The sequence below is a fragment of the Haliotis rufescens genome, unplaced genomic scaffold (genome assembly GCF_023055435.1).
Source record: "Haliotis rufescens isolate VD_foot unplaced genomic scaffold, xgHalRufe1.0.p SCAF_17, whole genome shotgun sequence".
NCBI lineage: Eukaryota > Metazoa > Mollusca > Gastropoda > Lepetellida > Haliotidae > Haliotis > Haliotis rufescens.
In genome coordinates, this window is record NW_025963857.1 from 11,602,544 (window position 1) to 11,746,722 (window position 144,179).

A 144,179-nucleotide genomic window follows, 5' to 3' on the forward strand; every position below is an offset into this window, starting at 1 on the left:
AATTACAACATTACATGATCATATGAATATCACAAACACACCCAAATCTCATGATGTGCCATTATAATATATGAAATTCTGAATTTTTACCAATGGCATCTATATTGCGATGTTACAATAATTCAAGTTCTTGAAACATTCTTATAGGTTACATGAAAAGTGTGGTGAAGATAGCAAAAGTACTATACCAGTTGAAGAGATTTTCCAGACATTTTGTCGGAAGTAATTGTCGGAAAATATATATAAAATGCTTTTCCAAATATCACCACAACCAGGCACCGACAACCTTGTGATTGGACAAAACAAACATCACGGTTTACCGTGGCATCAATATGAGATCTGAACAGACACAAAACATTGAATTTGCTGCAATATCTGATAACATTCCAAAAGACTATTTTGTACTGCAGCAACTAAAGACTCAATAACTGTTGGAAGGCAGACAGGATTATCCTGTAATTGGAACATGATGTATTAATAACTGAGATTTTCTACTGATGGGCATGTACATCTTTCCGTCAGTGGTACAGTAATAAATGACACTTTTGGTATTCAGTCTATACATTACGACTCAAAATACCGTAACTCATTCTTTTCGACACTGAATATGACAAGATAGTGTCAGGGCATATCTCCAAACAGAATATCAGATGAGAAAGAAAATATTGTTCTTCGGCAAAAGTTTGAGGAGGAACCCATTGCATACTCTTCTAACTGTTTGAGGGCATTATCTTTGAATTGTTTAAAGTCAACAGTAACATGTCAGAACTAGATTCCATTTATCCTCAGTCTCTCCGTAATTTCCTTGATAAGAACCGTTTTTCCTGTGCCAGCCTCGCCAGATTAGAGTGTTGTGTCCATCTTTGATCAAATTCCATGCAAACACCTGTTCTTCAGTCCTAGCTATCATTTTGAACCCACATTGGTTGTACATGTGTTGTTGTTTTCACGCTGACTTGACATAAGTAGGTCAGCCGATCAGGTGGCTCGCTCGATTCTGCCCGCGTTTAAAATCTACTTCCGCTCGGGGTTGGTAACATTTTCCCAGCTCGCGAATAAACTGTCGATATTTCGGTAAGTAAGGGACATTAATCGAATGTAGATGACATGTACATGTGTAGAAATGTATTATCGATCAATCTACCGCCAGAAATGCGCTTGTCAATAAGCGTATAATAATAAATCGCCGTGGATATTGAATGTAAACAAACCGGCAAGATGGCGAGTGACGCCCCTTTTCTCTACTTACATATAGGGGGTATATATTTTTATTAACTGACCAATAACGTGTTCCTGTGGGAAAAGATCGCCCTCCTTCGTACGGTTTGATCCTTTAGACTACGACGCCTTCATATCTTCAGCCTTGACTACCAGATACAGCGTCCCACGACAGTTCCATCGACCCCACTTGACTACATGCCTAGTATCGTATATAAGAACAGGTGCGCTTATTCGACGCTCAGGGGATGGAAACGATGTCATTACTTCGTGCAGTACGGTGCGATCTACCCAAACCACAGTTTATTTCGTCTACATGGGGTTTGGTTCGCAGGCGACCACACCTCTCCACGTATCGTCCCGACGGTACACGATCGGAGACTCCTGTTGCTGACTTTTCAACTTTGCAGTCTTGCAGACGACATCATTAGTCTACCATGTCTTCCCGCCCTTCCACTGCCGCTTCCACCTTGTCAGTGGAAAGTGTTCTGGGATTGCCCACACCAGCCCACGTTGTGACCGACTGTGATCCGGACATCAACACCATTGGCACAGCAACAGCCTCGAGATAAAAGCGCTTATCCAGGACGTCACTTGCTGGCAGAGAATTTTCGGCCACGCCCTGTTGATCATGTCCATGGACAACATCACCATAGTGTGGTGTTCAAGGAACCAGGGTACTCTCCACTCTCCATCCTTGCTAAACCAGACCTTTCGCTTCCGCTTCCGCGACTTTATTGGTGATCAGCCTGGACATGTACTTTCTCGTCTTGCACTCACCAGGTTGAGAGCATGTTCTAGCACAGGCTCTGTCCAGGCCGGAATAGGTGGCTGACACCGAATGGAACCTCCACCCAGAGGTCTTCGCCAGACTATGTCAAACGATCGACACCCCAAACATCGATCTGTTCGCAACATCTCTGAACTGCCAGCTGTCGCCTTACATTTCACCTGTGCCGGACCCGGCTGGTGTGGCAGTCGACGCCTTCATTGTTTCCTGGGAAGGATAACACGCGTATGCTTTTCCGCTTCCGGTTCTCCCTCCCACGGTTCTTCAAAGATCCAGGCCACTCGGCACCTGACACTGATTTTGGTCGCGCCTTGGTGGCCGGCCAGAAGTTGGTTTGTCGACCTCCGAAACATCGCCAGAAACAATCCCCTGGATCTCCGGTGTGGTCCGACCTTCTGCTCCACCCATACAGTCGGTTGCCACACCCTAAAACCCGCACGGTTTCGTCTGCACGCCCGGCACATCTGCAGAAAAGCCTCTTGAGCCAAGGGCTATTCGGCTAGAGCGGCCAAGGCTATTGCTTCAGCCCACCTTCCATCTACACGAGGACTGTATGATGAGAAATGGTGCTCGTTCCAGGCATTCTTTTCAGACAAACACCAGGATCCGATGACAGCGTCACCGCAGTTCCTGTCTGAGTTCCTTCTGTACTTGCGCAGCACCCGTCGGTTGAAAGGCTCTACCATCTCCACATACCTGGTAGCCATCAACTCCGTTCTTGCCATCCCGGACGATCGGAGCATGACGAAACTTCCCGAACTACAGGCCTTGCTGCGCTCGTTCCGTCCTGAAGACCAAAAAGACAAGTTCAGACCGCCTGCGTGGGATCTGAATATGGTCTTAAACGCTCTTCGGACGACTCCCTTCGAACCACTCCACTCGTCTTCCTTCCACGATGGGGCGGTCGGGTAGCCTAGTTGCTAAAGCGTTCGCTAGTCACGCCGAAGACCCGGGTTCGATTCCCGACATGGGTACAATATGTGTGAAACCCATTTCTGGTGTCCCCCCGCCGTGATATTGCTGGAATATTGCTAAAAGGGCGTAAAACCATACTCACTCACACTCCTACGACCTAAGGTAGAAGACAGCGTTTCTACTGGTTTGGGCTACTGCCGCTCGGGACAGTGAGCTCCACGCCCTTGACGTCTCCCGAGTCCGGTTCGAACGCGGTATTCAGGACGCCGTTCATCATGGGCCATGCCGGGACTTCATCGTAAAGAATCGACTCCCGGGACAGCCTCATAGATCATTCATTATTCCCTCCCCCCGCGTCCACTGTGGGTGCCGAGGATGAAGAGGAGCGTTATTATGCCCAGTAAGGGCACTGAATGTTTCCTTCGTCGCAGTCGGAGGTCAGCCGGAATATTTATTCCCTGTGGCTCCAGGCGGTCATCCTCCAAGCTTATAAAGCCGCCGGATTAGACCCTCCCCCAAGGCTATCAACCCACACGAGATCAAGGCGATCGCATTTACCATGGCTCTTCACAGTATAACTGTTCCATCCAGTCGCTCATGGAAGGCTGTTCTTGGCGATCGGACATCGCCTTCGCCAGCCACTACCTCCCTGATGTAGCCTTGGAGGATGTCGCCGGCGTTCACAGTTTTGGTCCCTGGTTGTAGCCCAACAGGTCACCAATCGCCGACGCCACTGATTCTCCGATACCCTGAGCGGGGCCCGACGAACTCTCTGGTGTTCATCACCCCAGACGAGAGAGCGCTACTGCGTTCCGCATTCGCTCTTAGGTCAGCTCTAGTTTTTGGCTACCCGCCTCATATTCGGGTTTTACTTTTAGCATCGACACTCGCTTCCTCACGACAGGAATGGTAGAAGATGGTGACGCCGACGCCAACGCCGCTATTCTCCGATATCCCGAGCGGGGTCCGTCGACCTCTCCAGTGTTCCTCACCTCCAGGCCTCCAGGCTAGAGGGCATTCGCTTTTGGGAATGGGCGTAGGTATTGACGCCGACGCCGCTGATTCTTCGATACCCCTAGCGGGGCCCGTCGAACTCTCTGGTGTTTATCACCTCAGATTAGAGGGCTCTACTGCGTTTCGCTTTCGCTCTTAGGTAAGTTCTATTTTTTGGCTACCCGCCTTATTCTATTTCTGTCACCTTTTCGGGTTTTTCCTTTTTGAATCGACTCTTGTTTGAATTCTTGTTTCCTAAAGACAGGAATGGTCGTAGATGTAGAGCAAACGTTAGTTTACGAAAGCACTTTCATTTTTTAGATATTTTTGTTTCGTTTTTCTCGTAATTCCAGTGGCTAACATGGTTATAAATGGGAACTAATATACATATATTATTTTTTCGGTTCATTAATTTTCATTATAATTCACCAAAATGTGCAGTTTATTAGCAATATTATTTTGGCGCTGAACACATCCAAATGTCTCCAGTGTTAGGGTAGTTTGGATCCCCTTTACGATCAATCAACCCTTTACAATCATTACGGTTATATACCCGTTTAGTGGCTATTAGATTACCCGAACTCTATCCTTAGCCCTTGGATCCCCTTTATGATCAATCACCCCTTTACGATCATTAGGGTTAGGTACCCGTTCAGTGGTTGTTAATGATTTCTATAGCGGCTCCTAATATTCTTCACACAAAATAGAGTAAAAAGGATGTAATGGTTTTGTGTCGAATATTTTGGCTGCTGGAAACTCTCCTGGAACATTCACACAAGCCACTTTCACCGACTACATTTTTTCAGTACTGATTCAAAAGCAAACTCACCGTTGCGTCGTCATCAGCCATGCTCATACCTTCCTCGTTCATTACTATTATCCACATCATCCTTACAGTGTTCCCTACAAAACTTTTTTGTCACAAAATCCACCCGACGAATTATTATGTCATTCACACGTACTCGCAAGTTCACCGTCTGATGTCTGACGCTTGAAGCCGTTTTCAGTTCGCGCCATATCGGCTCATTCCTTGCCACTCGGTATCTTGTAGATTACGGAATGGGATGAGTGTGCCAAATGGCATCAGGATCATACGTAAGTATCCATCACCTATTCGACCCTTTTTGTTAAGTTCCGTCGCATGACTAGGTAAATTTGCACTGATTCTTACAAGAACTGGTTGCTTGTCTTTGAGACATGTGACCTCCGGCAGAGATCGTCCTCATAAGAAGGTGTGGTACTGTATTCTAAATGTGATTCAGTAAAATCGAAATATTTTTTACATTTGTATACTTTTCCTGCATTACGAAGTCTAAGTGCCCTCCCTTTAAGATGTTATTTTTAAAGCAGTAATGTGTTTTGATGTGACGTCATGACTTCTGGGTCACATGCCGACTGTGCGAGGGGGGTGCTGCCTCCCATCTTCCCGAGGCAAGAGAGTTAACTGACTTTAAAAGTCCAGTTTCCACCCTTGCTGAACTAGACTGGAAGTACTGGGCTCGACCGTAGCGCCACTGTAATACCTTCGTATTAATGACACAACTCGAGCTCAATACGAGCCAACTTTGCTTCGGCCATGTGACGGTCAGTACAAAAACTTGGTCCGGCAATCTCAAATCAACAATACATATAAAACTCGAATCTGTAAATGAAACAGGATCCATTACATCCCCATTTTTCCATAAGCTAAAAATAAAGATAACACTACTTTAAGTGTCACACTGTTAGATGAAATGTCTGTCTCCCTGAACACAATAAACTTTAACACAAATAAAACCATTATTGCAATTTTAGAGTCACTCAGAGAATCGCTGTGGTCTGAAGATTGGTCGACCACTGGATGAGAATGCAATGGGGTTCCTCGATGGAGCAAGGCTTTGCGACACATTCATGTCTGGCGGAGTGTCTGGAGACTGTACAGGAACATTGTCTGGAGTAGCATTAGCTGTTCCTTGAGTGGTTCCATCAGGACTTTGGATAGTACTGCAGTCGTCAGGAAGATTTTCCTTTGTTGGAATCAGGTCATGCTTGTTCCGTCGGTACTCTGAGCCACCTTGAGTTCTTACTACCAAAGAACGTGGAGTGCTTGCAGATTTCACAACTTTAGCTGGGATCCAGTCCTTCCCTTGCCTCAATCCCACACTGTCATTCACCTGTATTGGTGGTCTTGGATGAGCTCTCTGATCATAGTAGACTTTCTGGGTCTCTCGTGACTGTGAGATTGCTTGTTTCACTACATCACAGTCAACAACTTCAGGTCTGAGCATTTCATATTGCACCGGTAAGTCACTTCTCAACCTGCGTCCCATCAGCAGTTGCGCTGTTGAGGCGAGTCCATTTATAGGCGTATTCCTATAAGCCAACATTGCCAGATATGGATCTGCATGACTCTGCCTAGACTTTCGTAACAGCTGTTTGAGAGTTTGGACTGTCTTTTCAGCAAGACCATTGGCCTGTGGATACAGTGGGGACGACGTTATGTGTTCAAACTTCCACTTGTCACTAAAGGTCTTAAACTCAGCGCAGGCATACTGTGGCCCATTATCAGAGACAACACGCATAGGCACGCCATGTCGTCCAAAGATGGACTTGATATGTGTGATGACTGTAGAAGCCTTTGTGTTGGTTAACAGGGCTACTTCAAAATACCTGCTGTAGTAGTCTGCTACTACTAAATACTCTCTTCCATCCATATGGAATAGATCTGTGGCTACTACTTGCCACGGGAGGGTAGGTACTTCACTGGAGATCATGGGTTCCTTACAAGGACTTTTCCTGTGCTCTTGACATACTGCACACTGCTCTACTGTTCTCTCGATATCTTTGTTCATACACGGCCAAAAGAGAATCTCTCTAGCTCTTTCTTTTGACTTGGTCATGCCTTGATTACCACTATGAATGCATTGAAGCATTTCAACTCTGAGTTTCGAGGGAATGACTACTTTACTCCCCTTGTACACAATTCCATCAACACAGGAGATTTCCTCTTGAAATGTCCAAAAGTCCTTGACTTGAGTGGAACAGTCTACGTGTGTAGCTGCCCAACCATTTTGCACTGCACTAATCACTGCCTACATCTTCAACTGTAGCGGATTTTATCTCAGACATCTTCCTATCTGAAATAGGTAAGCCTGTTGTCACCATATGAACATATGCGCTAACTTCCTCATCAAAAGAGTTCAAATCTGTCAGCTTTTCTTTTATAAAGTGTCTGGACAGCATATCAGCCACAGGAATGTCTTTTCCTGGAATGTACTTGACAACAACATCATACCCTTGCAGTCTGATTCTCATCCTCTGGAGACGTAGTGGTACAGCGTGGAGTGGCTTCATGAAAATGCTCTCCAATGGTTTGTGATCTGACATGACAACAAATCTTCTACCCATCAAATAATGATGAAATTTCTCACAGCCAAATACTATGGCCATCATCTCCTTTTCTATCTGTGCATAATTGCGCTGACTTGACGTCATAGACTTGGATGCAAATGCTACAGGGTGTCCTTCCTGTAACAAAACAGCCCCAACACCATCCACTTGCAGAACGACTTCTTTCTGGGAATCAAAATATCGCAGAACAGGACCTGGTGATCTTGTGATGAGATCCTTGATCTCTTGGAACGTTTTTTCATGGATTGGAGTCAAATTCCACTGACTGTCTTGCTTAATCAGATCACACAGGATGTTAGTTCTCTCAGAAAGACAAGGGGAATACTGTGCAAGATAAGTGAACATTCCCAGATAACCTTCAAGCTCCTTCTTGCTTGTTGGAGTTGTCATTGTGCGTACTGCTTCAACTTTATCCGGGTCTGGTTTCATGCCATCAGAGGTAAGTATTTCACCAAAGAATTTCACTTCCTGCGAACACAGTTGATTCTTGTCTGCATTTAACTTGATACCACTTTCTTTTGCAGTCTCAAGAGTGTCCATGAGGTTCTTGTTATGTTCCTCAATGGTTCTGCCACTGATGAGAATATCTACTATTGGGTGAGTATAGTTCAGTTTTTCGAAGATTTTGTCCATGCGCTTTTGGAACACTTCACTGGCACTTTTAATTCCAAATGGAAGACGTAAGAACCTATATCTACCACATGGAGTGTTGAACGTGGTCAACATGGAGGAGCCGTGGTCAAGTTGTACTTGCCAGTATGACGATTTCGCATCTAGGACTGTGAAGTACTTGTGGTCAGCAATCTTTGAGGTCACATCTTGAATCGTGGGCATTCTGTAGTGCTCATGTTGTATCGCCTTATTTAGGTCAGCTGGGTCAAGGCACAACCTAATTTCACCACTGGCTTTAGGGACGACTACCATAGAATTTACCCACTCAGTGGGCTCTTCCACTTTCATGATCACTCCCAAGTCCTCCATTCGCTGAAGTTCCACTTGAACTTCCTCATGTAGGGCAATTGGAACTTTTCGTGGAGCATGTACTACTGGTTTCACTTCTGGGTCAAGCTGAATACTGTACTTGTCTTCAAGACATCCCAAGCCTTGGAAGATATCTGGAAACATCCTGAGTATTTTCTCAGAACTACTTGCATCAGTAATCAGGCGTTCAATGTTCAACAGGACTTTTATCAGGTTTAAGTCCTCACAGGCTCGAAGTCCTAACACTGAGGGTGCCTCTTCTTGCACTATATAGAACTTTAGGCATACAGACACATTTCTGTAACTACAATCCAGGTAAGTCATACCTGCATTTTTCAACCACTTCTGTCCATAGCCGTAAAGCCTTGTGTCCGGTTTCTTATCATGGGATAACATTTATACTAAGTTATCTTATAATAATTAGATCTACATCAAGTGCTTTTATGAGTTATCATGGTGTAATATTTATACATCATTTCATATAATTATAGTTTAGCAAGTAATAATTATCATTAGGTAAAATGCATATATAAAATATCAGTAGTTTCAGTTAACGCTTTTTAGATGGTTGCTAGCCTAAGGTAATGGGAACGCGTCTTCTAGACATACTATTCAATAAGACAAGAGTTACGTCTACATAGTTTAATTGATTTGAAGCTTTTAGATAAATGCTAGCCTAAGGTATCAAGATCCCATCTCTCAGACAAAGGATATTTATTTAAGTATATCTGTCATCACATACCGGGGTATATTAGAATAACATTACTTCAATTAAGACTCATTAAGGATTAGCCCCCAAACAAGCTCGTCTATAGGGCATTAAGGATTAGCCCCCACACAAGCTCATCTATAGTGACACCCTAATCTCTTTCAAAGCATCCAGTAAATATGTCAACAAGATTAGTGCCAGTCCAACATGATAAACAGGATTTAGTATTCCCCTCTGTCTAGCCATCCATTTAGCTTAGGACACAACCAATCGTGTATCAACCAATCACATTCCATTTTATTGTTTAAATTTTTGTTAAATACATACTGTAGGCAGGTTTTAAGCAGAGAAGGGGTTTGACTCTCTTACCAAGCAGACCTCTCTCCCACAGCCCAGAGTGTGTACCGACTCTCTGTGGCACCTCAGTTATATTCTAAGATATTGTAAATTGTTAATTGTTCTTGTAAATAAAATTGTGATTAGTCTCCTGTGACTCTGGCTCTTTGCTGACTAATTCCCCAAGAAAACCAGCACGTCATTTGGAAGGTATTGTTCACCCAGAACAGTTCCATGATAATTTGGCGGAGAATCATCGTTTTCGGAACCACGGAGTCCAGGAACTTACTACAACCAGCTACAAGAACCCATTGGAGGACATGTCCAACCGTGATCATCTGATGGAATAACAAGCAAGCTGCATCTACCTCTGACCTCAACACTGGATTAAAGACAACCAACTCCTCCAAAGACACCAACAAAGAAAGAAAAAGTCTTCAAATATTGTAAGTAAAACATTGTTGATTACTTGTCTTCCTTTAATTTAGTACGGTACATACTAATAGGTGTCATGGCAAATATGGAGTCTGGAATGGAAAGTAACCTTGAAAGTGAAATTCCAACAGTGTCTTTAGTTACGCCCCTTGCCAACAGTGTAATTCAGGCAAAATTTGGCACAAAAACAACAAATTGTTTAGTAGATACAGGGGCATCCATTTCTTGTATTTCGTCTGCTTTTCTTAGCACAGCTTTTGAAAACCTTACCCTTGGAAACTCACCCTTTCCACAGGTTAAAGGTGTTGGCGGCGAATTGCATAAAGTGTTAGGTTCAGTTGTGTTAGATTTTGTCATTGAGGATCAGGAATTTTCTCAAAGATTCCACATTCTGCCTACACTTCCAGAGGCAGTGATACTAGGTGAGAACTTCCTTGATGACAATGATGCAGTCTTAGATTATAGCTGTCATTCCTTGATACTCAACAACAGCACCTCAGATAGGCAATATATCAATTTCATAGCCAATTCAGTGCATGAGATTAGTGGATTAGCAAAAACAATAGATCAGATTTACATCCCCCCTCAGAGTGAAATTCATTTCAAGGTCAGACTATCAGAGACCAAAGAGGATTCCCTCATTCTCATTGAACCCATTGCTTCCCTCACTGCTTATTCTGAAGTAGCAGGCGGTAGAACTCTTTCTAAATCAAAAAGCAAGACTGCTACATTTAGGTTTATGAATCCCTCCCAAGAAGAAAAGGTTCTTGACAAGGGTACAGTTGTAGGCAAATTTAGTTACATTGACAAAGACTCTGTTTTTGAAATCGGCTCTGACCAACCATTCATCAGTACCGTTAACACTGACAATGAGAAGAGAGACAATGACACCAGGGATTATGTCAAAATTGCACAGGAGTTAGGATTTGATTTGACCAATACACAACTGACTCCAGACCAACGACACAGACTACTTAGATTTTTGGGACAAAATAGAAACATGTTTTCAACGAGTCTTGCAGATTTAGGTAAGACTGACATGCACCAACATATCATTGACACTGGCAACCACCAACCTGTTAAGAGTAGACCATATCGTCAATCTCCTCATCTCCAAAAAGTCACTGAAGAACTTATAGATGATTTTCTGAAGTATGATTTGATCGAGGAATCTACTTCTATGTATTCAGCTCCCATTATCCTAGTCAAGAAACGCGATGGCTCATATAGATTTGTTTGTGACTACAGAAAGTTGAATTCTGTCACTTTACCAATGTCATGGCCTCTTCCTGTTTTCGATGATGTTGTTGATAACATCGCCAATGTACAAGCTAAGATCTTCTCTACTTTAGACCTTGCTAATGGCTTCTTCCAAGTGCCATTACATGAAGATTCAAAGCATAAAACTGCTTTCGTCACCCATCAAGGCCTTTATCAGTTCAAACGTTTACCACAAGGTTTGACAAATTCTCCACTTTGTTTTCAACAGCTCATGAGCAAAGTGCTAAGAAAATTGCTTTTTAAGGTTGCGCTGATCTACATTGATGATTTGATAATTTACAGCAAAAACTTTGAAGAGCATCTCCAACATTTGGAGCAAGTATTTTACTATCTGAAACAGGCAAAATTAACACTAAAGCCATCCAAATGCAATTTTGCAACGGACAAAGTATCTTTTCTGGGTCATGTTTTATCATGTGGAGGTGTTCAAGTTGATGACAAAAAGATTGAAGCAATTAGAACCTTTCCAGTGCCCAAGTCACAAAAGCAGATTCGCTCCTTCTTAGGTCTCACGAACTTCTACAGGAAGTATGTGAAAAATTACTCTCACATAGCCCTTCCACTGAATGCCTTGCTCAAGAAGCATTCGGAGGCAGAACTAGGAAAGAAACCAAAGTTCCAATGGTCACTTGAGTGTGATCAGGCATTCAACACACTCAAACATGCTATGAGTAATACACCTGTTCTGGCGTATCCAAATTTTGACAAAGAATTTCTTCTTGCAACTGATGCCAGTGATATGAGCATAGGTTTTGTTTTGAGTCAAAAAGACGAGAAAAATAATGAACATCCAATAACTTTTGGTGGTAGAGCTCTTCATGGCAGCGAAAAGAACTGGAGCATTACAGAAAAGGAAGGCTTAGCTCTAGTTGAAGCCATTAGATCCTTTCGTCCATACCTTGCAAATTCCAAATTCACAGTCTACACTGATCATATAGCATTGAAGTGGCTGAAATCCATCAAGGATGCCACAGGTAGGTTAGGACGATGGTCTTTGGAACTTTCTACCTACACTTTTGACATTGTTCACCGCAGCGGCAAAGCCAATGGGAATGCCGATGCTCTCTCACGTAGGGAATATGAGGAAAATATTAACTGTAATGATCAGACAGAAGAAGATGCTGAGAAAACAGTCTTCTCAGTAACTTCAACTCAGCAAAGCAAATCAACTAGCAATACAATCTTGCCAAACACCCATTCATCCACACAGGTCACACAGACAACTCAGACTGAGGATATTTGCACACCTATTGTCAATCACTTAGAATCAGACACACAAACAACACATTGGTCAGTCACCTTTGAATATGAAGAGGATTATCAGTCAGTACCAGTTAATGTTGTTGCAGCCTTACATGCTACAAATGCTGATGTTACCCAAGACACATTGGTTGAAGTAAGTATAAAAGAACATCCAAATTTACGTCACCTACAAAGGATTTGTCCAGATTTCATCCAAATCTTTGACTACAAAGAGGATGATGTCCTTCCACAAAATGAAAAGGATCGTCAAAAGATTCTTATCGAAGCCAATACTTTTGAAATTGATGAAGGCATCCTATACAGATTCGTTCCACAAAGACAGAAAGGCCACGCAGACAAGTTCATTAAACAGCTGGCAGTCCCAAGAACCCTCAGAAATCAAGTCCTGCAATCCTATCATGACTCAGAGTTTGGCGGTTGCCACCACGGGAAAGAAAGGATGCACAACACCATGAGACCTAAGTACTACTGGCCCAAAATGTACAGCGATATTGCTACTTATGTCCAGACATGTGAGGTATGCCAACAGACCAAGAGGCACTACCATGGCAAGAAGGCACCACTTCGTCCACTTCCTGTAGAAGAGGTCTTCACCCGATGGCACGTTGACATTCTCGGTCCCCTGCCAACAACACCAGATAAGTACAAATACATTTTGGTCATCACAGATGCATCATCTAGATGGTGTGAAGCCTTTCCACTTCGGACCCAAGAAGCCAAAGAAGTAGCAGATGTTCTCGTCAGAGAAATATTTTGTCGGTATGGCGCTCCAAGGACCTTAATTTCAGACAGAGGTCAGAACTTCATGTCCAAACTTATCAAAGCAATTTGTGAACTTTTGGCAATTAAATTTACCCATACCAGCCCATACCATCCTCAAACTAACAGCTGTGTAGAAAGGCTCAACTCTTACATCAATCAATCACTAAGAGCCTATTGTAACAAGTCTCAAAATGATTGGCCCCGTTTCATTCCTGGCATCATGATGGCCTATCGGATGGCTCCAAATTCATCAACTCAAAAATCCCCATATGTTATGCTTTTCGGCCGAGAAATGAGAGCTCCACAAGATGTAGCATTAATTCCAAAAGAAAATTTAGGCCACAATAACAAAAGTTATCTTTCCAATTTGCTTGAGGAGCTTGAAATCACTAGAACAATCGCAGCTGAAAACACTGCTCGGGCTAAGGAGGTGTATTCAGAACAATATAACAGAAAGGCTAAAGAACCAGAATTCGCCCCAGGTCAAAGAGTTTGGCTTTACTGTCAAAAAGTTGAAAAAGGCCTTTCCAACAAATTAACCAAAAAGTGGTATGGTAGCTATTATATCACCCATACAGGTCCAAATTATACCTACAAACTACGCCGAAGTTCTGACGACAAAATACACAAACCACTGGTCCATGCCAACCGTCTGAAGCCATATTTTGATCCTGCTGATCGTCCACAGTATCCTCCAGAACCATACCTCAATAACCCCAGTGACATAGATTCAGGAGTCATGGATGACAACGAGGAACCAGTCAATGACACTCAGTTTGACAGCAACAATTCCCCATCAACAAGTTCAACTTACCAGGCTACTGATCAATCACCTCCACAACAGAAAGGTAAGAAGGTCAATTCCAAAACAAAGGCAGGTACTTCCAGCAACAAGAGTCCGAAGCAAAAGACCCCAACAAAGAAGAAAAACCCTGCTTCAAGTACAACAGAAAAACCTACCAGTCCCACGGCAACAATGAAGGAAAATCATGCCACACCAGGTCCTAGTGCTCCAACCAAGGTAAATGAAAAGGTAAACAAAGGGAAAAGGGGAGTGAATAGTAAGCATCACCAGCCCAAATCCAGAAAACAACCCGACGACAGCCAGGTACAACCTCCAAGTCCAACATCAGGTAATCAAACAAAGGATACCCCTCAGGTCTTCAATCCAGAGGACATCCACTCAATTGTTAGTTCCAAGAGAGCAAATTGCAAAATCTACTACAGAGTAAAATGGAAGGATCCAGAAAGAGGAAACACATGGGAGTATGGCAGCAGCATTCCAGACTCCATTCGGAGAGAATTTCACCTCAAAAGAAGTATGTCAGGAAAACGACGAAAACGTCCACTGAAGAATCATAAGTTTTTCGACCAAAAGGAATCAGCACAAGACAATAAATCAGTCAATGTTCTGTCAGGGAATACAATGTCCGGAAATATCAAGCAAGACAACACCAAACCATGCATAGAATTAGACGTCAAACCATATCCGTTTATTCCAAAACGCCTACGAAGAGTAGAACATAAAATAGAAAGAGTTATGGGCATTGAAATTATTCAAGGAGACTGCTTTGTCAAGGTCTTATATAAAGATAATCCTGATCAATTCACATGCTATTTTGAAAGTGTTCCTCCCCACCTCATACAGCGCTACCTTGATGATAGCTGGCAGGATCTCCGTAATTGGTCCTGTCTTGAAGATAATCCTCGATATGATCCAGAGGAAACACCATATTATAAATCCAAAAGGGTTATTTTTCCACATAAAGACTTTGGAAACATCAACACCTTTTTCTACAGTATTTCACTCACAGACCGTAGTCACACGGAACCATACCAGGATCAACTCGCCATATATATCGACAGCTGCCAATTGAACATATTCTTAATCAAAATACAAAATCTCCTGAATAAACGGTGCAAATCACGAAACAGCTATTAGCTGTATCTTGTTATGTTTTCTTGTGTCCAGTTTTTTCACTATGGGTCGCCAGTTGAGAACAAATGGCATCAGCCTGATCATCTGAGTTATTTGTATCACAACAAATTTTGAGTATTGACCTGATCAACCAATCTCAAAAGCGAACCCGAACCCAAACCGTACCGAAGTGAAATGACACAAACCAAACCATACTGGGAAGCGAACCCAAACGGTACAAAAGCGAACCCAAACCGTAGCGAAGTGAAATGACACGAACCCAAACCGTACCGAAGCGAACCAAACCATACTGGGAAGCGAACCCAAAACCGTACCGAAGCGAACCAAACCATACTGGGAATCGAACCCAAACCGTACCGAAGCGAACCAAACCATACTGGGAATCGAACCCAAACCGTACCGAAGCGAACCAAACCATACTGGGAATCGAACCCAAACCGTACCGAAGCGAACCAAACCATACTGGGAATCGAACCCAAACCGTACCGAAGCAAAATAAACCAAACCCTATCGCATTGAACCGAAGGAAAATCAAAGCGAAACAAACCAAATTCAAATAAAGGAAACTTAACAACCGAAATGAACCAAAACAAAGAAAAGGCAAACCAAATAGTTACGAAAACTAACAAAGAATTCTAAAAAGGATATACACCTTTTGTATACCGTATTAGTGTAATAAACCAATGCACTTGTTATATGCACATGCACATATATGTATATATAATGCGTCTAATGATTGTATCCAAAAATAGAAGGATATTACTATTTTTCATGATATACTTTTGTAATTTGCCACCAATACATTCTTCCTGGTCATGACACCGTTTAGTAATAATTATGTACCGATCTTTTACATCATAATTATCATATTTGTTTTATTTTCTAGTTATTACAGACAAACTGAGGAAGTATTTATATATGACATATTATTTGAACATGCTAACTCTCTTTTCTTTGTTTCCATGTAAAACCTCCATGGACACAGCCTACTATCTCACAACCCCAATCCAGGATGTGGAACTCAAGGCCTCCTACATCACCCATAAAACCACCAGTACAGAGTGCCAAGACAAGCCAGCTCCACATCCAGAACCCCTGATGACAGCATTTTTATATTATGTTTCCTTATATCAAAGAGACTCTATAATAATTATTATTCACTACTACCAGTTTAACTTTATACATTGTCCATCTAAGCCTTAATTATTTTTATTTTTACATGTTTGGGGTCCAAACTTTTTCAGACGGAGGGGAAGTTATCATGGGATAACATTTATACTAAGTTATCTTATAATAATTAGATCTACATCAAGTGCTTTTATGAGTTATCATGGTGTAATATTTATACATCATTTCATATAATTATAGTTTAGCAAGTAATAATTATCATTAGGTAAAATGCATATATAAAATATCAGTAGTTTCAGTTAACGCTTTTTAGATGGTTGCTAGCCTAAGGTAATGGGAACGCGTCTTCTAGACATACTATTCAATAAGACAAGAGTTACGTCTACATAGTTTAATTGATTTGAAGCTTTTAGATAAATGCTAGCCTAAGGTATCAAGATCCCATCTCTCAGACAAAGGATATTTATTTAAGTATATCTGTCATCACATACCGGGGTATATTAGAATAACATTACTTCAATTAAGACTCATTAAGGATTAGCCCCCAAACAAGCTCGTCTATAGGGCATTAAGGATTAGCCCCCACACAAGCTCATCTATAGTGACACCCTAATCTCTTTCAAAGCATCCAGTAAATATGTCAACAAGATTAGTGCCAGTCCAACATGATAAACAGGATTTAGTATTCCCCTCTGTCTAGCCATCCATTTAGCTTAGGACACAACCAATCGTGTATCAACCAATCACATTCCATTTTATTGTTTAAATTTTTGTTAAATACATACTGTAGGCAGGTTTTAAGCAGAGAAGGGGTTTGACTCTCTTACCAAGCAGACCTCTCTCCCACAGCCCAGAGTGTGTACCGACTCTCTGTGGCACCTCAGTTATATTCTAAGATATTGTAAATTGTTAATTGTTCTTGTAAATAAAATTGTGATTAGTCTCCTGTGACTCTGGCTCTTTGCTGACTAATTCCCCAAGAAAACCAGCACGTCATTTGGAAGGTATTGTTCACCCAGAACAGTTCCATGATATTCTCAAGAGGACCTGCAAACTTGCAGACTTTTAGAAAGTCTCTCTCTGACATAGCATTGACTTGTTGACTTGTGCTCCTGTATCTATCTTCATAGGTACTATGAACTTCTTGTTCACTAGGATATCTGCATATTGTTCTGAATAGTCTTCACCACTTTCACCCTTTCTATGCTCTATTGTCCCAATAAAGAGTTCATCAGTCTCTAAACTGTGGACTTTTGGGTTGCTTTGACCTTGTTTCCATCTTCCGGACTCTCTTGAGTTCTGTGTTCTAGGTGGATTCCTCGCTACTGTTCTGGACCTACAAACTGATGCATAATGTCCAAATTTGTGACACTTCAAACACTCAGCATTTCTTGCAGGACACATGTCATTCTTTGAATGTGATTTTCCACATCTTTCCCACATATCACTACTTGTTTTCACACTAGCCTGTGCACTTGCTGATCGCTTCTGACTACTGTCCCCTAACTTCCTCTGATGAGTATAACCACCACTTCTCTTCTGAATGCTACAAACTGCCTCTGACTGAATTTGTTTCATCTGTTTTTTACTCACTTCAAAACTTCTCGCTATTTCAAGGGCCTTATTTACTGTCAAATCTGCTTCTTGTAACAGTCTTTCTTGTACTTGTTTGTTACTCGTTCCACAAACTATTCTATCACGAACCATGTCATCAGCAATGGCACCAAAGGCACAATCTTTCGAGAGGGTTTTGATTTCTGTCACATATGAATCCACTGTCTCATTTTGGCCCTGAACACGTGTATTAAAGCGAAAGCGCATGATTGTCACATTCGTTTTAGGAATACAATAGTTTTCAAATTTTGAGTACAGAGGTTGCAATTTATCCTTTTCTTCATTTGTCAATGTCCAAGTATTAAATACATCTCGGCCCACCTGACCAATGTACAACAGAAAATAGCTACACTTTTCCTTTTCATCTTTCGCCGCGAATGGTCCACTGAACAGCAATTCTATTGTCTGTTTCCACTTTTTCCAACTTTCTGCCACATTAGCGGCATCGAAATTCATGGGCAGAATGTCAATTCGACCTGCCATGACTTCTGACACCATGTAATACCTTCGTATTAATGACACAACTCGAGCTCAATACGAGCCAACTTTACTTCGGCCATGTGACGGTCAGTACAAAAACTTGGTCCGGCAATCTCAAATCAACAATACATATAAAACTCGAATCTGTAAACGAAACAGGATCTATTACAGCCACCAGTGACTATTACGAGTTATGTCCTTTCTATGCCTCTCCTATTGACCAATCAGATTCAACCTCTCATATCACTTGCATTTGCTTCAAACAAAACGGTGGCGCCCAGTCAAGACGATCTGATTGATAATCAAGATCTATATTGTGATAATACGAGTCTTACATCGCGAAGTGCATGAAATCACGTGAGCACCTTGATTAAAAGCATGAAAAGATTTAGAAAAAATCTGTTGAGAACGAGTTAGTGGTGCACATGCTTTGCAAATCCTGCAGTTGACAGAAATCTGCATGACACTTTACGAACCGGATTTCGATTTCGGTGCGCGATTTTGATTGGACTATGCATAGACTCGTTAGTCCAGCCAAAATGTAACTCCATAATACCAGCCTAGTTCGGCAAGGGTGGAAACTGGACTTTTATAGTCAGTTAACTCACTTGCCTCGGGAAGATGGCTGCCTCCTGGCGGTTGATACAACTTTCTTCAGCAGCTGGCCCTCACACAGTTGGTCTCTCTGTCAAAAGACAGCAGTAAATGCAATACGGAGGAATGCAGGATAAGTATACAAATGTAACAAATATTTTGATTTTTCTAAATTATTAAAGTGGATAGTTGTGAATTCTTACACTATGACGTTCTGGCCTAAAGGATCCAGTGGGTTTCCTTGGTGTTGTGGCCACAGTCCATGCAAATATGGATGGGATTGTCCCTGATTTCAGTATTCTTTTCACTGGGGTGTACTTGTTTACAACACACAAATCTAGGACTGAAATATAAGACATTCTATTCATTTAAGTCCCCCAAATAATTTTCAATTTGTGTATGAACATAAGTCGTAAAAATGAAACCATTAAAGCATAAATTAAAACAGCTCAAGGCAAGGGAGTTAACTGACTGTAAAAGTCCTGTTTCCGCCCTTGTCGGACTATTTTGGAATTTCTGGGCACGAATGTCTTGCCCCCATGTCATGTTCGACAACGACCACACTCTCCAGCCAACCGGCAAGAACTGATCTTGGCCCTCCCAAGAAGAATGGCGTCAAATCCCATGTGACTTCATCAGATGACTGACTTTTTCTGTGCGTCGAAGAGTTTTTGCGTGTTTTGAGGCATTTGGTGATCACACACGCTACTAATGACTTGTTATTGAACGTGAGCGATTGTTTATGTACTCTGCCTATTGTCCATGATTCTGAAAGCTCGAGTTTTGTACCACACCCAACTTGGGGGGGCTCTGACGTCATTCTCGGTCGCTGTATAATTGTCATTTTCAGTGTTGATTATGTTGATATATTGATCTTCTCAATACACTTTACTTCATGCATCTATGTTTTGTTGTTGTTTTGAGCAAGAGTGATTTCAAACTCTTGTAAAGTTTCTTTTGGACGTCAGTTTACTATGTTTTACCTTACCAGACACTACACAGTGCTGTAGCATCAGGTAAGTATAAAAACATTGCATTTAATCAGAAATGCTCATTGTTGTATAAAGCCAATCACGTTGCAGACACAGGGTAGGTGTATTTCCTGGAAAGAAGCATGTCCTGACCTGCTAATGATCCTATTTCCGCGGTGTGGTCACTGGAACAGAAACTTGTCTCATGGAATAAGTCGACACTTGAATTATACTCTGCACTCCTATCATGCTATACACACACAAAGAAACTGGTTGCAGGACATTCTGCAATTATATCCTCAGTTTAAGCTGAAGAAAACTTTGAAGGGTTGCTTAAATTTTGGAACCAAACTATGATGAACTGCATTGATGGACTTGGTTGCATATTATTTAGGGAGTATTCCCATCAGCATGAAGTCTTGCCTGTCTGGAGTACTTGTATTTTCTGTTTGCAGCTGACTATGTACGGGCACTTGCTACTCGGAGCAGTGCTGCTCTCGCCAGCTTTCTTTGGGGCAGGGCAGATGGAGAACAATTGTTTGGTGGGATGCCGACTTGCAAGGCCGCCGTAAGTGTTTACTTATTTAAATTAATTAATTAACTCATCATAGTGAAACTTGTCATGTGTATATTCTAAAAAATGGAATTTTATTAATACTTTTGACAAAGGCATAATCCTGTAACCTTGGTAACCCTGTACCGCTTTTTGTAAATGCCAATGCAATAAATGATAACAAATCAAAGACCCGTGAAGATCCGGGGTAGAATTGGTCTTCAGCAACCCATGCTTGTCCTAAAAGGCGACTATGCTTGTTGTAAGAGGTGACTAACAAGGTTGGGTGGTCAGGCTCATTGACCTGGTTGATGCATGTGATCGTCTCCCAATTATGCTTAATCATGCTAATGTTGGCATGCTTATCATGCTAATGATGGCATCCTTATCATGTTAACAGACCATTGGAGGAGGTATGCTCAAATGAAATGTATGTATATTATGTTTGTCATGTCCTATTATGCCTGAAGGGGTTGTTGTCGGCACAGGTACTACAGAAATGTACCCCAGGTAGGTTTCTGTATACAAAAATGTACCCCGGCCAAAATTAGAATACAGAAACGTACCTGGTACCCCAAACAGCGGATGAGTCCATATTCCCAAACCCGAAACCGAAACCGGTTCATGTTGTAGTTCCAGTTTGCCTGATTACGAGTGCATGCATGCTACTTCTACACAATCTTTTGCCAATGGCCCCGTACACTTGTGTAACATTACGGCCTTAAGCTTGTCAAAGGCATTCAACTTCATAAGATAATCTTAAAGTTCTTCCTGTCGAATGTGTACTGCCATGTTGCCTTTAACCGCGGTTTGGCATACAGGAAGTGATGAATACCTAAAGAACCGGTTACACGCATTGCACCCAGCGGCGTAGGTACGTTTCTGTATTTTGATTTTGGCTAGGGTACATTTTTGTATACAGAAACGTGCCTGGGGTACATATCTGTAGTACCTGTGCTGACAACAACCCCTTCAGCCCTATTATATCCTTATATAAGATAGCTACACGATAAATCGCAAAGAACAATGAAGAACAAAGCGTGTTTTATTTCAGATAAAACATTATTCTATTATGACGTCATTTCTGGAGATCCAAACATGCGCTCGCAACTTGATGACGTCGTTTACTGGACAACGTTATTTTTGAGAGGGAAGTGTGTTGTGAGTTGTACCCCATAGATCTAGCAGGGCAACTCAGATAAACACGATGGCCCAACAATCATATCCAAAGGCGAGAGTGATATGCCAATCGGTATTGGGAGAAAAGGTACATGTTATCAACGTCAGGATTGTGAGAATATGCAGGAAATACCCACCTGTGCATAAAATTGAATTGTCCGACATTGCCAAGTGTTCCATGACGGCATTCGTCTTTGTTTCAGTATTTACATGATCCTGGCACCAAAGAGGGTGAGACCCAATCAGGTGATCCAGATATTTGCAACCATCCTGAAGCTAGAGTATACACACGTCAATATCCGGATATCCATCGTCAAGGAGAACATCGAATATGCCGGAACGGTGATGAAGTTTGACAGACCATCCAGCAGGATAATGCAGCTACAGGTATGTTAATTATCTCCCTTGATGTTGTAATGCACCTGAAGGGGGACAGCTGACCCAGTCTTCAGAGTGCTATAAGTCTTTGTGCAGAGTTGTGTCCCTTAGATGTGTCAGGATATATTGCCCTGCTGAGATACTTGCTTCTCAGTACAATACCTCTTCACCAGTGATCAAGGGTTATGCCAGTGTAAAATATCTAAGACTATGAGCCAGGAGGTACCATTTGGTCTTTGATCACGCCTCAAACAGCATACAATCAGTGGAACTGTTCATACTGGCAAATGTACCTCCACGTTTGCAGATGCCACAGAATGCACAGGCCGGGCAGTACAGACTGAGACTGGAGGGAACTCTCAATGGCGGCACAAGTGGTTACATCTTCCGTAACGAGACTGACATCGAGTTTGACACCAAACAAGCCTCTATCTTCATCCAGATGAGCAAGCCAATATACAGACAGGGACAGACAGGTGAGCATGATCAAGTAGCCAGAGTTGTCTCCCATCAACAGAGTTGTCTCCCATCAGTCACAGTTGTCTACCTTACTTAATTTACATTTGATAAGGAGTTCAGCTACAGTTAGTTTCTAAATGCTCCACCGGAACATAAAAGCAATTGGAATTTGTACCATGGTGTGAAAAATGATCGTGACATTGGTGGGTTTTGTTTCAGTTCAATTCCGAGTGGTTCCTATTCTACCCAACCTGATGCCCAAATATGGAAGTATGACTATATATGTTGAGGTGAGTGTTGACATTTAGTATATTTTTTACTTATCCTGCATTACTCCTTAATGCATATTACTTGCTTGTTCTTGGCAGAGCTCCAACGTAACCAAAGGAAGTGAAGTCACGGATCCTCACCTTACTCTGTCCCTTGCTGAGTGAAGACCTGTTTATTTGCTGTAGCATAAACTTATTCAAACCCTCATGTGTTTGCTATCTGAGTTGATGTTTATTGTCTTTGAGTTGTGCCTACAGTTTGTATCTTGTACATTCAATGTTTGATAAACAAAACGTTATTAGACACTTACTGGCGTTTTCTCAAAAGAAAACATAATGCCAGGTGTCTTGTTGTTCCAAGTAGCCATCTTGAATATTTTACGTGGCCAGCAGTTAATGAACTAGCTTGTGATCTATATCCTTTTTTGCCTGGTACCCCATGATTGGCGTATCCTCGCGAATATGTTTTGTTTTCATTGTATGTTGTTTTACGTTTCTCATAATAATTGTTTCATAAACCCCCGCAGTGGGATAAACAAATTATAGCATACATAATCGGGTGGGGACGCATTGTGATTTTACACTGCTTCATTGCAGATATCATGCCCTCCTGCTCAAAGTGCCGGCTTGATATGTCGGTGTGGGATCCCCACCCCTGTACCTTAATTGTACATCTCAATGCCTCCAGGGTCACCGATGTAGAGACTGTTTACTGCTTTCACCCACAGCCTTCAGTCAGTATATCCGTGTGTCTAAGAAACGAGGAACACAACAGACCAGGAAACACCGGTGCAGGATGTCCGACCTCACCGAGAATTCGCCTACCGATAAGCCATCTCGGATGACTACCCCCTGACCTCAACTGCTACCTTGATGTTGGTCCCCTCGGTGTCAGTCTCGACCGAGAGCACTCTGATGACCACGACAGCGTCTATCTTTACGCCCGGCGTGGTGCTCACTTATCAAATGGTGCCTGTAACCTCAACCGGACAGACGCTCAGTCTCCCACAGGCGCCCCGCCTACGGCACAGATGCCCAGGATAGACGCGGCGCTCCTTCAGTACTTTCAGTATTTTCAGGCCATGCTGACGTTGACTGAGCCCTCTACAAGCGCCTCCTATAGCGCCTCTGCAGACGCCTCCTCAAGCGCCTATACAGATGGCGCCAATCTATCCCACAGCGACTCTACAGACACCTGCGCCTCTACAAGGCATGGTCGGTCGACTATACAGACGCCGTCTACTTCTTGTTACTCCGTGGACTCGGCTTCCCCAAGCACATTGTCACGTCGGAGTGACAGTAGATCTGATCGTCAGGGTCATCAATCTAGGAGATGCTCCCCGGATGCAGATGCTCCAGTGGCTATCGGAGGGCGTCTTCATCCTGTGCTACGATGACACTCCCTTGGACGGCGATATCCAAGACTCACTCCTGGGTCTCAGCCTTCGCCCAAGATGAGATGGCACTCAAGGTCCTGGCCAAGGTGTCAGAGCCAGCCTTTGCTAAGGCGTTACAGCCAGCCTTTGCTAAGGCATCCCAGTCTGGCTCCTACCAGCCACGACGCAACACCCTCCAGACTCAGGGGCGGGGCTCCACCTCAACCTCTCGAGGCTGGGGCGGAGGAAAAGGGAAGTCCTCAGGTGCATACCAGTCCTGCCTCGGCCACCCCCAAAGGGAGGTAATGCCGACCACAGGGACTATAAGTGAATCGCCAGACAGGCATGACTGGGACCTCCCTCACCCAGCCGTCGAAGTTGCCAACATTCCAGTAGGCAGGAGACTGGGTCGATTCTGGCAGAATTGGGAGATCCTGGGGGACCTGGGGGTCACCAACATATTCCGACACTGGTATAAGCTGATGCTTATAGACGACCCGCTTCTCACGTTGCCCCCCATAGCGGACACCTACCTCCCTACTCAACAGCAGCTACTGAGCCGCAACATCATGGCGCTGCTGGACAAGGAGGCCATAGAGGTCATACACGCCCCAGCCATAACACCGGGCTTCTGTTCACCTGTCTTCCTAGTCCCCAAGAAGGACTCAGACAAACACAGGATGATCCACAACCTTGCCGCTTTCAACAAACGCTACCTGGCGCATCCACCTTATTTCTGGATGACCACACTCAGGCTATTGCGATCCCGGATCCAGGCACAGGATGTGCTCATCAGCCTGGATATCGAGGACGCCTGCCTACATGTCCCTATACACCCCGACGACCGGAAATTCCTCCGTCTCATTGCCGGGACATTCAGTTGAGGCGTGCATAGACAACTGCCTACTGAATCATCGGGACACTGTCACTCTACTCCGCCACAGGGACTTCACCCTCCGTCTCTTACAACAACTGGGGTGGAAGATCAACCTCAGGAAGTCAGAGTTGACACCCTCAAATCGACTTCAGTTCATCGGGGGCCTCTTCCAGACGGACCTCGATCTCCTCTCTGTACCCAGAGACCGGTGGGAGCGCATTCAGGCGCACCTGACTCCAGCTCTCCACCTACCACACACTCTGCGCCAATGGCAAGTCCTCCTGGGGCTCCTAACCTAAGCGCAGGACTTGACCTACAGAGGAAGGCTCCAACTGCGCCCAGTTCAGATGTTCCTGGCTCCCTACTTCAGGCGCCAGGACCCCTCAGTATCCATCCTCCTCCTGGATCATCTCAAGCAGCATCTCCGGTGGTGGACGGTGGAATCGAATGTCTATCAGTGCCCATGGCATGTCAACAACCTCGAACTGGAGGCGCTTATCTTGGCCACCACTCATTGGAAGCAGGCCCTCAGACACGCCCGGCTCTCCATCTCGACGGACAGAGCTTTTGCAGGGGCAAGCAACAAGACCCCACATCTGCATGGCCTCAATTCCTGGCCGAGTTCATGCTCCATCTGCGTCACAAGCATAAGCTCAAGGGCAGAACCATCATGAGCTACCTTGTGGCTCCACTCCATCCTGGCAGTTCCGGAAGAATGGCACATGACGTAAATCCCGGAACTAGAGGCTGTGCTCCGCTCATTCAGGCTGGAAGACCAAAAGGCGAAATCTCGTACACCAGCTTGGGTCTTGATTGTCATTCACACCTCATTGAGAGACACACCCTTCGAGACACTCAAAGTGACGTCATTCTACAATCTGACGAAAAAATGGTCTTCCTACGTCACGCGCGTCCACTTTGAGCATGGAGCACATGGAGCCGTGCATCTTGGACTGTGCTGGGACTTCTTCGCCAAGAATCAATTCCCATGACAGCCAGATAGATCATTCCTCATCCCTCCCCTATCTTCGATCGTGGCGCGGAAGATGAACTGGAGCTCCGTCTATATCCGGTTAGAGCGCTCCGTTGCTACATCAGACGATCCAAGGAACGCCGTAGACAACGATGACGCCTCTTCATTCTGGTATGGAGCTGCAACCTCGCAAGTGGAAGGTAGCTGCAACACGGTCGCCCTCTGGCTAAGAGCCTTCATTCGCCAGGACTACGAGGCCCGAAGGATTGGACCCCCAACTCCAACAACCCACATGCCGACTCCACTATGGCGCTACACAGCAACTGAGCTCTACTTGCCATCATGGAAGGGTGTTGTGGCGATCAAACACATTCGTCGCCAGTCACCATATGCGAGATGTCACATTGGATGATGTGCTAAGCAGGTACAACTTGGTCCGTTAGTAGGCCACCAACAAGCCACCACTACTACACGTCACGGACCTCGCCTCCAAGTCCAGAGCCGGCCTTTCAACCTTCCCTGGCGTATGCCCTGGACTAGAAGGTTCATGCCCCACTTGCATACGGCTCGGTGCTCCAGTCTCGACCTAACGGAGAGTTATTGTAGGGCTGCGCAGTACCAGGACACAATCCATACCTGACTCTTCCCTTCTATGTAATGGTCATCCAGGCCGACCATACAGACGAAGACAGGCTGACGGAAACAGAGTTTTCCCATACATGCAGTGGTCACCTGATGCCGACCACACAGCCGAGGACGGGCTGAGGGAATTGGAGGTTCCCATACATGGAGTGGTCACCCGAAGCCGACCACACTGCCAAAGATTGGCTAGGGAACAGAGTCTGGAAATAAAAGATAAAAGTCCACATCTGAATGTATGCCCTCCTCCGGTTCCGTCCGATAAAGATACGATGACCTGCATCAGCCAAGTCAACAAATATGACCACCCGATCCTGTTAGTCACCTCTTACGACAAGCATAGTCGCCTCTTGCAGCAAGTATGTGTTGCTGAAGACCTTTTCTACCCCAGATCTTGACATTTAGTAATGAATGAGGTTTAGTTATGGCCTAATGTTTTTGTTTATATTATGTTTCAGAAAACTGAATGATTAAAGTTCTCTTCCATATGTTTCGGTGATAAAAGTATTTTAAAAACTATTGAATACAATGTTTCATGTTTATAGGATCCAACAGGAATTCCTGTGAGGAGATGGCTGGGTTTGCAGACAAATGCAGGAGGTATGAAAATGTTATGTAACATCATGCACAAGAAAGATAATTCATGATTAAATGTTGTTAAATTGCTTCATGTCTGTACTGCTGGTTCTGTGGAACAAACCCAGCAACATGTCTGTGACCAAAGATATCTGACGTGCCTCTACCAGATTGTATATTGGTACCTTACCTACATGAAAATCTGACAATTACACTTGTTCCAGCATGAACTTAAAGAATATTAACTTCGAAAATGTTTCTTCTTTTCAATGAATTTTCCTGAATATATTTCTTCATCAACTTTGATATCATTCATAATAATTCAGTTAATGATAATCTTTGTCTTTTAAGAGCTTCATGAAATTGATAAATTGTCATCTTTCAAGGTCTTGTGAGTCAAAGCTTTGAACTTGCTGACCAGCCAAACTATGGAAATTGGAGCATCAGAGTTGATGCCTTTGTGAGTACTTTGTAGTTCTTTAAAAAAAAGAAAAAAAAAGAAATATGGTTCATTTAGCATTATTGTTACAACTATTTTCAAGTTGGGGTGAAATGGGGTTTAACGCAACATCTGGACTGATGCCGATTTATTGTGCAAGCCCACTTAGATACCATGCCACAGTTAAACATGAATATCCCACTCAGACACAGTAAACTGACTCCAAGCTAACCTTGTTTTAGCCCCTTAATGCCGAGCGCCAGACAAGGTAACTACAAGTACCATCTTTTAACGTCTTTTGGTACTATTTTCAAAGTTTGCTGTACTGCAAATATGAAACTTATTGTTTTAATTTCAGTCAATAGTCATTTTGAAGTTGAATGAAAAATATTCATTTTGTTGGTCCTGGAGGGACCTGTGAGTTTAACTTAGAACTTACTACTTTGACAAATAAACTCAGTTCATTGTTTAACCTGCTACATGTTTCTTCCCACAGGGACACACATACAGGAAACCATTTGTGGTGGAAGAATTTTGTAAGTACTGAATGTCTGGATGATGTGTCGTGATATTTCAGCAAAGTCGTTCATTGCTTCATTTCATTTTATTTGTATCACCAAGGTGGGTTAAGACAACACAATAGAACATACTTTGCATAGTAACTAAACAAACATCATATATTTGGGGCTCAAATATTTAATGTGCCAAAGTGGGGTTAGCATTGTAATCCAATGGAAAGTAGCAGTACAAATCACTTAGTACCCAAACTTTGGAGAAACCCCAAAACTTTATATTTTTAAGCATAGCTGTAATATCTCCTACACAAAATGCCCACAATATTACTACTGGGTGGGAGGGTGTGGCTAACATGGAGCAAAGCAAAAGGCTACCACGTAAGCGCTGTGGTATGGCCGTCACGTGCTCTGCGTAGAGGGGATGTAACTCCTATAGCAGTTTAACAGGTCAGAGACCTCTACCATGACATAAGGGGAGGTAACTCCCAAAAATGATTATAAACTATATAGAGAAACCTACTTGAACTCAGTGTTAAATTCTAGTTTACTGATAGTCTGATGTAATCACATTGACCTAAAGGTCTTCATGTTCATTGTATTTGATTAAAATTACTTTTGAAAATACTGATATTTTAATGGGTATATACTAGCCCATTGATATGGTGTTTTTTACCTCATTTGTCAGGGGAGCCTCGATTTGACGTGAATGTCTCAGTTCCCCCCTACATCATGGACAATATCCAGATCTTCCAGGGAGTCGTACTGGCCAAGTAAGTAGATACTGTAAATCTTGAAATTAATGCGCCTCCAAATTAATACGACTGCTGACCCCTATATAGCCAATAATGCGAGTCAACATCAGTGTGACTCCCCCCACCCCATCCCATCCCCATCCCCAGCGGAACGATACATAACCTTACCTAATTCCAATCAAACATCAAATAGCACCGCTTATTAGCACTGAGTAAAGCACTTCCGTAATAAAACAACACACAGTTTTATATGTTTATTCTGTTGACTGGATGTGAGTGGTCAATGATGCTGAGTTTGACACGAGTGGGTAGAACTCTTGACCTCAGCAGTGATAACTCACCGGATGCCTATTGTGTAATTCCTATTCTTTGAATGACATGGTTATGAACTTGTTACAACTGCTGCTCAATAAACTGTGTTTGTGTATATATTCATGTTGTTATTTCCACTGTCCAAAGTCATTTTGGAGACATAAATGCAAAATCTAGTCAATGCGAACAAAGACCACACACATTTTATTCACGTTCGCGTTAATTTCAAGATTTATAGTACCCTCACTCCCTTCAAGGTAGTACTTGGGAACATCCATATATATCCATAATTTGTTAAAGCAACAATTAGTTAATTAATCTGGAAGACTACACTGGGTACAGAACCATCCAGAATATCAAGGTGTACACCTGACTATACTTATCTTTCCTTACAGTCAGACGAGTGGTCGTCCTGTGATCGGTGAAGCCTCCATCACGCTCACATTCAAACCCAAGCCGATACCGGGAATTGACTACGGCAACAATTTCCCCTACATTTACAGGTTTATTGAATATGTGAGTAGAATGATTTTTTGTTGTTGTTTTGTTTGTTGTTTAACTCTGCACTCGACAATATTCCAGCTATATGACGGTGGTCTGCAAATATGAGAGTCTGGACCAGACAATCCATGTTTGACATCATGAGCATCGATCTGCGTAATTGAGATACGATGACATGCATTAACCAAGTCAGCGAGCCTGACCACCTGATCCCGTCAGTCGCCTCTTGCGACAAGCATAGTCACCTTTTCCAGCGAGCATGGGTTGCTGAAGACCTATTCTACCCCGGATCTTCATGGGCAAAGTAGAATTATATAAGGGTTAAATTGTTTTTTTAATGTATTGTTTGTGTGGAAGAGGATCTGCACTTTAACAATGGAGGGAAAACATGAATGTCACTGTACTCAGTAAAAGGATTGATCCTTTTTGTTTCTATTTTTGTTATAAGTACAGTAACCTACAGTTATAAATTAACTCAAGTGGAGCACTAAGTTTAGTTTGTTATATTTTTTACTTATCATGCATTACTCCTTAATGTATATTACTGCTTGTTCTTGACAGAGAAAAGATCTGTGTGAAGGTCTTTGCTTGAAGAAGTTGTTCCAACTAGCTTAGAGGCCAACCCTATCGCAGCTCCCACGTGATCAAAGGAAGTGACATCACGGATCCTCACATAACTCTTGTCACTTGCTGAGTGAAGACCTGTTTTTTTGCTGCAGCACAAACTGATTCAAACCCTCATACTATCTGAGTTAATGTTTATTGTCTTTGAGTTGTGCCTACAGTTTGTATCTTGTACATTCAATGTTTGATAAACATGTGCAAAACGTTATTAGACACGTACTGGCGTTTTCTCAAAAGAAAACAATGTATAATGCCAGGTGTCTTGTTGTTTCAAGTAGCCATCTTGAATATTTTACGTGGCCAGAGAGTTAATGAACTGGCTTGCATTCTATTTTCTATTCTATTTTGTATTCGTTGCATGTTGTCTTACGTTTCTCGTAATAATTTGTTCATAAACTCATGCAGTGGTATCAACATATTATATCGTACATAATCGGGCGGGGATGCTTTGTGATTTTACACTGCTTCATTGCAGATATCATGCCCTCCTGTTCAAAGTGCCAGCATAATATGTCAGCATGGGATCCCCACCCCTGTACCTTAATTGTACACCCAATGCCTCCAGGGTCACCGATGTAAAGACTGTTTACTGCTTTCACCCACAGCCTTCAGTCAGTATCTCCGTGTGTCTAAGAAACATATAACACAACAGGCCAGGAAACACCGGCGCAGGATGTCTGACCTCCTAGAATCCGCTCACCAGATCGGCCATCTCGGATGACTACCCCCGGACCTCAACTACTATCTTGATGTCGGACCCCACGGTCTCGCCCATGATTGACGCCTCCCTCCTTCAGTACATTCAGTACTTACATGCCAGGAAGACGTCGACGCCTATTGCCCCAGCACCTTTACAGACGCCTCTACAAGCACCACCTATAGTGCCTCAGCAGACACCTCTCCAAGCACCTATACAGACGCTCACACTTCTGTCACCGCCTCGCATCGGGCTGGCATGTCCCCTCTACCTCTCGTTACTCCGTGGGCTCGGCTTTCCCAAGTACGTCTTCACGTCGGAGTGACAGTCGATCTTATCGTCAGGATCATCGATCTAGGATCCACTTCCCGGTTCGCAGACGCTCCAGTGGCTATCGGTCCCACTCCTCAGAGGGTGCCTTCATACCTTGTTATGATGACACCCCCACGGACGGCGATTCCCACATTGGTTTAGATCAGGTTGCAGACTGGCTGGCGGACAGATTGGAGGCAATCGCTCCCTCGCCCGGTCTAGAGGTCGATAGCAAGACAGCCATCCGTGTGGACCCTACCTTAATCCCTCCTGACCCACTTATCAGAGACATGATCTCAGCTCTGGATGAGGACTTCAGTAAGCTGTCACTGACTCCGTCCTTCAGGGCACCACGCTATAGACGAGACGACTACCCAGTCCACTCTCTTCAAGTTGCGGACCACGCTCATACCCAAGATGAGGACCTGCACCGCATGACGGGATTGAACAGCTCCACCTCAGTTCGAGTTTCTGATAGTAAACTCGCCTATGTTGAAACCGAGAGTCGCCACACACTCAAACCCCTCTCACTGATGGCGTCGTCCTCCAGAGCCATACCGCAGGACTTATCAGAGGATAACCGTGTCAGTGAGCTACATGCCTTGGACGTCATGCGCGTCCGCTTTGAGCATGGAGCACACAGAGCCATGCATCTGGGTCTTTGCTAGGACTTCATTGCAAAGAATCAGCTCCCAGGACAGCCTGATAGATAGTTCCTCATCTCTCCCCTATCATTGATTGTGTGAGTGGAAGACGAACAAGAGCTCTGTCTATGTCTGGTAAGAGCGCTCTGTTGCTACATCAGACGATCCAAGGAACGCCTTAGAAAACGACGATGCTTCTTCGTACCGGTATCTGCGACCTCATGAGCTGACGTCAGCCGCAACACGATCGCCCTTTGGCTATGAGCCATCATTCTCAAGGCCTATGAGGATGCAGGATTGGACCCTCCGCACTCCAACAACCCACTCGAGATCCGGGCGGTCGCCTCCACCATGGCGCTACACAGCAACTGCTCTCTACACACCATCATGGGGGGATGTTTCTGGCGATCCAACAGTCTTCGCCACTCACTACCTGCAAGACGTCACACAGCTTTGGTCCGTTAGCAGTGGCCCAACAGGTCACCACTACTACATGTCACGGACCTCGCCTCCAAGTCCAGAGCCGGCCTTTCGACCTTCCCTGGCATATGCCCTGGACTAGACGGTTCATGCCCCACTTGCATACGGCTCGGTACTCCAGTCTAGACCTTAGCTGAGTGTTATTGTCGGGCTGCGTAGTACCAGGACCCAACGCATATCTGACTCTACCCTTCTATGTAATGGTCATCCAGGCCAACCATACAGCCGAAGACGGGCTGAGGGAATTGGAGGTTCCCATACATGGAGTGGTCACCCGAGTCTGGAAATAAAAGATGAAAGTCCACATCTGAAGGTATGCCCACCTCCAGTTTGATAAAGATGCATTATTGAGTAATGCAGGATAAGTAAAAAATCTTGTAAAATCCTAGATATTTTCTATATTTGTATACTTATCCTGCATTACTGCATCTAAAGGGACCCACCCATTGCAGTTCTAACTCCCCACGATGCCTTCCGATGTTTCGGAGTAATGTGAGGATCCGTGACGTCACTTCCTTTGGTCACGTGGTTGTTGGTTTGTTGTTTAATGCCGCACTCAGCAATATTCCAGCTGTATGACGGCGGTCTGTAAATAATCGAGTCTGGACCAGACAATCCAGTGATTGACATCATAAGCATCGATCCACACAATTTGGATTGATGACCTGCATCAACCAAGTCAGCAAGCCTGACCACCCTTTTGTCACTTGGGAGCTTCGTGATAGGGTTGGCCTCTCAGCTAGTTGGAACAACTTCTTCAAACAAAGACCTTCACACAGCTCTTTTCTCTGGCAAGAACAAGCAGTAATATGCATTAAGGAGTAATGCAGGATAAGAATTTTAAGATTTTACTAGAACTGCAGTTTGTTATTAGCAAATATACATCTATACAGCAAATGGCCAGGACTAAAAATTAAGTTCGTAATTTCCGTCAGTTCGTTATTAACGTATTTTAAGGTATATAAAGACTGAACATGATATAACGACTTTCAAATGCAGTTTGTGATGTTAGGTGGCTGTGTGGTGTCAGAGGCATCATTTTGTTTGCAGTTGTTTTGCTTTGATTGTGCCAGAATAACCCATTGTGATTCAGAATAGACATCTTTCTGAAATTATGCATCTGTTTCCATTTCTTTACAGCATCCCGGTCGTATTGATTTCAATTTCACTATTGAGGAAATTCGACAGCTGGCGGACAGAATCATCCCTGGCCAAAATTTAGTTGACTGCGAGCTGGAAATGAGCGTCAACGTCTCAGATTGGCATTCTGGTTTGAACCGGACAGGGGTTGCCAGCACCATCATCTTCAACAGCAACATAACGCTAAAGTGGGTCGGGGACCACGTACGGACGTTCAAGCCCCACTCCATCATTAAAATAGCTGTAAGTGATGACGAACAGTCAGCCCTCTGAGACTTCTTCACACATAATCCCTAAGTTTATTTTTAAAGTGTTAAATGGTCTGTCTGTCTGTCCGTCCGTCTGTTTGTCTGGTTAGCCACTTTTCTGGTCCAGACTGACTGTGGTGTAAAACCGCAATCATAGAGGTGCTGTAGTAATGGGATTTTTTATTCTGAAAAACGAACATGACACAACAGATGTTGAATTTCCTGTATTGAGATTTGCCTCTGCTTGTCAGGTTGCCGTGATGAAGTATGATGGGACTCCAGTGGATACAGCCAATAAGATCGTGCGTCTGTACTCCTCCATGTCTAACTCGGCTCCCGCGACCCCGCGATACGATCAGCCAGTGGACAAGTCGCCCGTGGGAGGCATCGTGGAGTTTGAGGTGTATGCAGACACAGAGGTTCAGGGCATGATGCTGGAGGTAGGCAGCCCACACAGAGAAATACCATCATGGTGAAAGTAGCCGTGTTCAATGCTTATTTTTCAAATACAGAAATATATCGAATTAATAATATGACCAGATTTGATCACCTTCAATATTAATCGTTAACATGGCATCTTTAACAAGACACAACAAAAACTTTATATGGCCTCATCTCTGTTTTGTCAATTTTCTTGCCAATTAGGTAGTGATAGAAGGTAAGTAAAAATCTCTCACTATATTTATATAATAAATAGGGCTGCCACAGTTGTGTCCCTTAGGCGTACCAGAATCCTATGATCATGTGTTCAAATCCCAGAATCACCCTGATTATGTTTCTAGTTTGTCAGTCCTATATCTAGGATCATTGATTTATAGTCATTGTTCTTTTGTTCTAGGCTGAATATGACAATGATCCTACAACTCGTATCCAACTCCGTGGAACGCGATTCTTCTCTCGAAGCCAGAGCTACATCACCGTCACAACCTCAACAGACAATCCGAAGGTAAGAACTAAAGGTTGACTCAGTGAACAATCAACAGTCTGATTAGATTTCTCAGTAATATAATTTCTTTTCTAAAGGTTTAAATCACCAATCTGTTCAGGGTGTATGAGCTTGCTGATTGGGAATTGCTGTTGTTCATGCTATCAACCACTAGTTTGACTGGACACTCACCTGTAATCAATCACACACTCACATGTCATCAATTGTATTCAACAGGTCAATGAGTACATGATCTTCCATGTGAAGACCAGCAACTATATTCCAAGGATCTTCTACCAGGTATGGTGGTTTACTTTTCATCATTTAATGCATGAATCTGATGCCATTTCTTGTCATTTATTACTTTACTTTACAGTAAACTATGGTTATAATGAAATCAAAGGGACCGCAAATTGAAGTTGGTTTTTACCTTAATTCATTGTAAGAATGTGTACAGCATGTATAAAGCAAATGGCCGGGACCAGAAAATATGTTTGTTGTGATCCACCAGTTCATTATTAGCATGTTCGTTATATTACTGTAATTGTATATTTTCAACCTCTATGATGAAGTTTGGTTATTAAACCTGCATTTTCATCCCTGTCCCCTCCCCCCCCCCTACACACACACACACACACACACACACACACACACACACACACACACACACACACACACACACTTTTCACACACTTTCACAAGAAAATTTTCTATTCTGTGCTGAGAATTGAAGCTGAATATCGACTTCCATGACAAAGTAGTATCAAGAATGTACTGATTGTCACGATATGGCAGAAATATTGCTGATGTGACATTAAATTTTAACGCACTCACTCACAAATAGCTAAGAATTGTTGATGTGGTACAAGATGAATTCGCACTAAAGGTTTTGACGATGTTGACTAAGAAAGTAAGATGCTATGATAAACTTCTATTACAGGTGGTGTCGGGAGGGAACATCATCATTGGTGATGAGCTGGAGATGACTTCAAGGCAGAAGACGTTTGCCATAGCGTTGTCCCGGGAGATGATCCCCACGGCAAGGATGGTAGTGTACTATCTCAGACAACCGGAGGAGATCGTCATCGACGTCCTCAACTTCTTCGTTAATGGAACCAGACAGAATCAGGTAAATCACACCACCTTCCTGTTGTCATCATCTAGAAGGTTTCATGGATGATATGTCACAGGGTACCTTGGTATGTCTTCATTGTCTAGAAGGTATCATGGACAGGAGGTCACAGGGTACCTTGGTATGTCTTCATTTTCTAGAAGGTATCATGGACAGGAGGTCACAGGGTACCTTGGTATGTCTTTGTTGTCTAGAAGGTTTCATGGATGATATGTCACAGGGTACCTTGGTATGTCTTCATTGTCTAGAAGGTTTCATGGACAGGAGGTCATAGGGTACCTTGGTATGTCTTTATTGTCTTGTAGGTTTCATGGACAGGAGGTCACAGGGTACATTGGTATGTCTTCATTGTCTAGAAGGTTTCATGGACAGGAGACCACAGGGTACCTTGGTATGTCTTCATTGTCTAGAAGGTTTCAAGGACAGGAGGTCACAGGGTACCTTGGTATGTCTTCATTGTCTAGAAGGTATCATGGACAGGAGGTCACAGGGTACCTTGGTATGTCTTCATTGTCTAGAAGGTTTCATGGACAAGAGATTACAGAGTACTTTGGTATGTCTTCATTGTCTAGAAGGTTTCATGAACAAGAGGTCACAGGGTACCTTGGTATGTCTTCATTGTCTAGGGGGCGGTCCGGTAGCCTAGTGGTTAAAGGGTTTGCTCGTCATGCCGAAGACCCGGGTTCGATTCCCGACATGGGTACAATGTGTGAAGCCCATTTCTGGTGTCCCCCGCCGTGATGTTGCTGGAATATTGCTAAAAGCGGCGTAAAACCATACTCACTCACACACTCACTTTATTGTCTAGAAGGTTTCATGGACATGAGGTCACAGGGTACCATGATATGTCTTTATTGTCTAGAAGGTTTCATGGACAGGAGGTCACAGGGTACCTTGGTATGTCTTCATTGTCTAGAAGGTTTCATGGACAGGAGGTCACAGGGTACCTTGGTATGTCTTCATTGTCTAGAAGGTTTCATGGACAGATCACAGGGGAACCTTGGTATGTCTTCATTGTCTAGAAGGTATCATGGACAGGCGGTCACAGGGTACCTTTGTATGTCTTCATTGTCTAAAAGGTTTCATGGACAGGAGGTCACAAGGTACCTTTGTATGTCTTCATTGTGTAGAAGGTTTCATGGATGATATGTCACAGGGGACCTTGGTATGTCTTCATTGTCTAGAAGGTTTCATGGACAAGAGACCACAGGGTACCTTTGTATGTCTTCATTGTCTAGAAGGTTTCATGGACAGGTCACAGGGTACCTTGGTATGTCTTCATTGTCTAGAAGGTATCATGGACAAGAGGTCACAGGGTACCTTTGTATGTCTTCATTGCCAAGAGGTCAGAGAGTGCTATGTTAGATAAGAAGAGGTGAGAGAGTGATATTTTGGAGAACAACAGCGATCAACCTCAGACTACCATGTCTTCATTGCCAAGAGGTCACAGGGTGCAATGTTAGATAAGAAGAGGTCAGAGAGTGATATTTTGGAGAACAAGAGCGATCAACCCCAGACTACCATGTCTTCATTGACAAGAGGTCACAGAGTGCTATGTTAGATAAGAAGAGGTCACAGGGTACCTTGGTATGTCTTCATTGTCTAGAAGGTTTCATGGACAAGAGATCACAGTGTATCTGGTATATCTTCATTGTCTAGAAGGTTTCATTGGCAAGAGGTCACATGGTATCCTGGTATGTCTTCATTGTCTAGAAGGTTTCATTGGCAAGAGGTCACAGGGTACCTTGGTATGTCTTCATTGTCTAGAAGGTATCATGGACAGGCGGTCACATGGTACCTTTGTATGTCTTCATTGTCTAGAAGGTTTCATGGACAGGAGGTCACAAGGTACCTTTGTATGTCTTCATTGTGTAGAAGGTTTCATGGATGATATGTCACAGGGGACCTTGGTATGTCTTCATTGTCTAGAAGGTTTCATGGACAAGAGATCACAGTGTATCTGGTATATCTTCATTGTCTAGAAGGTTTCATTGGCAAGAGGTCACATGGTATCCTGGTATGTCTTCATTGTCTAGAAGGTTTCATTGGCAAGAGGTCACAGGGTACCTTGGTATATCTTCATTGTCTTGAACGTTTCATGGCCAAGAGGTCACATGGTATCTTTGCATGTCTTCATTGCCAAGAGGTCACAGAGTGCTATGTTAGATAAGAAGAGGTCAGAGAGTGATATTTTGGCGAACAACAGCGAACAACCTCAGACTACCATGTCTTCATAGGTCACACGTTCCATGTTGAATGTGCCAATGTTGGAGTATAGGACCTCTGACTGGTGAGTGGTGGGATGGCGTCTACCTCATTAAGCACTCATCTCATCATGTGAAATGCTACTCTCTTGTTTAACTTGAATCTACTTCCCCGACTAACCAGCTGAAATTGTCAAATGTTTTGTATGCTCACATTACTCTCACTCTCTCATGGTTTCAGGTCAAACTAGAAATCAACCGAGGCAAGGACTTCAGCCGTGACAGTATAGAGTTTAACGCTTGGGCAGACCCTGGCTCCTACGTTGCCTTCGCAGGCATGCCTGTTGACTTGTACAATCGGGGAATGGATGACGGCATCAGTGAAAAAAATGTAAGTAGGGCTCCAGGAAATTATGTGCGACAGTGATATGAATCTTTCAATCTTTTCATAAGAGCAAATGTTAGTAATGAAAATGTACTCTGTTTGTTTGCATATGCTTGTTATATGATGGCAGCCTGTAAATAATTGACTCTGCATAGTCGGATCTAGAGGAGGGGTCCAGCGGGTCCTTGACACCGGTGAAAATTCAGGGTAGAATAGGTCTTCAACTGTACTAGTCGTAAGAGGCGACAAACGGGATAAGGTGGTCAGGCTTGCTGACTTGGTTGATGCATGTCATCATATCCCAATTGCGAAGATCAATACTCATGATGTCAGTCACTGGATTGTCTGTTCCAGACTTGATTATTGACAGACAGCCTTCATATAGCTTGAATATTGCTGAGTGCAGTGTTAAACAACAAACAAACAAATCCTTGAATGACCCTGAACACATCTGATATTGAGACTGTCTTGATTTTGTTCAGCTGATCGATGAGCTGGACACGTATGACCAGCCAGCCAATGGCAGCTACCGCCATCTGTGGAGAATCAGTGACACAGAGTACGAGTACAAGTTCTTCCATGCCTCTGACTATGGCATAGACACCAACACCACGTTCAAGGTGACGACTGTTACATAGAGGACTCTTCACCATTGATCCAGTATTGTTTCGTTCATGAAAACATGACTCTCAGTTTCACTTGTTTGGGGTCCAATGCATGATCTTAAGGGTCCCAGGTACTACAGCTGATTGACACAGGGGTCCCAGGTACTACAGCTGATTGACACAGGGGTCCCAGGTAGTACAGCTGATTGACACAGTGGTCCCAGGTAGTACAGCTGATTGACACAGTGGTCCCAGGTAATACAGCTGATTGACACAGTGGTCCCAGGTACTACAGCTGATTGACACAGTGGTCCCAGGTCGTACAGCTAATTGACACAGTGGTCCCAGGTAGTACAGCTAATTGACACAGTGGCCCCAGGTAATACAGCTGATTGACACAGGGGTCCCAGGTAGTACAGTTGATTGACACAGGGGTCCCAGGTAGTACAGTTGATTGACACAGGGGTCCCAGGTAGTACAGCTGATTGACACAGGAGTCCCAGGTAGTACAGCTGATTGACACAGTGGTCCCAGGTCGTACAGCTAATTGACACAGTGGTCCCAGGTAGTACAGCTGATTGACACAGTGGTCCCAGGTAGTACAGCTGATTGATATAGGGGTCCCAGTTAACACAGCTGATTGACACAGTGGTCCCAGGTAGTACAGCTACAGAAATATAGCCTACACCGGGTGTTTTGGGGGAATCAGTGTAAACAATTTCTTTTTGAGGAAGGAGGAATTTAGTTAGATCGAAGAGTACGATTGTTTAACTTTGTAAGGAAATTTGCGGTCGTGGGGTGACTAGACAGTTTTCAGACACAATGCCCAGGTTTAATTCCAGTTAAACCTGAGTGACCTTGACCCCAGTCATGGAAGCCTGCAACATAATTTTCCCCATTAAAACAATATAATCACGTGACTAACCACATGTCTGGGTAGTCCTATGTTTGACCGGGCCCTACTCAGTCCCCCGACCCGAGTACCCGAGTTACCCGTCCCAGCCCTACTTTGTCATAGTGCCATGGCTCTCTTCAGTAGATATGGTTTAATAATCCTTATCCCTGTTTCAGGCCCCCGACCCGAGTACCCGAGTTACCCGTCCCAGCCCTACTTTGTCGTAGCGCCATTGCTCTCTTCAATAGATTTTGTTTAATAATCCTTATCCCTGTTTCAGACCTCTGGCCTCATCATTCTGACAGATGCTGATGTTGGAAGGCTCAACAGTAAGTAAACAGGACCCAGAGTGGCTCGGCTTACAAGGCCTGGAATATCTTCAGAATATAAATGTCTCGTGTCATCAATACAAATAAACTCAAAGGAAAATCCCCAGTCTCTCACTGCCGTGTTTCTGTCCTCAGATGTGCAGAGCTGCGAGGATTCGCAACAGTTACCATGTTTCTCGGGGGAGGCCTGTTACACTGTGGAGGAAATGTGTGACAGGGTCTTCAAATGTCCTGATGGCGCGGACGAGCAGGGATGTAGGTCAACCTCACTTTACAATGTTACATGTGGAGATAATCTATACTCAGGTCCAGGGATGTAAGTCAGCTTCACTTGACAATGTTACATGTGGAGATAATCTATACTCAGGTCCAGGGATGTAAGTCAACCTCACTTTACAATGTTACATGTGGAGATAATCTATACTCAGGTCCAGGGATGTAAGTCAACCTCACTTTACAATGTTACATGTGAAGATAATCTATACTCAGGTCCAGGGATGTAAGTCAACCTCACTTTACAATGTTACATGTGGAGATAATCTATACTCAGGTCCAGGGATGTAAGTCAACCTCACTTTACAATGTTACATGTGGAGATAATCTATACTCAGGTCCAGGGATGTAAGTCAGCTTCACTTGACAATGTTACATGTGGATATAATATATATTCAAAGTATTCATGGTTGCCCTTAGGGGACATGGGTGGTGCTGTACCCAAGGCAACACAATTTGCTGGACAGAGTTGTGTCCCTTAAAATGCCAGGAACCTATGAGGGTTCAAATATGTTTGATTTATGAGCATCATACCCGTGCAGGTATAAAAATTTGTGTCTGTATTTAGAATAGTAAGGATGTTCTGGCATGTGTTGTTCCAAAGTGACTTTAAAATGACACAGGTTCCAAGCATAAGACTTGGTTGGTTTTGCAATTAGCATGACATATCTACTCTTTTGTTTTGAAGGCCAGTATGAAGACAATCAACTACGTCATGCATCTGCCATGAACAGAGTGAGCAGAATTATGCGTTTCTTTGACAACAGCTCCTGGGCTTGGCAGGAAATCTTTGTTAAGTAAGTAGAAATAATTAAATAACTAAACACATTATACCCTTTGAATAAGAATTATGGAACAAACACACTTCAATTCCGATTTCGTTTTTTTATGGTGCATCTTTTTTCATTGCATTCTTGATTTTGATGTTTTAAATCTCATTAAAGTTGCTGTTTCAGAAGCAAATTGTACTTTAGAGAAGTAACAAGCTGGTATACTTCATACTCAGTGGAGGGGGCACGGGTGGCCCAGTCGTCTAAGGCGCCGTGATTCGCTGTGCAGAATTGCATCCCTTGGACAAGCCAGAAACCTATGATTGTGGGTTCGAATCCCGGTTCACCCCAATTTTGTTTCTAGGTTTGTCAGCACCATACCCGTGCTCGTGGGTTTCACCGAAGTGGTAAACGTCTGGAATCTGCATCACTTCAGCCTTTCCTCCCACATTAAGCTGACACGCCGCGATATAACTGTAATACTGTTAAAAGCGGCGTTAAAACCAACTCACTCACTCACTTATACTCAGTGGACATGTTGGAACCGTCTGACTATGGTGTAAATTTGAACTAAATCGTAACTTGAAAATCTGATAAACCTCCCTCCTTTTCAGACCTGATGGCCGTGTAGATTTCCGTGTTCATGTTCCAAAGTACCCATTGTCATGGGTGATGAACGGCCTGTCTGTCAGCAGAGAACTCGGCCTTGGAATCATGCAGAGACCAGTCTTTGTATGTAGCCTTGAAGCAAGGGAGATTACTCTTGAACCTAAGCCCTGGAACAAGGAAGATTACTCTTTAAGATGTTATTAGAATTGTTGGAGTTGTATATCAAGACATATGTATTTTTAAACTTAACCTATCTCACACACATTTCTGCCTTCTTCTTTTGATCCTTATGTGGAAACGGGCTTTCCAGCTTCTAAAAGCAGTTCACCTGAACACATCCTGTCTGAGCAGGTTGCTCTAACATCGGCATGGTAACGAGCGCACTAGTAGCAGATGTCTAGTTTGTTTGGGCGGCAGCATCGTCACTGAGGAAGCTATCCGATACTCCATAGTCTTCAACTGACAACGATGGTATGGTAGACAGAAAAAAAAGGTTTCATGGCTGTTATGGCAGAAGAGATAGCAAACCTTGTAACACGTTTGGGCTTTTTGGCCGAGGAAGGCCTGTATCCTGCGTCCTTAGATTTAAACCGCCAATCAGTATTTACCTTGGTCTGTTTCTGTCTTCTACATTAGTATCTTAGGTGTTATTACCAAGCAGGAGGGACCCTACAAGAAATATCAAAACCGCAAAATGTATTCTCTAATAATCCTAAAACACGTCTCCGCACAGTGGCGATGAGAAAGAGAATGATGTGGCAGCGTGGTCATGTGATCCGATCGTGTAGGTCGCTATGCATGGGATTACAGTGCATGACCTATTTGTTTGGGTGGTGACCATGGTGAGGCTGGGATGTGATTGGGTGAATTGTTTTTAGAAGCTTGAAAGTTCAAGCCTAATTCCACATAGGATCGAAAGAAGGAAGATTTCATAGCATGAGATAAAATAAGTATATAGATATACAATTTAATGTATAATTTACAATACGTTTGATGACCTCCCATTGAGTGAATATCATTATTATAATAATATATTATTTAGTATTTGGAATGAGGCAAAAATATTTGCCATTCTTGGAGCCATGATGTTGACGTACCAATCACCTAACAATGAATGGTACTTTTATTTGTGTATGGTGTCCCCTTTCAGTATGACGCTGCCAGGTATATGTACATCCAAGTAGAAGCACCTGTGACCATCGTGAGAGGAGAGCAGATTGGAGTCAGGGTCACTGTCTTCAACTACTGGTACAACGATGACTACATTGAGGTCAGTGGAATCACTTGGTGAACAGACAAACGTTTTTAGCGAAAATAGTCATATATGTTCACTGATTCCCATTCCATAATAAACATGAACAGTTGGTGGAAGCGTTTTAAGCATAAGTAAATGTTTATTCCAGAATAAATATGAGCAACATTGACTTAGGTCAACACAGATTCGGAAGCACCCACCCACCACATCCCATCCCATCCCTCACCCATCCCATCACCCACCCCAAAGTCTCTGAAGCACCTACCCATCCAAACCCACACTTCACCCCACCCCATACCACCCAACAGCCTCAGTAGCATCCACCCATCCAATCCCACACTACACCCCTACCCACACTACACCCCTACCCACACTACACCCCTACCCACACTACACCCCTACCCACACTACACCCCTACCCACACTACACCCCTACCCACACTTCACCCCATCCCACAGCCTCTGCAGCATCCACCCATCCCATCCCAACTTCACCCCACCCCCACAGCCTCTGCAGCATCCACCCATCCCATCCCAACTTCACCCCACCCCACAGCCTCAGAAGCATCCACCCATCCCATCCCACACTACACCCCACCCCACAGCCTCGGAAGCACCCACCCATCCCATCCCACACTTCACACCACCGCTTTACCCCACTCCAGAGCCAAGGAAGCACCCACCCATCCCACGCTTCACACCCACATGGACCCCATCCCACACTTCACCCCACCCCACAGCCTCGGAAGCATCCACCCATCCCATCCCACATATCACATCCTACACATCACCCCACACTTCACCCCACTCCAGAGCCAAGGAAGCACCCACCCATCCCATCCCATCCCACACTTCACACCCCATCACCCACCCCACAGCATCAGAAGCATCCACCCACCCCATCCCACAATCTCATGCCCCCACCAACCTCATCCCACTACAGCCTAGGTAGCATCAAACCATACAAGTCATCAAGTATTGTAAGTTGCAGGTGCTTGTGACCATGCATTGTTTTTTGCTTGTGCTGTCACCATGCATTGAGAGACTCATCAAATATTGGTTAAAGAATGTCTGTATGTATATAGTCTCATCAAGTATTGTAAGTTGCAGGTGCTTGTGACCATGCATTGTTTTTTGCTTGTGCTGTCACCATGCATTGAGAGACTCATCAAATATTGGTTAAAGAATGTCTGTATGTATATAGTCTCATCAAGTATTGTAAGTTGCAGGTGCTTGTCACCATGCATTGTTTTTTGCTTGTGCTGTCACCATGCATTGAGAGACTCATCAAATATTGGTTAAAGAATGTCTGTATGTATATAGTCTCATCAAGTATTGTAAGTTGCAGGTGCTTGTCACCATGCATTGTTTTTTGCTTGTGCTGTCACCATGCATTGAGAGACTCATCAAATGTTGGTTAAAGAATGTCTGTATGCATATTGTTTCATCAAGTGTTGGGATTTGCTTGTGCTGTCACCATGCATTGAGAGACTCATCAAATGTTCTTTAAAGAATGTCTGTCTGTACATTGTTTCAACAAGTGTTGTGTTTTGCAGGTGCTTGTCACCATGCATGGCGGCCCAGACTATGAGTTTGTGATGGTGAATGACATGGGCATCGTCAGCGCCTACAAGCCAACCACCCACAAGGGAGACCATCAGACCATTGTCTCTGTAAGTATTCCGCCAACATGTTATGATTGTAGGGATTGTATATTTTGGGGTATAAAAGAGTTACGAGCTTGTTCAAATTATGGAATTATGTACGTTAAAGAGAAGCAAGACATTCGGTTTGAATGATTGAATTCCATATGAAATAGGTACGTTGGGCATTTGGGGTATTATAAGATTAGGTAATATAAAGAGTGGCATTACAATGAGATCAGATGGTATGTGAGACCTTATGTGTGTTTGGCCGCACAAAGTATTGTTATTCTGTGTACACAAGTGATACAAATTACTCTGTAGAGTGGCACTACAATGGGTCTGTAGAGTTGCATTACAATGGGTCTGTAGAATGGCACTACATTGAGTCTGTAGAGTGGCATTACAATGGGTCTGTAGAGCGGCATTACAATGGGTCTGTAGAGAGGCATTACAATGGGTCTGTAGAGAGGCATTACAATGGGTCTGTAGAGTGGCATTACAATGGGTCTGTAGAGTGGCATTACAGTGGGTCTGTAGAGAGGCATTACAGTGGGTCTGTAGAGTGGCATTACAATGGATCTGTAGAGTGGCACTACAATGGGTCTTAGAGCGGCATTACAAAGGGTCTGTAGAGTGGGACTACATTGGGTCTGTAGAGTGGCATTACAAAGGGTCTGTATAATGGCATTACAGTGGGTCTGTAGAGTGGCATTACAATGGGTCTGTAGAGTTGCATTACAGGGGATTGTAGATTGGCTCTACAAAGGGTCTGTAGAGGGGCACTACAATGGGTCTTGAGGGGCATTACAAAGGGTCTGTAGAGGGGCATTACAGTGGGTCTGTGATCACGGGACTTGACTTCCTGCAGCTGGAGCCTGGGGAGTCAAAGGACATCTACATGCCGATTGTGCCGACAATAATCAAGGGACAGTTCACTTTCCGTGTGAGCGCCTTCTGTTTCATGGAGCGGGATGAGGTCGTCAGGACGGTGTACGTACAGGTAGGTGACACTGATGAATATGTATGAGTGAGTGAATATTGCATTTAGACGCATGAACAGTATTGCCAGTATTGATATACCTGTATACCACTACTTGGTGCTGACAGTATCACTCTTACAGTCTCAGATCATGCTATGGTATTGAGCCATAGACTGCTTGTTTTCAGACAAACAGTAAGAACATTTCTGTTCATCATCATGTTTCACACACATTCTATGAATTTACGAAATTGCTGCTGTTGCTAAAGAAAAGAATGACGCTTGGTAACAGGATAATATTCAAATTTAGAAATTATTGCAAAAGTATATGCTTATCACATAACTTACACATCAGTTTAGAACCTACATTTTATTCCATGCATACAGTATTACACATCAGTTTAGAACATACATTTTATTCCATGCATACAGTATTACACATCAGTTTAGAACCTACATTTTATTCCATGCATACAGTATTACACATCAGTTTAGAACCTACATTTTATGACATGCATACATTATTACACATCAGTTTAGAACATACATTTTATTACATGCATACAGTATTACACATCAGTTTAGAACATACATTTTATGACATGCATACATTATTACACATCAGTTTAGAACATACATTTTATTACATGCATACAGTATTACACATCAGTTTAGAACATACATTTTATTACATGCATACATTATTACACATCAGTTTAGAACCTACATTTTATTCCATGCATACAGTATTACACATCAGTTTAGAACCTACATTTTATGACATGCATACATTATTACACATCAGTTTAGAACATACATTTTATTACATGCATACAGTATTACACATCAGTTTAGAACATACATTTTATGACATGCATACATTATTACACATCAGTTTAGAACATACATTTTATTACATGCATACAGTATTACACATCAGTTTAGAACATACATTTTATTACATGCATACATTATTACACATCAGTTTAGAACATACATTTTATTACATACATTATTACACATCTGTTTAGAACATACATTTTATTACATACAGTATTACACATCAGTTTAGAACCTACATTTTATTACATGCATACAGTATTACACATCAGTTTAGAACATACATTTTATTACATACATTATTACACATCTGTTTAGAACATACATTTTATTACATACAGTATTACACATCAGTTTAGAACATACATTTTATTACATACATTATTACACATCTGTTTAGAACCTACATTTTATTACATACAGTATTACACATCAGTTTAGAACCTACATTTTATTACATGCATACAGTATTACACATCAGTTTAGAACATACATTTTATTACATACAGTATTACACATCTGTTTAGAACATACATTTTATTACATACAGTATTACACATCTGTTTAGAACATACATTTTATTACATACATTATTACACATCTGTTTAGAACATACATTTTATTACATACAGTATTACACATCAGTTTAGAACCTACATTTTATTACATGCATACAGTATTACACATCAGTTTAGAACATACATTTTATTACATACATTATTACACATCTGTTTAGAACATACATTTTATTACATACATTATTACACATCAGTTTAGAACATACATTTTATTACATACAGTATTACACATCAGTTTAGAACATACATTTTATTACATACATTATTACACATCTGTTTAGAACATACATTTTATTACATACATTATTACACATCAGTTTAGAACCTACATTTTATTACATGCATACAGTATTACACATCAGTTTAGAACATACATTTTATTACATACATTATTACACATCTGTTTAGAACATACATTTTATTACATACATTATTACACATCTGTTTAGAACCTACATTTTATTACATGCATACATTATTACACATCAGTTTAGAACATACATTTTATTACATACATACAGTATTACACATCAATTTAGAACATACAATTTATTACATACATTATTACACATCAGTTTAGAACATACATTTTATTACATACAGTATTACACATCAATTTAGAACATACATTTTATTACATACATTATTACACATCTGTTTAGAACATACATTTTATTACATACAGTATTACACATCAGTTTAGAACCTACATTTTATTACATGCATACAGTATTACACATCTGTTTAGAACATACATTTTATTACATACATTATTACACATCAGTTTAGAACCTACATTTTATTACATGCATACAGTATTACACATCAGTTTAGAACATACATTTTATTACATACATTATTACACATCTGTTTAGAACATACATTTTATTACATACATTATTACACATCAGTTTAGAACCTACATTTTATTACATGCATACAGTATTACACATCAGTTTAGAACATACATTTTATTACATACATTATTACACATCTGTTTAGAACATACATTTTATTACATACAGTATTACACATCAGTTTAGAACATACATTTTATTACATACAGTATTACACATCAGTTTAGAACATACATTTTATTACATACATTATTACACATCTGTTAAGAACATACATTTTATTACATACAGTATTACACATCAGTTTAGAACCTACATTTTATTACATGCATACAGTATTACACATCAGTTTAGAACATACATTTTATTACATACATTATTACACATCTGTTTAGAACCTACATTTTATTACATACATTATTACACATCTGTTTAGAACCTACATTTTATTACATGCATACATTATTACACATCAGTTTAGAACATACATTTTATTACATACATACAGTATTACACATCAATTTAGAACATACAATTTATTACATACATTATTACACATCAGTTTAGAACATACATTTTATTACATACAGTATTACACATCAATTTAGAACATACATTTTATTACATACATTATTACACATCTGTTTAGAACATACATTTTATTACATACAGTATTACACATCAGTTTAGAACCTACATTTTATTACATGCATACAGTATTACACATCAGTTTAGAACATACATTTTATTACATACATTATTACACATCTGTTTAGAACATACATTTTATTACATACATTATTACACATCTGTTTAGAACCTACATTTTATTACATGCATACATTATTACACATCAGTTTAGAACATACATTTTATTACATACATACAGTATTACACATCAATTTAGAACATACAATTTATTACATACATTATTACACATCAGTTTAGAACATACATTTTATTACATACAGTATTACACATCAATTTAGAACATACATTTTATTACATACATTATTACACATCTGTTTAGAACATACATTTTATTACATACATTATTACACATCAGTTTAGAACCTACATTTTATTACATGCATACATTATTACACATCAGTTTAGAACATACATTTTATTACATACATTATTACACATCTGTTTAGAACATACATTTTATTACATACATTATTACACATCAGTTTAGAACCTACATTTTATTACATGCATACAGTATTACACATCAGTTTAGAACATACATTTTATTACATACATTATTACACATCTGTTTAGAACATACATTTTATTACATACAGTATTACACATCAGTTTAGAACATACATTTTATTACATACAGTATTACACATCAATTTAGAACATACATTTTATTACATACATTATTACACATCTGTTTAGAACATACATTTTATTACATACAGTATTACACATCAGTTTAGAACCTACATTTTATTACATGCATACAGTATTACACATCAGTTTAGAACATACATTTTATTACATACATTATTACACATCTGTTTAGAACATACATTTTATTACATACATTATTACACATCTGTTTAGAACCTACATTTTATTACATGCATACATTATTACACATCAGTTTAGAACATACATTTTATTACATACATACAGTATTACACATCAATTTAGAACATATATTTTATTACATGCATACAGTATTACACATTTTTAAATTAGTACATACATGTTATTGCATACATTACTACCCATAATACTCAAGTCTTTGTTCATATTCTGAAACTTGATAGGAAGAAGATGAAGATATAGTTCTCCCCCAAATTGTAATTAATCTGTTAATTAGTCTGAATAATTTATGGATGCTGACTTTCCTGAAATTAAATATGCATTTCAGTTATGACGAGTTGTAGATAATTTAAGATATAAGCAACTCGGATCAAATGTTTTTGTTATTGTGATTGTCAGCCTGATGGAGTGATGAACTACTATCACACCCCGTACCTCATCGATCTCATCACCTATGCCTCCATCATCAACCCCGATCTGGATGTTCCGGTGCCAGAACAGTTTGTTGTTCCCGAACAGCGATACCACCTGTATGTGCCTGGCTCACCCGAGGGGCATCTCAGTATTTTCGGTAAGCGCCACCACAAGTTGATCCAAGGCTATCACAGGTTTGTTCCTGTACTTTCTTGAAGGATTCACTTCCTCCGGTGATGTTTGGAGTGATGTTATGATAAACTGTTTCTTTAAAGCCTCCCTCACATGGGGAAATAGATGCTGACCTATCGTAACCTTGTACTTTGGCAATAGAACCACATACTTTCTGATCTAAATGCGGGGCGGTTGGATAGCCTCATGGTTAATGCTTTCCGCCATCACGCCACAGACCCGGGTTCAATTCCCCACATGGGTACATTGTGTGAAGCCCATTGCTGGTGCCCCCCACCGTGATATTGCTGGAATATTGCTAAAAGCGGTGTAAAACCATACTCACTCACTCAAATATGCAGATGGGCTGATATTTGCATACAGTTCGTTGTTTTTTTCCAAATCTATGGAGTCGATGGTGGAAATAATATTTTCAGAAAGTGTTTTGAAAAGAATTTATAGGCAGGTAAGAAAAAGACAACTGCCAAAAATGTGTATATTTTAATGAAGCAGGTTCACTTATGAAGCTACAGCATGTATTTTGCCAAGTCCTAGTTAGCAGACTTGGCAGGACGGGAAAAAAGACAATTTTCAAATTTCCGATTTTATTCCACTTTTGTACAATTTTTGTTTGAATGATTCGTCATCCAAGTATTTAGCAGTAGAAGTGTCTTTGAGGCTGATGTAGAGATATTAGTGTTACAGTGCCATATACTGTATGGGGGACATTGATACGTGTTCTAACTCTCAGGTGACGTGGTGACCCCTGGATTCTTTGAGGACTACCTGAATGCTGAGAATGTCTTGTGGCGTCCGTACGGGACCGGAGAGAACACCGCCTTCAACTTCGCCTACAATCTATTGACCTTGAGATTCATGAAGGCAAGCCAGCAGCTGAGTGAAGATGCTCTCCAGAAAGCTCTCTACTACATGAACATAGGTGGGCAGGATTGAACCTTCTAGACCTACTCCTGGTTTAGGCAAGGCTGGCAGCTCTGTCCATCGAAATATAAAGGTGGCTCAATTTGATCTGGTGGCCAGGCTTGCTGGCTTGTGTGTCATTGTTCCTTGCTAGATATTGCTCATAATATCCATCACTGGTTTGTCTGGTCCAGACTCGAGTATGACATGGTGCTGTGAGTTGTAATATTGATGAAGGGCTTAACACATCAAACAACCAAATGTTTTGCGCCACTCAATGGCAGCCATGCTTTTGGTCATTCACAGTCTGCACGGAGCTCCTGAGGAGTATACCGATGGGGATCAGATGGTTAAAACATGTGACCTGGTTGACTGTACCTTGACAATGGCTCCATGCTCATGCTATCAACCACTAGTTTGGCATCTCCAGATTGGACTACATACAGGCTGTCATTTTATTGCTTGGATAATGCTGACTTCAGTCTAAACAGCATCAATCACTGGGCTTAAGAAAATAATAGAATTGGTTCTCAGGCAATGACTTTTGAAAATATAGGGGCGGGCGGTGTTTTTTTTGTTTTTTTGCTTGTTCAAACTAGTATGTAGCCAAATAAACCTGGGAAAGGCCATCTACATAAACAAGCATCCAAACTCCTATTGCCGCCATGACTATAACACGAGATGCACAGTAAAGCAGTGTGCATGTCAAGGGAAGTAACTGTGTGCTATATTGGATTGCATTGTTTTTAACAGAGACCATGCTCTCTGTTTTTAAGTATTAGGATTTTTTGATTTTTTAAAAATGGAAATAAAAACGGAAAAAGCGGACTTCATGATGATGCAGGCGGTGCCTGAGAACCAAGACTATTGGTTTTTTTAGCCCTATGTACCATCAGATATATATATATATATATATTTGATGGTGATGTTGAGACACTTTCTGTGTTATTACAGTACTACAGAGACAGATGGGATACATGAATGATGACGGGTCCTTCCGCATGTTCCGCGATGACCCCAAACCCAGTCTGTGGTGAGTAGAGCTGTTGGCAGTGGACTTGTTATGAATGTATTTAAGGTGTTGAAAGTATGAACAGCCAGTATTAATGTAGATTGTTGCTCTAGATATGAACCATTTGTCTGGCTGGTCCCAAACCCTGTGCAACACATATTACTGCCTGTTGTATTACTTAGGTTGACGGCGTTCGTGGCCAAGAGTTTGCATCAGGGCAGGTTTGGCGAGTGGGAGCGTGACCTCTTCATCCCTCTCGAGCTCATCAATAAGATGGTGGTGTGGATCTGTCGTCAGCAGAATGAGACTGGTGCCTTCCATCAAGATTACTCTGTGGCATACGACAGGAAAATGGTGAGACTGTTTCTTTAAACACCTTCTCTTCATACTGATTATTTTTTTTTATAAATTCTATGTGAAACTGTATTTGTAAATCAGTTCCAAAATGTTGGATTAATGATGGGCCCTACACATCAACCCACTCACTCATCAATCTACCCTCCCAAAACAAACACTCAATCACTCACTCACTCAAACAACAAACCCACCCACCCATCCACTCATCCATCCACCCACCCATTTACCCACTCATCCATCCACACACTCATCCACCAACCCACTCATCCACCCACTCATCAATCCACACATCCACCCATCCACCCATCCATTCACCCACTCATCTATCCACACATCCACCCACCAACTCATCCACCCACCCACTCATCCACCCACACATCCACCCATTCCTCCCCCCACCCACTCATCCACCCACACATCCACCCACCCATTCCTCCACCCACCCACTCATCCACCCACTCATCCATCCACCCACCCACCCACTCATCCACCCACACATCCACCTCCACACCCACCCATTCCTCCATCCACACATCCACCCACCCACTCATCCACCCACCCACCCATTCCTCCACCCACACATCCACCCAAGCACTCATCCATCCACTCATCTATCTACCCACCCATCCACCCACCCATTCACCCACTCATCCACTCACACATCCGATCACCAACTCATCCACCCATTCCTCCACCCACACATCCACCCACCCACTCATCCACCCACACATCCACCCACCCATTCCTACACCCACACATCCACTCATCCACCCACTCATCCACCCATTCCTCCATCAACACATCCACCCACACACTCATAACCCACCCATTCCTACACCCACACATCCACTCATCCATCCACTCATCCATCCACCCACCCATCCACCCAACCATCCACCCACCCATTCACCCACCCATTCACCCACGCATCCACTCACACATCCACCCATTCTTCCACCCACCCACTCATCCACCCACTCATCCACCAACTCATCCACCCACTAATCCATCCACCCACCAACCAACTCATCCACCCACACATCCACCTCCGCACCCATCCATTCCTCCACTCACACATCCAACCACCAACTCATCCACCCACCCACCCACCCACACATCCACCCATTCCTCCACCCACACATCCACCCATTCTTCCACCCACCCACTCATCCACCCACTCATCCACCAACTCATCCACCCACTAATCCATCCACCCACCAACCAACTCATCCACCCACACATCCACCTCCGCACCCATCCATTCCTCCATCCACACATCCACCCACACAAACATACACCCACCCACCCACCCACCCACCCATTCCTCCACCCACTCATCCATCCACACATCCACTCATCCACCTCCGCACCCATCCATTCCTCCATCCACACATCCACCCACACACTCATCCACCCACCCACCCACCCACCCATTCCTCCATCCACACATCCACCCACACGTTCATCCATCCACTCATCCACCCACACATCCATCCACTCATCCACCCACCCACTCATCCACACACATATCCGCCCACTCATCCACCCACTCATCCACCCACTCATCCACACACATATCCACCCACATATCCACCCACTCATCCACTCACTCATCCACCCACTCATCCACCCACCTCCTCATTCACCCGTCCCCTCACTCATCCACCCACTCATCCACTCACTCATCCACCCACTCATCCACTCACTCATCCACCCACTCATCCACTCACTCACTCACTGACTGATGTTATCTGTGCAGGCTTCCGGTGACAATATCCTCAACCAGAGACTGTATGACGACCCAATATCACTGACAGCGTACGTTCTCATAGCTCTGTACGAAACAACAGATGTTTCAGAGGTAAGTAAAAGATCATTAGAAATTTCAACACTTCTCAGAAAATTGTTGCAAAACTTGTTCTATAGATCTAAATGAGTGCTGTCAAAGTTCTCTCCCTTATCCATCCAGGATGTGCTGATTGTGGTTTTGAATCCCACATTTGCTCAAGTGATTGTCCTTGCTTTGCCAGCACTATTTTTGTGTTTCCCCCAAAGTGATAATGCTTCACTTAGGGCTTTCCACCGACATTGATATGACATATGGTGATATAAGTAAAATAATCATCTCATCCGAGTTAATCCAATCTCACTCACGCCTCCTCAGCCAGAATACGCCTCTCTTCCAGGATGCACTGGCATGCTTGGACTCAGCCAGAGCCAATGCAGCGAACTACCTGGCCAATAAAGTGAATGCCATCCCCTCCACGGCCACATTCCAGCTGGCCATCACATCCTACGCCCTCTCCCTCAGCCAGGAGAAGAGTCGCACAGCCTTTGATAAACTCTGGGCTACCAGGAGATCAAGTAAGTGCTGGACAAACCTTCTAAGATAAAGTACTGACTAATATGTTGTGACATCAGTCACCTTGTTGCTACAGTGTACCAAGTCATATTCCCTACACATTATTCAAATTAGTTTTAGTTTCCATAACAACCAACAGGGCAGGATCTGTGCCTTGGTGCCATCCTACCCTGGTGGTGTGGTTTTAGTTTTAATATTTTGATTCTCCTTTTCAGGTACTGATACCTACTTTGCCGATGATGAAGTGCCTCCCAACCCGTCAGAAATTGTAAACACTGTTCGTTTCCTGAAGCCTCGCCAGGAACTTCGCAATGATGCCTACGCAGTGCAATCGACAGCATACGCTCTGATGGCATACATCAACAACAATGGCATCAAGTTCGAAAGGGATTCCATGATGCGCTGGCTCCAGACGATGAGGAACAGCATTGGAGGGTTTGCTTCTACACAGGTACTGTGCAGAGTTACTTCCCTTAATATTGTACGTTCGAATCCTTACACTACGTTTTTGAAAATGTTTGTCAATGTGTGCTTGTGGGATTCATGAAAGTGGTAAATGTCTAAGATCGGCTTTCCTCCTACATTAAGCTGAAATTTTGTGATATAACTGCAATAATATTAAAAGCAGCGTTGAACCAAACTGACACTCCATTGAGTGAAGTAGTTTCAGGAATGGATTGTTTCTTTTGTCCCCAAATGACTTTTGATTCCATTTGAAGAACTCCAATGTTCTGCACCGTGAAACTTCGACTACAATATTTCTCATCATTTTCAGGATACTCTGGTTGCCATGGAAGCATTGTTCAGGTTCACTCAAGTTGACCCCAACAGAAATGTCTTTGACATGATGGTGAAGTTGGAATCTACTGCCTCCCCAAATTGGGCTGAGATCCGATCCTTCACCAAGGCCAACTACACAAGACTGCAGAATGCCTATGTGAGTATTCAGCCATTGCACTGTAGGCTCAAAGGCAGAGTTCTGTCCCTTAGTCATGTCAGGATCAGAATGTGGGTTTGAAGCCAAAATGCCTCCACTTTATTATGATCTTGGTTTGTCAGCACCTCTCTCAGTCCTCTTCAGTTTCACCAGAGTGGTAAAGGTCCAACAAACAGAGACACGTGATTGGCTTAGGATCCGGGAATTTTGGAAGTACGTCTTCTGGGTAGCTCCCATTCTATTTTTTGAACTCATCTCAATAGCAGACCTGACTTGGAACCAAACTGCCTTTCTGTTTTGCATAAGACATGTGACCTTCTAGGCCATTGGACATGGCGGAAAACTTGGCATTCGGTCATAAAGCTTATTTTACAAGCAAGGGCGGTTCTTCATACATATGTGGTTGTTCTAACAGGAAGAGGTATTTGATGCTTACATGGCTGATATAACAGCAAGAGGTATTTGATGCTTATATGGTTGTTATAACAGCAAGAGGTATTTGATGCTTATATGGTTGTTATAACAGCAAGAGGTATTTGATGCTTACATGGTTGTTATAACAGCAAGAGGTATTTGATGCTTTTATGGATGTTAAAACAGTATGAGGTATTTGATGCCTATATGGTTGTTATGACAGCAAGAGGTATTTGATGCTTATATGGTTGTTATAACAGCAAGAGGTATTTGATGCTTATATGGTTGTTATAACAGCAAGAGGTATTTGATGCTTATATGGTTGTTATAACAGCAAGAGGTATTTGATGCTTACATGGTTGTTATGGCAGCAAGAGGTATTTGATGCTTATATGGTTGTTATAACAGCAAGAGGTATTTGATGCTTATATGGTTGTTACGACAGCAAGAGGTATTTGATGCTTATATGGTTGTTATAACAGCAAGAGGTATTTGATGCTTATATGGTTGTTACGACAGCAAGAGGTATTTGATGCTTATATGGTTGTTATAACAGCAAGAGGTATTTGATGCTTATATGGTTGTTATAACAGCAAGAGGAATTCGACCTTTGCTGGAAGACGTCTTTGAAACTTACAGTAAACTATGGTTATAACGAATTCAAAGCGACCACTAATTTTAGTTTGTTATAACTGTAGTTCGCATATATATGGCAAATGGACGGGACTAAAAGAGTTTGTTATATCCTTCAGTTTGTTATAAATAAACATAGTTTACTGTATGCTCATTGTTATGTCAGACAATATTCAGCAGCTCCAGCCTTTGGTGTCTACACTTCACAACTTTTGACATACAATTGAACATGCCCTTTCTACAACGATTTCAAAGAGCGATATATACGACTCTTGCCCAAAAGTTGTGTGATCAAGGTTCCAAAATTCAAGGCCTCAATAAAGCTTCCATGGTTTTATGGTCGACTTATGGAGGACATTTCCAAATTTGACGCATCATAAGCAATTCCCTATATTTGGCCGGTTCCATATTTTGGTACTGTGTTTTTTTAGGTGAACAATTGACTTGCCCTTGCATGTGTTTGTGACAGGTGACACCCATGGGACAGGATATGCTCACAAATTGGCAACACCTGGTATTTTCACTATTTGTTAGTTATCACATGCTCATGACATTGTCAGAATCATACCATGAACGCTGCTTTCCGTACAGATTTCTTATGATTACGGAAATGTTTGTCACTTTTGTTGAATGTTGCTGTAGGTATTTAGAATCTTGTTGTGTTTCTAGCTTCCTATTGTGTACGGTGCCATGAAGATCCTGGCCCAGGGCACAGGTCGCGCCCTAATGCAGGTATGTAATACATACAGTATCCCCTTGCTATTGCCCTCTTCAATAACTTGGTTATAGCGCATGGTAAAGCATGGCTCCCAAATTTACTAGCATTTTTAATAAACTCACGTTTTCCAATAACACGATGTTTTCCCCCAATCTCAGAAAACATTATTAGCAGATCACATAACACTGGAAATACAAGTCGACAAATCTGAACTGAAGTACGCAATTTAATCCTATTATTATGATATCTGGTTATAAAAAAATTGTTCATCTGGACTAATGTTTGCAATATATTTCATTAATTTTATGAAAAATGTCATTCAATGATTATAATAATGATTATAATAATAATGTTAACAATAATTTCGGGGAAATCGTAAGGGAAGTGATTGGTAGATTGCACAACTCACAGTTGACGCCGGGAAACAAACTTTAGTTTCAAGAGAATGGATGCACATATCATGAAGGCTGTACCATGACTCGCAAAAAGTCATATTTGAGGCAGTTTTACAATTAAATGTCAACGTAACGTTTTCACAATCGGAATACATGCAGCGCGGGAAGTCCCTATGGTGACTCGTCAAATTGTTCCATGCGTAAAAATATCCTGAATACCACCTGTACCAAAGTGCTACGCTTATGGTTCTTATAATTCTAAGTATTTATGGTGGAAGCTGCAACTGAAATAACACTATATTGGAATATATCATTCCTGATAAAAAAATAATTTCAGATACAATTTCTTCCGACCATTGCATCACCGGGTACTTATTAACTGAATCACTGGTAGATTGGGAGACAACGTGTGTACAGCTGATTGCTATTTCCGGCTTAGGTTATGAGAAGAAATAATCGTAATCTTAATCTCTGCATATAAAACAATGCCTTGGAGAGACGGAAATACATTTTAAATAGTAACTCATCATGTCTTTTGATGTTTTATATCAAATTTCATATTTTTAATGACCAAGTTTGTTATACCTGTTTATTCACCTGAATTCGCTAAAGGGATACGATGTGTTGTTTTTTTAAAGCACATATTAATACTTGATAAATCTTTTTTCACACTGTGAATCATCAACAACTTCTATTCTAATCTTTTTTGAAACTCTGAAACGTGCAACGTAGATCGTGTTAGGTAGGCAGAGCATGTATACAGAGCATGTTCCAGGGCATATTAAGAGCAGAATGGGCCCCAGACAAGCATTTAGTGTCAAGGCTAAAATGTTTTACCAATGCCCTGGTGCATAACAATTTATGTTGTGCTGTGTCAGCACTAAGTAACAGTTAACAGTAAGACTTGTATGCATTGTTGACTTGCATCCAGGCTATGTGAAATGTTCTACCTTGCACGTGACTTCAATGCAGCCTAGACCGCCTCCGTGGTCCAGTAGTAGACCGTCCGCCCGGAGACAGTAGGTCAGGGGTTCGATCCCTGACAGTGTCATACTAAAAAACGTTAATAGATGGTACTTGTTGTTATCCTGTCTGGCGCTCGGCATTAAGGGGCTAAAACAAGGACTTGGAGTCAGTATTCTGTGTCTGAGTAGGGTATTCATGTTAAACTGCGGCATGGTGTCTCAGTGGGCTAGCACTTTCAATCGGCACCAGTCCGGACTAGCACAAGCAGCCACACACATACACACACGTGCGTGCACATGGCTACATGAGAGCAATAATCTTGGATGCGACATTAAACCCCATTTCAACTCACATCAATGCAGTCAAAGGATATGTACAAACCAGTGATGCATCTCCCTGTTTACTGCAGCTGACAACCACTGGGAATGTTGAGTATCCGCTCCTGCTGAAACCAACACAGGATGGAATTAGGTTCTTTGACCTGATAATCGACTCCATCTACTTCTCGGGAAGGAACTTCTCTGTGATGCACATGTCTCCTTGTGTCAGGTGGGTTAGCTAGCATCCCTCCAACACTCAGCTTGGTCTAACTGCATCCCTCCAACACTTAGCTTGGTCTAACTGCATCCCTCCAACACTTAGCTTGGTCTAACTGCATCCCTCCAACACTCAGCTTGGTCTAACTGCATCCCTCCAACACTCAGCTTGGTCTAACTGCATCCCTCCAACACTTAGCTTGGTCTAACTGTATTCCTCTAACACTTAGCTTGGTCTAACTGCATCCCTCCAACACTCAGCTTGGTCTAACTGTATTCCTCTAACACTTAGCTTGGTCTAACTGCATCCCTCCAACACTTAGCTTGGTCTAACTGCATCCCTCCAACACTTAGCTTGGTCTAACTGTATTCCTCTAACACTTAGCTTGGTCTAACTGCATCCCTCCAACACTTAGCTTGGTCTAACTGCATCCCTCCAACACTTAGCTTGGTCTAACTGCATCCCTCCAACACTTAGCTTGGTCTAACTGCATCCCTCCAACACTAAGCTTGGTCTAACTGCATCCCTCCAACACTCAGCTTGGTCTAACTGCATCCCTCCAACACTCAGCTTGGTCTAACTGTATTCCTCCAACACTTAGCTTGGTCTAACTGCATCCCTCCAACACTTAGCTTGGTCTAACTGCATCCCTCCAACACTTAGCTTGGTCTAACTGCATCCCTCCAACACTTAGCTTGGTCTAACTGCATCCCTCCAACACTTAGCTTGGTCTAACTGCATCCCTCCAACACTTAGCTTGGTCTAACTGCATCCCTCCAACACTTAGCTTGGTCTAACTGCATCCCTCCAACACTTAGCTTGGTCTAACTGCATCCCTCCAACACTTAGCTTGGTCTAACTGCATCCCTCCAACACTTAGCTTGGTCTAATTGCATCCCTCCAACACTTAGCTTGGTCTAACTGCATCCCTCCAACACTTAGCTTGGTCTAACTGTATCCCTCCAACACTTAGCTTGGTCTAACTGTATTCCTCCAACACTTAGCTTGGTCTAACTGGATCCCTCCAACACTTAGCTTGGTCTAACTGCATCCCTCCAACACTTAGCTTGGTCTAACTGTATCCCTCCAACACTTAGCTTGGTCTAACTGTATTCCTCCAACACTTAGCTTGGTCTAACTGTATCCCTCCAACACTTAGCTTGGTCTAACTGCATCCCTCCAACACTTACCATGGTCTAACTGTATTCCTCTGACGCTCAGCTTGGTCTAACTGTATTCCTTCGAAACTGAGCTTGGTCTAACTGTATTCCTCTGACGCCCAGCTTGGTCTAACTGTATCCCTCCAACACTTAGCTTGGTCTAACTGTATCCCTCCAACACTTAGCTTGGTCTAACTGTATCCCTCCAACACTTAGCTTGGTCTAACTGTATTCCTCTGACGCTCAGCTTGGTCTAACTGTATCCCTCCAACACTTAGCTTGGTCTAACTGTATTCCTCTGACGCTCAGCTTGGTCTAACTGTATTCCTTCGACACTCAGCTTGGTCTAACTGTATTCCTCTGACGCTCAGCTTGGTCTAACTGTATTCCTTCGACACTCAGCTTGGTCTAACTATATTCCTCCAACACTCAGCTTGGTCTAACTGTATTCCTCCAACACTCAGCTTGGTCTAACTGTATTCCTCCAACACTTAGCTTGGTCTAACTGTATTCCTCGGACACTCAGCTTGGTCTAACTGTATTCCCTCAACACTCAGCTTGGTCCAACTGTATTCCTCTGATGCTCAGCTTGGACTAACCGTATTCCTCTGACACTCAGCTTGGTCTAACTGTATTCCTCTGACACTCAGGTTAGTCTAACTGTATTCCTCCGACACTTAGCTTGGTCTAACTGTATTCCTCCAACACTCAGCTTGGTCTAACTGTATTCCTCCGACACTTAGCTTGGTCTAACTGTATTCCTCTGACGCTCAGCTTGGTCAAACTGTATTCCTCTGATGCTCAGCTTGGTCTAACTGTATTCCTCCGACACTCAGCTTGGTCTAACTGTATTCCTCCGACACTTAGCTTGGTCTAACTGTATTCCTCTGATGCTCAGCTTGGTCTAACTGTATTCCTCTGATGCTCAGCTTGGTCTAACTGTATTCCTCTGATGCTCAGCTTGGTCTAACTGTATTCCTCCGACACTCAGCTTGGTCTAACTGTATTCCTCCGACACTTAGCTTGGTCTAACTGTATTCCTCTGACGCTCAGCTTGGTCAAACTGTATTCCTCCAACACTCAGCTTGGTCTAACTGTATTCCTCCAACACTTAGCTTGGTCTAACTGTATTCCCTCAACACTCAGCTTGGTCAAACTGTATTCCTCTGACACTCAGCTTGGTCTAACTGTATTCCCTCAACACTCAGCTTGGTCAAACTGTATTCCCTCAACACTCAGCTTGGTCCAACTGTATTCATTCAACACTCAGCTTGGTCTAACTGTATTCCTCTGACACTCAGGTCAGTCTAACTGTATTCCTCGGACACTCAGCTTGGTCTAACTGTATTCCTCCGACACTTAGCCTCGTCTAACTGTATTCCTCCGACACTCAGCTTGGTCTAACTGTATCCTCCAACACTCAGCTTGGTCTAACTGTATTCCTCTGATGCTCAGCTTGGTCTAACTGTATTCCTCTGATGCTCAGCTTGGTCTAACTGTATTCCTCCGACACTCAGCTTGGTCTAACTGTATCCTCCGACACTCAGCTTGGTCTAACTGTATTCCTCGGACACTCAGCTTGGTCTAACTGTATTCCTCCGACACTTAGCTTCGTCTAACTGTATTCCTCCGACGCTCAGCTTGGTCTAACTGTATCCTCCGACACTCAGCTTGGTCTAACTGTAATCCTCTGACACTCAGCTTGGTCTAACTGTATTCCTCTGACACTCAGCTTGGTCTAACTGTATTCCTCAAAGAGTAAGCTTGGTGTAACTGTATAACTTTGTCTAAGGCTAAAAAAAAATGAAGTTACTTCCCTTTACATGCGCACTGCTTTAAGGTCATGGTGGCAATAGGAGTTTGATTGCTTGTTTATGTAGGGAGGCCCTTTCCAAGATCTATACACAACTGTTTATTTGGTAAGATGCTTGTTTGAACAAGGGAAAAAAAACCCACACTGCCCGCCCGCACTATATTTTCAAAAGTCATTGCCTAATAACCAATTCTCTGGGGTTTTTTTTAAGCCTAACTTGTATGCCTCTGCCATTGATCTGGGTCTGTATTTCTCTGAGAATGAGCTTGGTCTGACTACATTCCTCTAACAGTGACCTTGATCTAACTATATTCCTTATAAACCGAGCTTGGTCTAACTGTATGCCTCTGAGATTGATCTGGGTCTGTTTTGCTCTGAGAGTGAGCTTGGTCTAACTGTATTCCTCTAACGCTCAGCTTGGTCTAACTGTATGCCTCTGAGATTGATCTGGGTCTGTTTTGCTCTGAGAGTGAGCTTGGTCTAACTGTATTCCTCTTATGCTCAGCTTGGTCTAACTGTATGCCTCTGAGATTGATCTGGGTCTATTTTGCTCTGAGAGTGAGCTTGGTCTAACTGTATTCCTCTTACGCTCAGCTTGGTCTAACTGTATGCCTCTGAGATTGATCTGGGTCTGTTTTGCTCTGAGAGTGAGCTTGGTCTAACTGTATTCCTCTTACGCTCAGCTTGGTCTAACTGTATGCCTCTGAGATTGATCTGGGTCTGTTTTGCTCTAAGAGTGAGCTTGGTCTAACTGTATTCCTCTTACGCTCAGCTTGGTCTAACTGTATGCCTCTGAGATTGATCTGGGTCTGTTTTGCTCTGAGAGTGAGCTTGGTCTAACTGTATTCCTCTTACGTTCAGCTTGGTCTAACTGTATGCCTCTGAGATTGATCTGGGTCTATTTTGCTCTGAGAGTGAGCTTGGTCTAACTGTATTCCTCTAAAAACAACCTGGATCAAACTGTATTCTGCTGAGAATGACCAGGGCCCATCTTTACCGTAATAATTATCCTTGAACTAAAGGTTAACTGTGGTAGGTCTGCCATGTTATGTGTCCTCAACAATGACAATGTTGTAATGAATGCTATGTGTCTGACAACTGGGAGTACACGATGGTGGTGTGTCACGTCATGTGTCCTCAACAATGACAATGTTGTAATGAATGCCATGTGTCTGACAGCTGGCCGTACACGGTGGTGGTCTGTCACGTCGTGTGTCCTCAACAATGACAATGTAGTAATGAATGCTATGTGTCTCACAGCTGGGAGTACACGGTGGTGGTCTGCCACGTCATGTGTCCTCAACAATGACAATGTTGTAATGAATGCCATGTGTCTGACAGCTGGGAGTACATGGTGGTGGTCTGCCACATCATGTGTCCTCAACAATGACAATGTTGTAATGAATGCCATGTGTCTGACAGCTGGGAGTACACGGTGGTGGTCTGTCACGTCGTGTGTCCTCAACACTGACAATGTTGTAATGAATGCTATGTGTCTCACAGCTGGGAGTACATGGTGGTGGTCTGCCACATCATGTGTCCTCAACAATGAAAATGTTGTAATGAATGCCATGTGTCTGACAGCTGGGAGTACATGGTGGTGGTCTGCCACGTCATGTGTCCTCAACAATGACAATGTTGTAATGAATGCTATGTGTCTCAAAGCTGGGAGTACACAGAGAAGAGTCTCAGCAGTGGTCTCGCTGTCCTGGAAATCGACATCCCCACTGGCTACATCATCATGAACAACACTCTACGCGAATACGTTCAATCCGGCATTGTGCCCAACCTGCGCCGAGCTGAGTTTTACGGCAGGAAACTTGTCTACTACTTTGAATATGTAAGTATCAATATTGACTAGTTTTTTAAATGTAATGAGACCAATTGTCATTTTTAATGTTGAAAGTCCTCATCCTGATGATTATCCCCCGCCCCAACGAAGTTGGCGGGGGATATAGAAATGGGTTCCGTCCATGTGTGTGTGTGTGTGTGTGTGTGTGTGTGTGTGTGTGTGTGTGTGTGTGTGTGTGTGTGTGTACGTTTCCATGGCAACAAGTTGGACTTAGGTTCTATAAGGGTGGTGTTTGTTTCTGGAGCGTAGCTCAAAAACCATTAAATCCTTTCTTACAAAACTTTGCATGTCTACTAGGCACATACTGAACTGGTGCCTTTTGCTATTTAGGAATTTTATAAATTTTTATTTTTTACGTTTCTATTGCAACAAGTTGGACTTAGGTTCTATAAGGGTGGTGTTCGTTTCCAGAGCATAACTCAAAAACTGTTAAATCCTTTATTACAAAACTTTGCATGTCTACTAGGCACATACTGAACTGGTGCCTTTTGCTATTTAGGAATTTTATACATTTTTATTTTTTACGTTTTCATTGCAACAAGTTGGACTTAGGTTCTATAGGGTAGAGTTTCTTTCCGGAGCATAACTCAGAACCCATTCAATACTTTCCAACAAAAACTGTGCATGTTTACCAGACACATACTGGACTGGTATCTCTTGCTATTTAGGAATTTTAGAAATTTTTATTTTTCACGTTTCCATTGCAATAAGTTGGACTTAGGTTCTACAGGGGTGGTGTTCGTTTCCAGAGTGTAACTCAAAAACCGTTAAATACTTTCTTACAAAACTTTGCATGTCTACCAGGCACATACTGAACTGGTGCCATTTGATATATAGCACTTTTAGAAATTTTTATTGTTTATGTTTCCATGACAACAAGTTGGATTTAAGTTTTAATATAGGGTTGGTTTACTTCAGTAGTATAACAAATAAACTGTTAAATATTTCCTTGCCAAACATTGCATGTCTATATATAAAGCGCATACTGAACTAGTGCCATTTGATATTAAGGAGTTTTAGAAATGTTTATTTTAGAATTTCCATTGCAGCTATTTTGACATGGGCTAAGAGAAATGTTGGATCAGTTACCTGGTTTGGGACCATAACGTGTTAAAATGGGCGGGGGATATAGATGACTTTGTCAACTATACGCTTGTTTAGACTGAAAATGGTGGTAGTCCTCGTTTCCGGAGCAGATCTTGAAAACCGTACCATATTTCTTCACCAAACATGGCACATATCTAGATCTAGTGGTGAACTGGTGCCTTTTGATAGTACTGGATTTTTAAAAAAGTTATTTTTTGAGTTTCCATGGCAATGACTTTGATTTAGACTGAAAATGGCGGTACTCCTCGTTTCCGGAGCAGATCTTGAAAACCGTACCATATTTCGTCACCAAACTTGGCACATAGATAGATCTAGTGTTGGACTGGTGCCTTTTGATAGTTTGGGATTTAAAAAAAAATTATTTTTCGAGTTTCCATGGCAACGACTTTGATTTAGACTGAAAATGGTGGTAGTCCTCGTTTCCGGAGCAGATCTTGAAAAACGTACTATATTTCTTTACAAAAAGGCCTAGCGAACATAGTTCCCAGGAGCTAATGCATTGCACACACCTGACATGTCATATTGGCGGGGGATATGAGTATTTCATGCTTGTTCCTTATAGCCTTGTGGTTAAAGCCGTCGCTCGTCACACCGAGCCCTGGGTTCGATTCCCCACATTGTGTGAAGCTCATTTCTGGTGATATTGCTGGAATATTGCTAAAAGCAGCGTAAATCCATACTCTCTCACTCACTCACTCAGTCATCTGTTGCTATATTGCTGATTAAAGTAGAACTGTCCAACAATATTTAAAAATACGTCCAGAGTTGGAATCAGTGTGTCTCCGACATTCATCCCATGTTGACTCACGGTTCAGGAAAAGATGTCTTGTAGGGTTTAGGGGCGGTGGGGTAGCCTTGTGGTTAAAGCCTTCGCTCATCACATCGAGACCCGTATTCTATTCCCAACATGGCTACAATGTGTGAAGCCCATTTCTGGTGATATTGCTGGAATATTGCTAAAAGCGGCGTAAATCCATACTCACTCACTCACTTGTAGGGTTCACGTTGCACAGTGACTTGTCATTACTGTTTTCTGTTACAGCTTGACCAGAGCAAGACCTGCGTATACTTCCGAGCAGATCAATGGTACCCAGTGGCCAACGCCACCATCCAACACCGCATGAGGGTGTACGACTACTATGAACCAGGTGAGGAGAAGGTTTGGGTATCTCACATCATAACCAGTAGTTCCCCACTTTATTATTGTGTAGACTGGCAACAGAAGCTTTGGGCTATCCACGCTGGAACATTCCTTCTGGGGGTGCATGACTGCTTGACAGAGCCTCTCTTGCCTGTAACCATGGTAACCCAAGAGAGTGGCTCAATGTAGGATCAAACTTAATTCACATAGTATTGTTTGTTTGTTTATTTGTTGTGTAACACTGCACTCAGCAATATTCCAGCTATATGGCAGCGGTCTGTAAATAATCAAGTCTGCACCAGATTGATATCATGAACATCGATCCACGCAATTGGGATACGATGGCATCCATCAACCAAGTCAGCGAGTCTGACCACCCGATCTCATTAGTCGCCTCTTACAACGAGCATAGTCACTTTTTACGTGACCTGTAATGGGATGTCCTCAGATCTTTGTTTAGCGTCAGCAAGAACTCAGATCAGATTTTAATGACCTTGTGATAAAACTAAAATTGAATCCACTATCTTACGTGTGCACCAAGATTGAACAAATGATAGTAAAGATATACAACGAGCAGGTCTGAGAAATTTATGTTGTGATGTCATATTTGTTCCAAATGTTGTAAATTAGATTGTTGATTTGAATGATTTGTTTATTTTCAGGAATGCACAATACATCGATGTATACAACTTACAACATGTTCATCATGAACATCTGTTTTGTGTGCGGTTCCTACCAATGCCCTTTCTGTCCCTCTTTCAACATCGCTGACGTCCTCCAAGCAAGCATCTCCATGACGACCGTCATGCTTGGATTCCTGATCAGACGATACTTGTTGCGGTGATAAAACAACAATTAAGTTGTAGCAGTTTCTTGAAGTATGAGCTAGTTGAAGAATCTGTTAATAATAGTATTAGGAGAATCCATGTCTTTAGACAGTTGTTGATGAAAGTGGGGGGGCGGGGGGGGAAGAATTTCAATTTTGTTTGCAAATGTATGTGAGCTTGATGAAATAAAATGCTCATGAAAAGTAAACTAAATAGGTATTGATTGTAAAGATGCCTTAATCCCCCCATCTTCCAGAGGCAAGTGAGTTAACTGGCTATAAAAGTCCAGGTTCAACCCTTGCCGAACTTGGCTGGTATAATGGAGTTACGTTTTGGCTGGACTAACGTGTCTATGCATAGTCCAATCAAAATCGCGAAACTAAATCAAAATCCGGTTGTAAACTGTTGTGCAGATTACGATCGATTGCACGATTTGCAAAGCATATGTACCGATAGCTCGTTGTCAACAGATATTTTACCAATCTTTTCATGTTTTTAATCAAGGTGCTCACTTGATTTGATGCACTTTGCGATGTAAGACCCATTTTATCACAATACAGATCTTGAGTTTTGATCAGATTGTCTTGACTGGGTGCCGCCATTTTGTTTGAAGCAAATGCAAGTGATACAAGAGGTGGAATCTGATTGGTCCATAGGAGAGGCTTAGAGGGACATAGCTCGTAATAGCCACTGGTGCTGCTACGGTCGAGCCCAGGAATACGAGTCAGTTTACTCTCTTGCCTAGGGAAGATGTAATCTCCCATGAAAGAACAAGACACTCTTGTCCAGTATTTCTTCAGATTCTCATTGAGAGAAAGTCAGTTAATTATTTGGTGTCTTGGGATAGGGAAGGGTGGGTTCAGTGATGTGTTGTGTTCTGGGAGAATCTACCCATGAAACAAACCACCTCCATCCTCATGTAGTTCTTCTTGCAGCCAGCTCTCTCTTAGATAACTATAACAATAATTATCAAGCAGATGTCGTGCTTAATAAAAAACCAACATGTATAATTTCAACATGATTTTCATGATGTAGATATAGAATCATATCATGTGTGTATATAGATAATGATTCATGTTCATTGTATGATATTCATGTGTACATTGCATAAGAATTGTAAATATCTAGTGGAAGGTGCTGATTGGCTAGAATTAAGATTTATGTAACATTGCATTGACCTGACCTGAGCTTTTTATCCCCCACCACGAAAGAAATGGGTGCCGTCCGTCCGTCACATTTCGTTTCCGGAGCAGATCTTGAAAACAATGCGAGATATCTTAACCAAACCTGGCACATAGATAGGTCTAGTTTTGAGTTTTGAGTTTTGAGTTTCCCTGGCAACGACTTTAACTTAGACTGAAAATGGTGGTAGTGCTCATTTCCGGAGCAGATCTTGAAAACAGTACAATATTTCTTCACCAAACTTGGCACATAAATAGGTCTAGTGATGAACTGGTGCCTTTGGATAGTTTGGGATTTTTAAAAAGTATATTTTTTGAGTTTCCATGGCAACAACTTTGACTTAGACTGAAAATAGCAGTAGTCCAACTTTTCGGAGCAGATCTTGAAAACCGTACAATATTTCTTCACCAAACTTGGCAAATTAAAAGGTCTAGTTGAACACTGGTGCCTTTTGATAGTTTGGGATTTTAAAAAAAATTATTTTTCGAGTTTCCCTTGCAACAACTTTGACTTAGACTGAAAATGGCGGTAGTTCTCATTTCTGGAACAGATCTTGGAAACTGTTTAATATTTCTTCACCAAACCTGGCACATTAAATACGTCTAGCGGTAAACTGGTGTCTTTTGATACTTTGGGATTTAAAAAAAAAAAAATTTTGAGTTTCCCTGGCAACGACTTTAACTTAGACTGAAAATGGTGGTAGTGCTCATTTCCAGGAGCAGATCTTGAAAACCGTACAATATTCTGTCATTGTTGAAAGAAAACAGTATCCAGGAACTTTAGCATGGGGCCTCACAATCCACAAGTCTCAAGGTAGCACCTGTGAGCAGATGATTGGGAACATGACAATTACACAAGGAAGTAAATTTTTAGCCCAGCCTGGCCAAGTGTATACGATGCTCAGTAGGTTCAAATTAAGGATAAAACTTGTAGGTTTTGCTGAACACAAAATTGTAGTAAACAAAAAGGCATTAGATGAGTTGACTAGATTGCGGAATGAAAGAACAGTCATGGTGATGGACTCAAGGTGGCTCACTTGAATGTTCGATCCCCCAGTGCTCATTTCGAAAATGTGAAGAAGGATAAGTTTGTTGGTGGGCTTGATGTTCTGTGTTTCAAGAACAGTGTCCAGCTATGTGATGTAATGTCATCTCGCAGTATTGAATACATTTCCTTTCTTGTTTGCAAGTTCTGCATTGCTTGTGTGTATGTTCCTCCAAAAGTGTCATGGACACGGTTGTCACATTCACTAACTTCATGCAGAAACTTCAGGATCTCTCCAAGCTCCATGAATGTGAACATGTCCTAGTTACTGAGGATTTCAACTGTGATCTGAGTGAAAAACTGAAACTTAAAGATTTCTTTGATGTGTGGAAAATGACTCAACTCATTCACTCTCCAACTCACTGTCTTGGAGCTACACTGGACTTGTTGTTTACTGATCATGCCAGTGCTGTAGCATTCCAGACTCCAGTCTACTACTCAGATCATCAGATGATTGGCGCTGTACTTCTCACTACACCTCATGGTGACCCCTGCTCTCATTGACCTCTAAGTAAAGTAAGAACTCTCTTACTTCTCTGATTATTGTTTAAATAATAACACAACTCATTGCAAATACAACAGTGTAACTGCATCTTAAACCTTCTCAACTGCTATAAACACTGCCTCCTATCCTGTATATATTCTTGTCAACCATGCTCTGTACTTCACTTGCTTGATACCGGTGTTAGAACCTACACCGAAATGTCGCTAATTGTAATAAAGAAGTTGTTTGTCCATATGTCTCATCTTTACTCATTACATAAACTGCAGATGGCAAAACAACACCAGTAATAACTTTTTTTAGTGCTGCGATTAGGCCATTTACAAAAAGGTCACGTGAACATAGTTCACAGGAGCTAATGCATTGCACACAACCAGACATGTCATATTGGCTGGGGATATGAGTATTTCATGCTTGTTTCATTGTGGCCTTGACATTTTCATCATCAATGGCTTTTTTAACTCGTAAGTGTAACTTTTAATAGTTTTGAAAGAATGTTCAACTAAATGGTCAGTATGTACATTTCGTGTTAAAAGTCCTCCCCTTAGTGATAAAACCTTTTGAAAATCTTAATTTAAGAAATTGATATTGTTTTTAAAACATGTTGCATGGCTCGTATAATTTTATGCAAGATTAATGTCCCAAATATAGTACATGTACTCAAAAAGAGCAAAGGATCCCCTGATTCTTTCATATTACTGTTGTTAATCTGTCATGCCATGACAAATCAACTTTAGTAATGTGAAAGAATCGGGTAATCCTTGACCTTGACGCTTCTGTGCAAACAATGTCAATTGTTCAGGCAATAATTGAAACTAACGTTCATCATCAAAGAAAAGTATTTAAATGAAATGTGAAATTTCAAGGTGTCATTTTACACTTTTATATGTAACTATAGATTACTGTGTACATATGTCTATTGTGTAAAATTTCCTAACCCCAAATGGAACTCTATGTCGATATACAGGAAGCTGTAACCTTATTGATAATGGTAGAAGTTGTAGCATCCTTAGTAGATTACAAATACTGCAAGTGTGATGTCATTGAAGAAAGTTACAGTAGATTGCCTGAATTATAAGAGAATAATACTGGCACTTCACATCAAGATGATGATCGTTCAGTGAAATCCCTCTTTGTCTTGACAAACGTGCAGAGAAATGTTGTATCAATACCTTTTTGTCCTCATGAAGAATTTGATCCATATAATGGCTGTACATAGAAACAAACTATTTTTTACCTGTATCAGCAGAAAACCTTTTTATTAAAAATCGATTTTAGAAAAAGTGTTTGTTATTTTGTTCCTTTGGGTATTTTATTCACAATGAGCTCACAATTAGCTCCTGTAGGAGTGTGATTTGTCAGTTGGAGATACTAGTGTGAAGTTGATAGAACACCCACGGCAAGTACCTGTCAGTTGGAGATACTAGTGTGAAGTTGATAGAACACCCAGTGCATGCACCTGTCAGTCGGAGATACTAGTGTGAAGTTGATAGAACACCCAGTGCATGCACCTGTCATAGTCGGAGATACTAGTGTGAAGTTGATAGAACACCCACGGCAAGTACCTGTCATAGTTGGAGATACTAGTGTGAAGTTGATAGAACACCCACTGCAAACACCTGTCATGGTCGGAGATACTCAGTGTGAAGTTGATAGAACACCCACAGCAAGTACCTGTCATAGTTGGAGATACTAGTGTGAAGTTGATAGAACACCCACTGCAAACACCTGTCATGGTCGGAGATACTCAGTGTGAAGTTGATAGAACACCCACAGCAAGTACCTGTCATAGTTGGAGATACTAGTGTGAAGTTGATAGAACACCCAGTGCATGCACCTGGCAGTCGGAGATACTAGTGTGAAGTTGATAGAACACCCAGTGCATGCACCTGTCATAGTCGGAGATACTAGTGTGAAGTTGATAGAACACCCACGGCAAGTACCTGTCATAGTTGGAGATACTAGTGTGAAGTTGATAGAACACCCACTGCAAACACCTGTCATGGTCGGAGATACTCAGTGTGAAGTTGATAGAACACCCACAGCAAGTACCTGTCATAGTTGGAGATACTAGTGTGAAGTTGATAGAACACCCACTGCAAACACCTGTCATGGTCGGAGATACTCAGTGTGAAGTTGATAGAACACCCACAGCAAGTACCTGTCATAGTTGGAGATACTAGTGTGAAGTTGATAGAACACCCACTGCAAACACCTGTCATGGTCGGAGATACTCAGTGTGAAGTTGATAGAACACCCACAGCAAGTACCTGTCATAGTTGGAGATACTAGTGTGAAGTTGATAGAACACCCACTGCAAACACCTGTCATGGTCGGAGATACTCAGTGTGAAGTTGATAGAACACCCACAGCAAGTACCTGTCATAGTTGGAGATACTAGTGTGAAGTTGATAGAACACCCACTGCAAACACCTGTCATGGTCGGAGATACTCAGTGTGAAGTTGATAGAACACCCACAGCAAGTACCTGTCATAGTTGGAGATACTAGTGTGAAGTTGATAGAACACCCAGTGCATGCACCTGGCAGTCGGAGATACTAGTGTGAAGTTGATAGAACACCCAGTGCATGCACCTGTCATAGTCGGAGATACTAGTGTGAAGTTGATAGAACACCCACGGCAAGTACCTGTCATAGTTGGAGATACTAGTGTGAAGTTGATAGAACACCCACGGCAAGTACCTGTCATAGTTGGAGATACTAGTGTGAAGTTGATAGAACACCCACAGCAAGTACCTGTCATAGTTGGAGATACTAGTGTGAAGTTGATAGAACACCCACGGCAAGTACCTGTCATAGTTGGAGATACTAGTGTGAAGTTGATAGAACACCCACTGCAAGCACCTGTCATAGTCGGAGATACTAGTGTGAAGTTGATAGAACACCCACTGCAAACACCTGTCATGGTCGGAGATACTCAGTGTGAAGTTGATAGAACACCCACAGCAAGTACCTGTCATAGTTGGAGATACTAGTGTGAAGTTGATAGAACACCCACTGCAAACACCTGTCATGGTCGGAGATACTCAGTGTGAAGTTGATAGAACACCCACAGCAAGTACCTGTCATAGTTGGAGATACTAGTGTGAAGTTGATAGAACACCCACTGCAAACACCTGTCATGGTCGGAGATACTCAGTGTGAAGTTGATAGAACACCCACAGCAAGTACCTGTCATAGTTGGAGATACTAGTGTGAAGTTGATAGAACACCCACAGCAAGTACCTGTCATAGTTGGAGATACTAGTGTGAAGTTGATAGAACACCCACAGCAAGTACCTGTCATAGTTGGAGATACTAGTGTGAAGTTGATAGAACACCCACAGCAAGTACCTGTCATAGTTGGAGATACTAGTGTGAAGTTGATAGAACACCCACGGCAAGTACCTGTCATAGTTGGAGATACTAGTGTGAAGTTGATAGAACACCCACAGCAAGTACCTGGCATAGTTGGAGATACTCAGTGTGAAGTTGATAGAACACCCACAGCAAACAACTGTCATAGTCGGAGACACTTGTGTCAGGTTGATAGAACACCCACAGCAAACACCTGTCATAGTCGGAGACACTTGTGTCAGGTTGATAGAACACCCACAGCAAACACCTGTCATCTTCGGAAATGCTCAGTTTGAGGTTGATAGAACACCCACAGAAAGTACCTGTCAGTCGAAGTTACTAGTGTGAAGTTGATAGAACACCCACAGCAAGTACCTGTCATAGTCGGAGATACTAGTGTGAAGTTGATAGAACACCCACGGCAAGTACCTGTCATAGTTGGAGATACTAGTGTGAAGTTGATAGAACACCCACAGCAAGCACCTGTCATAGTTGGAGATACTAGTGTGAAGTTGATAGAACACCCACAGCAAGCACCTGTCATAGTTGGAGATACTAGTGTGAAGTTGATAGAACACCCACAGCAAGCACCTGTCATAGTCGGAGATACTAGTGTGAAGTTGGTAGAACACCCAAAGCAAGCACCTGTCATAGTCGGAGATACTAGTGTGAAGTTGATAGAACACCCACAGCAAGCACCTGTCATAGTCGGAGATACTAGTGTGAAGTTGATAGAACACCCACAGCAAGCACCTGTCATAGTCGGAGATACTAGTGTGAAGTTGATAGAACACCCACAGCAAGCACCTGTCATAGTCGGAGATACTAGTGTGAAGTTGATAGAACACCCACAGCAAGTACCTGTCATAGTTGGAGATACTAGTGTGAAGTTGATAGAACACCCACAGCAAGTACCTGTCATAGTTGGAGATACTAGTGTGAGGTTGATAGAACACCCACTGCAAACACCTGTCATCTTCGGAAATGCTCAGTTTGAGGTTGATAGAACACCCACTGCAAGCACCTGTCATAGTCGGAAATGCTCAGTTTGAGGTTGATAGAACTGCCACAGAAGGTACCTGTCAGTCGGAGATACTAGTGTGAAGTTGATAGAACACCCACAGCAAACACCTGTCATCTTCGGAAATGCTCAGTTTGAGGTTGATAGAACACCCACTGCAAGGACCTGTCATAGTCGGAGATACTCATTGTTAGGTTGATAGAACACCCACTGCAAGCACCTGTCATGGTCGGAGATACTCAGTGTGAGGTTGATAGAACACCCACAGCAAGCACCTGTCATGGTCGGAGTGAGTGAGTGAGTTGGGTTTAACGCCGCTTTTAACAGTATTCCAGTTATATCACGGCGTGTCAGCTTAATGTGGGAGGAAAGCCCGAAGTGATGCAGGTCTCAGACGTTTACCACTTCGGTGAAACCCACGAGCACGGGTATGGTGCTGACAAACCTAGAAACATAATCGGGGCGAACCGGGATTCGAACCCACAATCATAGGTTTCTGGCGTGCCCAAGGAACGCGACTCTGCACAGCGAATCGCGGCGCCTTAGACGACTGGGCCACCCGTGCCCCCTCATGGTCGGAGATACTCAGTGTTAGGTTGATAGAACACCCACTGCAAGCACCTGTCATGGTCGGAGATACTCAGTGTTAGTTTGATAGAACACCCACTGCAAGCACCTGTCATGGTCGGAGATACTCAGTGCGAGGTTGATAGAACACCCACTGCAAGCACCTGTCATGGTCGGAGATACTCAGTGTTAATTTGATAGAACACCCACTGCAAGCACCTGTCATGGTCGGAGATACTCAGTGCGAGGTTGATAGAACACCCACTGCAAGCACTTGTCATGGTCGGAGATACTCAGTGTTAGTTTGATAGAACACCCACTGCAAGCACCTGTCATGGTCGGAGATACTCAGTGTTAGGTTGATAGAACACCCACTGCAAGCACCTGTCATGGTCGGAGATACTCAGTGTTAGGTTGATAGAACACCCACTGCAAGCACCTGTCATGGTCGGAGATACTCAGTGTTAGTTTGATAGAACACCCACTGCAAGCACCTGTCATGGTCGGAGATACTCAGTGTGAATGAATACATACTTTCCCTGGTTTTAGGAAATTCCCCACACACCACACTGAAGAACACTGAAGAACACTGAAAAACACTGAAGAACACTGAAGAACACCAAACTGCCCAAACCAACACAGAAAACAAACGAAAGCTTTATTCATTGGATCATTCATTTGAAAGAACACGTACCAACTGATAAGAAATCTTTGAAGGTCCAGTAGAATATGTACATTTACAATAATTCGAAAAACTTCTTTATGAAGTTGCAAAAGTAATTTGGAAAATTCATAAAATAAAAAAAACAGGAGTTATGAGGAAAACAATTTAATAATGTGAAAGTTCTTTGAAGAATTCGAAAGGACAAAGCAAGTATATGAATCATGACGAAAACGTGTTTTGTATAAAAGGAAATGTCAAACTGAACAACATTGTCGTGTTCCATTTTAGTTATAAAAATATACTTTTTTTTATTACATATATACTACTCACAGCTAGGTAGCTAGAGAACATTTTTTTCATATGACTATAGTTAATCTGTCATGACTGGTGTCACTCACAGCTTTCCAGTTGTGGGTGTCCGTTGACTTGTTTTGAGTGGTAGATATAATTTTGGTACGTACATTTATTGCCGAAGACCACCAGGAGCATCAGCTTCAGGAGATAATCAAGGTGAGTTCGCTCATTCTCGAACGCAACTGTCATGTCCAAGATGTCCAGATACAACATCCGGTCAGAAAGATTTACAAACTCATTTTTAAGGAAGTTTTCATACGCAGGTTTGGGGGATGGTCACATATATTCCAAATTAAGATAAACAATAAAGGCACAAGGCGCTTCTAGAATTGAATGTATGAAGAATGTGGAAAAAGTGTGTGTAGTTTTGAACAGTATTTACACGTGGCAGTAAGCCCAAACGTAGAGGAGGTAGACGTTAACCAGTCAGATGAATTCCAGGAGCACGAGCATGGTGCTGACAACCCAAAAATCAAGATTAGGTGAATCGGGATTCAAACCCATGACCATCGGATCCTGTAGTGACTGCGTATGGTTTTACGTCACTTGTAGCAATATTCCAGCGTTATCACGGTCGGGGACACCATAAATGCGCTCCGGATATTGTTCTCGAATCGAACCCTTGGGAGTGACGAGCTAACGCTTTAACCACTAGGCTACCCTACCTTCGGAACCTGGAAGCTTAAGGAGAGCAGTTCTGATCAGCTGAAGAAGCCTCCATGCCATCCGACCTTTAAGAGAGTGAGTGAGTATGGTTTTACGCCGCTTTTAGCAAGATTCCAGCAATATCACGGCGGGGGACACCAGAAATGGGCTTCACACATTGTACCCATGTCGGGAATCGAACCCGGGTCTTCGGCGTGATGAGCGAACGCTTTAACCACTAGGCTACCCGACCGCCCCCCACCCGTTAAGAGTGTCCTGGATTGTGTTTAATTTTTACCTTGATCATGATTGAAGTGAAGCGTTTAACAGGGAGCGAGTGAGTCAGTGGATTGTTTTACTCGCAGCCTGTACACAATCGAATGTTATTGTGGAAGTATTATGTTGTGTTTACGAGTTGTCATAAATAGCTAGTGTATCACCAGACTCAAAACAAGTGCTTGTGGGTTTCACCAGAGACCATATATTATATGGTCTCTGGTTTCACCAACGTGGTAAATGTCTGAAACCTGCATCACTTCGGGCTTTCCTCCCACAGTAAACTGACACGCCGTGATGTAACCGGTATACTGTTCAAAGCGGCGTTAAACCAAACTCACTCACTCATTACAAGACCCAAACATCATTAAGAAAGGTTGACATCAAACCTGGCGCAGACACAAGACTGTACCTGAACCGATATACCTAACAGTTACACACTGACCTGTCCACGAGACAAGTCCTCATCTTCTGGAGTGTATTTCAAAAACAAGCTGAATGCCTGACACACTTTTCATTTTATGCTTTTGTATAAATAAGTCAATAATATAAGTTCTTTCCAGGTCTGCATTCACCGCTGAACTGGCAGCCATATTGAAAATCAGACATTCACCTCTTGAACAAATCTAGGTGTCATCACCCACTGGAACAAACATGAGAGTATATGGGGGTAGACAACAATGTTAACCCGGACTATATGCTTTGTTCATCTCCTGAAAGATTCTACAGATATGTTTTTTACGACTTTCAAATTCCTATTCAAATCAGTTAATTAGTGATTACGTCATATGTATATGAAGCGCTTTGAACATGCTTTTGAATATGGATTTGGCTTATTGTAAATATAAACATTATTATCAGCGTTAGAAATTGGCACTTGTCGTGTAGTCCTTGCCAAACTGCCCAATAGTTAAGGTATCATAAGGACTAGTAGAATTTTGACATTTTAAGGGTTTTGCTTTATGTTATCATTTAAGGACTAGGGGACTTAAACTGTTAGTTTCTACCGCTGATTACTATATTGGCCATCAACAGCTCATCCAATAACTTCGCACGCTTCAGCATCATCAGAATCCACATGTCGCCTTTTCACCTCGTTCACAGGTCATGTAAAGTGGCAGTTATTTTGGACTTAACGTTTTCCATGTTCAAATGAGATCTTTTTGTGTCCCCATACGTCTTCCCTGGTCACAGCACTTGGAACCAGCATTCGTGTCATCCATATTGTCTAGGATAACGCCCGCCAGTGAAGGAGTCCGAGTTGTCAAGTGTTTGCTGTACACAAACATGTATGTCCGAGTGCACAGAGAAATTCTAGTATCTCCTCATTTAAAACGACATAGTTTACCCTCAACGGATCAGCTAATGTTCACCGTTACTTTTTATGCAGAGTGTGTGAGTGACGGGGGCTGCCAGTAGGGCAGGACACGCTGCCCTTTTCGCGAACACCTGGTGTCATCACTGATTTTCAGTGATCCATTCATATAATTCTTACCGCTATTTTGTCTTTTACGCCAAATGGAATCTGTTTCGGCGGATAATCGAGAATTAGCATTAAGGAGTGGTCAGCTCGGAGCCAGTTTACTGTGTCTGAGTGGGGTATTCATGGTAAACTGTGGCATGGTATCTCAGTGGGTTAGCACTGTAAAATTGGCATTAGTCCGGACTAGTACAAGCAGCCAACCAGGCAGCCAGCCACACGCACACACACACACACGCACGCACGCACGCACGCACACACACGCACGCACGAACGTCGCTATATAAGTGCAATAATCTCGAACGCGACATAAACCCCCATATCACCTCACATTGTGTCACTGTGCCTTGACTTGAGTCGCACTTTTTGGCATCTATATTTGATTCATTATTTTCGAACTAGAATTCTCATGCACATACTGCTTAAAAATACCAAAAGAATTAACAGTAAGCTGTAGTCCAATTTAGCTTAGGATTTATCATTATACCCAGATTTTTACAGGCGATAACGGTCTTATGTGGAATATTATTCTACGTCCATCTTTCGAATCTAGATTAAAACATTAATTATGTGTAAACGCTTCAGTTTACCCCGATCCTCCGTCGACTGCAAAGACAGTGAACCTGTTTTTATATACACATTTTATTGACACTTCAATTTACCCGAAGGCGACTAATCAGCGATAACAGAAAGAAGCGCCCATAAAGGATGTAAAATATCACCAATAACTGCTTTTACATTGACGGAGGATCGGGTGTAAAATCGAGCAGTAATCTATATATTTTGCTGCTAAAGAGTAAACACAAACGGACTCAGGACATCACCGAGTACCTTTGGTTCGAATAACACTCAGTCTGTGAACATAAAATTGTATATAACTCCATTAAAAATTGAAGAAGGAATCCCAGTGAGATAGTTTGTTTGTTTGTTGTTTTACGCCGCACTCAGCAATATTCCAGCTATATGGCGGCGGTCTGTAAGTAATTGAGTCTGGACCAGACAATCCAGTGATTGTTATCATGAGCATCGATCCACACTATTCGGATTGATGACTAGCTTCAACCAAGTCAGCGAGCCTGACCACCCGATCCCGTTAGTCGCCTCTCTCCACAAGCATAGTCGCCATTCACGGCAAGCATGGGTTGCTGAAGACTTTGATATATGATCTTGAAGAAGTGTGTTTTATGATTACTTCATTGTTTGTTTGTTGTCTGAATGCTGAATTAGTCCATCCATATGACATTCTGTAAACAATGAGTCTGCACCAGACAAACCAGTGATTGGTTACATGTGCAATGATACCATGAGTGAGTGAGTGAGTGAGTGAGTGAGTGAGTGAGTGAGTTGGGATTAACGCCGCTTTTAACAGTATTCCAGTTATATCACAGCGTGTCAGCTTAATGTGGGAGGAAAGCCCGAAGTGATGCAGGTCTCAGACGTTTACCACTTCGGTGAAACCCACGAGCACGGGTATGGTGCTGACAAACCTAGAAACATAATCGGGGTGAACCGGGATTCGAACCCACAATCATAGGTTTCTGGCGTGCCAAAGGGACGCAACTCTGCACAGCGAATCGCGGCGCCTTAGACGACTGGGCCACCCGTGCCCCCTAATGGTACCATGACTAACGGTGGGACAATACACTGATGCATCACGATTTTTTCCATCACAGTCGCACACTAAGTAAAACAATATCGATTCTGACCTTGAATGTTTGCTTTAATAACTCTATGGGATCTACCTTCAGCGCCACTGAAACATCAGCACTATTTTTAATGCCTATGTGACCGCCTCCTTGGTCTAGTGGTAGAGCGTCCGCCCAGAGAGCGGAAGGTCCGGGGTTCGATCCCGGGCCGGGCCGCAGCCACACACACACACACGTACATGCACGTCGCTATATAAGTGCTATGGACGCGACGTTAAACCCCATTTCACCTCACCTATAATGCCTATGGGTTATAGCTATATCCAAACAATACACCAGTACTATATATAATGCCTACGGGGTATAGCTATATCCCAACAATACATCATTACTATTTATAATGCCTATTCGGTCTATCTTCATCCCCAATAAAACATCACTAGTATGTATATTGCCTGTTGGGTTCGTTCTCATTTGAAAAAAAACATAAGTGTGTTTTTTTTTTTAATGCCTACGTGGTCTATCTTCATCCCTGATAAAACATTACTAATATTTGTAATGCCTATGGGGTCTATCTTCATCCTTGATAAAATATCGGGGGCACGGGTGGCCCAGTCGTCTAAGGCGCCGCGATTCGCTGTGCAGAGTTGCATCCCTTGGGCACGCCAGAAACCTATGATTGTGGGTTCGAATCCCGGTTCACCCCGATTATATTTCTAGGTTTGTCAGCACCATACCCGTGCTCGTGGGTTTCACCGAAGTGGTAAACGTCTGAGACCTGTATCACTTCGGGCTATCCTCCCACATTAAGCTGACACGCCGTGATATAACTGGAACACTGTTAAAAGCGGCGTTAAACCCAACTCACTCACTCACGATAAAATATCAGTACTATTTATAATGCTTATAGGGTCAATCTTCATCCTCAATAAAACATCACTGCATGTTATAATGCTTATTGGGTCTAACTTTATTACCAATAAAACATCACAACTATATATGCCTATGGGGGCCCCTCTTCATCCTCAATAAAACATCACTGCATGTTATAATGCTTATGAGGTCTAACTTTATTACCAATAAAACATCACAACTATATATGCCTATGGGGGCCCCTCTTCATCCTCAATAGACCGCCTCCGTGGTCTTGTGGTAGAGCGTCCGCCCGGAGAGCGGAAAGTCCAGGGTTCGATCCCGGGCCGCGTCATACAAAAAGACGTTAAAAGATTGTACTTGTTGTTACCCTGTCTGGCGCTCGGCATTAAGGGGCTAAAACAAGGACTGGTCGGCTCGGAGTCAGTATACTGTGTCTGAGTGTGGTATTCATGTTAAACTGCGGCATGGTATCTCAGTGAGCTAGCACTATAAATCGGCATCAGTCCGGACTAGTACAAGCAGCCACACACACACATATAAGTGCAATAATCTTGGACGCGACGTTAAACCCAATTTCACCTCACCTCACCTCATCCTCAATAAAACATCACTGCATGTTATAATGCTTATGAGGTCTAACTTTATTACCAATAAAACATCACAACTATATATGCCTATGGGGGCCCCTCTTCATCCTCAATAAAACATCGCTACTGTTTATAATGCTTATGGGGTCTAACTTTATTACCAATAAAACTTCGCAACTATATATGCCTATGGGGGTCCCTTCATCCTCAATAAAACATCGCTACTGTTTATAACGCCTATGGTGCGTATCTTCATCCCTAATAAAACATGAGTAATATTTATAATACCTATGGGGTCCATTTTCATTCCTAATAAAACATCACTACTCTATATAATGTCTAGATGGGTCTACATTCACTTCTATTTATATTGCCTTTAGGGTTTGTATTCAGCCCAAGTAAACATTTCTGGTGAGAATATTCAGCAACCCAAGCTTATTGTAAGAGGCGACTATATCTACTTTTGGTAAGAGACGACCAGAAGGATCGGGTTGTCAGGCTTGCTGACTTGGCTGATGCTTGTCACCGTATCCAAATGGTTTAGATACATGTTCATGTTGGTAATTACTGAATTTCAGGCCAAGAGTCTATTATTTACAGGCCGCCGTAATGCGGCTTGAATATTGCTGAGTGCGCCGAGTGCGTGTATTGCATACACGCTGTATGGTGTCGGGGCGGTCGGGTAGCCTAGTGGTTAAAGCGTTCGCTCATCACGCCGAAGACCCGGGTTCGATTCCCGACATGGGTACAATGTGTGAAGCCCATTTCTGGTGTCCCCCGCCGTGATATTGCTGGAATATTGCTAAAAGCGGCGTAAAACCATACTCACTCACTAATACCAAAATGTAAAAATGTCAAACATTTTCATGAAGTGAGCTACAGCGAGCCTTTGAGTGTTTATTTGTATTGGTGGCGCGGTGTGTGTAGACTCTTAAACACTGCCATCTACTATAATGAATGCTGCTAGGAGCTTTGATAATTTCAGCCAATCACATTAGAAGGATTCTGCGTGCCCTGACGTAGTGTCATTTTGCTGCAAAATGGCGGATTTTCAAAATAGTTGATGTTTGCAAAGTTTATGGTGTCAATGAATTACGCTTGATGGTCAGTATGCGTTTGAAATGCTATTGCATGCTGATTCAAGTAAACTCTATCGCCCAAATGAAAGTGAACATTTTGTTCTGTCCGTGGAAGACCAAAACAATACATCATGAGTAACCAGCGGTCACGTACCGCGAAATTCGAGAAATTATCAAAACATGTATTGTCGGCGAATTGTTCACTCAAGGAGAAGGCAGTTCACCGGGCGCAGATGTCTGTTGACACACCAACACTGACCTTGCGTGATTTCACCATCACACCCAGTATGATCTTGGGATTAGTTTTGTTTTGAATTTATGGCCCGAATTTTGTAACTTGGGTCCGTTTTTCTCTTTCACTGGGTTACTTTTGTTATTGTCAGGGTGTCTCAGGTAAATACAAAAACCTGTTAGCCCACTTTCTTTCCTTACAAATCCACTTCAAATATTTTGAAAGGCCTGGGGGTGGGGGGCTGCACATATACACTAAAACATCGGTTATTTGTGGTTGTTTTAGTTGTAACATTTGGTTTGAAAAGTTATTTGTCACTTCAAATGTTTTGGTTATAGCTCACTAGCTAACTGATTCTATCGTCTCGATGTTGAATAATGAAAAATGGTATACAGTCAGAAATCTTTGCAGAAAATTTTATACTCTTTTGGTATCCTCTCCCCCATAAAATACATTGAATATTTCTTTAGCAGTTCAGCCATGTTTGAAATTCACAGCACAACACCTTTCTCTATGATGGCGATACATATTTGCAATGAATATTATTTTGAAACAGGTTACAGATAAAACTAAGCAATGGATTCCCAGGACTCCTTATACCTTGGTGAGGATTTCAGCATGGTTGCTGCACAGGGAATGCGTCAGTCCATTGACAACCAGACACTGGGAGCTCCCCCAGCCCCTGTTGCAGCTTCCACTGTAGCCAGAGATCAGCAAAGGTAAGGTCTGACGTGGTGGTAAAGTTTAGGTGTATCTTACAGGATAATTTACAGATCTTTTGTTTGAACATGAAAGATGGTAAATGCAGGTGTTCAGTTATTTAAAAAAAGATATATTAGGAATATATTTATAATACCTTGTCTCTCTTCGGTTCGCATGTTATAATGACAAACTAACATGTTCATTTTGTTAAAAGTACTGTTTCGTTACAACAGTTTGTCATGTGAACTAGGATTAATCCAGACCTGCTATTTGGTCCCAAGTCTGCAGCAAATGACAGTACAAATTCCTAATTCCTCATGATGTATGAAAATAACATTTAAAGAAATCCAATTTTGACCGATATCATGAATTTTTCCCAATTTGCTTGCTAAGCATGCTAAGGGCACTTAATGTGGAATCCAAGATAAAACCCTGCGTGTACTACATTTGTTCTTATGTAGATCAGTGTTCAAAATTAGGTGAGGTCCTCGAGGTTTGCACCTGTGGTATTTGAATCTGGGGACCCCTAAATCTTTAACATCTTACATCAGAGTTTGGATAAGGAGCCTTAATTTTCATGCACTGTTTTGCACACTGTTGATGTTAACATGATTAACTCTCTCCAAAGACATTTCTATGATTATTGGTGTAATTAGTTGGTGATGTGTTATCTATGATAAAGATGATGTAGTTCATGATGGTAGATCTATGGTAATTTATCTCAGGGGCGGTCGGGTAGCCTAGACTAGTGGTTAAAGCATTTCATCACGTTGAAGACTGGGTTCGATTCCTGGGTACAATGTTTGAAGCCCATTTCTGGTGTTCCCTGCAGTGATATTGCTGGAATATTGCTAAAAGCGACATAACACATCACTCACTATTTTATCTACTACATTTCAGGTTTAGACACTACCACTGATGTGATAGTTCTGAAACTAGTGAAAACCTGGAAGACTATTTGTGTTTCTCCTTAATGCCCAAAAGCTAGATATGTTTCTGAAACCACTGGTCTGAATTGAGCCAGTGACCAGTTGAATTTAACTCCTGGCATCCTGCATGTGTTCCAGATTTAAAGAACTGTCAAGTGTAGATCCACGTGGATCTTTCCTTACCTCTTCTGAGACATCCCTTGTGGCCACACCCAGGGATGAATACCCAGGGATGAAACTCTCCTTCGGTGGCTTTGACCAGTCATCAGGAGGAGGCCAGAGCCAAGGATTGACCAAACAATCTGTCAACCTTATTGAATTTTCAAAAACCAAAAATGAAATTGACAGGTTTGTCTTGTTAAAACCACAGCTTCCTATGGAGATTTTCAGTTGTCCAATTCTTTTGGATTGTTTCTAATGAAAGACGTATACACCATTTTAATATGTGTTTAGAAATAATAATTATTAAGTCGTGATATTGCTCACAAGATTTGTTGTTTTTGATTTTTCATGAAGTAATGTTAACTCACTCACCGAGTTTCACGATGTTCTCGGGGCGGTCGGGTAGCTTAGTGGTTAAAGCGTTCGCTCGTCACGCCGTAGACCTGGGTTCGATTCCCGACATGGGTACAATGTGTGAAGCCCATTTCTGGTGTCCCCCGCCGTGATATTGCTGGAATATTGCTAAAAGCGGCGTAAAACCTTATTCACTCACTCACTCACGATGTTCTCAGACAATCTTTAAGCCTACTTTTGTTATTGATTTATCGAGTGCCAATCAGTGTAAGTATTATTATCATGATTATATACATGATGTACAACACTAGACAAAATAGAACTATTGAGCTTTAGTAATTATTGTGTTTCCTGCTTACAGAAACGAGGACTCGGACGAATATCATGGCAATTTGAGTGCAAGGTCCTCCCTAGGAATCCTGCCAGTAGAAGCCTTGAATGGTACGTAATCTGTGTGACCTTTCTGTGCACCGTGCATTTGCCTGTAACCATGGTAATGAAAGGCTGAATGGAATGTGAAAAGTTATGTGCTGAGCTTGTTGGCTGTAATAAATAACAATATTTTTGTGGTGTTAGACAGCTTGGATAGTTTATCCTTGTGCACTTTGGTATTGGATAGGGTTGTTCAAATTATTGATTGCATCAATGATTGATTAGTTTCAGTTTCAAATTTATGTCTAATCATAGATAGCAGGCTTATTTTCTGGTTTAAGGATTATGTGTTTTTTATTTATTTATTATTTAGGTGTGACTATTGTGGCTATTTTCACTATTGTGATAGTATTGCAATGGTATTGCGATTTTAATAAACCAACTTGAAGGCTTGATCGTTATTTTAATCAGTGTAATACAAATGAATGTAGTATTGTGTCAAAGTCATCCAAACCAAAGGGAAGTAACTCTAATCTGAAGTTGTAGTCTTTGCTAATGAACACACAGCAGGTTTTGAAAATTAAAGTGAGCCTTCTGACGAATAATTTATGTTTTGTTCACAACTAATTTATAACTGTCAATTGTTATGCATACTATTGACAATACCTTTGTCTTTTTAATTCCTATTGTCATAATTGATATACCGATAGTTTGATAGATCGTTACCCTCCTGTTATGTATGTTATATGATGTTTTTAACTTGGTATTTAAAATTCCCCAGACTATGAGTTGTTACCTTTGGGTAAGTACTGATTCATTGTTTGTCTGAAGTTTGAGACTGATGCTTGAACCATTTAGAGCTGTTCTGTGTTGGTAGAGTTCTGTCATCTCATGTTGATAGTTCTTTGTTTTTGTTCCCCTTGTCTTCTTTATGCAGCAAGATCATTTTTTACAAAATGCAAGCATGAAACTTTATGTTGAATTGGTACTCAGATGAAGTCTAAGGGTTGTTTGAATTCATCAAACAAGTGACATGAATGATGCTTTGTAATTCCTTGTGGTACAGTGTGTGTTGTATAATGAGGTGCTTCCTTGAGTATCATTTGTACTATACCTTCATTCAGTGATGGACCCGTGAAGATTCCGGGGTAGAATAGGTCTTCAGAACCCATGCTTGACATGAAAGGCGACTATGCTTGTCGTAAAAGGCGACTAACGGGATCGGGTGGTCAGGCTCGCTGACTTGGTTGATGCATGTCATCGATCCCAATTGCGTGGATCGAAGCTTATGAAATTAATCACTGGATTGTCTGGTCCAGACTCGATTATTTACAGACCGCCGTCATTAGCTGGAATATTGCTGAGTGCGGCGTTACACAACAAACCAACCAATCATTCCATGATGATAAGTACCCTGGACCCAATCGCCTCCATTAAATCTCTTCCACTTTATTAACACCTGCCACAAAGTGGAAGGGGGATATAGGAATGGGTGCTGTCCATCCGTCATGTTTTGTTTTCGGAACAGAACCCCAAAACCATGAGAGATATCTTAACCAAACTTGGCACATATTTAGGTCTCATGGTGAACTGGTGCCTTTTGATAGTTTGGGATTTAAAAAAAAAATTTCATGCTTGTTTGTCCTGTCATCAGTGAAATAAATACTGCTCATGACAAGTTAAGGACCAACCACAATTGAACCACAATTGGAAGGCTCAGTGTTGCAATACCCACCAGCCATGACAGATTGACTATAGTCATATGAAGAAATCAAGTGTTCTTTAACATGTTTAACTTCTTTTGAGTTGTATATCCATGTTGTTATCAAGACCTCATTATTTTCATACATGTTGTATTGTCATTGTGGGAGAGCATTTAAGCACAGGCCTTTGATGCTGTGATAGTTTCCTTCATCATCTTGTTATCATCCTATATATCATGATGCACTGCATTAAATAGGATCAGAAAATCTTTTTTCACTCTTTTTCAATCTTTTTCTCTAAAGCATCATGCATGAGTCTGAGAGTATAACTTGTGAAAACATACTGAAACACAATTTGAATGGACTACCGATTACAATAAGTTTCAATGTGATTTTATTCTCTTCTGATTTTGATGACACATTTTGATTGTGAAGTGACTGATTTCTGATTGGCTGGAGTGATTGGAATTGTCGCATGACCTTTGACCCAAATTCCAATTTGGGGGTCGAGTACCATAAACAACTTCCTATAGAAACTGTAAACATTGGGAAAATATCATCACTATTACTTTTTCTAACTGAAACAATTGATATAATCATGATAATACTAATTAAATATATCAGGGAACATGAAAGTATCATTTTTCGAGGAACATGAAAGTTGCATTTTCATTGTGTTTCGCTGCAGTGTGTTGTTTTGTAAAGTTAAATAAGAATGTCTCAGTAGTAAGCATGCTGCAAGAAATAATTTGAGTTTGATTGTAACATTACTCTCTAGCATAGAGCTAAAAGATAAATACTATTTCAGCTTGACTGAGTGTTATGCTAACAATAGCCACAGTGAACTTTTAATCTGGCGATGAAACTAAGGCGCCACGATTCGCTGTGCAGAGTTGCGTCCCTTGGGCACGCCAGAAACCTATGGTTGTAGGTTCGATTATGTTTCTAGGTTTGTTAGCACCATACCAGTGCTCGTGGGTTTCACCGAAGTGGTAAACGTCTGAGACCTGCATCACTTCGGGCTTTCCTCCCACATTAAGCTGACACGCCGCGATATAACTGGAATACTGTTAAAAGCGGCGTTAAACCCAACTCACTCACTTACTCAATGAAACTTCATTCACCTGATGAGGGTCAAGAAGTAGCCCTAATATGTTGTCACAAACAATGAAGACGTTGTTAGCAGTTTTTACTATAAAAAGTATATATGGACAATACTAGTTGTATGATCTTTATCATGTTTAGATTTAGGGTGTCCGATTTCTGTTTGATGTGAGCCATATGAGAAAACATTGTCCATCAGCAACGTATGTTTACATTTCCATCCTACCTTTCTCAAAGTATGTAACACAAGGCTATGCTTTCGTCATTCAAGCAATATTCCTGATACATCATGGCAGGCAACTCCAGAATGGGCTCCACATGTACCCATGTGGAGAATCGAACCCAGGTCTTTGGAGTAAAGGGGGCGGTCTGGTTGCCTAGTGGTTAAAGCAAGTGGTTACCCGACATGGGTACGATGTGTGAAGCCCATTTCTGGTGTTCCCCGCCGGGATATTGCTGGAATATTGCTAAAAGCGGTGTAAAACCATACTCACTCGCTCACTTTGGCGTAAAGAGCGAATGCTTTAACCGCTAAGCTACCCCAACATCCCTCTTCATTCGAGAGTGTTTGTGGGGTTGACCACGATTTTAGTTACATGCTGGGCTGGGTTGGTTGAATTGAAAACCAAACTCAAGAACTTTTCGGAAAGAATGTTTTCAACAAGTAACTTTGTTAGATGGTTGATTGCTAGACTTCTATTTAAGACTATCCAACCTGTCTGAGACAACATCGTTTTGGTAATTTCATTATTTGTTGAACATTTTTGGAGGACATGGAGCCTTTTAGGGTGCCCCATAATTGGAGTGAGTAGGGGTCCCTAAGGCTCTAAGGATTCATGATCTTGATTTAACTCTGTATGTGCTGGATAAGTTGATGTTTGTACAAACATGCATCTTCCCTCGTCAATACACAAAGACACCCAGTGGAGATTTGGGTTAGAATTATTCAGGAACCCAGAGGCGACTAACATGCACATGGTTGATGCATACCATCATATCCCAATTGCGTAGATAGATGCTTATGATGTCAATCACTGAATTATGTGTCCGGACTATTATTTACAGACCACTGCCATAAAACTGGCATATTGCTAAGTGTCGTGTTAGCAATATACAAATACAGTTTGAGACAGGGAGCAATAGGGCCATTGGCTGTCTTTTTTTAAAGACCTGATTAGGAAGTACTGCGACAAGCTCCCAAAAGCTCCAATTTGTCATGGGTTATCACATTTCCATATCAGTAATTATTGCTTATTCACCATTGGACCTGCTTACTTCACAGATCTGTCGGCAAGTCTGCTTCCTGTAACCTTGACCCAGGCCAACATGGAAAAGCAGTCCTACTCACTTCCAGGATCGTTCAAAGACTCTGTGGATTCCGCTGATTGGTCGAAACAAGACTCGAAAGACCCACCAATAGGCATCAGCCATGTTGTCGACACTGTCAAAAAGAGGCCAACAGATCGCGAAGAACCAGCTACTGCTAGACGAGGAGGGACCAACACATGCTTGTTTAATGGCGGAGGCTTAACTGAGGTTGCTGAAACATCAGAGATGGAGCAGAGCATCCTGGATGTTCAGTTTGAAGAAGATGAATTGAAGATGTTAGATGAAGACTTCAGCGATATTGAAGTGTCAGATTTGTCAGATGAAGACAACGAAAGCAAGAAACCCTCGTTATTTGGTCAGACAGACTTAAGTGATTTTTTAGAGATGGAGAGAAAAGTGAACGAAGGAAGTCCCTCCTTGGAAGAGGATGATGAACATGGCCAAGGTGAAGGTCAGGAGTCCGAGGAAGATGATGGACTTGTGTCTTCAAGGAAAAGCGTCAATGACGTGTCTGTTGGTGAGTTCTACTGAATTACATGATTACTCAAACAAGATGCAGTTTTATTATTTGGCAAAATTGTGCTGAAAACATGACTTGCCATATTCCAGCACAAGATTTGTGTTTGCAAATTTTATTTTCCTGTTGATTTCAATATATGTCATAGCTGTGTATGTTAAGAGATTCTTTCATCTTGTTTAGGACTAATCATTTGCAGTTGGTATTTTGAAACAAAATTTATTTGCAGGCCTTGACATGAAATATTTCCGCCCAAGCCCTGTGCCCCCTTTACATGACACTGGAGACGGGGCAGATAGTTACAGACATCAGAGCAACTACAGGCCAGATAACAGTGGGATCACTTCAGGGGCTCACAGTAATGCAGGTGCTTGTCCTCTTGCTGAATTGTACCAGTGGTTAAGTCAGCACACTCAGGGCTGCCAACCCAGAGTTGTGTCCCCTTGCTGTCAGCATTTGCTGATAATGGCAGTACCCTGATTATTATCTTTGGTTTGATTCTTCAAAGTGGTGAACATCAAAGATATGGTATCCCTCCTGTCTGCCTAATTTAAAAGACTAAATCAGAGTGTTTTATTTTTCAAGAATTTCTTTCATGATGGGAACTGTTCACATGGGCTTGAAAAGGCAATGACATTCCAGTCTTAACTGAGTGGACATATGCTAGCAATTGTGGAGTTCTGTTCTCCATATATGCTTTTAAGAGAAACCTTAGTAGGTTTTGTTTGTTTTCATGTGGACAGATTCGTCTTTCACAAGTTTTCATCTGTAATTTTTCGTGACATATTTTTTGGATTAGTCAAGTAGTTTTGCAAACCCAAAATATCAGCCGGTTCCTGAAGTTTTTTGTACAGTAACCAGTCTCTTAACAGAGCAAGTTAATCCGAGGATTGTCCGATTGTCAAGTCTGTGAGTGAGTGTCTGTCTTCCAGGAGACTTCAGTGGTCCTAGTTCTCTATCCCAGCTGAGGAGGCAGTATCGCAGCGGAGACGGGAGTGAGATCGACACTGATGATGAACTAGAGGCAGCCAGACAGGTAGGGAGATAGCAAGTGCATTATGACTGTGTCAGGTAGAAATAGCTTGCTTAATGTTCAGATATTTTCTTGGACCTGATGAGTCAGTTGAAGCAAAATTAGACCATGTTACATGGTTCTGAACAATTTGATCACAAATTGATAAGTTACTTCACCTGAACTAGAGTTGACTTACGTGGTGAACTCTTTTTGATTTTCTTTTTTAATTATTTAATTCTTAAATATATAAAATGACTTTTTGAGAAAAAAACCCAGTTATACAGAAAGTAAGTTGCAAGACCTAATATCTCTTGGAATTTCGGGTTAAAAGTGCTCCTTTACAACTATGCTGGTCCTAAATGGAGATTGACCGGATGGTCAGGCTCGGTGACTTGGTTGATTGTGTGTCATCTTACACCAACGGCAGGGATCATTTCTGACAATGTTGATCACTTGTCAGTGCATTGTCTGGTCCAGACTCTGATTACAGGCCATCGGGATATGCCTGGAATATTGCTGAGTGCGTTGTTAAACAACAAACAAACCTGACATCTCACTGACTGACTAAGCTTGTGTTGACTGTCTATAACCTGACTCCAGAGTCTGGCCCTTGATGAGGAAGACCCACCCAGTAGGCAGGTGCCCCGCCCAGGCCTTGAGGGGCAGCAAGATGAGAGGAGCCAGTTCTCCATGATGCTGAGACAGTCCGCTGAGGGGGACGTGGTTACCTCCCCTGTCCCCGGGGATGGAGGAGGGGGTGGGGATGGCAGCAGTGGCTCAGAAAGGTAATCTTTCCAGTGATTATTGGGGTAACTTGCCAAAATTTCACTTTTGCCACCAAATCATATTTACTATGAGTCAGTTGTATTTAGGGGTGTTAGAGGTTATTGCTATTGCATGTAATACTGATAGCCCTGGATTGATGCTCACATTGGCACCATGTGTGAAGACCATCTTAGCGCTACAATTACCGACATCTATTAAAGTATTGGAGTTATGATCATCTTCCCGCTACGACTAACCTCAGTCTATGATAAAGCATAGGAGTTGCGATCATCTTAGCCCTACGACTAACGTAAATCTGTTAAAGTAGGGGACTTTTGATCATATTAGCGCGATGATTAGGAGATCCGAACTCTTAGAGCTCCGACTAACGTAAGTGTTAGAGTATGAGAGTTATGGTCATCTTGGTGCTACAACTCACGTAAGTCTATGATAATGTATAGGAATTACGATCATCTTAGCGGTACGACTGATATAAATGTTTGATAAAGTATGTCTTATGTGCTTTGATTGCTTTGTGAAACGGGGCCCAGACTTGGTGTCCATTGCCATGATATGACTGGAAAATTGCTGAGATAGGAGTAAAACCAAAGTAACGTTATGCTTTATGTCTGACGTTTATTGTTCTAGTGATGGACAAGTTGGATCCCAGCAGAACCACTCCCTGCCCCACAGGTTTGCACACGGTCAAGTCTACAGGCAGCAGTTTGACCAAGGAGATGCATTTCCAGAGGTAAGGCAGCTCATTTGTTCAACTACATCAAGTCAGCAAATTGATACCTGAGTGATCCTTGTGATGCTGATATTGAATCATGTGATGTTGTGGTTTAAACACTCCTCGTATTTGGTTGAAAATGTAAAACCTCTCGGCAGGTCTCACTTGAAGTAGTAACTCTCACAAGGTTACAATGAGATAGGAAGATACCTGCAATACTATAGGCAAAAGTGGCAGTAGGTTTATAAATTTGATAACTAATTGGTGAAATCTAAAATCTACATGCCTGATGCAGTAAGTTAATGGAATTATTGGACATGAATTTGAAGGATATGTGCCGAACAAAAGTGAGGGTAATACATGAATTCTTGCACAAGTTTTGTAAAATCAGTATGACACACATGCATGTCTAATAATTTTTCTATTACCCATTACTTCTTAATCCTTTTGAGCTCCCCTTTAGAAAAATGCATCAATCACGACCGCCGTCTTCATTGTTGCTTGTGTCACGTCATTCTGACCTTACGTCACAATAAGATTTGAATGACAATGCTGTTCCGATGAACTAACAATTCACTGGTGCACGTGAAGTGATATTTGTACAAGTTGACAAACGATTTTATTATGGGTAATAAATTTATATTGAAAAAGAACAGCGTCTCTCTTTTTATAAAAAAAACTATTCTGAGGATGAGGTGGTCATGTGACCTGGTTGATTGTGTGTCATCTCACTCTTACAGTGTTGCTTATGCTAGATCAGCTGTTTTGTTCATCGGTATATAGCTGTCATCCTTGATAACTTCTAAGTAATGCCTATCAAACAATTTACATAGCGGATATTGACGGATGGTAATAACAAGACTGTCAGAATGGTCAATCTGGTAGAAAAAGGGTATACTCTTTTAGTTGTTGTAATTAGCGTATGGCCCTACAGTATATATTCTTTCCATTAAGAGTATATGTAAATGGAACAAATAACCGGGGATGGATAATGAAAGTCGGAATAACACAGAGGAATTTCTGTTCTCAAATTGGTGACTTTGCTTTCATTGGGGTAGTTTCATCAATCTTTGTTACTTCAGCACTTCTGTTGTGCCAGAACACACTTGGGGCGGGGGCCTGGGTTTGGTTACCCACATGGGTGCAATGTGTGAAGCCCATTTCTGGTGTCCGCTACCGTCATATTGCTGGAATATTGCTTAAAGCGGCGTAAATCCATACTCACCCACTCACTCACTCATACCTGTAACCTATTTTAACTTGAATTGGGATATGTTGACATTATCTGACTAGGTCATGTGTGACGTGGGGCGGTCGGGTAGCCTAGTGGTTAAAGCGTTCGCTCGTCACGCCGAAGACCCGGGTTCGATTCCCTACATTGGTACAATGTGTGAAGCCCATTTCTGGTGTCCCCCGCCGTGATATTGCTGGAATATTGCTAAAAGCGGCGTAAAACCATACTCACTCACTCACTCATGTGTGACGTAATTTGAGAACATAACAAGCAGTAAATATCAGACAGTTAACATATTTTACGGGGAAAAGTTACTGGATTTGATGAATCAAACAGTCGAAATATAACAGAATCAATGCCAGTCTAAGATGACTACCACTTTGACAAATACCTGCATTACTTTGAGACCCTGAGGTGATCCAATTGTTCAATATCTTCTTATTCTGGTCCCTATAAACTGGAAACACTGTTAAGGCTGCATATTTTCTTCACTTTCAGGAAGCCAGAGTGCGACCAATGGGAGATGACCTGTTGTCCAGAGATGAGTTTGCTTCCACTAATGGTGACAACAATTCCGTAGCTGGCATTGACAGATTCTCAACAATGGAGGATGGCCAGAACTACCTGGTAAGTCTATCAGTGACTCAGTACATGCAGAATGAACACACAGTCATTGATACATCATTCACAACATCAGGTGAAGTGAAGCAGCACTCATGGCACAATAGGCATGTGGATGGTTGACAGTGCTTGGTGAAACTCGACATCTGTCTGGGAGTTTCTAGGCTTCAGCTTTGCCCATCACTGTAGTTGTAAAACTTTTCTCCTAGGTTTGTTAGCCCAGAGGCTTTGTTCATGTACCAGGGGCGGTTGGGTAGCCTTGTGGTTCGCTTGTCATGCCGAAGACCTGGGTTTGATTCCCGACATGTTATTCAGGCCGTTAAACTGAAGACTAACTTTATGATAGAGTATCCAAGAGTGGTCACATCATTATCAAGATCGCTGTTATTCAGGCCGTTAAACTGAAGACTAACTTTATGATAGAGTATCCAAGAGTGGTCACATCATTATCAAGATCGCTGTTATTCAGGCCGTTAAACTGAAGACTAACTTTATGATAGAGTATCCAAGAGTGGTCACATCATTATCAAGATCGCTGTTATTCAGGCCGTTAAACTGAAGACTAACTTTATGATAGAGTATCCAAGAGTGGTCACATCATTATCAAGATCGCTGTTATTCAGGCCGTTAAACTGAAGACTAACTTTATGATAGAGTATCCAAGAGTGGTCACATCATTATCAAGATCGCTGTTATTCAGGCCGTTAAACTGAAGACTAACTTTATGATAGAGTATCCAAGAAAGGTCACCTCATTATCTTGACCCCCTATTCTTCAGGCCAATACACTGAGGAATGACATGGAGGACTCGAGGCTGCAGTCCCGATTCCTGGCCCCCGTGGGTCAGTCAATGCGGTTCAGTGACACCCTCTCCCAGCAGGTGCCCCTCAACGCCAGCTCCTTCAACATCGAGGACATGTTCCTGTCTGGTCAGCCCAACACGTCCCAGGACAGCGGCATCAACACCGCCAACACCCAGGAACAGGGGCCAAGGCTGGACGCATCAGGATTCAATGCTGATGATTTCCCAGAGGTAGGGTTAAAACATTGTGGTATGATAATCAGTTTGTACTCTGAAAGACTTTGAAAACGCATAATCCACTTTAACTCGAAATGAGAAAAGAAGTGTTTTTGTGCGTAAGTCCATCTCCACACATTGTTGTGTTTTATTATCTCATGCCTAAGTACCCAGAACTTTTTTTAATTTTTGTTGCCATTTTGCCAAATATTAAAAAAAATGGAATATGCGTTTTCAACGTATTCTATACTTGGATGAGATAAGTGGATAGTGTCTGCTCGGAGAGCAAAATGTTGTTGGTTTCATTACCTGGTTGCATCATACCAAAAGATAGCTGTTACACTGAAGGGGACTCAGCATTAAGGGGATAAAACAAGAACTGGTCGGCTCAGAGACAGTATAAAGTTTCTGAGTGGGGTGAACAGACCAATAGTATCTCGGTGGGCTGGCACTATAAAACCGGCATATGTCTGCACAAGCACAAGCGGCCAGCCAGACAGACACACTCACATGCATGCACATCGCTATGTACGGGAAATAATCTTGAATGTGATGTTAAACCCCATTTCACGTCACCTCCCTCAATGATTCTTTTAACAAGCGTAAATCTAAAGTTCAGCGAACCCTCATTCACTCAAAGTGGTCAGGACCATCTGAAAGGTTGTTTCTGGTTGAAACCAGAATCAATAATAGACCAAAGTGATTATGAGGCTCTATCATGGTTAGCAGTAATTTGAGGGAAAGGCGCTTCCTGTCCTCAAATTAAAAATATGAAATAGCCATTCCCTTGAATTTTCCATTCTTCCATTTATCCAGGTTAAGGATCCCTTTGCTGCTTTCAACTCATCAATGGGATCTTTTGGCTTGAATGCCTCTGTACAACTTCATCAGTCAGGACATGCCAGCCCTCCTGATTGGTCAGATAAAAACACCCACCAGCCAATCGGAGGCAACCAGTCCGTATCAAGCTCAGGCCTTGGTCAGAGTTTTGAAACAGGAATGGATCGTCAATCGATGAACAGTGCAAGAGCTCTGTCTCGTCATGACTCCCTGCCCCATGGTGAGGATGGTGGGGTGGGTCATCCTCTGGGGGGAGAGGCACAAGGAGCCACGGCAGCTGAATCATCAGGACCAGTCGAGTCAAGTGCTACTGCGGATGTCAGGGTCAAGGAGACTGCTGGTGAGTGATGAGGGAAGAGTAATGGGGACAGGTTGGTGGTGCAGGTGATGAAGGTAACTTTACACTTAGGTCGGGGATGAAAATACAAGGTAATAAAATAAAAACACTAATAAGTTCCTAATGCTGGTACCGGCACAAATGGAACCATAATAGGAGTTGCCATGTGTCCAGTGCACCACAAGGTTGGGGTGGTCGGGTAGCCTAGTGGTTAAAGCGTTTGCTCGTCATGCCGAAGACCCGGGTTCTATTCCCGACATGGGTACAATGTGTGAAGCCCATTTCTGGTGTCCCCCGCCGTGATATTGCTGGAATATTGCTAAAAGCGGCGTAAAACCATACTCACTCACTCACTCACCACAAGGTGACTGTGTACAGTTGTCTCCCTTGGCCATGACAGGCTCTGCTGATTCTTATGTCAGATGCCAGATTTGTCCCAGGAATGATTCATGGTCTGTTGGCATCATGTCATGGTTCACCAAAATGGTAGCTCTTCTCCCACATTATACTGACACACTGTATTACATTCTAAGTTCTTTGACTGGCTCATGGTAGGAAGGTTGCTGCCTTCGTGTTCCTCTGTTTGACAAGAACATAGTTACACATGGTACATGTGTTGATGATTGAGATTTTGGGAGATTCCGAAAACAGGGGTATGTATGAGGTTGCCTCATCTTTGCCACCTTCTTTAGTTGTTAAGCTGACTTTTTTTTCTTCTACGATGAAAGACATTTTTTGTAATATATATTCTGTGTTTGCATTCTATGTGAGTTTTGAGTCAATGATGCCAATTACATGCAATGGTAGCGCTAGAAATCGGCACTAGTCCTATAGTCCTTACCGATCTGTCCAATAGTTAAGGTATCATAAGGACTAGTAGAAATTTGCCAATTTTAAGGGTTTTTCTATGTTATCATTGTAAGGACTAGTGGACTATAATTGTTGGGGGGGGGGGGGGACACGGGTGGCCCAGTCGCCAAAGGCGCCGCAATTCGCTGTGCAGAGTTGCGTCCCTTGGCATGCCAGAAACCTATGATTGTGGGTTCGAATCCCGGTTCGCCCCGATTATGTTTCTAGGTTTGTCAGCACCATACCCGTGCTCGTGGGTTTCACCGAAGTGGTTAACGTCTGAGACCTGCATCACTTCCAGCTTTCCTCCCACATTAAGCTGACACGCCGCGATATGACTGGAATACTGTTAAAAGCGGCGTTAAACCCAACTCACTCACTTACTCACTATAACTGTTAGGTTCTACCCCTACAATGGAATCACTTGCAAGGTACTTGTTACATGTTAAAAGGTGTGGCCAACTACACCCCGGTGTACTATGACAAGAATGGAGAGGGTGTGACGGACCTGGCCTTCCACAAGTCCCTGATGAAGGAGGCTTGTGAGCAGAAGCAGCTCCTCACCACCGAGGAGGCCGAGCTGGATGAAACACAAGCTGCTGTACCGGAAGGTGATGACTTCTTTGATTTGGGTAAGCTGAGTTGGAATGTGTAACTTATCACAGCTGAGTAGGCAAGTTGTTAGTGTGGTCACTTACCTTGCATCTTATCCGGCCTTCTTCCTCTTTTGTTGTTGTTTCTCAGCATGGATTTTCAGGCCTATCTATTATATATTTGTTTGTTCCCTTGTTGTGTAATGCGCAATATTCCAGCTATATGGTGGTGGTCTGTAAGTAGTAGTGTCTGGATCAGACAGTACAGTGATTGACGTCATGAGCATCAATCCTTACAGTTGGGATACGATGACATGAAATGAATCAATTCAACAAGCCTGACCAAACGATCTATTCAGTCTTCTCTTAAGGGGGGCACGGATGGCCCAGTCGTCTAAGGCGCCGTGATTCGCTGTGCAGAGTTACGTTGGGCACACCAGAAACCTATGATTGTGGGTTCGAATCCCGGTTCGCCCCGATTATGTTTCTAGGTTTGTCAGCACCATACCTGTGTATCACCGAAGTGGTAAACGTCCAAGACCTGCATCACTTCGGGCTTTCGTCCCATATTAAGCTGACACGCCACGATATATAACTGGAATACTGTTAAAAGCGGCGTTAAACCCGACTCACTCACTCACTCACTCACTTCTCTTCCGTCAAACGTAGGTTCAGGTGGTCAGGTCGTCGGGCTCAGTGACTTGGCTGATTGTGTGTCAGTCCCCGGACATTGTTCATCAACTACTGGTTTATTTTGCCCAGACTTGATTATTTAATGGATGCTGGGATATGTCTGGAATATTGTTGACAGCAGGGTTGAACAACGTTCACTTTCTGATTTTGTCTGAACCACTTGTTTTGTGTTTCATGTGCACACCTTGAACAAATATGGTTGGATTGTAGACATTGACAGCTGGGTATATTGTATCGTCAGCAGATTTTCATAGGATGGGATAAAATCTCCAGCTGAAATACCTCCTAGTCACTCCCAACGGAACATGGGGGTGGTGGGATAGCCTAGTGGTTAAAGCGTTCACTCGTCATGCCAAAGATCTAGGTTTGATTCCCGACATGGGTACAATGTGTGAGGCCCACTTCTGGTGTTCCCTGCCGTGATATTGCTGGAATATTGTTTAAGTGGTGTAAAACCTTACTTACCGTATATCGCTGTGTATAAGGCGACCCCACGTATAAGACGACCCCCCTGTACACGCCTTCAAAATCAACCCAAAATCCTATACTCCGTGTATAAGACGACCTGGAATGAAGCACATCACAAGTGCGCACGCAAACCTTACATATGCAATAAAAATTTGTTTATCTTGCGTTGTTTTTTCTACGATGAATGGTCGCGTGTGTAACTCCAGCACATGTTGCCATTTTGTGTTTACACGGTACAACACCAAATTGGTGCCCGTAAAATAAAATTCATTTATGAAGTAATAACATATAAGAGACAATGGTGAGTAATTTAATCGCCAATTAACTATTTTGTAACTAACTAGGCTTATATTTGCTTCACATTCAGCGTGTTTATTCCACAATCACTTATTCACACTGTCTCCAACAGTTGTTAATACAACTGTAAAAACAGCGGGAATTAATTTCAGCTTCACCGGTTATCACATGTTAGGTCACATGTGCAACATGCAAATGCTTACCAGTACTTCCGGCTCTCTACTCACGGATGTTGATTGTTTTACCGTGTCAGCTGGTTTGACAATCTGCATCGAGGCGAGGGTCATTTCAACTTTATTTGCAGAAACTATTAAACTTTATGCAAGGAACCATGTTTACGTATGGAAATAGTTATTGGAACAGTTATTTAGGACGAAATGCGAAGTTTTATTGTCAAATGCTGGGCTGGCTATCGGACGCCGGTTGACATCGCCAGTGGAAAAAAATGTGAGATCTTCGACTCCGTGTATAAGACTACCCCCCTTCTTAACCCCCTCATTTTAGGTACGAAAAAAACTCGCCTTATACACAGCGATATAGGGTACTGACACACTCCAACGTTCAGTGGCATGGGTGGCCCAGTCGTCTCAAGATGCTGCAATTCACTGTGCAGATTTGTGTCCGTAGGAACAACGGAAACCTATGATTGTGGGTTCGAATACTGGTTCACCCCTGGTTGTATTTGTAGGTTTGTCAGCACCATACCTGTGCTTGTTTGCGACCTTGGGGCGTTCCTCCCACATTACGCTGACATGCCATGACGTAACTGGAATACTGTTAAAAAATGCGTCAAAACCCAACTCACTCACTCACTCGACCCATGAAGATTTCGGGGTAGAATAGGTCTTCAGCAACCCATACTTGCCGTAAAAGGCGACTATGCTTGTCGTAAAAGGCGACTAACAGGATCGGGGGGTCAGGCTCGCTGACTTGGTTGATACATGTAATCGATCCAAATTGTGTGGATCGATGTTCTTGATATTAATCACTGGATTGTCTGGTCCAGACTCGATTATTAACAGACCGCCATCATATAGCTGGAATATTGCTGAGTGCGGCGTTAAACAACGAACCAACCAACCAACCAATCACTCACTACTCAAGGTGCGGATGGTCATGGCTCATGTTTTGTGTGCTGTTTCTCCTCAGATCACGGAAAAGCTATGTTGGATGCTGATGAAGCTGAATTTGAAAAGGAGAATATCTTCATGCAGGTTAGTCTGAAACTGATTCTTGATATGTCGAGCTGATATGATTCGCAATATGGAGAACTCCATCTTACATTTCACTATGTGTTTAATTTATGGAAATTATTATCCAGACATTTAAGGTTGATGTTCTAGCACATATCAAGTAATCAGACTGATTGGATGTGATCTTGTTCTTTGATGTCATTGAGCTTTTTCCTGGTCTCCCTACTCTTGTCTAAGCTGAATATTTATACTCCGATGCTACCATCTGGATTGTTGCTGATTAGTGTCAATGTCACGAAATACCTACTGTCGATTCTGTGTAAAGGCGGGTTATTTAGTTGGATGGTGAGAACCTTGTGACCAAGTCCAGTAAACTTTCCTCTGGTCCAGTAAGATCAGCTGATACTAGTCCTTAAACTAAGACTGAAATCTGCTGAAAATAATGCTAAAATGCAAGGTGACCACAAAACGTTTTGGCACAGACTTATAAAAGAAGAAAGCTGTACCAAAATTTGTTAAAATCTTGAAAATGTCCAAATGACATTCAGGTTTTCAGATCAGTGTGTTTTACGGCTGCTTTTAGTTTGACATTGACTGATCATGCTGATTGTCATCCAAAGGGTCCTGAAGCTATCTTTCAATGGGTAATGATATACTAGAAAATCCTTTAAAAATTTCCTAAAATCATGAAAATACCCAAGCGACATTTGTCTCTAGCAACATGACTGGACTTGGGTCACTTTCAATATCCCTGTCCTGACTTCCCGTCTTGACTTCCCCTTAAAAAACAAACAAGATTCCCTCATTCCCCTATAGCCTAGGTTTCTAATAATAATGTTCTGTTGCCAGGATGATAACATGTCCCAGGCCCAATACCGAGATGTCATCGCTAACTCCACGTCACGCTGGGACAACTTCAGCGCCGACGCCTTCCTGCGCATCTCCATCGGGCAGTATTGGGCCACGCGGACGGAGGTGCTGGGGACTCTTGAGGGGGATCCAAGGCACCCCCGGGTAGGCCCACTCAGTTGGGATCACAACATAAGGTTTCAGTGCTAGTGGTTGATAAAGCAAGGCTTTTCTTATGAAGTTGGTTTACGGATGAAAAAAGTTGGTTTAACGATGAAAAGTAGGATAAGAATTATCTGAAAAGTGCTATTCTGTTACTTCAACCAAATACAAACGTATGTGTTCAAAACGAAATACAACGTGCATACAATGGGTTAATGAGACTAAACAAAGATGACCTAATACAGTTTCAGATGTGGAAGAACATCTATCTGCTGAACAGGATTTTTCACATAATAAATTGGAAAGAATATGTGTGGCCAAAGGAATTTTGTATAGAGAAATGCAAAACATTTCTCCAGCTTGATGATGGTGTAAGAATCTACATCGTAATGTCGGTTTATGCAATAATCCAGAAGTTGATATCCATAAAGTTGTTTTAAAAAGTTAAAAATTTTATAACTATTCAAAGTTATCCAAATCAGTGCCACAAGATTGTTGATGAAATGCCATATCTGTCAAAGCTTACACAAATATTGGTCTATAACTCCATGATGATATCACCACTGATTCTCCTCTTGTACGCAGCCTGAGTTTGGGATGTTGGTGAAGACCCCACCTGGTAACCGCCGACCTGTAGCCCTGATCGACACCTCCCCCACCCCGAGTCAGCCCTCAGACATGAGAACAGCTGGTGTGGGGAATGAAGATGAAGGTAGGCCTCACTCACTCACTCACTCACTCACTCACTCACTCACTCACTCACTCACTCACTCACTCACTCACTCATCCACTCACCCACCTCATACACTTTCTCCACTCACTCACTCACTTGGCCTCTCTCGGTCTCACTCACTCACTCTGACACTCTATCTCACTCACTCTGACACTCTATCTCACTCACTCTGACACTCTATCTCACTCACTCTTTCACTCTATCTCACTCACTCACTCTGTCTCTCTCTCTCACTCACTCACCCACCTCACCCTCCTCAACACTCACTCTTTCACTCTACCACCGCACCCACTCACTCACTCACTCACTCACTCACTCACTCACTCACTTGGTCTCTCGGTCTCTCTCACTCACTCTCACACTCACTCACTCGGTCTCTCTCTCTCTCACTCACTCACCCTCCTCAACCACTCACACAAACTCCCCTCCCACCTCTTTCACTCACTCACTCACTCACCTTGCCCACCTCTCCCATGTCACTCCCCTCACTCCCCTCACTCACACTCGGGGCGGTCGGGTAGCCTAGTGGTTAAAGCGTTAGCTCGTCAGGCCGAAGACCCGGGTTCGATTCCCGACATCGGTACAATGTGTGAAGCCCATTTCTGGTGTCCCCCGCCGTGATATTGCTGGAATATTGCTGGAATATTGCTAAAAGCGGCGTAAAACCTCACTCACTCACTCACTCACACTGCTTGACACTAACACTGGTCCACTGGTCCGAGTCTAGTATATTTTCTTTAGGACCAGTAAAATTAAATAAATGATGGTCCGGTGGTCTAGTGTTATTTTGGGGACGAACAAGGTAATTTAAGTTTGTACGACTTTTGAAATCAGCGATAGAGTCTAAACTCAGTTACTTCTAGCACCATTGTGTCAAGTAGAGATCCGACAGGACAGTAGATGTCTTTTGTGCTGGTCCTTTGGACCACTGACAAATCTTGGTCAGTGCCAAGCGCTATATATCCAGTAGCATTATCTCTTGAATGAATTTCGCTGTGAAGAGTTGCGTCCCTTGGGCACGCCAGAAACCTATGATTGTGGGTTCGAATCCCAGTTCACCCCGATTATATTTCTAGGTTTGTCAGCACCATACCTGTGCTCGTGGGTTTCACCAAAGTGGTAAATGTCTGAGATCTGCATCACTTCGGGCTTTCCTCCCACATTAAGCTGACAGGCCGTGATATAACTGGAATACTGATAAAAGCGGCGTTAAACTCAACTCACTCACTCACTCACTCACTCTTGAATGAATTTGAATCCCATTGAGAGTCTGCTTTTCTTTACAGGAGAGAAAACAATACTCGGTGAGAGAGACAGTACATTCACAATTGACGAGATGACCACACCAAAACCTTCAAGTGCTAGCTCTTCTCCTATACGTCAGCAGCCGAAACAGCTGATCCCAACAGAGGGTAATCAACACATGGGTAGTGACCGTCTGTCAGGGTCAAGCGGTCAGTCGTCCAGGGACAGCGACCACAGCATCACGGACAACAGTGCCTTATTGACGGTCAGCGCCATTGATAGCTTCATCAACAAGGTGAATGCTCAGTCCAATCCTGGCGACCTGGTCAGCACCATTATGCAGATGTCCAACAAGAACAGACTGAAAACCAAGGAGTCCAGGCCTGTGGACATGTTGGAGAAGAGGGTCGAGGAAGAGAGGATGGAGAAGAGGGCTGTGGAACAGGACATATTTGTGGAGAAGAAACAGGTTGGTGTTGGGTGATGCTGCAAGTATATATGATTGATGATTCATTTGAATTTTCGGATAAGATTTAACTATTGTTCATTTGTTTTACTTAGAATTGTTTTGCTTAAACATTTGTGTGACCTATAACTTGAAAACTACTTCATGGATTCTTTTCATGTTTAAGGAACACTTTCTATACTAATAGGAGATGGTCAGTGCAAAGTTTTTTTTATATGTGTATTTTTATATTTTTATATGTGTATTTTGTTTTTAAAATATGTTGGGTTTTTTCATGTTTTGATCTTAGATTTTTTACTTCAACATATGTGCAATAAATTGATAACTATTTTGTGGATTCTTTTCTAACTGGGGGTACAGTTTCTATACCAATAGGAGAGGTGCATCGCAAAGCTTGATTTCGATAAATGGATTTTCATGTTTTTAATATTTTGGAGTCGAAGTTGGGGGAATTAGTAAGCCCTACTCACTTTTTGCCTTGTTATTTCAGGTTTCTATGATAAGGATCGCCAATCATTTAGGATGTATCTGTGCTGTTTTATATGTCTATCAATCTTTGCTTGTGTTTGCAGGAATTTTCTGCTCCAACAAACAGACCTGAATCCCAACCATTTGAGAAACCTAGTCCCCCAAGAAAGCCATTGCGGGGTTCCCGCCTCCCTATACGCAAGGGTTCCTTGGCATCTATGTACGAGAAAGCATGGAAAGATCGACAGAATGCAGAAAAAGATGACAAGCCAAACAACGAAAGCAAAGTTGTACGGAGGAGATCGGACACGGTGAGAAGACCCAAGTCAGAGAGTGCTGATCAAAAAGACAATGAATTCCGAAGGGACAAGCATGTCATGCAGGTTAAAAAGGCCGAGTCAGCAGGAATGAGAAAATGCAAATCTAGCTCTGTATTGGAGAAACCAGTTCAAGCGAACACTGATTTGACTGTCAAAAGTGCTAAAGATTTGCAAAAGATGATGTCGACAGGTGTTCGAACAAATAACCAATCTATGAGCAAGCCAGAGCCGATGAAAACAGTGTGTATTAAGCCGGGGAGTGAGAAGGTCGATAAAGTGAAGACAGTGACGCCGGAGAAAGGGTTGAATAGTTCAACTAATGAGATAGATGAGAACAACGACAGTTTTCAGAATGAGTGGGCGTCACCTCGTCCGAGCTTGGGAGGTGATTTTTTGGAAGAACATTTGAAATTCCAGAAAAAAGGAAATGCGCAACAAAATTTACTGACTTCGTTCAATAATGAATTCAAAACAGGCGAAAAGGAAAATATGTCTGATCTGTCGAAAATAAGACAATCTGAAAAATCAGAAAATCTAGATCACAATGTTGACATTTCTGGGTTAAGAAATGCTATTATGAATGAGAGGAGGAAAGACAGAGAGTGTAGTAATCAGAGTGTGGACAGAGGCAAAGTAGTCCCTGGTCAGCAGCGGTCAAAGCAAATGATCAACAAATGCCCTATGACCCCACCTGTCCGACAAAAACCGGAAGCTCATTTTCGAAAAGAAAATATTCCAGGCTATGATAATCGACGCTCAAATGCATTTCCTGCTCAAATTCATCAGGATCATGTGAGTGTTAATTCTGGACAAAATGACATGGATGTCAACTTGTCTCAATCATCGAGCAACTGTGTTTCTAGTTATGATAAGGATGGATACTATGCTGGACAAAAAGCTGCGACTTACACCCCGAATGTGCCCCACGGTGGTAAGCCAGACTCTGGTTACAATGTGTCCACTGTTCATCATGTGCCGGACGGTACTGACTACAGTGCTGTGTCCAACTACCTCAGTGCCGACAAGAAACTGTCCCGGGACGAGATGGTAGGGACGTCCGATATTCAGCTGGCTGAATCTCGCGGGTTTAATGTGATCAGAGACCAGGAAATGACCCGGAATGTACCCATGACTGGCAGCAACTCCTACTCAAACAACGATCTTTCAAAATATTCGGATGGTGTTGGTGCTAAGATGACCTGTGACAGAAGTTATGTGTCCAATCAGTCGATCTCGAAAGTTACTTCATTTCATCCTGATTCTTTGGATAAAGGTCTTTCAAGTCATCCTCAACAGATGACGGTAGGTCACATGCAAAGACTGCAGGGGAACAATGGTGAAAGACAGGCTCCCTTCACTGATGGTTCTCACTCTGGTTTCAAACCATCCATGCCGCCACCAGAGAAAGTGCCATTTAAGAAGCCTACACTTCTCACTGGGCAGTCGTTGATGAAGACTGAGTTTGCACAGAAGCATCTTGGCAAGGAGAACCAGGTTGACAATCGGCATCTGGATGACATCAGCTTCATGACAGACGACACCGCTGCTCGTAGTTTCCTGGAGCTGGAACCTCAGAACTTGTCGACAATGAGTCACATGTATGGGTCTGAACTGCCGAGCTTCTTCAACCAGATGCCGGTGTATCACAGCACACCCTTTCATGACAACATGCCGGTGTATCTCGAGACCAACACCAATGTGACCCCAGCCAACATGAACTCCATCTCATCTACAGGTCAGAGGAATTTCAGAACAGCTGACAGTTCGCTAGGCTCCAGGCTGGGGAATCAGAGTGGTGAGGTGGTGGCAGTGTGTTTCTCTAAATCTGTCCTGGGTACCAAACTTCCCGTGAAGATCCGGGTTAGAATAGGCCTTCACCAACCCATACTTGCCGTAAAAGGCGACTGTGTTTGTTGTAAGAGGTGACTGACAGGATTGAGGGTAAGGCTCGCTGACTTGGTTGATGCATGTCATCGTATCCCAATTGCGTAGATTGATGCTCATGATGTCAATCATTGGATTGTCTGGTCCAGACTTGATTATTTACAGACCGCCATCATATAGCTGGAAAATTGATGAGTGTGGCGTTAAGCAACCAACAAACAAACATACTGGGTAACAAACGATCTTTGTTGTAAACAGATAAGTGTGGTGTTTTAGTTTTGCACAGACTGGATAATATAAATTGGAGTTTGTTCTTGGAATTAACTATGATTCTGAGTTCATAACCAGTAGCTCCAAGTGATAGAACACAAAGTCACAGGATCACTACCATTGCTTCTTAAGTTTCTGTTTACCATGTAATTATTGAGAAGGTATACAGTCTGTGCCAAATATGTCCGAACTTTGCTCTCGGCAATATTTTCACTAGAATTATTATTATATGGTCTGTTATCATGAACTTATGAGACCAAAGATAATTTTGCAAGTCTGGGGTTGGGGCTAGTGGATAAAGTTGCAGACTGATGTATGCAACATAGAGGAGATGTCATGGCTTCTATTTGCGTTGGCATGATATAGGCATTGCATCTGGCTCAGCGTGTTATTGAAAGTCCCTTGTGTCTCTGTGTACATGCATTAGTGACAGTGAGGTGGCATGGGTGGCCCCGTCGTGTATGCACCACAAGTTGCTGTGCAGAATAGCCTCACTTGGGCAGTCTAGAAATCTATGACCATGGGTTCAAATCTTGGTTTTGTTTCTAGGTTTGTCAGCACCACACTTGTGCTCGTGGGTTTCACCGAAGTGGTAAATGTCTAAGACCTGCATCACTTCGGGCTTTCCTCCCACATTAAGCTGACACGCCGCAATATAACTGGAATACTGTTAAAAGTGGCGTCAAACCTAACTCACTCACTCACTCACTCAAATCTTGGTTCCCCTGATTATGTTTCTAGGTTTGTCAGCACCATACCTGTGCTTGTGGGTTTCACCAAAGTGGTAAATAACTGAGGCCTACGGCACCTTGAGCTTTCCATCCCACATTGAGCTGACACGTCGTGATATAACTAAAATATTGTTTAAAGCGGCGTTAAACCAAACTTACTCCCTCACTAATGATTTCAAAAAGTTGAAAAAAGAGACAAATATTCATCAGTTACCATGGTTATGTAGATGCTGAAGAATGATTAATTTCCAAGTTCATGACAGCATGTAAGAATTGAGGAATTATGTCATTGTTTTATTGGCCAGAATATGTATGTCATCACTGTTGTCTTGTCTCAACAGATGGTTCTCTACAATGCACTATGATGACCCCTCGCATGTCCCGAACGTGCATAGAGGCGCCAAGCATAGTGACATTCCCTGACCCCTGCTGTGTGGGGATCTCCGTGGAGACGACCTTGCCCTTGAAGAACCCAACCCCACGTTGGCTACAGTGTGTCATCTTTGTGAAGGAGCTGAGTTTGAATGGCCGAGGAGTAGACCCAGAGACTCACTGTCCTTTCAAGATGAAAAATAAGCTCACCATTGAACCAGACTCGACAGAAAACATTCCGGTAGGTTTTTCTTGGTAGTTTGCGATTATGAAGTTGTGTTGTTAGAGCTTTTTTGTTGGCAGTTTCAAACCACATGAAGTATTTTTGTTGACGTTTCTATATTTTTTAATTTCTTCAATGTTGCAATTTCCTTTTAACTCATCATGTTCTTGTTGTAAGCTTATTTAGATTTGTCTGTAGCAAACTGATGCTTTTTTCAATGAAATAATGTATTAAAATGTTTACTAAATGTATACTGGCCCGTGAAGATCCGGGATGGAATAGGTCTTCAGCAACCCATGCTTGCCATAAAAGGCGACTATGCTTGTCGGAAAAGGCGACTTACGGGATCGGGTAGTCAGGCTCGCTGACTTGGTTGATGCATGTCATAGATCTCAATTGCATGGATTGATGCTCATGTTGTCAATCATTGGATTGCCTGGTCCAGACTCGATTATTTACAGACAGTCGTCATATAGCTGGAATATTGCTAAGTGCTGCGTTAAACAACAAACAAACAAACAAACAAACAAACTAAATGTATACTAAATGTCCCTCAATAGATCATTCCATTGAAAGTTTTTTTTATTAAATACCTGATACAAAATTGAAGAAACCTGGGGCAGGGGGAATTCTGTTTTAGAATTGGTCCCCATCATAAAGTTTGTGAGGTAACTTAATAATGGGTCAGGTTGAGTGACTTGGGTGATAGTATGTCATTGATTCCGTATGATTCCGTGGTTTATTACCCGTAATATCAGTCACCGGATTGTCTGGTCCATATTTGATCATGTACAGTCCGCAATCATATAGCTGGAATATTGTTGAGTGTGGTGTTAAACAACAAACAAGCAAACAAATAAAGTTGATCTGATTCATGCATACGTATTGCAGATGATACATATGATCGGCATCTGTTAGGTCATGTTCACAGATAGTCCTAATGGTAATAGTTAGATCAGTATTGATGTGGACTCCCAAGATTTGAGATTTTATCTATACCTTGATATGTGAATATCGGAACTAGGAGTGAGTGAGTAAGTGAGTGAGTGAGTGAGTTGGGTTTAGCACAGTTTAACAGTATTCCATTTATGTGGCAGTGTGGCAGCTTAATGTGGGAGGAAAGCCGATGTTATGCAGGTCTCAGGCGTCTACCACTTTAGTGAAACCCATGAGCACAGGCATGGTGCTGACAAACCTAGAAACATAATTGGGGGAATTGCAAGTCAAAACGATAATCATACTTTTCACAGCAAATTGCAGCTCCTTAGACAACTGGACCACCTGTGCCCCCCCTCGAAACTAGGGGGAATAATGATAGTGATTATCTGTAACTTGACTGTAGGTGATGTTTCTGCCCAAGTCCCCGGGAGCGTACGTAGCTCAGGTAGAGGTTTTCTCTCAACCGTTCCTGCGAGATGGGAACATGATCCCAGATGGTCTCCCGGCCACAGTCACGCTCCAGGCCATCTCCGAACGGCCGATGATCCAGATTGTTACTGAGGAAGACAGTGCCATTAACTTCGGCGTGATGACATGGGGGAAGAGTAAGGCCTCCTCGCTGAGTCTGCGTAATGTTGGCAAGTCCATGGTGCCCCTTCGGCTGGCCATCACTGCGGTAAGTGTTGGATCTTTTCCATTCAGTGTGCTATCAACATTGATTATAACTATGTTAACATGAATTGGGAAATCGTTAATTCCAGTTTGAAATTTTTACTGCCTTTTGCTGCAGATTTGGGCCCAATTATTGGCCTCTCAGTGGGCCTAGATAAACTCCAGATATTTTGTTTTGATCCCCGACCGCGTCATACCAAAAGACGTTAAAAGATGGTACTTGTTGTTACCCTGTCTGGCACTCGGCATTAAGGGGCTAAAACAAGGACTGGTCGGCTCGGAGTCAGTATACTGTGTCTGAGTGGGGTATTTATGTTAAACTGCGGCATGGTATCTCAGTGAGCTAGCACTATAAATCGGCATCAGTCCGGGCTAGTACAAGCAACCACACAAACACACACACATACATGCACGTCGCTATATAAGTGCAATAATCTTGGACGCGACGTTAAACCCCATTTCACCTCACCTCCCCTCAATAATTGACCATTCATGAGGGCAGCATGTTTTATGGGCCCAAGAAACTGATATCGACCGAAACCAGCTGTAGAGGTCAATATCAGTGTCTTGGGTGCATGGAACATGATATTGCCCGAATTATAGTTGATAATTGTTTTATAACATAATGTGAAAAACAACAGTGTTTTAATGTGAGATTTTAATAACCATCAGATTCAACAAAAATTGAATCACACCCAGTGTCGGAGAAAGTAACTGGAGATGCTGTTTCACAACAAGCCTTACATTACACTCTAGCTGATTGGCTAAAAATATTTCTCTCCTTTAGTCCATTGGCTTAAAGAGCAAGTAAACTGAAACAAAAGATTGCGATTTTGTTTTCAATATCAATTTTCCTGAACACATTCAGTCAATTTCCAAAAGAGAAAAATTCATAATATTTTTAGAAAGTATTTAAATGTCCAAGTGAAAGTCCGTGATCAGCTTCAAAACAAACCCATTTTGGGGTCGTGGCCTAAAACCACTGGTGCAGCGGTGACGACTGTTTTCATTTACTGATATGTTTGCTGCATTACTGCCTGTCAGGGATTAATCCCTTGAGTAGACAACTAAAGGCATCTTCAGAGTTATTACTAATAAGGTTTTAAGTGAAATAAGTTGTGGTAATCAAATGGATGAGCTGACAGAGAAAAAACGTAAAGTATTCACAATTTCGAGACAGAAGTAGGCAGTCTGAATGTCGGCCTGATCATCATGATCTTGGAAATTGAGCAGCTTGTCAAACACTGGGAACCTGTTGTAGATTCAGTGAGGGGTTTTAAGCTATTTCCATTTGTCAAATTTAATTAAGGTCAAGCATTTGTGATGACGTATGCCCCAAAGTATTAAAATCTGCAAAGTTGCTATGTTGAGTTTACTTGCCTTTTAATCACATAGGACAATACCATTTTTGATCATTGCACAGTAGGGCGGGTCTCAGGACAATACCGGGTTTTAACAAATATCATATGACCCTTTCTCACCCAATGAAAATTCAAATATAATTTGTCGTAAAAGGCGACTAACGGGATCGGTTGGTCAGGCTCGCTGACTTGGTTGATGCATGTCATCGATCCCAAGTGCGTGGATCGATGCTCATGATATTAATCACTGGAATATCTGGTCCAGACTCGTTTATTAACAGACCGCCGTCATATAGCTGGAATATTGCTGAGTGCGGCGTTTAACAGCAAACCAACCAACCAACCAACTATGCATACGACAAAAGCTGACGTTTAACTGGAGTAAAGTGTAAAACCATGCTGACGTGATTGACCTCATGCTACATGTGTTACTTTCAGAGCAAGTCATGGCACTGCTTCATGTTTGACAAGTCTCAGACGGGAGATGTCTCCCTCATCTCTAAGAGCAACAGACCCCCATCCCCAGCGCTAGGGAAAGGCGTGGTAAACATCTCGCTCAAGGGCTACGGCGAGAGTGGCTCCTCCATGTCATCTGAGGACATCAAAATATACTGCAGACCACCGGAAAAACAATCTCATTCAGGTAGTTCATCAGTATTGTCAGTAATGTCCAAAGTAAGTGAAGGGGAGAGACATATTCTGGACCCATCTTGTTAAGGATGAAGGTATTTGTGATATGACAACTTTCATTGGCATGTCAGAGTCAAGCCTGAGGTCCAATTATCCATAAACCTGTTATATCCTATCTGAATCCCCCTCACTCAGAATGTTTCACTAAAGTGTACACTGTGGTTATTCCGCTTAATCTCTTTATGACGTATGATGTTTGCTGAATCACCCAGAGTTAGGATGTTCCAAAGTCCCCCAGATTGACGATATTCTGCTGAATCTCCCAGACTTTAGGGTGTTCTGCTGACTCCCCCAGACTGTTGATATTCTGCTGAATACCCAGACTTAGGTTCTGCTGACCTCCCCAGACTGATGATATTCCGCTGACTCCCCCAGACTGATGATATTCTGCTGAATCCCCCAGACTGATGATATTCTACTGACTTCCCCAGACTTTAAGATGTTCCGCTGACTCCCCCAGACTGATGATATTCTGAATACCCAGACTAAGGTTCTGCTGAGTTCTCCAGACTTTAAGATGTTCCGCTGACTCCCCCAGACTGATGATATTCTGAATACCCAGACTAAGGTTCTGCTGAGTTCTCCAGACTTTAAGATGTTCTGCTGACTCCCCCAGACTGATGATATTCTGCTGACTCCCCCAGACTGATGATATTCTGAATACCCAGACTAAGGCTCTGCTGAGTTCTCCAGTTTTAGGCAGTTCCTTCTTTGTTTCAGTGCTGGCCCAGTACCCCCCAGATGAGATCGAGGCCCGTATTGATATCGAGGTGGACACGCCCATCCCCAGCCTGCCCCCGGTTGCCTCCATCAGACTGCAGGCAACCATCGGAGTGCTCCGACTGCACACACCCAGGAACATGGAGGTACGTGGAGTGCATCATATATGTTGGGCTCTGTAGTTAACCTGGTCAGGTTACAGTATAAAATAAGAACATGAATTAATGAAGCCTTTGTAAACGTGTAAAAAGTACTTAATAAAAGAAACATATCTTTTGGAAATCTGGAGTCACTTTTGCATTTGACTAAGGTTGATGTTCATGGCTGGTGGGTATTGAAACACACAGCCTTCAAATTGTGGGTGTTAACTTGTTTTGAGTCGTATATTTTGTTGTCATCTTGATTTTTTTTTTTTTTTTCAATGATTGAAAGGTATGAGGATCTATACCAAAACTTCGCTGCCACAGTATAATAATTATGTTATCCAGAGTTGTTTTGTCTACTTTGTCATCCGTCAACTTCTTAGAAATGCCTATCAAACAACACAGTGGTGTGTTTGTTAAACCATTTCCATCCAGAGTTCATACTTGCAGTAGCCTCAGGTTAATTTTCAGTATGGTTTTCAAAGAAAATTTGGAAATATAAGGATCTATACCAAATTTGCTTTTACTGTATACTAAAGAAGTTGTGTCCCTCATTTCTTTGTCTACTTTGACCCTGCTGTATGTTGCAGACAATCCACCTGAAGTGTCAGGCAGGGAAGAGTGCCCAGGAGACCATCAAGCTGAAGAACTCGGGCAACATCAAGATGGAGGTGCAGCTGTCCGTGCCGCAGTTCACCGACGTGTTCCGCATCACGCCCGAGAAGCTCATCATCGCCCCAGGCAGCTACTCCTCCGTCACGGTCGCCTTCCACCCCCGACTGGACAAGGATGTGAAGAAATATGACACGTATGTTGAGGGAGTTGATTGTGTTTAGGCAGTGGCAGAACTCAAGGTGAACTGTGCCCTAACTGAAGTTGTGGTCGGCTTGTCACAGTAGGTCGTGTTTCATTGATCCTGGCTTCCCCTGGTTCATGAGATAGAAAATACTTTTTCTAAGGACAACCCATTATTTGGTTGAGAAATACATATGGGTGTAATTTGTGTCCTGGTATTAGTCATTACTGAGTAAAACTTCTGTGTTATTCATTGTACAGCTTTGTCACTTCAAGTTTTGACGGGGACACGGGTGGCCCAGTCGTCTAAGGCGCTGCGATTCGCTGTGTACAGTTGCGTCCCTTGGCACGCCAGAAACCTATGATTGTGGGTTCGAATCCCGGTTCGCCCCGATTATGTTTCTAGGTTTGTCAGCACCATGCCTGTGCTTGTGGGTTTCACCGAAGTGGTAAAGGTCTGAGACCTGCATCACATCGGGCTTTCCTCCCACATAAAGCTGACACGTTGTGATATAACTGGAAAGCGGCGTTAAAACCAACCAACTCACTCACTCACTCAAATCTTGGTTCCCCTGATTAAGTTTCTAGTTTTGACAACGGTTAATGGAATTTGAAACTGAACTCTTGAACTAACAAGGTGGTTTTATCAGATGTATGTTAATGTAATTTGAAACCTCTGATTGTCCAGGCTGTGTTAACCTGATCATGATTGCTGTGTCTATCAGTTTTCCGTTTTCCGTTTTGTTTTCTTTGAATTTGATAAACTTTTCTGGATTCATTGAATACACATTAATTACAGAAGTAGATTCTCAGTCCTTTGTTTTATGGCCCTATGTTATGATACTTCATGGATTTTGCCCAAACCTGAAATGGGTGAACCCATGGTGACATGTGGATGTCTTTTGCAGCATCTTCGTGATGTACCTGCTGCAGGACGGTACGATGTACGAGTTGGTGCTGAAGGGTGAGGTCCAGCCCACGCCTCGCGGCCCCTTCCTGCTCAGTGACAAGTCCTACCTGGCGTTTGGAGGGGTGGCCATCGGCAGGGCAAAGTGAGTGGATGGATACTTTGGTTACTTGTGTGCAACTTTCAGCGACATCTTTGTTGTGATGGAGGATTTTTTTCAAATGTCAAACCAAGCTTCCGGGATAGTTACTTCATTTGTGCCCGAACTGTTGCAGTTTACAGGAGTGTTGGGGTAACTTGTGGTTAAACCTTTGTATCATCATGAGTGTGTGTCTAGCAGTTTCTTGGTTTTGTATGTCATGCTAATGCTAAAAGCAGCCTAATACCAACTGCCAACTATACTACTCAAAAGAAGTTAAGGATCACCTGATTCTTTCATAATGGTAAAGTAAATCTGTCATGACATGAGAGATTAACTATAGTAATATGAAAGAATCAGGTGATCCTCAACTTCTTTTGAGTAGTATAATTCTGAGTGGCATAGAGCTTTGGGCTTTGAGCTAGATTTGGGCTTCGTCAATGACAAATGTTGTTAAAAGGAATCTTAGGCAAATCTAATCATGTATGTAGCTAGGTTATCAAGTTTATGTTTATTCATAATCAATATCATCAACTCATCTTTGTCGCCTCCAGGCAACAGAAGGTCACCATCCTCAACAATGCGCCCCAGTCACTGAAGCTTAGTGTCGACGTCCGATCTGACACCAACTGCTTCCAGGTTTGACATCCTCCGCATCAAAACATAAAACTAAATATGAACTTAATACACTGGTGTCATGACACTCTTATCATTATCTTATTTTGTGTGTGTGTGAGTGCGTGTTTGTGTCTGTGTCTGTAAGTGCATGCTTGCATGCTTGTGTCTGTGTGTGTCTATGGGTATCCATGCCACTGATTATAATTATGATTAGTTTTGTCAGCACCTTAGAGATGCCTTTGGTTTCACCAAAGTTGTAAATATCTTTGACCTGTTTCACTTCACTTTCTCCCAACATCAAACTGACACAGTGTGGTTTAACTGAAATAGTTTTGAAATGGGACAGAATGTAACTCACTCACTCACTCACTCACTCACTCACTCTCAATCTAGCTGCAGAGTTCTCTGAGTCGAGCCGATGAGAAGATCCGGCGCCGTGACATCATCATCCAGCCACAAGAGAAGTTCCCCATCTACATGCTGTATGCACCTGATTCGGTTGCTCCCAACACTGGCAAACTCGTCATCAAACCATATGATCTTGGAACCAAATTTTCTGTAAGATTTGATACAAGGTCACTATGAGCTCAGGGAATTCGTGGGGGGTTGACATGGGCATGGTGACATGGGCATGGTGACATGAAAATGGGTGTTCCAAGGAAAGAGGGGTTGTGAGAGGCGACGAGATGAATCCGATGGACTCAGTGACGAGGTTGTGGCATGTCAGCTTACCCTGACAGCATGGGGTGTTGCTCACAATATCAATCACTGGTTTGTCTGGTTCCGACTTGATTTATGTGTTTGTACATGTTGTAGAAAGTCCCTTCTTTGAAGAATGTGTTACATTGACATTGATTTACCTGGGTTGTTTATTATGGGGGTCCAGGAGTCTCAATGCCTTTAATTGTAGGGGTCCCAAACAAGAAGAAAAATACCCAAAATTGAGTTCAGTACTCTACCACACGTGACGTAAGATTACCCACGCTAAAAGGCTGTTAATTAAAAGGAGATATCCCAACAAATATACAGATCATGAAGAATTTGACTGTTTTGTTTTTCTAAAATGATTATGAACAGAAATTGATTTTAACTGGTTCCAAATTGTGTAATAGCAGCATTCATTCCTAAACTTGCAGACAATGTTTTGCATCCCACTGGATCTGTGCTTTATTACATTAAGTAATACGTTACCACTGTTATACCGAGGCTGTTGTCTCCCACAACTGCTGCTATAGCGAAATCTACCACAGAGATCTCAATTACCTCATGCAGCACGTGCGTAGCCACCTAGCTGCCATGTGACACCCTTCACTCTTGTCTCCTTCGTCTGCTTAGCAAGACGTGTTTTCTCCTGCTGAAGCGTTCCTTGAAGATTTGGTGATATTTATTATCGTTTATTCTCTAATAAACTGTGCTTTTATGGGGCGTTGCGGTAGCTACGCTTGGTTATAATTTTCCCGCCAAACGGAAAATTTTTCCCGCCCTTTTTTCTATATACTTGCGGGGTTCGCGTATGCACGTTGTGTTTTACGTTTCCCCTGTTCTTGTATGTTTTGGGGGTTAACATAACTTATTTCTTTAGTAAAAGTTATATGTGTATGTTATATGTTCACATTGCTCGTTTATTTTCTTGTGAAAATGTTCGTTTGTGAATCATTGTGGTGCGTGCGTTGTAACCATGTTTTGTTCTTTGTTTCTAGAAAACAATCAATGTCTGACATGGATATGTCCCCTGTCTCCACCCCCTCTACCCCTGCTCCTCGGAGTTGTGGGGTGTGCAGAAAGTTTTTGTCGTCCCGGGATCCCCACGATCGTTGCCCGCGGTGCAGGGTTCCTTGCGAGGAAACCCGGTGCACCCTGTGCGAAGGTCTGGGACCTGCGGAGTTTGAGCGGTACCGGCTGTGCGCGCAGTCCGTTTCCACCCCTGTGGTGGCCGGTTCGTCCGGTCGGGGCCCCCGTGCGGGCACCTCCTTGTCGGCTGCGGCGGATCCCCTTGCGGCCCTCGGGCTGTCTGGGGCTTCCGTCGCCGCATTGTTGTCGCAAATTGTGGACTCCAAGCTGGCGGCCTTATCGCAAGATAGGCCGCTGGCTGTTCCGTCCCCGGCCTCTTCGATGGCCGCGGGTTCGGACGCGGGGTCCACCGGTACGGCGCCGGCTGCCGTGGTTACCGGTCCTTCCCCCGAACCGTTGCTTCCGCTATCGGTTAAGGACCGCGTGGCCATGGTGTATGACCTCTTCGAGGACATGCCAAAGCCCCTGCCGATACCGCGGGGTATCCACGGTTCCGTGGGTTCCTCCGAGGTATACGACGAGTCGTCCGACAAGGCTTTCCCGGCATCAACCTTGCTGCGCGGGATTAAGCCGTCTTTGGAGAAAGCCTTCACGGCTGCCTCCGGTCGGGGTCTCCCGTTACCTCCCCCGTCGTGGAGAAAAGGGTCTTTCCCAGTTCATGACCTTGCCTTTCCCGAGGCTGGTCCTTCTGCGGAAGCCCATGTGGAGCGTTTGGGGGTCCGTGCCCCACCGGTTGCCACGGTACCGCAAGGTACCCTGCAACAGCTGGACACCCTCGCTCGACACTCCATGCTGGCTATGTCTCACGGAGACACATACCTGGCTGCGGCGGCCAGTCTGGTCGAAGGTTCTCCCACGGACCGTGACCAGCGCATTTACAACTGCTTGCTCGGTTTGAATGCTTCCCTGGAGTACGTTGCCGGGGCTTCGGCCTTTGTTTCCGGCACGTGCCATTTTCTTCGGCGCCAGTCGTATCTGGTTGCTTCAGGGTCGGACGCTGCCAATCAGGAGGTGCTCCTTTCGCAGGCTTGGTCTGCTCGGACCCTGTTTAATAACAAGATCCCTGGGGTTCTGAAGGAACAACAGGCCGCTGTGTCTGCCGAGGCCTCTCGGCACACACTGGATCTTGTGGGGTCCTTGCATAGGCGCCTGGGTGCCGCTCCGAAGCGGAGTGCGCCCCAGGTTGCTGCGTCCGGCAGGCCTAAGGGGTCGGGTCCTTCTTCCTCCGGGAAGAAGCCCCGCTCTGAGGGCTCGGGTAAGGGTTCTCAGCAGCCCTTTCGCGGGAAGAAGGGGAACTGGGGGAAGCCCAAGTCGTCTAAGGACGGCAAGGGCCCCTCCAGGTGACTCTCATTGGAGGGGTTCGTATGCCGACAGCGCCAACTTCGGTTGGCCCGTAGGCGAACCCGAGTCACACGGCCCTGGACAGTTGCGCCTGCCGCAGCCCGTCCGGCCCCCCTCTCTTTCCCCAGTGGGAGCCAGACTCCAGACTTACTGGGAGAATTGGGAACAAGTGTTCGACGACCCGTGGGTGGTCAACACGATTCGGTACGGCTATCGGCTCGATCTCAAAGCGAATCCGCCGCTCACCGTTGCCCCGTCGGCAGGTTTCTATTCGGAAACCGATCTTCCCTTCCTCGCCGATGCCATCGGCAGGTTGGTGGAGAAGAGGGCAGTTCGGGAGTTAGCTCTACCAGAAATAACACCGGGGTTTTACTCCAGGATATTTCTCGTTCCCAAGAAGGACAGTGCCGAACTCAGAATGATTCACAACTTGAAATCGTTCAACGAGTTCTACCTGCGCAAGCCGCCCAAGTTCAGAATGTTGAGCTTGACGGACCTGAAAGCACTGATCATGCCGGCCGACTGGCTAGCTTCGATCGACCTGAAGGATGCTTATCTGCATGTTCCGATTCACTCGGATCATCACAGGTATCTCAGGTTTGTCTTTCAAGGCAGGCACTACGAGTGGGTTGTACTCCCATTCGGTCTTTCGTCCGCTCCCTGGCTGTTCACCCGGTTAACCACCCCCATAGTGGGGTTCCTCCACCGGAGGGGTGTCCGGTACTTCGCGTACCTGGACGACTCGCTAGTAGCAAATCGAATGTCGGACACCCTGTCACGCCATCTCGTTTTCGCACGTCGGCTCTTGGAGCAATTGGGGTGGATTGTCAATCTCCCCAAGAGCGAGTTAACCCCTTCTCAGAACTTGCAGTTCATCGGAGGTCGGTTCAACACGGTGTCCCATCGCCTATTTGTCCCCCCAGACCGGTGGCACAAAATTCAGGCGATGATTGCCAAAGTCTTAGCGGTGCAACAGACTGTTCACTTTTGGGAACAGCTGTTAGGGCTACTTGTATCAGCCCAGGACTGCACCATACGGGGTCGTCTCCAACTCCGCCCGCTGCAACGGTTTTTAATCCAGTTGTTAGCAACGGAGGTGAACAGTGCGACCGTCGCCCTCCCGGATCGGCTCCGACCGCATCTGGAGTGGTGGACGGTCCCTTACAATGTCTTATCAGGAGTCTCTATGCGGCCCTACCGGGCCACGTTGAACCTGTATACAGACGCCTCTCTAGTGGGCTGGGGCGCCCATCTAGAGGGGGAGGTGAGCTCGGGGCTGTGGTGCGTAGACGAACTAGGTCTTCACATCAATTGTCTCGAGTTCAAGGCAGTGATCAACGCAGTCAATCACTGGAAGCATCGTCTCGTCGACGCCCGGCTCATGCTGGCGACCGACAACACGACGGTAGTGTCCTATGTGAACAAACTGGGGGGAACCCACAGTCACTCGCTGCTCGATCTCACGTTCGAGTTTTACGCTCTGGTGGACAGTGTCCCGTGCCAGATACGCGCCCGTCACATCCCAGGTGTGCGGAACGTACTGGCCGATGCTCTATCGAGGCCTCGGGATCCGAGCCCCACAGAGTGGATGCTGAACCCAGTAGTGTTTCAGTGGCTGTGCGAACGTTTGGGTCGTCCGATGGTCGACCTGTTCGCAACGCGGTTCAACAATCAACTCCCGTTGTTTGTATCACCAGTCCCGGACCCGAGGGCCATCGATCACGATGCTCTCGCGTTAGACTGGACGGGCTTGGACGCTTATGCTTACCCGCCGACAGCGTTGATACCACACATTCTAAGCCGGCTTCGAGGAGTTCGCTGTCGAATGTTACTGATCGCGCCCATGTGGCCGAACAGATCGTGGTACCCCGACTTGCTGACCCAGGTCACGCAGTCGCCACTCCCACTGCCTGTGAGACCGGATCTCTTGATCCACCCTCACACCCGTCAGCTTCATCCAAACGCAGGGCAGTTCAATCTGCACGCGTGGATGTTGTCACCGAGCGTCTGAGGAGTAAAGGTTTTTCTCGCCGGGCGTCTCGGGCATACGTTAGTATGCATCGTGATTCTACCCAGAAGGTGTATAATGCACGTTGGGTTATTTTCACGAAGTGGTGTTGTAAACATCACATTCATTCGCCGGATAAGGTATCTGTGCAGGATATTGCTCGTTTCATGTCTCACTTGCGAGAGACCCGGAAACTCTCCGGGGGTTCCATTGCCAACTATGTCTCGTCCGTTGCTACGGTACGGGAGGTTGCTATGGGTACCAGTCTCTCCAAAGAGCCGGTGATACGGGGTATTATCAAGGGTTTCAAACAGCACGATCTTAAGAAGGGCCGCCTTCGGGCACCAGCCTGGGATCTTTCCCTAGTGTTGCAATCACTTACGGAAGCTCCGTATGAACCCTTGCATAGTGCTTCGTTCCAGCATGTGACTTGGAAAACAGCTTTTCTCCTCTCCTTTGCCACGGCGGCACGTGTATCCGAAATTCATGCACTCGATGTCGCCAAGGTACGATTCGATAGGGGTGACGAAGGAGCGGTCCGCCTGGGCCTGCTCATGGGCTTCGTCGCCAAGAATCAGAGAGTCGGGCAAGCGGAGAGAGAATTCACTGTAAGATCACTCAAAGAAATCTTACATCCTGCTGATACTGAGGACAGAGCGCTGTGTCCGGTTAGGGCCCTTAAGTATTATCTTAAGGCTTCGAATGAACGTAGACAAGGGCGTGACCGTCTGTTCATATCGTGTAACCCTAATCGCACGGTTGACATAACTCGCAACTCGATTGCGTTGTGGCTTCGTTCTGTCATCAATCTGGCGTACCGGTCTCGGGGGTTACCGGTAGCGGGGTCAAACCCGCACGAGATCAGGGCGCTAGCGGCAACATTTGCCCTACACTCGAATATCTCTGTTCACAGAATATTACGAGGTTGTTACTGGCGTTCTGACTCGGTTTTTGCCAATCATTACCTCAGAAAGGTTTCTGATGAAGACGTGGAGGGGTTGCACCGTCTTGGGCCGCTGATCGCGGCACAAGCGGTCATCTAGGGGGTGTGTCCAGCGCAATTTCAAACTCCGCAGTCGTCAGTCCTTGCACGGTGGTCAATCTGGGTCGTCTCCAATGTTCCCACGCCGTGGGTACAGGAGTGGGGGTCCTGCAAACCAGCGCACTCACACCACAGGTGAGGCGGCTTTATGTGTGTTTTGTCCTTATTTGTATTTTGACAATTATGCATTTAATTGTCTGTCGTGTATTCCAACCTTGCGATACATGCTTACGAATACTGGAATTAGGTCACGCGCCTAATGCATACTTTCAGTAGGCTTGCTCTGGGATATACGGTCTGAAGGAAATTAATTTCCCTCTTTTCGACTGTTTAACCTGATCTAAGATTTAGCTCACGCGGATACAGTGTTCTCATCCGCTGCGGCGATGAAATACCTATCCAGTGGGGCCGTTTGGAGTCACCAATCGTTTTGGCAATGACGATTGAGCCTTACGGTATGCGCATGACAGTGCTTTGGTATTCCTATAGGGTAACGCCTAGCTAGGTGCATGCGCATCGAGTGCTTCCGCCTTGGTGTTTACTTCCGCTGGTCGGAAGGAACGCTAGCAGTCAGGATTCGGGTTGTAGGTGCTCCCCACCGCCTACTGTGGTAGTCAGCCTCGGTATAACAGTGGTAACGTATTACTTAATGTAATTTGTAGAATTTTCCTATTCGGAATATTCTATAAGTAATACGTTACCACTGGGCTGCTGCCCGCCCGTCCGTCCCCCGAGCACTTGCTCTCGCAGGAGACAAGAGTGAAGGGTGTCACATGGCAGCTAGGTGGCTACGCACGTGCTGCATGAGGTAATTGAGATCTCTGTGGTAGATTTCGCTATAGCAGCAGTTGTGGGAGACAACAGCCTCGGTATAACAGTGGTAACGTATTACTTATAGAATATTCCGAATAGGAAAATTCTACAAATTTGTTTTCAGTTTGTTTTCATTATTTCTCCATTGGCATCGGGTAAAACTTGTTTTGATACGTCCTGTAGATTCCTCTATCTGGCTACGGGGGACTGAGCGCCATCACTCTCGAGGGCGTTGGTCAGTCTGGGACAGACAAGTACTTTGCTACTATTGGACGTGTCTCTATTGGCAATAACTGTCTCAGCAGAGTGGTCGTCACTAACTCAGGACGGCGGTCAGCATTTGTCCGAGCAACACCTTACGAAGGTAGATATTGCAAGTTGTCTGATATAAATTTCATGAATGTGTTTCTGATGGATATCCACATCTTATCTTCCAGCAACATTTGTTTTGAAATAAGAAATTGGTAATGCAGTTAGTAGGAGTGGGATGATTAGTCTTTTTTAATTTGATTTCAGACCATGAAGATCCGGGGTAGAATAGGTCTTCAGCAACCCATGCTTGCCATAATAGGCAACTATACTTGTCGTAAGAGGCGACTAACGGGATCAGGTGGTCAGGCTCTCTGACTTGGTTGATACATGTCATTGATCCCAATTGTGTGGCTCGATGCTCATGATATCAATCACTGGATTGTCTGGTCCAGACTCGATTATTTACAGACCGCTGTCTTAGCTGGAATATTGCTGAGTGCGGCGTTTAACAACAAACAAACCAAACCAAACTAATTTGATTTTACTTGTTGAAACACATACATGAGTATCAATGTCAAATGAGAATATTCTTGTCATCAGACCAGTGACAATTGCATTGCATAGATAACTTGATCAATCATCACATCCCCGGTAAGTAATGAATTGGCCAACTGCAAAATAGCATGGTGCATGGTATCTGAATAGAAAACACAAACTAAATTGAAATAAGCCGGCAGTGATTCAGGAAATTTAACTGCCTTTCAGATCTGCACTGCTCCAAGAACCTTGCCCCCGGGAGAGTAGCTATTGACCCCAACGAGTTTGTTCTGACTCCCGGCCAGCAGAAGGTGAGAAGGGTCATGCTGAAGGGTCATGAATGTCTTATTACCACCCTTGGGTGGCCGTTTGTTGCTGTGTTTGCTTGTTCTAATTGTGTTTCTCAGAAGAACACAAAATGAAGCACTTATATTTTTGTGCCTATCATGGTAAGGCTGCAAGAAGACAAGACTGTGCTGGATTGCCTACTCATTCAACTCACAATGAGCGGGGGATCGGATTGTCAGGCTTGCTGACTTGGTTGATGCATGTCATCGTGTCCCAGTTGCGTAGATTGAAGCTCATGATTTCAATCACTGGATTGTCTGGTTCAGATTCGATTATTTACAGACCGCCGTCATATAGCTTGAATATTGCTGAATGCAGCATTAAACAACAGACAAACAAAATGTGCGGGGCATGCCCATCACCTCATGTTTCCCCTATGAGGGAACTGAATTGAGTATTGGATGGTTACAGTGTGAAGTGGCTGTGACTGCTAGGAATGTTGATCATTCGATATAAGATAGCTGCATGATAAATTGCAAAGAACAATGAATAACAAAGCAAGTTTTGGTTCACAATAAAACATTGTTCTGTCATGATGTCATTTCTGAAGAATCAAACGTGCTCGAAACTTGATTTGACTATTTTTGAGAGGGAAATGCTTGGTGAGTTGTTCCCCATGGATGTATAGCTGGGTAACGCAGATGAACCCTGGATAATCAAGGATGCTTCATGTGTCACTTTCACATTTGTGTCTATGTCAGTATTTCTGTTATCCAGACTGTCGTGATTGCATTCAGCCCATCAAACCGTGAGATTGCAATCTGTGCCCAACACAAGGAAATTGTGGCCGCCATTGCTTTTTACCATGGAGATGAGATCAGCAGACAAAAGTATAGAAGGTATGCATCCTTTATGTTTTCAAGGACATCATCATCATCATCATCATCATCATCATCATCCATGCAGAAATGCTTGTTACATGCATTGATGACATCTAAATGCAAGAGTTCTCCTGTCAGATTACAGTATGGTCATTCTTATTTTTCCTTTTGAAGATTGTGTAGTGTAATTTTGTATAGTTCTGACTGTAAATGAGCATCTGTTTCGGTTTTTTTCCACATTTTGAAATTTGACATTGTTTTGAACTTTGCCAATGCCTTCAAATTCTCTATAACACGTTTGCTGATGTTTGAGTTGCAGCTACTCACCAAGAGTGACACATTTGTTCAACAGGTGCCCTTTTGATTTTCAATATGGCCGTCAGGTCAGGCACATTGTCCACATTATACTCGAAATTGATGAGATTGTTTCAGAACCACCCCATTAGTATCGCTTTCTGTTATTGATGGCTGTTTGTACCACTACATATGAGTCAGTATCTAATCTGTGTACATCAATATAACTGAATTTACATCTATCGTCGGAGCTACAGTGTTCTAGCTGTACAATGCATTACAAGTCATTGGCATGTTACTGTATGATCATTGTTTACCACTTAGAACCTCTTTTACTCATTCAATCCTATCTGGTCAGGAGGTAGCTTAGAGGTCATGGCTTGACATACTAAAGGCCCAGGTTTGATTCTCACCATGGGTACAGTTTGTTAGACCCGTGAAGATCCTGGAAAGAATAGGTCTTCAGCACCCCTTGCTTGTCATAAAAAGGCGACTTTGCTTGTCGTAAGAGGCGACTTACGGGATCGAGTGGTCAGGCTCGCTGACTTGGTTGATGCATGTCATCGTATCCCAATTGCATGGATTGATGCTCATGATGTCAATCAATGGATTGTCTGGTCCATACTCGATTATCTTCAGATCACCATCATATAGCTGGAATATTGCTGAGTGTGGCATTAAACAACAAACCATCAAATAAACAATTTGTCAAGCCCAAGTCTAGTGTCCCTTGACAGGACATGGCTCACCAATTGATCCAGAGACAAGAGAATAGCTTCTTGAAACACACCTTTTTAGACATTGACACTCATATGACTGTCTGTATGTTGCAGGGGCATTCGGCGTGAGCGCTTGTCCAAGCCTCTGAAGTCTGTGGAGAACCTGGGTGTGAAGGACGTCAACTTTGACGTGAGATACACTGACGAGGAGAGTGCTGCTGTACTCAGTGAAGGTACAGAGCGTGTACTCGTAGCACATTGTCTGTGCTGTGGCTTATAGAAATGGACCGCCTCTGTGGTCTAGTGTTGAAATCTAAAACCTGCATCACTTAAGGATTTTCTCCTACTTTATGGTGACGTGTCATTTCATAACTGACGTACTGTTAAAATTGGTGTTAAACCACTCACTCTCTCACTCACTCACTCACTCACTCACTCACTCACTCACTCACTCACTCTTAAGGTTTTTTTGCCAATATTTTTATGTATATAAACATCTTTTATTCTTTATTCAATGTTTCAGAGCTACTTCTTGCTCCTTCATCAGGTGAATGCTTAGTTAGTGCATAAAGTACTTGTAAAATATATATACAAAGAATAAAAGAAGATGCTATCCATAAAGTGTGATGTATTCATGTTCTGCCAACTTCTGAATGGCTAAGCTTTCATTTGTAATGTCTATGAAACGAACTCCTCCCTTCCAGCTAAAGGTATGGCTGACAGTGCCAGTGACCTGCAGCTGTTTTACAGCGCCATCTCCAAGACAACGCTAGCACTGATAGGGGAGCCAAGCACGTACGACTCTCTGCCCATGCAGACCCCTCCCCAACACCGCTCCTACTCCAGCCTGGACCTGTACCCCAGCTCCCACCCCGGGCTGATGGCGGTCACAGGGGACAAGGTCAACAGTGACTCACTGCCCCACATGGAACCCAGCAGGTGAGTGAGTCGGCTGTGAAACACCCACCCACCCACATGGAACCCAGCAGGTGAGTGAGTCGGCTGTGAAACACCACCCACCCACATGGAACCCTGCAGGTGAGTGAGTCGGCTGTGAAACACCACCCACCCACATGGAACCCAGCAGGTGAGTGAGTCGGCTGTGAAACACCCACCCACCCACATGGAACCCTGCAGGTGAGTGAGTCAGCAGTGAAATGCCCACCCACATGGAACCAGGCAGGTGAGTGAGTCAGCTGTGAAACACCCACCCACATGGAACCCAGCAAGTGAGTCAGCTGTGAAATACCCACCCACATGGAACCCAGCAGGTGAGTGAGTCAGCTGTGAAACACCCACCCACCCACATGGAACCCAGCAGGTGAGTGAGTCAGCAGAGTATTGAATGCTCGTCTAGTGTTACATTCATTGTCATTCCTTTGTTTAAGGGACTACAGCTCAATGTATGGCGTGGGCAAGACTTTCCACAGTCAGACACAGCCTGTGTCCACCGGCAAGGACGATGACTGGGAGTTGCAGCCAGAACAGCTGATTCTCGCCCTGCCTCCACGTATGTTATAGTCTAGAAACTGTTATCCACTTTGAGGGAGGAGACCTGTCAACATCCACGAGAGTCCTGTTCATACTCTATCAAATTTTCTTGACATTCTTTGGTAGCTGGGGAGTGGAGTCATCTAAGGTGCAATTGGCTCTAATGATTCTTAAATCACTTCTGAAATTGTTTGTTTAAAGTCTGAAATCTTGTGTATACCCGGATATTATTTATAGTTTTGTTCTTACTCTCCTGTGACTTTTGACATTCACTTGCCCCATTGGAGCATTGATCATAATATCAATCACTGGTTTGTCTGACCCAGACTATAATCATGCTAAATTTGCAGGCTGCAATCATAGAGCTGGAAAATTTCTGAGTGCTGCTTTAAACAGTAAACAAAAGGATTTAAAACCTAAGAGCCAACTAAAATTGGGTGGTGTCAGTGTGTGACCAAGCTGATTGTGTGGTGGGGTGCCCCGGCCATGTCGATAGTGCCCATGCTGTCAGACTCTATTCTATACAGGCTGCCGTCATACAGCTGAAATACTGAGGACTCTGGTGCAAATCAGCATTCATGCAATAATTCTCCCTTTTAACATGTTTACGTGTCTGGTACTGTTTCCTGAAAAATAGCTTGTCTTGTATATATATATGAATATGAACCCAATTCATTCATTAAGCTGGTGAAATTTTTTCCAAGGCCTGATTAGATAGCTAGGATAGATATATGTTGGATTAATTACAGACCGTTGCCATATAGCTGGAATATTGCTGAGAGCGGCGTTAAAAAACCAACCAACCAAAAGGTATATGTTGAAATTAAGTTGCACAAATTAAGGGGTTTCAGTTCAAATATTGCTGTTTTTCAGGTGGAGAGGAAATTCCATCTCGCTCCTTCCAGATACTCAACTTTGCCAGAAGGAAAATGAAGTATGTACTGAAAAAATCTGTAAACTCATAGCATGTTTTTTGACTAGGGACGTTCAACATTTGGACAAGATATGGAAATGGTTTGTTTTCCCTTACTCAAGCAAGAAGCGTCCTATGTAGCACGTGGCCTTTTTCCCAGCGCTAAGAATGAAGTGAATGGTCTAGTGGTCTAGTGGTAGGGCGTCTGCCCAAAAGATGATAAAAAATGGTACTTGTTACCCTGCCAGGTGCTTGGCGTTAAGGGGCTAAAACAAGGACTGGTCGGCTTGGAGTCCGGTCTGTATACTGTGTCTGAGTAGGGTATTCATGTTACACTGCAGCATGGTACCTCAGTGGGCTAGCAATATAAAGTCGGCATAAGTCCGGATAGTACAACCAGCCTGACACACACTTGCATGCGCACATGCATTTTGCTATATACATGCAATAATCTTAAACTAGACGTTAAGCCCTGTTCCACCACACCACACCTTGCATGCATAACACAGCTAGAAATAGTCTAAGACACAGCAATTCACTGACAAAAATGTATATGCCAGGCAGGCCAGAATTCAATGCTTATTGGTCATTCACAATGATTATGATACTTGGTTTGATATCACAATACCTGTGCGGGGGCATGGGTGGCACAGTCGTCTAAGGTGCCGCGATTCGTTGTGCAGAGTTGCGTCCCTTGGGCATGCCAAGGGATTGTGGGTTCGAATCCTGGTTCGCCCCGATTATGTTTCTAGGTTTGTCAGCACCATCCTCGTGGGTTTCACCGAAGAGGTAAACATCTGAGACCTGCATCACTTCGGGCTTTCCTCCCACATTAAGCTGACATGCCGTGATGTAACTGGAATACTGTTAAAAGCAGCGTTATACCCAACTCAGTCACTCACTCACAATACCTGAGCTCGTGGGTTTCACCAAAGTGGTAAATGTTTGTGGGCGGCATCTCTTTGGGCCGTTGAAGTCAACTCTCTCACTGACTATGACTGTTTCCTTCCAGCTTCGACCTATGCTGGCCAGGCCACTGTGTGCATGTCTCTCCCAAACAGGGAACAGTCAACCCCAGGTGAGCAGTCATCCCTTTCTCTCATTCCCATGGAAAGGGCGAGGTATGAGTTGGGACCTAGGCATTGTGAAGTATTGTTTTGAAAGTGATTAGATATGTTTGTATGACTGCATTACCAATACTCCATGGGTCTGTATACACTAAGTTCCTCCATCACCTGTTAGTATATGCGACTGCATTACCAATACTCCATGGGTCTGTATACACTAAGTTCCTCCATCACCTGTAAGTATAAGTGACTGCATTACCAATACTCCATGGGTCTGTATACACTAAGTTCCTCCATCACCTGTAAGTATATGTGACTGCATTACCAATACTCCATGGGTCTTTATACTGGGGCCGGTCGGATAGCCTAGTGGTTAAAGCATTCGCTCGTCACGCCGAAGACCCAAGTTCGAGTCCCAACATGGCTACAATGTGTGAAGCCCATTGCTGGAATATCGCTAAAAGCGGCGTAAATCTCTCTCACTCACTCACTCACTGTCACTCACTCACGCACGCACGCACGCTCGCTCGCTCGCTCGCTCACTCACTCACCTTCACTCACTCACCCTAACTCGCTCACTCACTCACTCACCCTCACTCACTTACTCACCCTCACCACTCACTCACTCACTAACACACTCACACACTCACTCACTCACTCACCTGTTGGTCTTTGTGACTGCTTGGTGGTGGAGATGACCTGTGAATCAAGACAAAGTAGCAGCTAGAGGGAAAACAATGAGTGCTTGGACCCATGGACACTCAGATAACATTGCACACTTGGTAATATTTCTTGTGCAACATGTGCCATATGCCTGTCGTAAGAGGCGATCAAGAAGTCAGGCTCGCTGACTTGGTTGATGAATGTCATTGTATCCCAACTGCGTAGATGAGTGCTCATGATGTCCATCACTGGATTGAATATGTTAAGCAACACACAAACAAACGAACAAAACTTTACCGACTTTTGTCTCTGTCAACAACAAGGAAACAAACGCCCAAAACTATACTGGCATTTGTATCTGTAGGAGTACCTCCGAGCTGCGTGTGAGTCCACTCCCATCACTGCATGACAGACCTGACCTGCTGCCCTGGAGTGGAACCATTCAGGTCAACTGTGATAACCAATACAAGGTGAGCTGTCAACGTTGTCGTTCAACTGAATCTTGCTTCAACATTGACTTGTTGGATAGGCATTACTTAGAAGTTGATGGATGACAAAGTAGAGACAATTTATGTTATCGTTGACATTGATTGATGCTTCATGGAATTTATGATTGTTCGTTTCGAGCTATGTATCTAGTTTTATCACCAACTCCGTATGATGTCCATCGGTATGTGTCATGCACATCTTTACCCTTATGTAAACATGCTAATGAGTTTTGGGGTCGTAAGCACCCTTGGTGCGATGTGGTAACCGTGTGGTAAAAGTGTTGTCATGCCGAAGGCAGGGTTCGATTCCCAACATGGGTATATGCTAAAAGTAGCGTAGAAACTACTTCCTCACTTACTTTACGATCCTTAACTGGATTATTACTGGTTAATAATTGATATATGTTCAATCAGTGATCATGATTATTGATCACACAGTGATACAGTTGTCTCCCTTTGACTGTTTTGTGTTTTTTATACCCTCCGTTAGACTGTTGCTGATAAAACAGTATATGGACACAGAAATAAATGTAATTCAAGAAAAAAATAAATAAATGATTACCTTTTCAGTTGCTGAAGCTGCAGATCCGTGCGGATGTGATACAAGAACGCAGTTGTGATGTATCACTGTCCAGCACGTCCCTCGTCCCCCTGACCAGCCAGTCAGCCACGCCTTCAGTCCACATCCCTGACATGTCACTTGACCTCAGCAAGGATGTGAAGCTAGCAAACACCCAGATCAAGTTCCTCAACACCAGGATAGGGGAGCACTGTGGTAAGTGGGGAAAACAGTTAGCATTGTACGGAGTCTGGGTCAGGATAGGTCCTCAACACCAGGGTAGGGGAGCACTGTGGTAAGTGGGGAAAACAGTTAGCATTGTACGGAGTCTGGGTCAGGATAGGTCCTCAACACCAGGATAGGGGAGCACTGTGGTAAGTGGGGAAAACAGTTAGCATTGTACGGAGTCTGGGTCAGGATAGGTCCTCAACACCAGGGTAGGGGAGCACTGTGGTAAGTGGGGAAAACAGTTAGCATTGTACGAAGTCTGGGTCAGGATAGGTCCTCAACACCAGGGTAGGGGAGCACTGTGGTAAGTGGGGAAAACAGTTAGCATTGTACGGAGTCTGGGTCAGGATAGGTCCTCAACACCAGGATAGGGGAGCACTGTGGTAAGTGGGGAAAACAGTTAGCATTGTACGGAGTCCAGGTTTAAGATAGGTCCTCAACACCAGGATAGGGGAGCACTGTGGTAAGTGGGGAAAACAGTTAGCATTGTACAGAGTCCAGGTTTAAGATAGGTCCTCAACACCAGGATAGGGGAGCACTGTGGTAAGTGGGGAAGGCAGTTAGCATTGTACAGAGTCCAGGTTTAAGATAGGTCCTCAACACCAGGATAGGGGAGCACTGTGGTAAGTGGGGAAAACAGTTAGCATTGTACGGAGTCAGGGTCAGAATAGGTCCTCAATACAGAGTTGACACAGAGTTGACAGAAAAAAAATCTTCCCGTCAGTTTCTTATGAGCTGGCTTATGTTACGTTAAAATCTAACATGTTCTCAAAGTGGGCCGTTATCATACCTTGTCCTTTATTGTAGAAAATCAGACATTACATTTATAATTACTTTTTAGAATCATTTGTAATTGGCATTGTTTCATCAGTATATGTTTGTATGTATTCCAGAGAGTCTGTTGGAGTTCACCAACACAGCCAATGATCCCATCTACTGGAACGTGTCCTCGTTTGCCCCAGCCTATGTCAAGGTGTGTCACCTCTCACTGCTGTAGTAACATGCTCTACCTATGGTACTCACAAGGGAAAATAGGGGCGGTCGGGTAGCCTTGTGGTTAGAGCGTTCGATCGTCACGCCGAAGACCCGGGTTCGATTCCCAACATGGGTACAATGTGTGAAGCCCATTTCTGGTGTCCCCCGCCGTGATATTGCTGGAATATTGCTAAAAGCGGCGTAAAACCTCACTCACTCACTCACTCACTCACTCACTCACTCACTCACTCACTCACAAGGGAATGGTTTCAAGAGTTGGATGGTGGATAAAAATCTTGATTCCTAAAGTGTAGGAGTCGGAAGGGTTAACATGTCTCCAAGTTTTGCCTCTGACATCTGTTTTTCAGGGGTTTTATAGTCAATAAATCAAGTCTGTCATAGCCAAATCAATAAGTAATGACTCGAAGCATACCTTTTACTCTGAAACTAAACAGCATCTTTATCATAGGTTAAACAAGATGAACAAATGTTACATGGTTTTAGGTGTCGTTGGTAACTCATTCATTCTTGCAGGATGTCATAAATAGGATCTGGGTGGGATGAGGGGCATGACTCAAAACATGATAGATTTCATTTTTTCACTTAGCTGAACTTTTGCACAGCTCTCTATTAATGAGCATCTGATTATGTTGTCGTAGTGTGGAGATATTGCTGTGTTAATAGACCAAGCTCACCCTCATTCCAGCTGCATCCACCAACCCTATGAACATGTACATTCACAAAAGAGGCCTGTAGGACCAACTCACTCAGTTCCTCCACATTATTGCTTGTCCTACGGGCTAAACTTTGACTGTTGTTTGTGTGTTGTCCAGGGAGTTGACCACAGCAGTGACGTGTACCGTGTCACGTACGCCGTCTTCCAGTTCACGGAGAAGTCGGGGCAACTCAAGCCCAGGGAAACTGCCAAGGTAGGGTGTCCCTCCCCTTGTTCCCCGTACCACCCATGGGCTGGTCATGTGATTGAATTAACATATTCACCCTCCATTTGTAAATATTTACAAGTGATTCTGTTGCATTTGATAAGCAAACCAAGCAATTTGTTTCCGTTAACTGAAAAAAACAATTAGATCAAGCCCACTAACAGACTACCTGTGGTTATGCAACACGTTTGTTTTGGATCTTACTGATTCTGCTGAAAGTAGCCTCAAGCATGTTAAGCCACAATCATGAAATATAATGTAGTGCTGTATGTTTGATGCGGGGATGCTAATTAGTATGAGCCTGCTAGCCTATCACTGTTGTAAACAACTGTTTAATGAACTAACACCTGTAATGTTGCAGGTGCCCGTGGTGTTCTTTCCTCAGTCCAGTGGCACATTCACACAGTACTGGGACGTCAAGTGCAAGATCAAGTCATCTGTTGCTGCAAGCTCTCTCACGTTCAAGGTTCATCTCACAGGAGAGGTAGGTTGTCCACAAACCTCCCCAGATTCTCTGTGAAACTTTGTGAAACGCAGCCCAGGCCAGACAGATGTGGTGTAAAACACCATCCCACCCGTTCCTTGCACATGCCACCAGCTGACGTGATAATACTTGAGATGAACTGTACAGTCGATGATCAGGACTAGCTGTAGAGTTGATTTTATCCTGGAACTGTTTGTTGCAGGGAGTCGAGGTGGACAAAGACGTGCGACCAGAGAAGCAGACCAATGCCGCCCGACTCAGTGGGGCCTCAGACAAGGGCAAGAGGTCCAGTAGAGAGAGGTGAGTTCAAGGGGAGCTGTATCTGTCCTTGTTGCCATGGCAAACTATATCCAGATGACCTACAGTGCCTTTGTTCCAATTTTTAAAGTGATCCTATCTCATACTATGCATTCCTCTTTCCCCTTCGACCCTGGCATGGAAAGGTCCTAGAACCAAGTTTCCAGCTAAAAAAGACATCTCACCACAACACATCCCATGTATCGCTTCTATCATCACTGTGTTCACGGCAATTACAGAGTCTTTACTAGAAGTCTCTAGCCACTGATTTATCAATTGATTCAAATCCACTAAATAGGATGTAGTTGTGGTACTTTACTTTGATGATGACTATAGCGTTTTGGTATGAAGTATCATGTTTTGGTAGTGTTGGATCATTATTTCATTATGTGCAGGGGCCCTGGGTGGCCCTGATTATGTTTCTAGGTTTGTCAGCACCATAACCGTGCTCGTGGGTTTCACCGAAGTGGTAAATGCCTAAGACCTGCATCACTTTGGCCTTTCCTCCCACATTAAGCTGACACGCCGTGATATAACTGGAATACTGTTAAAAGTGGCATTAAACCCAACTCACTCACACTCATTATGTGCATGGAAACAACAGTGTATTGTAATAGCCACAGCTGGAACTGTAACATTACAAGGGGACTGCACACTCTACAGCCTGGAGCAGTGTTGCATCATGAGAGAAGGGATTGAGATGAAGATACAATAAACTATGTTTATAACAAACACGCTTGTAACGAAGCAACGGATATAATGAACTTATTCTTTTTGTCCCGACCATTTGCTGTATATATGCTTAGAACAAACTACGGTTATAGCAAACTAAAATTAGTGGCCCCTTCAGTTCGTTATAACCGTAATTTAATGTAGCATCAAGAGCTTAAGATGTTCCTGTATCTCCAGTGCCAAGCGGAGCAGTGACCGTCCCATCCAGTTGATACAGTCTGTAGTGCATGCGGAATGTGATGCCGAGCAGAGAATCACGGTCAAAGTGCAGTTCCAGAACACCTCCGAGAAGGCCCATCAGGTACATGTTGTTAAGACCCTTGAACATCCGGGGTAGAATAGGTCTTCAGCAGCCCATGCTTGTTGTACCAGGCGACTATGCTTGTCATAAGAGGCGACTAATGGGATTGGGTGGTCAGGGGCGCTGACTTGGTTGATGCACATCATCGTTTCCCAATTGAGTGGCTCAATGCTCATGATATTCATCACAGGATTGTCTGGTCCAGACTTGATTATTTACAGACTGCTGTCATATAGCTGGATTATTGCTGAGTTGGGCATTAATGTTGTTGAGGTTGTTCCAGTGTGGTAACACCAGACTTGAGTCCAAAGACCTTGAGTGGAACAGTTTTGTAAATTTCATTAAACGGCCTTGACTTTTGTATTTATCATTTTTTGTCAAGTTTGTCAACTAAAAGTAAAGGGTAAATATTCAGTGTCACTAAAAGTTTCGACCTGTGAAGATCCGAGCTAGAATAGGTCTTCAGCAACCCATGCTTGCCGTAAAAGGTGACTATGCTTGTCGTAAAAGGCGACTATGCTTGTCGTAAAAGGCGACTAACGGGATCGGGTGGTCAGGCTCACTGACTTAGTTGATGCATGTCATCGATCCCAATTGCGTGGATGGACGTTCATGATGTAAATCACTGGATTGTCTGGTCCAGACTCAAGTATTTACAGACCGCTGTCATATAGCTGGAATATTGCTGAGTGCGGCGTAAAACAAGAAACCAAACCACTAAACGTTTCACATAGCAGATGTCTTTGATTACGTCAACCAACCATTGCACATTGTTGTCTCCATTTCCAGATTGAGGTCATTCCTTCGCAGCCTCCCTTCTTTGTCAAGCACAAGACTTTCACTATTGGGTGAGAAGGATCAGAACTCATTTACCTCAGTATTGATAGGGCCGGACCATTCATTTTTTTATCTCAGAATGGGTCCCCAGCCACCTATGTTGGTCATAAGAGGCATCTAAAGGGATCAGGTGTCAGGCTCGGTGACTTGGTAGTGTCCTCGTACCCCAATGGCGTGAATCGTTGCTCACAATATTAATCATTGGATGGTCTGGTCCTGACTTGATTATTTATAGGCTGTCGTCAGATGGTTGGAATATTGCTCAGTGCGGCATAAACTCCAAACATCTTTTGGTTTGTATGTTTGGTAAAACTTTCTTTCAAATAATCCTGTGAACTATCAGGACCAAAAAATGTTTTCGTTTGTTGTGTTTCTTGTTATTGATCGAGACGGCCCATGTGATAAGAAAGTAAACTGTTTTGATCTCCTTGTTGCAAGAGAGCTGATCAGACTGCTCTGATGTTATTGAACACTAATTAAGATTGTTAGCGAGAGGTTGTAAGACACTACACTAAGATGACGGAACATGGATATTGCATGACTTTTGTCAAGGTGTATTTTCCATACACATGGAACATGTTTGTGTGACTGCCGTAAAGATCTCGGTTGAATTGGTTTTATAGCAACCCATGCTTGTTGTAAGAGGCAACTTACAGGATCGCGTGGTCAGATTTGCCGACTTAGTTGATGCATGTCATCGAATCTCACTTGTGTAGATTGATGCTCATGATGTCAATCATTGGATTGTCTGGTCCAGATTCGATTATTTACAGCTGGAATACTGCTGAGTGTGACATTAAAAAACAAACAAACAAACAAACATGGGGACACTCTGCTGAATAAATATCTTGCACTTACTCACAGTCAGATAAAGGCCGATTGGAACAGTATTTCAGTTATATCATCGTTGTGGGAGGACAGCCCAAACTGATGCAGCAAGTTGTAGACATTTACCCACTGGTGAAACCCACAAGGGAATATGGGTTTCCAACCAACGATCCTAGGATTCTGGCACACCGATGACACGCAACTCTGCCTGTTTATTGTGGCACGTCAGACAACTGAACCAGCCATGTTCATTACTTCAATAAGGCAAAAGACCCATGACGATCTGGGGTAGAATAGGTCTTCATAAACCCATGCTTGCCGTGAAAGGCGACTATGCCTATCGTAGGAGGCGACTAACGGGATCGGGTGGTCAGGCTTGCTGACTTGCTTGATACATGTCATCGTATCCAAATTGCATGGATTGATGCTCTTGTCAATTACTGGATTGTCAGGTCCGGCTTTGATTATTTACAGACCAGCTGGAATATTGCTCAGTGTGGCGTTAGACAACATACAAACAAATAAAAGATCAATAAGGCATCAACAACTGTTATCAGCATGGCCTACTTTGATGCTTTCACACACAGAAGAATAGGATCAATAGGATCAGAGAACCACTACATTTAGGTGTGGGTTAAAATGGGAATTGGTTGTCCACAATGGTGGTTGAGTGTGGCTGGTACTGTAAGTGTCCCCTTGTGAGAAGACTGCTCCTGAGATGGAACTGTATGGCTAAATACATACTAAGTCATGCACTGAAAAACAGATCCGGGGTAGAATAGGTCTTCAGCAACCCATGTTTGTTATAAATGGTGACTATGCTTGTCGCAAGAGGCTACTAACGTGATCGGATGGTCAGGCTTGCTGACTTGGTTGATGCACGTCATCATATCCCAATTGTGTGGATCGATGCTCATGATATCAATCACTCGATTGTCTGGCCTAGACTCGATTATTTACAGACCGCTGTTATATAGTTGGAATGTTGCTGAGTGAGGCGTTAAACAACAAACAAACAAAACAAAACTAAACTGTCTTAGTCGACAGGTTTTATACAGTCTAAATGTATTGATTGTTTATGTATAAATTGTTCTCATCACTATGGCTGAAATACTGCAATATTACTTTAAATTTTAACTCAATCTAAAGACGTTTTACTTGAACTGAGTGGGACTCAAATGGCAGACTGTCTTATCATGGGGCAGAATGTCTCAGAGAAGCAAGCAATTGTGTAGTGTTGCCGGTGACTTTTTAAAATAAGAATCCTGGCTACTTTCTCTTATTACTTACAAGTTTTTGTGCTTTTGAAACCTAAGAAAAAAGAGAGGATGGTCTGCTTGGATGTGGAACCAGTTTGTATGCATGTGTGATACAGTCTCAAAATAGTTGGTCCAACATGAGAATCGATCAACGGATGTTTTAGCCAATAACCAGAAACCCCTGTATCTAGTGCAGGGTGATTAGCAATAGGTGTTGGAATTGCCCCTCATGGTTTGAATTGAGGAAAGGACAAGACAAGTATTTTTTATACTACTGTTAATATTAAAGCGGGCATAATGGTCTCAGAATGCTGGACAGTTTCTTCTCATTCTTGCATAAACAGTATTTATTCTGTCCCCAATAACGGACAAGGTCTGAAATTCCTGGTCCATGTCACGTTTTGCTGTTCAAACTTTAAAAAAAAAAATGTTTGGTGTCGTTTATTGGAAAGATTAGTATTGAAATATTGATTCAAAAAGCATCATGAAATGTGGCATGGTACCAAAATTAGTTAATCTGTATGTGTATAGACAGGAAATTATTTATTGACCTGCAATTAATCAAGTTAATGTGAAATAGGAACCATGTTCATTAATTTTATATTTAATATGGATTTTTCTGCCTTCTCATTGTCAATCATAACCATGGTTATCAAAACAAATGTTAACGTTTCTGTGGCAGTGAATTCTTTTTTGGTATTGATATGCAAACATTGGTATCAATACAGTATCAACTTTAAACATTTATCGATATGACAATATACGATAGCATCCCTTACAATATGCCATTGCTGACTGGCCATTGACTCACTCACTCACTCACTCTCTCACAAAGAACTGTGACAGTAATGAGACAAGATCCAGTCGTGCGAGTTTATATTAGGACGTTTTAAATTGCTGCACACCTAATTGTAACCAGACTGTCTGGCTTACTAATCAGTTTATTTCATCAGCCCAGCCAGACTAATTTTACTCTGTCATCATAATTAAGTCTTGTTGACACAGATGTGTCTGTCTACCACGAAGTACAGACTGTCCTGACAATATTTCATTTCAAAATACGAAGAAACGCACCTCACTTATTAATCCGTGTGAAATTCTGTTTCAGTGCTCGAAAGATGCTGAAGTACCCTGTCGAGTTTAAGCCGACTCAGCGAGGCTCTTTTGACGGTTTGCTTGTTTTCCGCATCGACCTCGGCTACAGCGTCAGCGCTCAGCTCAAGGGACACAGCAACTGACACAGCAACTGACACAATGAAAAACGGCCAAAACAATGACGTATTTTGTGTATTTCTAATGTTTTTTACAAACTCTGCCAATATCCACACTGCCGCTATGAAATACTCCCTGATTGTGAACGTTGTGTGTGAGACTGCTCAAAATATTGTGATTTGAAACAGACAAATCAATAGAGGAGTGAGAATTATGTCCTAAGGACCTGACTTTATGAATTGTGTAACCCGTGTGTCGCGTTCGTACTGTATTTCATGGTGCACAAGAACAGCTTGTAACCGACATTTTGAACAAAATTACCATTCATTATATATATTTTACATTTCCCCTATGTGGTGCATTACGCAGGATAACCAAAGATTCCGCCTATGAAATATTGTCAAATAATTGTGTTCTTCCACGAAGAGTGTTACAATCCAAAGAAACAATGTTGAATATTGAACTGCCAGATAAATTATTGATATGCATCGAAGATACCGTTAGTGGACAATTCTTAGTGGTATTGCATGTGAATGATACGTTGTTTGATGTTTGGTTGCCTTTGTGTTTTCGATTCTTTAATTTCAGTGATAAGTCATTTGAGAAAATGTATAGTGTGACATTGGCATGCTGGCTTCAAGACATGAGAGTCGGTGCTATTGTGTGTTGTTTTATGTGTAGGAACTATTTGTACATCTCATTGAAATGAGGACTGGGTTGACATCGATTTCAATCATTTCAGGGGCGGTGGGTAGCCTAGTGGTTAAAGCGTTCTCTCATCGCGCCGAAGACCCGGGTTCGTTTCCCCAATGTGTGAAGCCCATTTCTGGTGTCCCCTGCCGTTATGTTGCTGAAATATTGCTAGAAGCAGCGTAAAACCATACTCATTCAACTCATTTCGACAGAAAAAACAAACTGAATTGAATGTTAACACTAGAAGTCGTGAAATGCTGCTTCAAGTGGTAGATCAGGGCGGTCGGGTAGCCTGGTGGTTAAAGCGTTCGCTCGTCATGCCGAAGACCCGGGTTCGATTCCCGACATGGGTACAATGTGTGAAGCCCATTTCTGGTGTCCCCGCCGTGATATTGCTGGAATATTGCTAAAAGCGGCGTAAAACCATACTCACTCACTCCCTCACTCAAGTGGTAGATCATTGACAAATACCACAGATCATGATCCATACATTTCACAGTGGTGTGAACTAGTTCTGAGTTTGACGAGCCAAGTGGACAGAAACTAGTGAAAACTGAAGAGTGGACTAGTTTGACTGGACCCGTAGAGTCTTCCTGTATTCATAAGTGTGTTAGTCTGTTCATATATTCGTTGTTTTACCCTTTACTTACTCTTGTATTCAATACTTCATTTAGAGTTGATTTCTTGTTTCTCGTTGTGCTATTTATGACGTGCATGTTCAAGTCGCTGTTTTTCATGTAGTGCTTAGTGTTAACTTTTGATGTACATGCAGGAAGGCAGTCATTCAGTGTCAGTATAATAAATCATCTTATTATCTGGGCCCCCTTCCACAAAGCTATCTCAGTGCTACGACTATTGTAAGCCAGTGTTAGAGTATGGGAGTTACGATCACTTTAGCGCTAAGATGGCTTTGTGGAATGGGGCCCTGCACTTTGTTTCCCACAAAAATATCTGCTCTGTTTTCTTCCACATTTAAGATTCAAATTAAGATACAAACATGCAATTTTACTTGTATTGTGTCATGAATCATGTTGCGATATTATCGTTTTGTGATTTCTGAGTATCGTTTCTCATCTTCAATGTATGATATTGTCTTTTCAGTATATTGTTTCACTGCCATACTTGTTGCGTGTTACACTGGGTAACTTTATGCATGCTTTCCATTTAGTGCATATTTCGGTCACTTGATTTTCATGCCATGGAAAGCTTGATATTAGCTTGCCATGTCATTCTCATGTCTTTAAATCTTAAGTTTCATATGCTGCGTTCTTAAAAATGCAAGCTTGTTACACATCATGTTAACTACAGCATCTCTAACATACAGCATTGATACCTGATATGTTAGCTCAGTAGGTGATGACATACTACTAACACCACTACCTGATACTGTGTGTGCCTTACTTCCTGGTGCTGTAGTCTGAATATATCACCTTGCGTTGTACATGTCCACTTCATACATGTTTTCATCTTTCTGACATTTAAAGTGCAAGGAAGTTCTGGTGATCGGAGGTTATGTTATTGCAAGGTCTGATGCTATACACATTCCCAATATAATGTATGTAGAAGTGTTAGTATGAACTAATATGTAAATAGGACCTGCTGAGAATCTCAATCATGTGTGCTTTGTTAACAAATGTATATAGTCGTGTTGCCTAGAAATACATTCATATCCAAGTCGGGGGAGGGCAGGTGTGTTGCAGAAGAACTGTTGGAATATCAGATATGCATGTTATCTTTGGGGTAGTCATAAATTTGGTAATTCACCAGATTTAATAATTTGAAGTTTGAAGTGCATGCCTGAAGTATTTAAGGTAAGGTGGAAAAGAAATGTAATTTATTTCCTTGTGTGGACAAGCCTTCGTTTTGCCAAAATTAGAAATATAAAATTGTAAGATGATTTTGACTGAAATAGTTTTATGGTTTAATCATTTGTTTCAACAGAAAATGAACATCAAATTGACCCTGTCAATATTTTATTTTATTATTTTTGTATTTTGCCTTTGGGGTTAATTAATGACCAATAATATCTGTAATTTTGTGTAGCTTAATATTAGTTGTGTTTTATGTGGTAATATTGTTTCAGATTCTGTATCGTCTGCTCCATCAGCCTAATTATAACTGCTAGTTTAAGTACAAGGCTGCTGGGTGTGAATACAGTGTTGAGGGTGTGTCCTCCAGTTACCTCAGATCAGTAGAAATCTGTCTCAATGTTAAATGTATGTCAGATGCTGCAAGACTGGTAATGTTGGACTAGAACTGGCCTCACTGTTTGACCACACCAGGGGCCAATTGCACAAAACGATCTTAGCGCTGAGACTATTGTAAGCCTATGTTAAAGTATGGGAGTTAAGATCATCTTAGCACTACGACTATTGTAAGCCTATGTTAAAGTATGGGAGTTAAGATCATCCTATTGCTGAGACTATTGTAAGCCTATGTTAAAGTATGGGAGTTAAGATCATCTTAGCACTGAGACTATCGTAAGCCTATGTTAAAGTATGGGAGTTAAGATCATCTTAGCGCTGAGACTATTGTAAGCCTATGTTAAAGTATGGGAGTTAAGATCATCTTAGCACTACGACTATTGTAAGCCTATGTTAAAGTATGGGAGTTAAGATAATCTTAGCGCTAAGACTATTGTAAGCCTATGTTAAAGTATGGGAGTTAAGATAATCTTAGCGCTAAGATCGCTTTGTGCAAGTGGGTCCAGTTAACAGGTTGTTGTCAGTTTTAAGTCTCCGTAATCGCAGAAACGCTAGAGTATGGATTGAGGAATGTTGTTCATCTGTGGATTTGGTGCTACATGTATTATGTTCCTACCTGATACCATGCGTTATTTACTGACTTGCTCAATGGCCAACTCAGGGCTGTGTTGAATCTTTGAATTGACCAAGGCAGTGTCTGAAACCACCACGAAGTGTTGGAGATCTTTGTCATTTTGAATGTCATCTTCCTTGACCAGATTAGTTATATTTCCTCTTTTATGGACCAGCCTGCCATAATTTCTGTTAAAAGTTAAAAAAGATCATTTATTATTTGAAGTGCTGTTTGTTTGGGAATATGCTTTTTGTTGAAGTTCCTATTTCATGAAGGTTTTCTCAAAATGGAAAATGGTCTCAAATCCACCATGATAAGCCGTCATATTGACCAAAAAAGAACTTAGACGAAATAAATTGAACTGCTATGAAATTACGTTTAAACAGTTCTGTTAGGGCATCATTCAACAATATGATGATAGAACCTTTATTGAAATATTAAACAATCCATTTTATACCTACAAAAATAATGACAAGTTGCTCACATGTCTTTTGTTTTCCAATGAGATTTGCAGTGAGTATGCAAGGATCTGGGTGCCAAGCTATTTTTGCCAGAAATTAACATGACAGAGTGACCTCAAACAACATTATGCATTTCTGAACATTGATATTAAATCTTGAATTCCTAGTTGATCGTGTACATATATAAGTAGATTGTTCTCTGTTGCTTTGAGGGGTGGTGGGTCGACTGCTGGTTAAAGTGGTCGTTCGTCATGCCGAAGGCTTGGGTTACGATTCCCCGCATGGGTACAAATGTGCAAAGCCAATCTCTCGTGTCTTCCACCTCATATTGCTGGAATATGGATAAAAGTGGTGTAAAACCCCACTCGCATTCTATTGCTTTGAAATTGTATTTTCAGCATAGCACATACCAGAAAGCATTTCGAGATATTGTGCTCTCGTATTGTGATAATTTTGCAAGAGTAGTGAAACGGTAATAAGACCAGTGACAAGTAATGTTATATGTATCTTGGATCCGTTACTTTGCCTATTTTTGATGATACAAATTAACCGAACCGAATATTTATGCCAATGTGTCTTTCATGTTAATTGATTCTCTCTCCATGGTTCCTAGTTTGTGATTACAATGTATTGCAACGAAAGTTCAATGTATCGACGTCTGGGACAAAATAATATGTCAAGTATGAGTAAAACTACGGACTGATGGTTTTTGATGTTGTCTTAAATGTATACCGCTCGAAACAGTAAAAAAAACCATGAAACTTTTTCATGTGACTATTGTTAATTTGTCATCAGTAAGCTTCTTGAATGTATATTTCAATATACATTCAATATACATTCAATATATGGATTTTGATTAGTCCCCAGGCCACACTTTGGTGTATTCCTTGAATGACAAAAGCTCTATAGAAACAAATAAAATGAAAATGTGAATGCTGTCCAACACTTCATTGGTAATTTCACATTCAGTAGAAATACACGTTATGCATGAAGATTCAGAAAAAGAATTAGCTTAAATACATTTTGGTGTTAAAAGTTGTGAGGCGTGATTGTATTTATATGTCGTTGTCCCAATATTAGTGGACTATGGAGAAGAAATAAGTGATCAAACTAATGTAGACTTATAACCTATTTGTCATTATCTGGACACTGTCTCATTTTCCCCATGAGCTCTAAGGTAACTAAATGATTTCTGATTTTTGATAAATTGAAACGGTTTTGTAACCAGAGGTGTTGAATAGACAGATCCGGGGTAGAATCGGTCTTCAGCAACCCATGCTTGCTGTTATAGGCGACCATGCTTGTTGTAAGAGGCGACTAACGGGATCGGGTGGTCAGGCTCGCTGACTTGTTTGATGCATGTCGTATCCCAATTGCTTGGATTGATGCTCATGATGTCAATCACTGGATTGTCTGGACCAGACTCGATTATTTAAAGACTGCCGTCATATAGCTGGAATATTGCTGAGTGCGGCATTAAACAACAAACAGACAAAGAATAGCTAAGATTCCAACTTTGTTGATCATTAAGAAATAGTGGTGATCACAAGGTGATGTTTCGTATGGCAAACAATTAGTCTCTGTCAGATCGTGATGAATT

The 144,179-nt window shown here is 42.8% G+C and overlaps 3 protein-coding genes across 3 annotated transcripts; 2 read left to right on the plus strand and 1 right to left on the minus strand.

The window, feature by feature from the left end:
- Positions 1 to 5,712: 5,712 nt before the first annotated feature.
- On the minus strand, positions 5,713 to 6,609 carry LOC124150327 (uncharacterized protein K02A2.6-like). Its single transcript, XM_046522305.2, has one exon. The coding sequence runs from the start codon at positions 6,607 to 6,609 to the stop codon at positions 5,713 to 5,715; it is 897 nt and encodes a 298-aa protein (XP_046378261.2).
- Positions 6,610 to 20,254: 13,645 nt separating this feature from the next.
- Positions 20,255 to 67,444, plus strand: LOC124112524 (CD109 antigen-like). The gene is made up of 36 exons (XM_048397547.1): positions 20,255 to 20,367; positions 21,735 to 21,918; positions 22,217 to 22,385; positions 22,588 to 22,658; positions 27,048 to 27,102; positions 27,465 to 27,538; positions 28,014 to 28,053; positions 28,718 to 28,802; positions 29,492 to 29,612; positions 33,495 to 33,737; positions 33,994 to 34,182; positions 34,581 to 34,688; positions 34,905 to 34,967; positions 35,608 to 35,796; positions 38,245 to 38,394; positions 38,871 to 39,008; positions 40,169 to 40,217; positions 40,353 to 40,472; positions 41,179 to 41,287; positions 41,875 to 41,992; positions 43,020 to 43,139; positions 44,681 to 44,797; positions 45,639 to 45,770; positions 49,984 to 50,155; positions 50,921 to 51,109; positions 52,045 to 52,123; positions 52,285 to 52,456; positions 54,219 to 54,320; positions 54,646 to 54,823; positions 55,037 to 55,272; positions 55,597 to 55,758; positions 57,475 to 57,537; positions 59,294 to 59,433; positions 64,060 to 64,234; positions 66,396 to 66,501; positions 67,157 to 67,444. Exons 1-36 carry the CDS (start codon positions 20,261 to 20,263, stop codon positions 67,336 to 67,338), a joined length of 4,707 nt encoding a protein of 1,568 aa, XP_048253504.1. The 5' UTR covers positions 20,255 to 20,260; the 3' UTR covers positions 67,339 to 67,444.
- A 15,079-nt stretch (positions 67,445 to 82,523) lies between these two features.
- On the plus strand, positions 82,524 to 141,705 carry LOC124112489 (centrosomal protein of 192 kDa-like). Its single transcript, XM_048397548.1, has 43 exons — positions 82,524 to 82,625; positions 83,389 to 83,551; positions 84,602 to 84,811; positions 85,341 to 85,420; positions 89,441 to 90,004; positions 90,234 to 90,371; positions 90,937 to 91,040; positions 91,620 to 91,804; positions 92,433 to 92,535; positions 94,250 to 94,378; positions 95,151 to 95,405; positions 96,207 to 96,570; positions 97,869 to 98,048; positions 100,617 to 100,681; positions 101,510 to 101,674; positions 102,257 to 102,383; positions 103,691 to 104,118; positions 104,688 to 106,698; positions 108,130 to 108,401; positions 109,726 to 109,998; positions 111,794 to 111,998; positions 112,766 to 112,911; positions 113,499 to 113,716; positions 114,612 to 114,755; positions 115,304 to 115,388; positions 115,761 to 115,925; positions 122,546 to 122,726; positions 123,380 to 123,462; positions 124,217 to 124,338; positions 125,448 to 125,566; positions 126,038 to 126,272; positions 126,722 to 126,843; positions 127,698 to 127,758; positions 128,750 to 128,815; positions 129,832 to 129,937; positions 130,526 to 130,730; positions 131,636 to 131,715; positions 132,551 to 132,646; positions 133,020 to 133,142; positions 133,345 to 133,442; positions 134,349 to 134,472; positions 135,262 to 135,320; positions 138,505 to 141,705. Exons 2-43 carry the CDS (start codon positions 83,409 to 83,411, stop codon positions 138,632 to 138,634), a joined length of 8,769 nt encoding a protein of 2,922 aa, XP_048253505.1. The 5' UTR covers positions 82,524 to 82,625; positions 83,389 to 83,408; the 3' UTR covers positions 138,635 to 141,705.
- Positions 141,706 to 144,179: the final 2,474 nt, after the last annotated feature.

Bases quoted from the DNA above. Each gene is read 5' to 3' on its own strand.
- LOC124150327 (XM_046522305.2), bottom strand. From the start codon at position 6,609: ATGGATGGAAGAGAGTATTTAGTAGTAGCAGACTACTACAGCAGGTAT.
- LOC124112524 (XM_048397547.1), top strand. From the start codon at position 20,261: ATGTACGGGCACTTGCTACTCGGAGCAGTGCTGCTCTCGCCAGCTTTC. The intron at 34,183-34,580 runs GTAGGCAGCCCA...CTTTTGTTCTAG, and splicing joins TTCAGGGCATGATGCTGGAG to GCTGAATATGACAATGATCC. The intron at 54,321-54,645 runs GTAAGTAAAAGA...CCTCTCTTCCAG, and splicing joins AAACAACAGATGTTTCAGAG to GATGCACTGGCATGCTTGGA.
- LOC124112489 (XM_048397548.1), top strand. From the start codon at position 83,409: ATGGATTCCCAGGACTCCTTATACCTTGGTGAGGATTTCAGCATGGTT. The intron at 124,339-125,447 runs GTATGCATCCTT...TGTATGTTGCAG, and splicing joins AGCAGACAAAAGTATAGAAG to GGGCATTCGGCGTGAGCGCT. The intron at 131,716-132,550 runs GTGTGTCACCTC...TGTGTTGTCCAG, and splicing joins TTGCCCCAGCCTATGTCAAG to GGAGTTGACCACAGCAGTGA.